The sequence below is a fragment of the Babylonia areolata genome, chromosome 1 (assembly GCF_041734735.1).
Source record: "Babylonia areolata isolate BAREFJ2019XMU chromosome 1, ASM4173473v1, whole genome shotgun sequence".
Taxonomy (NCBI): domain Eukaryota; kingdom Metazoa; phylum Mollusca; class Gastropoda; order Neogastropoda; family Buccinidae; genus Babylonia; species Babylonia areolata.
This window is the reverse complement of record NC_134876.1, coordinates 98,248,331-98,392,509: the sequence shown is the minus strand read 5'-3', so window position 1 is coordinate 98,392,509 and position 144,179 is coordinate 98,248,331. Positions and strand designations below refer to the sequence as shown.

General features: G+C 41.5%; 3 protein-coding genes across 5 annotated transcripts in view; all 3 read left to right on the top strand.

Moving 5' to 3' along the window:
* Positions 1-48,569, top strand: part of LOC143294490 (cytosolic Fe-S cluster assembly factor NUBP1 homolog) — a 48,844-nt gene extending 275 nt beyond the window's left edge. Inside the window, exons 2-11 of the mRNA XM_076605893.1 lie at positions 4,467-4,568; positions 7,244-7,377; positions 26,202-26,270; positions 28,383-28,415; positions 36,031-36,121; positions 38,454-38,608; positions 40,909-41,019; positions 42,730-42,832; positions 44,690-44,773; positions 47,677-48,569. Coding sequence (XP_076462008.1) covers positions 4,467-4,568; positions 7,244-7,377; positions 26,202-26,270; positions 28,383-28,415; positions 36,031-36,121; positions 38,454-38,608; positions 40,909-41,019; positions 42,730-42,832; positions 44,690-44,773; positions 47,677-47,750 — 956 coding nt within the window. The 3' untranslated portion in view covers positions 47,751-48,569. The remainder of the gene's footprint in view (positions 1-4,466; positions 4,569-7,243; positions 7,378-26,201; positions 26,271-28,382; positions 28,416-36,030; positions 36,122-38,453; positions 38,609-40,908; positions 41,020-42,729; positions 42,833-44,689; positions 44,774-47,676) is intronic.
* An 8,175-nt stretch (positions 48,570-56,744) lies between these two features.
* On the top strand, positions 56,745-111,187 carry LOC143290036 (disks large homolog 5-like). Of its 3 annotated transcripts, none has more exons than XM_076599361.1 (31): positions 56,745-57,366; positions 60,614-60,685; positions 64,962-65,170; positions 65,811-66,035; positions 67,783-68,034; positions 69,733-69,993; positions 71,619-71,997; positions 73,550-73,766; positions 74,633-74,768; positions 78,736-78,860; positions 79,572-79,674; positions 80,688-80,760; positions 82,907-83,013; positions 84,166-84,345; positions 86,123-86,320; positions 87,839-88,992; positions 89,850-90,009; positions 93,671-93,875; positions 95,858-95,966; positions 96,954-97,116; positions 98,165-98,267; positions 98,815-98,962; positions 100,151-100,325; positions 101,046-101,148; positions 103,919-104,135; positions 104,433-104,644; positions 105,306-105,344; positions 106,150-106,251; positions 107,367-107,494; positions 109,834-109,943; positions 110,915-111,187. In XM_076599361.1, exons 1-31 carry the CDS (start codon positions 57,054-57,056, stop codon positions 111,120-111,122), a joined length of 6,186 nt encoding a protein of 2,061 aa, XP_076455476.1. In that variant the 5' UTR covers positions 56,745-57,053; the 3' UTR covers positions 111,123-111,187. The 3 variants fall into 3 exon arrangements, with proteins under 3 accessions (XP_076455476.1, XP_076455475.1, XP_076455477.1); XM_076599360.1 differs by having other exon boundaries at positions 78,733-78,860; XM_076599362.1 differs by lacking the exon at positions 86,123-86,320 and having other exon boundaries at positions 78,733-78,860.
* A 16,157-nt stretch (positions 111,188-127,344) lies between these two features.
* LOC143290023 (peptidyl-prolyl cis-trans isomerase-like) lies at positions 127,345-137,126 on the top strand. Its single transcript, XM_076599358.1, has 5 exons — positions 127,345-127,495; positions 130,503-130,533; positions 131,979-132,164; positions 133,804-133,879; positions 135,793-137,126. Exons 1-5 carry the CDS (start codon positions 127,421-127,423, stop codon positions 135,923-135,925), a joined length of 501 nt encoding a protein of 166 aa, XP_076455473.1. The 5' UTR covers positions 127,345-127,420; the 3' UTR covers positions 135,926-137,126.
* The last annotated feature ends 7,053 nt before the right edge of the window (positions 137,127-144,179 follow it).

The following is a 144,179-nucleotide window of genomic DNA, read 5'->3' as shown; positions in this document are numbered from 1 at the left end:
GTGTGTGTGTGTGTGTGTGTGTGTGTGTGTGTGTGTGTGTGTGTGTGTGTGTGTGTGTGTGTGTGTGTACGCCTCTGTCTGCCTGTCTGCCCCCTCTCTGTTTACCCTTGTGTCTATCGCACACACTCACAGCATACACACACACACACACACACATCGCACACAGTGACACAGATAAACAGACTCTCTCAGGGATCTGTTAGTGTTACAGCCCATATACAATTCTCATACAAAGATGACCAGCTTCCCCACATAAAATCCATGTGAACTCTTCGTAGATCAAATTCAAAAAGATAGCTCAGAAAACCTATCAAATGTTCAAAACCAAGTATTTCCTTGACCTCAGCTCATGGAAATGGTTCCTTCAAGCACACATCCAATCCTCAAAATATTATACAAATTGCTGTTGGAATCTGCCAATGCAAACTCGATGAAGCCATTACTAAACCTTCATAAATGGGAACTCAAGCTGGTATTTCAGAAAAATACTTCTCTTCTGAACTTGTACAAATAGGTGAATATTCTTCTGTTGAACCATAGATTAGATTTTAAAGAAAGGAATCACAATGTATAAGATTATAATAGGAATCACACCACCAACTTTAATATAAAAAAAGAGAAGATTTTCTATTAATCCATCAAGGAACCCTCCCAAAAGTCCATTTCCCAGTCCCAAGGATTGATCTGTTTAAATCTACTTTGGTTTAATCGGGTACCGCCATGTGGCATTCACTCCCAGAAATGATTAAACAACACATTTGCTTGACCACCATCAGAAAACATTACATATCCCACCTTATGCCTTAATACATGATATCTTGGTCATATTGCTGATGCTGTTTTTTATTGTATGGTTGCCTGTGAAACTCTCCCCTCCATTCTTCATATTCATGCATTACCTGTTACTTGCTATCATGTATTTGTGATAACTGATATCTTATTTATATGAGGGCAGAGTACATGTGTGTGTGTGTGTGTATGCGTATGTGTACATGTGTATACATTATGTGTGTAGTCTATCCACTCTCCCATCCACAAGAAAAAAAAATCTTTCTTTCACTTTAGTTTTCCCCTCTGTCTCAGTTCCTGTTTGCTCCTCTTCTTCTTCATTCGTGGCTGCGATTCCCATGTTCACTCATATGTATACATGTACAAGTTGGCTTTTACATTTCTACCTATGAAAGCAGAGTATGGCTGCCAACATGGCAGGGTAAAAACAGTCATACACGTAAAAGCCCACTCGTGTACATACCAGTGAATGTGGGAGATGCAGCCCACGAACGCAGAAGAAGAAGAAGGCTTTTACGTGCATGACTGTTTAAACCTGGTTATAGGCAGCCATTCTCTGTTTTTGGAGTTTGCCTTCTCTCATGCTAGAAAAAGAAATATGGAAGGAGTTTATGTATATTTTGTATGGGATGACCAATTCAAACATTCTGTTAAAAAATTAAGCCTTTTTGGAACTGATTATGATAATTTTTACACATTAATTTTAGAAAAAATTATGTTTTTGACTAAGTTTTGTTAATGTGTTATAGTTATTACTGTTGCATGTGTTGTATCATGACCGTCTGTCTGTTTAAAAAACAAAAAAGAATGTATTATAGTTATTACTGTTGCATGTGTTGTATCATGACTGACTGTCTGTTTAAAAAACAAAAAGAATCAGTAGTACTAGTAAGAAAATAACACTTAACAGGATGTGTTGTTGTTTTTTTTATAACATTTCTGTAAAGTTCATTTGATACATATATTGTAAAAGAATAGAAGAACACATAATGGATGATAGAAAGCAAAATAAAGTAACAACAAGAAGTAAAATAGAAAACGTTTGATTTAGAAACTGTTTCAGCATGTAATGGATATGTGTATAATATATATCTATATATATATATATATATATATGTGTGTGTGTGTGTGTGTGTGTGTGTGTGTGTGTGTGATAATATCAGCTTAGATAATGACATAATGATAATGAATATGTACATTATCATCATCATCATCATCATTATCATCATGATTGTTCCATTATTATTATTATTACTGTTGTTATTATTATTGTTGTTGTTGTTATCATCATCATTATTAGCAGTAGTAGCAGTAGCAGCAGTAGAAGTAACAGTAGTATGTATGTATGTATCATGTTACTTGTTGGTAAGTAATACCATTCTTTTTTTTCCCATTGGATTAAAAGAAAATATTTACAACAGTTACAAGGCCAAAAAATTGCTAAAAGCTTTAGGCACTAATACATACAATTAAGATAGAATGAAAAAGAAAATAGCAGTGTGTGGTGTTTGTTTTTGTTTGTTTGTTTGTTTGTTTCAAACTTCTTTATATTCATATTTTTGCGTTTACACTGTTTACATGAATACAGAAGACATACACATAAAAAGTAAATATGATTCATGAATATATCAATTGTGTATTCAACATTTTATGTAATAACATAGTAAAAACACTAATTATAATATATGACCTTTGTAAATATATATACTAGAGGTTCATGTATATGTATAGAAGTATGAAGAAGGACATGTTTCAATACGAAAGAAAATTAAAGAATGAATAAATAAGGGAAGAAGAGACAGAAGGGAAATTATTATTTAAAAAAAGAAAGAAAAAGGATTTTTTATTTCTACTCCACAATGCTCCATGTGAAATGGACCAATAATATTGATATGTGTCCCAGAAATACATGCATATGTCACCATATTCGTTCTTTTTTTTTTTTTTTTTTTTTTTTTTTTTTACATTTTGGTTTTATGGAAACAAAAAGAAATAAGCAATTTAATATGCAAGCAGGTGTATTACTATTGTCACATAATTCAGTGTACTTTACATAGGCATCAGGATTCAAGTCTTAGATTTTAAGATGCAAAGAATGAAAGAAAAAAAGTTTTAGATGTCTTGCCTGCATGATCGATTTGGCTAGGTTTTTCAAATTACAAATTACAAAGCAAGATGTCTTAGGGTTCTGGACTGAATGGTAAGGTTTTTGTGTTTTAAGTAAATGTGATACATATTTTTCTGTTTTATATCTTGATCGAAGTTGTGTTAGGAATACTTCAAATTATGGAATTTGTTTGTTAGTTTGCTTTTGAATAGGAAGTGAATAGCAGTGTGTTCATCTTGTGATGTATCAAAATAATAGTTTATTCTTGTGATGTTGTAGGAAATTAATAGTGTTTTTCTTGTGATGTTGTAGGAAGATTGTGTTTTTCTTGTGATGTTGTAGGAAGATTGTGTTTATCTTGTGAAAGATTGTGTTTATCTTGTGATGTTGTAGGAAGATTGTGTTTATCTTGTTGTAAGAAGATTGTGTTTATGTGGTGATGTTATAGGAAGATTGTGTTTATCTTGTGGTGTTTATAGGAAGATTGTGTTTATCTTGTGATGTTTATAGGAAGATTGTGTTTATCTTGTGATGTTGTAGGAAGATTGTGTTTATCTTGTGAGGTTTATAGGAAGATTGTGTTTATCTTGTGATGTTGTAGGAAGATTGTGTTTATCTTGTGAAAGATTGTGTTTATCTTGTGATGTTGTGGAAGATTGTGTTTATCTTGTTATAGGAAGATTGTGTTTATGTTGTGATGTTGCAGGAAGATTGTGTTTATGTTGTGATGTTTATAGGAAGATTGTGTTTATCTTGTGATGTTATAGGAAGATTGTGTTTATCTTGTGATTTTTTTAGGAAGATTGTGTTTATTTTGTGATGTTTATACTGTTATAGGAAGATTGTGCTTATCTTGTGATGTTGTAGGAAGATTGTGTTTATCTTGTGATGTCGTAGGAAGATTTGGTTTATCTTGTGAAAGATTGTGTTTATCTTGTGATGTTGTAGGAAGATTGTGTTTATCTTGTGAAAGATTGTGTTTATCATGTGATGTTGTAGAAAGATTGTGTTTATCTTGTTGTAGGAAGATGTGTTTATTTTGTAATGTTGCAGGAAGATTGTGTTTATGTTGTGATGTTGGAGGAAGATTGTTTATCTTGTGATGTCACAGGAAGATTGTGTTTATGTTGTGATGTTATAGGAAGATTGTGTTTATGTTGTGCTTCGCAGGAAGATTGTGTTTATGTTGTGCTGTCTCATGTTGTGATGTTATAGGAAGATTGTTTATCTTGTGATGTTGTAGGAAGATTGTGTTTATCTTGTGATGTTGTAGGAAGATTGTGTTTATCTTGTGATGTTGTAGGAAGATTGTGTTTATCTTGTGATGTTGCAGGAAGATTGTGTTTATGTTGTGATGTTGGAGGAAGATTGTTTATCTTGTGATGTCACAGGAAGATTGTGTTTATGTTGTGATGTTATAGGAAGATTGTGTTTATGTTGTGCTTCGCAGGAAGATTGTGTTTATGTTGTGATGTTGCAGGAAGATTGTGTTTATCTTGTGATGTTATAGGAAGATTGTGTTTATCTTGTGATGTTGTAGGAAGATTGTGTTTATCTTGTGATGTTGCAGACTGCCCCGGCACCGAGAGCGATGCGGCAGGCAAGGCGTCAGCCTGTCAGGGCTGTCCCAACCAGTCCCTGTGTTCCAGTCTGCCCAAGGGACCTGACCCAGGTAAGGGGTGTCTGGGCCTTTGGGTGCGTTCAGTCATTTCTCTCTTTCTGTATTTTAAGTGTTACATCTTTTCCTTTTGACTATGAGTTATGATAGACGGGGGGCCCCACAAACAAACAACAACAACAACAAAAAGAATATGAATAAAACTTTGTACATGTGTGAGTGCTTACATTCATGTGTGTCTGTGTGTGTGTGTGTCTTTGCATGCAAGTGTGCAGCTGTTTTGTACGAGTAGACTTAACATACAATGCGTTCAGTCTTCAGTTCAGCGTCTGTTCACTGGAAGCTGTATCAGATGTGAAGGGGAAAGTATATGTTGTGTGTATGTGTGTGCATGTTTAACCCTAACCCTGCCCTGACCCCGAACCCTAACCTAGTAACTAATTCCGTGGAATTCTAGAGGATTAAAATAAAGGGAGGGGGGATATTTGTATATTTGTAAACCACATCTTTTATGAAAATATTACATTTATAAATCATTAAGCACACCTGACAAATGTTACAAATAAAAATATGCATTAGTACATACATGTGTTCTTCAACTTTTTGCATGTGTATATACAAGTGCAGTGCATGTGTTGTGTACAAGCAGGTGTGTGTGTTTACATATAAATGTGCTTGTGGTCATGTATGTTCTGTATCTACGTACATTCACTCCTCAATCGTGACAACAAAAAGAGGAGAGAAAAAATGTGAAAACTTATTTTGTGATAACTGGTTTCCTTGTGTGTAAATCACTTACTTAGTCACTGAATAGGTTGACTAAGTCTTCCAAATTGCATGGTCATCAAGGATTGTTTTGATCATTTTTAGAGAGAAAACTGTTTACAGTCACTTGATCATGAAATTCTTTATTGGCCAACAACAACACAAAAATGTCCCCATTCTGAATATGAAGTAAATTTCTTATAACTGCTTGACAAAGCATCATGTTTTATTGAACATTGCACAGTAAAGCACCTATTACAGATAAATATTTTGTTTATTTTTCTAGTATAGATCAAGAATGATTCAGTTTCAGTCTCAGTAGCTCAAGGAGGCGTCACTACATTCGGACAAATCCATATACGCTACACCACATCTGCCAAGCAGATGCCTGACCAGCAGCGTAACCCAACGCGCTTAGTCAGGCTTTGAGAATTTTTTTTTTTTTTAATTAAAAAAAAAATAAAATAAAATAAAGGTGAATAAATAATAGATAAGCTTACATAAATAAATAAATAAAAACCTGCAACACACTGGAACTAGTGGCATCACCTCAGAACTCTTCACTGTCATACAGTATCAACAACTGTTACCATACCAAATAAAACATGGAATAAATAATAATAATAATAATAATAATAACAACAATAATAGTGTTAATAATAATATTATTTTTTATCAATAACAACAACTTCAACAACAACAATATCAAAATAATAACACAAATAATAAAAATTAAAAATGCCTAAAAAAAATTATTTCAGAATCACGGGAAAAGGGAAAGAAAGAAAAGAGGTGTTCACTTGGTTAACCCAACGTGGGTGGCAGGTTGACTGTGAAGGTAATTGTGAGTGACGATCTGGAGTGGAGACTGAGACATGTCTAGGTGGCAGTGGCCATAAATTCACACCACACCTGTTCTCAGACTGGATTATTTCTGACTGGCAGATGAAATGTATGATCCAAAGCTGTTATCGCTCATATGAGTAGTTGATGACTGTTTTTCTAATTCGTTCAAGCCATGTTCACCTACCTGTAGAAATACAAAGTAAGCTTGTCGGTTGTTTCAATTGAGGGTGCATACAAATGTGCACAAACACATGCATGGAAATGTGCATGCATGCAAGCACACACACACTCACTCACACAAACATACATGCACACTCACACAGACAAACACACATGCACACTCACACTCACACACACACACACACACACACACACACACACACACACACTCACACACACTTACACACACACACACACACTCACACACTACCCCCCAAAAATGGAGTATGGCTGTCTACATGGCATGGTGAAAAAGGTCATACATATAAAAGCCCACTCGTTCAAGTGAACATGGGAGTTGGAGCCTACAAACGAAGATGAAGAAGGCTTACACACACATATGCACACATAGAGAAAGAGAGAGAAGGACAGACACAGTAAAGTTGTTGTTTTTTATAAAGGAGGGTAAAAAATAAAACTGTGGCTTTTTTTACATGTTGCCCTCACCACAGGGGGACAGAAGACAAAGATTATTTTTTTAAAAGATGATTGATCAACACGCAGGCACACACACACACGTGCGCACACACAAAACGATGCATGCACACGTGCGGGCACATACGCAACACACACACAGTTGTTACACTCTGAGAAAGAGTGGTCATGAATGATTCATGTAATATGTAACTGTTTTCTTTCATGTAAAGCGCCTTGAGCTCTTAGAGAGAAACTCAGAAAGGGTGCTTTCTTCATGTACATTATTGTTATTTTTGTTGTCATGAAGAAATCAATATTATGAACTGTAAGGGAACATTGGTATTGTGTGTGTGTGTGTGTGTGTGTGTGTGTGTGTGTGTGTGTGTGTGTGTGTGTGTGTGTGTGCGTGTGTGTGTGTGTGTGTGTGTGTGTGTGTGTGTGTGTGTGTGTGTGTGTGTGTGTGTGTGTGTGTGTGTGTGCAGCCATTGCGGAGATTCAGCAGAAGCTGCAGACAGTGAAGCACAAGATAGTGGTGCTGTCAGGTAAAGGGGGCGTGGGCAAGAGTACCTTCACTGCACACCTGGCCCACGGCCTGGCTTCCGATGAAAACAAACAGGTGAGGTTCTGTGTGTGTGTGTGTGTGTGTGTGTGGTGTGTGTGTGTGTGTGTGTGTGTGTGTGTGGTGTGTGCGTGTGTGTGGTGTGTGTGTGTGTGTGTGTGGTGTGTGTGTGTGTGTGTGGTGTGTGTGTGTGTGTGTGTGGTATCTAGTGCACATGCATTTATGCATACTTGCGCATGTACAATAAGATGTGTGTTGTTCTCTCATTTTCTCTCGCTGTCTCTTTCTTCGTAGTCTTTTTTGTCCATCTGTGTCAGTCTGTATGACTGAGCTGACTCTTTCTCTCTCACTATCTCTCTGTTATTCTCTCTCTCTGTCTTGCTCATTGTCTGTGTGTTTCTCACTTTCTGAGTCTCTCTCTTTGTCAGCTGACTGCTCCAGTCATTACTGGCAATCTGACCTATATTTGTAACTTATGTATTTAAACAAAAATTTCCCAACACTGTTCAAGCATGCAAAAATATCCCTCTTTTCAAATCTGGGGATAAAAGCCAACTAACAAACTGCAGACTCATTTCTGTTCCATTTTCATTGTGAAAACCATGTGAAAAAGATATGAATAAGCGCATTTATCAACACCTTGAAAATTTGGACCTCTTGCATAAAAACCAGCCAGGCATTAGCTCTTTTTATTGACTTCACAAAAACTTTCTATCACATCAACCATAAACTGCTTTTTAAAAAGCTTTTGTTAGTTGAGTGATGGCCTAGGAAGCGAGAGAATCTGAGCGCACTGGTTCGAATCACGGCTCAGCCGCCGATATTTTCTCCCCCTCCACTAGACCTTGAGTGGTGGTCTGGATGCTAGTCATTCAGATGAGATGATAAACCGAGGTCCCATGTGCAGCATGCACTTAGCGTACGTAAAAGAACCCACGACAACAAAAGGGTTGTTCATGGCAAAATTCCACTCCAATAGGAAAAAAACAAATAAAACTGCACGCAGGAAAAAATACAAAAAAATGAGTGGCGCTGTAGTATAGCAGCCCGAATTTCACACAGAGAAATCTGTTGTGATAAAAAGAAATACAAATACAAATATATGGCATATCAGATAATAGTATCAGGCTGATACCATCTTTCCTTCAAAACCAGCAGCAAACTGTGTGTATTAATACATGTATGTATGTCAAATGCACAGCCTTTCATGTGCAGCATCCCCCAAGGATCATCCCTTGCAAACAAATGAATCATGTGAACTTGTTGATGATGATACAGCTATACACATCAGTCACATTGATCTTAACAGTGTATCCCAATCATTACAATCAGCTGCTGACAAGATAAAGCTTTGGTGTGACCTGAATCACATGTCTCTGAATCCCTTAAGAACTGAACTCATGCTCATAGCAGTAAGAAAAAAACCCATCAAAATCTATCTTTTTAGATTCTAACCATCTATATTGACAGAGCACCCATAGAAGAAGTCAACACTCATAGGATGCTGGGTGTCATAATTGACAATAACCTGGCATGGAATAATCACATTAACAATTTATGTCAAAATATGTCAAAGAAAATATTCCAGTTATGTCGAATGAAACGCTTTCTAAACTTACATGCCAGAAAATTATTTCTACAAGCATACGTTCTCTCATTCATCAGTTATGGATCCACTCTGTTTAACTCTGCAAGCACTTATTCTTTTAAAGCTCTTAACTGGTCTCTATAAATGGGGTAGAAAAACGGTCCTCCTCAGATCACAATGCTTAGATAAACAAGGCTGTAAATCTCTTGCTTTCTTACCTCTGTGGGAAGCATTCTCTGTGAGCAACGGAATCTTAATGCACAGAATAAGTTCAAGAACTGTTCATACTAATCCCATATCAAAATTTCAGTTTAACAGACGAGATTGCAGCAAACTTCAGATCCTTGTTCCAAGGATTGATGCATTCAAATCCACCCTGTGTTACTCCAGTAGTTTGCTCTGGAACCAGCTCCCACCATCATATCAGATCCCTCACTGGCACAAGCACCACTGAGAGGCATCTTGCTGTCTATTTTGAAAACATCCAAAGACGGGCGCAATAGCTGAATGGTTAAAGCATTGGACTTTCAATCTGAGGGTCCCGGGTTCGAATCTCGGTGACTGCGCCTGGTGGGTAAAGGGTGGAGATTTTTCCAATCTCCCAGGTCAACATATGTGCAGACCTGCTAGTGTCTGAACCCCCTTCGTGTGTATATGCAAGCAAAAGATCAAATATGCAAGTTAAAGATCCTGTAATCCATGTCAGCGTTCGGTGGGTTATGGAAACAAGTACATACCCAGCATGCACACCCCCGAAAGCGGAGTATGGCTGCCTACATGGCGGGGTAAAAACAGTCGTACACGTAAAAGCCCACTTGTGTATATACGAGTGAACGTGGGAGTTGCAGCCCACGAACAAAGAAGAAGAAGAAGAAGAAAACATCCAAGCACACTAAAACTTTTGAGCCTTACATAATTATGTACTCTGTATCATCATTACCATTCAATCAGAAGCAGGGCTTCTCTGGCACGGGACTTAGATTTTTATCATTTTTCCATAAACCATTTGCCTTCCATACTGAGTACCTATGAATTACGTATACACACGCTTTTCATATGTGTGGTGTTTTATTTACGTGGAACCACAGAAAAATTAATCTCACAGATTTTTTCTGTCTGTCAGTCTTCCTTTCTGCATGTCTGTTTTTCTGTCTGTTTGTCTGTCTGCCTCTCTCTCCCCTCACCCCCTCCCTCTCTCTCTCTCTGTCTGTCTCTGTCTCTGTCTCTCTGTCATCTACTCTTTATTGTTTACATATTCTTTTTTTATACATCACCATTTTTTTAGTGTTCCTGGTATTATGTATTATGTTTGATGATAATGATAATAATAATAGATAATTATACAGCACACTGTCCAGAAACCTGTTCTAGGTGCTTTGGTGTTTACACATTAACACATTATGTCAATATTACACAGTATTACATAAACATACCAAAATATGACTAGTATACACACACATAAGCACAATGCACGCATGGATATATAAACATACATTCAATCATATATAATTGTATATATATATATATATACACACACACACACACTAATATAGACATACAAGCCCCCCTCCACACACACACACACACACACACACACACACGCATGCACATACAAACACACACACATACACCAAACACATAATTGTACACATACATGCATGTGAGTACACATACATAATGTATACAGACTTCAACAAGCACACCACACACACAGGAGCATACTGTTTAGATGGACTTGCCTTATTTAAACTTATTGCTCAGAGAAGTAGTGAGATTTGAGGCCAGATTTGAAAGAGATGACATGATGAGGAAGTCTTAACATCAGAGTTTATCAGGGAGTATGTTCCGCATCTTTGTGGCTTGAAAAGAATATGATATGTATCTGTAGGTCTTAATTCTTATGTGAGGTATCCTTAGAAGTCAAGTATCAGAACAGAGCTGGTGAGATGGAGTACAGAGGATTGAACATACTCACAAGACCTCTTTGCAACTGTAAGCTCTCTCTTAGTCTCTGTCTCTGTCTCTGTCTCTGTCTCTCTCTGTGTCTTGCTCACTCATTCACTCTCTTAATCTCCCATCTACACTTTATCATTTACACATTTTATTTGTTTAACCATTACCGTCACTCATTTCAGTGTTCCTGGTAGTATGTATTATGTTTATTTAATTTGTATTCAACATGCTTACAACTGTATGCTCTCTCTCTTTCCCTCTCTCTCTCTCTCTCTTTCGCTCTGTATGTTAGTCAATCTATCTTTCTATCATTTTAATGAAGTTAAACTCTTACATGCTAGAACTTGTTTTTCCATTGCATGCGTTTGAAAGTGTTATGCACTCTGTAATGCTAGAACTTGTTTTTCCATTGCATGTGTTTGAAAGTGTTATGCACTCTGTAATGCTAGAACTTGTTTTTCCATTACATATGCTTGAAAGTGTTATGCATCTGTAATGCTAGAACTTGTTTTTCCATTACATATGTTTGAAAGTGTTATGCACTCTGTAATGCTAGAACTTGTTTTTCCATTACATATGTTTGAAAGTGTTATGCACTCTCTAATGCTAGAACTTGTTTTTCCATGCATGTGTTTGAAAGTGTTATGCACTCTCTAATGCTAGCTAGAACTTGTTTTTCCATTACATATGTTTGAAAGTGTTATGCACTCTGTAATGCTAGAACTTGTTTTTCCATTACATATGTTTGAAAGTGTTATGCACTCTGTAATGCTAGAACTTGTTTTTCCATTACATATGTTTGAAAGTGTTATGCACTCTCTAATGCTAGAACTTGTTTTTCCATTGCATATGTTTGAAAGTGTTATGCACTCTGTAATGCTAGAACTTGTTTTTCCATTGCATATGTTTGAAAGTGTTATGCACTTTGTAATGCTAGAACTTGTTTTTCCATTGCATATGTTTGAAAGTGTTATGCATCTGTAATGCTAGAACTTGTTTTTCCATTACATATGTTTGAAAGTGTTATGCACTCTGTAATGCTAGAACTTGTTTTTCCATTGCATGTGTTTGAAAGTGTTATGCACTCCGTAATGCTAGAACTTGTTTTTCCATTGCATGTGTTTGAAAGTGTTATGCATCTGTAATGCTAGAACTTGTTTTTCCATTGCATGTGTTTGAAAGTGTTATGCATCTGTAATGCTAGAACTTGTTTTTCCATTGTATGTGTTTGAAAGTGTTATGCATCTGTAATGCTAGAACTTGTTTTTCCATTGCATGTGTTTGAAAGTGTTATGACTTGTTTTTCCATTGCATATGTTTGAAAGTGTTATGCACTCTGTAATGCTAGACCTTGTTTTTCCATTGCATGTGTTTGAAAGTGTTATGCACTGTGTAAGTGTTGTCTGTGAATGTGTGTCGGGTGCACGTGGCAGGCCGTGTGTGGGGTAGGGAGGTGATGGATGTTTTCTGTTTGCATGCTTTTGGTGTGTTGTTGTTTTAGTATAGTTTTGACCCCATATAGGGCAGGGACTGAATGAAAAAACAACGTGCAATGGCTTATCTTGATATATTATCCTCAAAAGTAAAGAATTATCAGTCAGTCACTCTCTCTCTCCCTCTCTCTCTCTCCCTCCCTCTCTCCCTCTCTCTCTCTCTATCTCCCTCCCTCTCTCCCTCTCTCCCTCTCTCTCTCCCCCTCCCTCTCTCCCTCTCTCTCTCTCTCTCTCTCCCTCCCCTCTCTCTCCCTCCCTCTCTCCCTCTCTCTCTCTCCCCCTCCCTCTCTCCCTCTCTCTCTCTCCCCCTCCCTCTCTCCCTCTCTTTACCTCCCTCCCTCTTTCTCTGTTTCTTTCTGAGTCCCTTTCTCTCTCTGAGTCTGTCTCTCTCTCTCTCTCTCTCTCTCTCTCTCCCTCCCTCCCTCTCTCCCTCTCTCTCTCTCTCTATCTCCCTCCCCTCTCTCTCCCTCTCTCCCTCCCTCTCTCCCTCTCTCTCTCTCCCCCTCCCTCTCTCCCTCTCTTTACCTCCCTCTCTCTTTCTCTGTTTCTTTCTGAGTCCCTTTCTCTCTCTGAGTCTGTCTCTCTCTCTCTCTCTCTCTCTCTCTCTCTCTCTCTCTCTCTCTCACTGACTCTCTCTCATTCACTCTTTGTCACTCTCTCTCTGAGTCCCTCTGTCTGTCTGTCTCAGTCCTGTCTGTCTGTCTGTCTCTCTGTGTGACTTTCTCTCTCTCACTGACTCTCTCTGATTCACTGTTTGTCCCTCTGTGTGTCTGTCTCTCGCTCTCCCTCCCTCCGAGTTTCTCTCTGCTCTTTCTCTCACCATTTCTTCCTGATCATGGTCTAAAAACCTGTCGTGTGTCAGAACCTGTCCCAATATTTGCCTACTCTCTGCTGAGTCCTACTCTCCTTTCTTCCACTTTCTGTGTTGATATCCCCACCCCCTGCCCCCCCAAACCCCCGCTCCTGCCCCCAACACCCCTTCTCCCAGGCCCCACCCCCTCTTTTCCTCCACTGCACACTTTAGCACTACCACCTTTCCCATGTCTGTGCTGTGTTCCGCTGGAGTTACATGTTTTCTTTCAGATCAAAATGAGTGTTCATGTATGATGAGTATAGAATATAGCATAGGATAGGACAGTACATAATATGTACAGACATGGAATGGAAATCACACACAAACATGAATACAGTAGTAGTTTATATGGGTACATATAGCAGTCCCCTTGTCACTATAGGCTGGCACCATTTTTACCTTCTTTGATGCACTTATCATGTCAAGATAATTTCAGACTGGTTTTGATTGATTTGAACATTCAGTTTCTTTTAACGTTTGTATTTTCAGAGAAATTGAGTGTGCCATTGTTTCTTTAAACTTCTGTTTTCAGGGAAATTGAATATGGTCAGTGAATATTGTAATATATTTTAGAAAAGAATCTTTTCTACATTTGATGGTGACATTTTTGACAAAACTAAAGGATTACATTTGAAAAATTGAACAATGCACCTTCACATTTGCTGAGGTCAGATTTTTTTCTTCTCTTTTTCTTCTCTCTCTCTCCCCTTCTCTCTCTGAAAGGATAAATCAACACACTGAAAAGGTCCAACGCATTGTGATCTTTGCTGCTTTTGTTCACAAAATATGTAGTTTTTTTATGTGAATGAGTTTGTGAAGAATCTAATTGTGTGCATGTGTGTTTGTATGTGTGGATGTGAATGTGTGTGTGTGTGTGTGTGTGTGTGTGTGTGTGTGTGTGTGTGTGTGAGAGAGAGAGAGAGAGAGTGTCACAAATTTTGACACAGGCTTTTATATTTATTTCTCCCAAAAGTACAGGATCATTGATTCAGTGACAGCAGATTTGACACAGTGACAGAGATTAGCAAAACCCTCCCAGTCTTTTCAGTGGACTTGATCTTCAGGTCATAGAGCTGTTACAGCCGCCTGCCTCCTTGGAATGTTTTGTATCAAAGGGTTCTTTGTGCAGAAAATCTCCCCTATTGATAACGTGAGACTCACCGCTGTGATAACTAGAAAAGAGAATTCAGAGTCCTAAGTCATGCCTGAAAAGCGGCGATAAAACCTCCTCTTCTCTGCTGTAAAAGTCGGCACATATCTGATATGTGATGCATTCAGTTTATTGTGCAGCGTTCATGCATATCTATTGAGTTCAGTACGGTTTGTTTGATCTGAAAGAAACTTTCTTTTTGCCTTGGAACAGTTATGTCTGTTACGTCTGAAAGAAAACGGAGATGTCTGTTGTACGAAAGGTGACCGTAACTGTCACAAAATCTATTCATGGATAAACTGCATCATTGAAAAAAAAAGTTTCTTATTATAGTGGAACACTATGGTGTTCCGTCTACTTGATCTCTCACAGAATTAAAGGTAGTGAAAGAAAAAGAAATTGAGAATCAGTTTTAAGAAAAGTGCAACACGAACAGATTATGACTCGAGCAAATCTTCTCAGTCGTTCTGTTATAGTATTACACAGTTGTCAAGCATATATTAACATCAGATATTTACGAATGACTATTAATTTGTATGGCTAATGATTCATAGAACTGCCTGTTCAAACAAACAACAGATATTCATGCGCGCACGCACACACACACACACACACACATTAGTCAAGCATAAACACATGCACACACACACACACACACACACATACACATGCACACACATGAGTGCACACATGCATGCATGCTTGTGCACGTGCACATGAACATATATGAATGCATCCATACGCGCATGCCTGTATGCCCATGGAGGCACACATATGCACCCACACCCACACCCACACCCACACCCACACAGAGTGGTACATAAAGTCAGAGAGAGAGAGGGGAAAAGAGACAGAGAGAGAGGGGGGGGGAGAGAGAGAGGGGGGGTAAAAGAGAGAGAGAGGGAAAGAGAGAGAGACACACAGCGAGAGTGAGAGAGCACACTTATTTGAAGGAGGAACTGAACCAAGTTCATTTCTGCCACAGTCCTCCACACAGGTCTATTTCTTGTCAGGACGTATCGACGATCAGGCACCTGTCTGACCTCAAATCATGACCCCCTGCCTGCGTACACACACACACACACACACACACACACACACACACGACCACCACCATATCTACCCCCTGCCCCCCTTCAGTCACACTTATCCCCTCTCACTCCTTGACGACGGTCACCACACCTCCTTGGCAACCAGAGTGCGACTGCACACCCTGACTGCACAGGCTTTGGCTAATCCAAAGCTCTTGGGGCTGGTGACTAGCCGGCCGTTTTTGATCGTCCTGGTAGTAAGGCGCTTGTGGGGGGTGGGGGCTATGGGGCTAACCTGTCGCTGAGGGTCGCCTTGCCAAACCTCCGGTAAAATGGGCTGACTGCTTGAGTGCTTCGCAGATCCACTGCCTGCTGGCTGGGGTGTTGGACAGTGGAACCTGTCGGACTGGATTTGGGGATATTTGTATGTGTGTGTGTGTGTGTGGATGGGGGTGGGGTGGGGGTGGGGGGTGAAGGTGGAGTTTGGAGGGAGGTGTGGTTCGAGTGGCTTGTATGTGTGTATGTGGTAGTTGTAGTTGAAGTACTTTGTGTGTGTTTGTGTGTGTGTGTGTGTGTGTGTGTGTTGAATTTGGTAGTTGTAGAAGTTGTACTTTCATTTCTTGTCTTCAGATATGTAACATGTGTATATGATGTAACACACATCTGAGGAAAAGTATGTGTGTTGGTTCTGTAATGTCGTTTAACTTTTAGTTATACTTGTGTGAGAGCATGTGTGTGTTTTGGTACGTATATGTGTGTATTTGTGTGTGTGAACAAGTGTGTATGAATGTGAGTGAGAGTGTGTGTGTGTGTGTGTGTGTGTGTGCGCGTGCACACGTTTGTGTGTGTGTGTGTGTGTGTGTGTGTGTAGATCTGGTTGAAAGGAAACATCATGACATCCACTATATAATTGTGTATGTGTGTGTGTGAGTGTGTGTGTGTGTGTGTGAGTGTGTGCGTGTATGTGTGTGTGTGTGTGTGTGTGTGTGTAGATCTGGTTGAAAGGAGACATCATGACAGGCACTGTATAATTGCTGTCTAGGTGTGGGCAAACCAGTTTTAGTTTGTGCTGAACAGTTTTTGCTTGGTTTGGCAGAATTGGATGAGGTTTTTTTTTCTTCTTAGCGCATGCTTAAACAGGAGCATATGGCTTCTAAGTTACATGAACACACATGCAGGCATATGATCATCCGTTCAGTCATGCATCCTTATGCATGCTTGCTGTCATGGGATTGAGTAAGTACGTGTGTATGCGCAGCACACTCATAGAGGTGAATATATGCACAGGCGGACACACATGCACATGTACGCACACTCACACATATGCACACATGCACACACACACACACACACACACACTCTCTCTCTCTCTCTCACTCACTCACTCACTCACTCACTCACTCACTGACACACACACTCACAGAGTTGTAGTCTTAATCAAACAAACACACAGCAGACTGGTTGAAATAATGTCACACTGAAGGGATCTATTCCATTTTCACGCCCTGTTAGTTGCCATCAAGATCAATCACTGCAGACACGCAAGACGTTTTATGTCCTTTTCTGTTTGGCTTCAAAATGCATCATGCTGGTATTAGAATTTTCAGTCAGTTACATGATCTATATAACTGAAAGTGAAATACAATATTTGATTTTGATTTTCATTCAGAGAGGTACAAAACATATGTTGTACACACACTTACTGTTATATTTTTTTCCAGCTGAGTGGGCAGACAGAGGAGCTTGCTTGTTTTGTCTGTTTGAATTGTGTGTTGTGCTTCCATTTATGCATGAAGTACTCTGCTTGTTTGAACTGTGTGTTGTGCAAATACTGCTTCCATTTATGTATGAAGTACCCTGCTTGTTTGAACTGTGTGTTGTGCAAATACTGCTTCCATTTATGTATAATGTACTCTGCTTGTTTGAACTGTGTGTTGTGCAAATACTGCTTGCATTTATGTACTCTGCTTGCTTTTTTGCAGAGAATCATTAGATAATCAGCTGCCGAGACTGGCACTAAATCTACACCATGTTGGCCTTAGAGACTAAAGAAAGTGTATGTTCTGGAAGGTTGTAGTTTGGGTAAAAAGGACACGTGTTATTTCTTGATATGCAAAGCTTGACATCAGTATGGACTTTAAACAGTTGTCTGGTGTGTCAGATATGGGAGGTAAATGTGCATCCAACCACCAGTCCCCACCTCCCCACCTCCCCACCCCCCTTTGTTCCCCAAATCACACCACCCTCTTGAGGACTGCTACCACTGTGACCGAGACGTCTGTTTAGGTGGGCAGAGGTAATTCAGTGAGATTGTACAATGCTTTTTATCCGGATTAACAGAATGATTTGGCACGGCTCGTGTTGGAAAACTTAGGGATTGGATTGCATGCGCCAACCTGCGGTAATCCTCTGCTGTTTGGGATGAAAGCTGAATGTCAAAGTTGAGCTGATTGTTATTGGAGGAGGAAAGTGGTGCTTTGAAAACGATAGACCCTGGGGCATGGGGGTGCTTAAACAACAAAAAACTGAGGAGGGGCAGTTATGACGCAAATAAAAGGGGAGATGTTTGTCTGTGCAGGGAATCCGTATGGGCATTTAATGGGGCAGGAACCGGTAGGCAGGAAAAGTGAGCTGTAGGAAAGTGAAAAAAAACATGCTGCTACTTGCTTGACAGCCAAGCAAAAATCCCATTCTGACTGTGGTCTCTGCCATTCCTGTCTGTGTGTATTGATCGTTGCCCTGCATGCTGTTCTGTCTGATCTGTCTCACTTTGTGGTTCTTGATTCTCTCAGTGTTTGTCACACTTTGTCTTGTCTGTCTGTCTCTTCTCTTTGTGTTTATTGGGAAGCAAGTGTGCGTGTGTGTGTCTGTGTGTGTTTGTGTGTGTGTGTGTGTGTTTGTGTATGTGTGTGTGTATGTGTGTGTGTGTTTGTGTGTGTGTGTGTATGTGTGTGTGTGAAAACAATGGGAGGAATGAAAGTCAGCCATGTGCTAATATCTCCACCAAGGAAAATAAGGATTCATGTACTAATTGATTGACTCTCTCTCTCTCTCTCTCTCTCTCTCTCTCTCTCGTTCTCTCATTCTTTCTCTCTCTCTCTCTCCCATTTACTGTCTCTCTCTCTCACTTTCCTTCTCTGTCTGTCTCCCTCCCTCCCTCTCTCTCTCTCTCTCTCTCTTTCTATCATTCTCTTTCCAGTTTACATGTGTCTTTGACTGTCTGTCTGTCTGTATCTATGTCCAAATGCCGATCTGTTGGTTGGTCTGCCTGTCTCTCTCGTGTGTCCCTTGTGTGTGTGTGTTATCTCAGTGTCTGTGTGTCACAGTCTGTCTGTGTGTAGAGCACTGTCTCTCGCTGTGTGTCTCTTTCTCACCACTCAAAACCAGCAGAGTGGCAAAACAAATGGAACCCTGTACCAGAGAAAGGTTCTCTTATCTGTCTCCATCTCTGTGTCTCCCCCTCTCTCTCTCTTCCTCGCCTGGAGAAACAAAATTCAACACTGGCCTCAAGAAACAAAATTCAACACTGGCGTCACACAGTACTATCCTTGACCAGATAACTGTAATGATAAGAATGATATTGCAATAACACTGATAACAATAATAATGATATCAACGATAATAATAGGGCTTTTTTTTTTAATTTATCACTTTCAAACCTCTCAAACTGGTTTGCAATAACACGTCAGTCAGATGTATTACACATACAGACACACAGGCACACAATATCAGTAACATTATCTTCATTTATTATTTTGTGAAGTGTTTTGTATATGCTTTTGTTGGTGGTTTGCTTGTGTTGTATGAGTGTGCCAGACAATGTGTGTTTTTTTAATTCGTGTATGTGTATGTTTTTGTGTGTATTAGAGTGAAACAGAAATGCAACTGTGTATTTCATTATCACATGATCCTTGTATGTTTGCATGTAGTCACTTTTCAAGTGGTTTTTTTTTATAATTTATATTTCTCCTTTTTTTTTTCTTTTTTTTTCCTTTCGTCAATTGGCTTGACGTAAAAAAGCAGTTGTTGCTTATTCAATTACCATCTTGAAATACAAATTTTGACTTGACAAAGACACACAGATGCACACACACACACACACACACACACACACACACACACACACACACACACACACACACACACACACATGCATGAAAGAAATGTTGATTTTTCTGTAAGCAGATGTGGTGTGTAGCATATATGGATCAGTCTCTACACTTCAACACCTCCTTGAAACTGAAACTGAAACTTTGTTTTGACGACTGTGACAGTTGAGCGTTGAATGAAAATGGTGTTGCTATCAATTATCCAACACCACAAATGGGTTTTGTCATGCGGGGGAAACTCAATGGCCCCTGACGATTGATGTGTGTGTCTGCTGGTGTGGAAAGATCTTTAGTTTGGACTCAGCAGGTTGAATTTATTTTGTTTTTGTTTTTTAAGCGCGTTGGGTTATGCTGCTGGTCAGGCATCTGCTCAACAGATGTGGTGTAGCGTGTATGGATTTGTCCGAACGCAGTGACGCCTCCTTGAGAAAGTGAAACTGAAACTGAAACTTTTGATGTGTGTCTGTTTCTATGTGTCTTTAATTTTTTTTTCTTCTCTCTTTTGTTTGCATTCTTTTCCGGTTTTCTTTGTTTCTATATGTTTTTGCATTCTTTTCCGGTTTTCTTTGTTTCTATATGTTTTTGCATTCTTTTCCGGTTTTCTTTGTTTCTATATGTTTGCATTCTTTTCTGGTTTTCTTTGTTTCTATATGTTTTTGCATTCTTTTCCGGTTTTCTTTGTTTCTATATGTTTGCATTCTTTTCCGGTTTTCTTTGTTTCTGTATGTTTGCATTCTTTTCCGGTTTTCTTTGTTTCTATATGTTTGCATTCTTTTCAGGTTTTCTTTGTTTCTATATGTTTGCATTCTTTTCAGGTTTTCTTTGTTTCTATATGTTTTCTGTCTGTCTTTTTTTTTTCTTTTTTCTTTTTTAAATACTTAATCTTTTTCTTTTTTCTTCCTTTCCTGCTCTCTGGGATGATTAAACTGAGGTCCTGTGTGCAGCATGCACTTGGCGCACTGGAAAAGAGCCCATGGCAACGAAAGTGTTGTCCTCTGGCAAAATTCTGTAGGAGAAATCCACTGTGATAGGTGAACAGATATACGTGCCTGCACTCAAGGCCTGACTAAGCATGTTGGGTTATCTGCTGTCAGGCATCTGCTTAGCGGATGTGGAGTAGCAAGTATGGATTTGCCTGAACGCAGTGATGCCTCCTTGAGAAACTGAAACTTCCTGCTTTCTTTCATTCTTTTCTCTCCGTTTTTTTTCTTCTTACTTTTTTTTTTTTGTCTCTTTCCTTCAATCTTTCTTTGTTTAGTTCTTTCTTTCCTCTGTTTTTTCTTCTTCTTTCTTTCTTTCTTTGTCCAGTCTTTCATTCTTTCCTCAGTTTTTTTTCCTTCTTTCTTTCTTTGTCCAGTCTTTCATTCTTTCTTTCTTCTGTTTTTTCTTCTTCTTTCTTTCTTTCTTTGTCCAATCTTTCATTCTTTCTTTCCTCTGTTTTTTCTTCTTCTTTCTTTCTTTCTTTCTTTGTCCAATCTTTCATTCTTTCTTTCCTCTGTTGTTTTTTTCCCCTTCTTTCTTTCTTTCTTTGTCCAGTCTTTCATTCTTTCTTTCCTTGTACTTGTTTCATTTCTTTCTTTTTCTTCTCCTCTGCTTTTATTATTGAACTTCTGGTTGCTGTTGTTCTGTTTTCTGTTGCTGTTTCTTCTGTTACATGGGATCAATATCTGCAGTGTTTACAATTACAGCCAGGCTATGGCTCTGTGTGGTCGACTGGACTGCACACAAGAAACGATATCCAGTCTTGTTTTCTCTATGTCATAGGAGTTGCATATAATAATAATAATAATGAATAATAATGGTATTTATATACCGCTGAATCTTGTGCAGAGACAAATCAAAGCGCTTTCGCACCAGTCTTTCACACGCATGCATAACTCTAAAACTGTAGAAACTAAAGACAAGGAAGAGGCAGGCAAGGGAGGCTATTTTGGGAAGAGGTGGGTTTTAAGGCCAGACTTGAAAGAGCTGAGAGTGGAGACTTGACGAAGCGAAAGAGGAAGTTCATTCCAATCGCAAGATCCAGAGACAGAGAAAGAACGGCGGCCAACAGTCGAGTGTTTGAATCTGGGTGTGCGTAAACAGAGTGGATCCGAAGCCAATCGTAGTGAGCGAGATGGAGTGTAGAGGTGAAGGCAGCCACAGAGATAGGAAGGGGCAGTTTTGTGAATATAATGTGTGCCTTCTGCAGCTCGTGTTTACATATTTTTCAAAGTTGCAGCCCATTATGCTCTCTGGTATGCAGGGCAGCAATGAAGATCCACCACTGTTGTCTGTTTGGGCCAGTCTCTGAACGGTACCCCAGGTGTGCTTCAGGGTCTGGAGTTCTCCTTCCACAGTTCTGCCTCAGGTGTTTTTTTGGCCTTCCTCTCTTGCGTCAAACCTTCTGGTGTCCAGCGAAGGGCTGCCTGGGTGATGTTACATTGCTGTCTTGTTCAGTTCATTTCCATCACCTTCTCATGGTGATGGTGTCCATGTTCTCTTGATTGCACTGGGCACGTGCTTGTTGACTGGGGATGGTGCTGAGCCAGAAGATTTACAGGAATGTTCACAGGTTTTTTTGTGTGGAAGGTTGACAACTTGGTTAGGTCGCTGTGAGTCATCCTCCAGCGTTCTGAGCCATAGAACAGGGTGGACAGTACACAGTTGTTGTTGGTGTTGTACTGGCTGTCTTGTCCACTATCCATTATTCACTGGACAGCAGCTGGCAGTCATTGGTGGTTGTGGGGGATGGACAGGCCCAGGGGACAATTAAAGATCAAGTGTCCCGTGTGCAGCGTGCACTAATCAAGCATAAAGGAACCCATGGCGAAAAAGGGTTGCCCGTGGCAACAAATTGGAAATAAGCCCCACTGTTGCTGTGAAACCAATATAGAAGACTTCCCCTAACTTAGAATCAGAAATGGAACTTGTGTATTTTGATGGTTTCATGCCATCTGGTGGAAACTTCTTGTGTGTGTATCCAGAATCAGAGTATATGATAGTCAGTCGTGTCCGACTATGACCATCAGAGCAGCAGAGGAGGCAACTGCTGTTCCGACTGTTTGGGCTAGAATTTGATTATAGTGGAGAGTGTCTTGCCCAAGTTACATCCCCACTCTCTCGGCCAAGAGGGTTTTAGGACAGTCGGTGTTGGGATGGTTCCCAAAGGCCAACTAGCCCACAAGGCTGCAGCACTAAGAGCCAGTGCAATTTTTCCTCCTAGTTTGAGAGTCATAGTCCTTCACAAAAGACTAAGCTGTAAATGATTTCCCATTGACTGGAGAAACCATTGATAATACAGCTCTCACTTTGCTGTTGGCCCAAATGTAAACTTAGAGTAGCCATACATAAAACAAATACATTTGCAGACATACCAAAAGGGGAAGAAGGGGGTGTGGCACTGCATTCTGGTGACAGGCTTTCCCTGGGGAGAACAGCCTGAATTTCACACAGAGAAATCTGTTGTCACAAAGTAATACATGCTTATCATGTATGCACTCAGACTGACACGTATACTTGTACTGATATGTATGCGACCTTTGCGCACACACACACTCGCTTGGGCAAGTGCTTGCACACACTCACGCACACATGCACACGCGCGCGTGCACACACACACACACACACACACAGAAGCATGTACACACTTGTATGTACAGACACACATACAGTGACACACTAAGCAGAGGGCTGGTGAGAGAATCAGTGAAGGACTTAACCCCAGCCTGATCTTCCTTTCCACAGCAACAATCAATGAAGGCCTGAGGGCAGATGAGTCATAATGTATCCAACAAGACACTTGAGGGTGAGGGAAACTGAAAAACAAGGGCACATGTTTACACATAAATACACGTGTGTGAGTTCACACACACACACACACACACACACACACACACATGTATACATTGTAACTGCATCGTCAAAGTATGAGGGTGTTTTGTTTTTATTTCAAGAGAGAGTGAGTACTTACTTGTAAAGGGATAATGTTTGCATTATTGCTCCCTCTGCTTGATTTTATTTCCCAATAAAACACTTCAGAACTATTTTATGTTCTCATATTGTAGATAGTCTCTGCATGATAAAAAACAAACACACACACACACAAAAACCACTCATATCCCTATGTGTGATCATGGGGATATGAAGAGGCTGAGATATAGTTTCAGCATATTTATCTCTTTCTTTCTTTCTCACCCTCTCCATTTTAGATTTTGTACTCTATCTTTTCCACATTCTGTTCTCTCTGTCTGTCTGTCTCTCTCTGTGTCTGTCTGTCTGTCTGTCTCTCTCTCTCTCTCTTCCTTTCTTAGTCCCCTCCCCCTTGCCCCCCCCTCAACCACCCCACTTTTCATTCGAATATACAGAAATGTCAATTTCTAATTAATACTAACAATCATCATTATGATAGGAATGATAATAATCCAAATAATAATAATAATATCATTTATTTTCAGTCTAATATCATCATCTTAGATGAACAGACTATAAGTAAATAAACGAACGAACTTTCTTTCTCAGTATCAAGCAGCACTGTATTTGTGCCAGGACTGTAGCAGAGGACAGTGTCAGGGCCCCACAGGAATGTAGTGATCACAGCAGAAAGAAAGGATGAGCTCACTATAGTGTGTCACACTTTGAAATGAGGGGAAAGCTTGACATTGTCGTCAGTTTCAGTTTCTCAAGGAGGCGTCACTGCATTTTGACAAACCAGTATACGCTACACCACATCTGCTAGGAAGATGCCTGACCAGCTGCTTGACCCTACATGCAAAGTCAGGCCTTGAGTGCATGCATTTATATTTATGCACCTATCGGAGTGGATTTCTTCTACAGAATTTTGCCAGAGGACAACACTCTTGTTGCCGTGGGTTCTTTTTTAGTGCTCAAATTGCTTGCTGCACATGGGACCTCGGTTTATTGTCTCATCTAAATGACTGGATGCCCAGTTTGATTTTCCAGTTCAGACTTGGGAGAGGGTGAGAGTGGGGTTTGAACCCAGACCCTCACAAACTCTGTATTTGGAGATGAGTGTCTTACCCATTCTGCCACCTTCCTCCTCAGTTGCCCTCAGTAACAGCCCTGAAACAGCACTTTTTCAAAGGAGCGGAAACCTTGACATTGTCCTCAGTAACAGCCCTGAAACAACACTTTTTCAAAGGAGGGGAAACCTTGACATTGTCCTCAGTAACAGCCCTGAAACAACACTTTTTCAAAGGAGGGGAAACCTTGACATTGTCCTCAGTAACAGCCCTGAAACGACACATTTTGAAATGAGGGGAAACCTTGACATTGTCCTCAGTAACAGCCCTGAAACGACACATTGTGAAATGAGGGGAAACCTTGACATTGTCCTCAGAAACAGCCATGGCACTACACATTTTGAAATGAGGGGAAACCGTGACATTGTCCTCAGTAACAGCCCTGAAACAACACTTTTTCAAATGAGGGGAAACCTTGACATTGTCCTTAGAAACAGCCATGGCACAACACATTTTGAAATGAGGGGAAACCTTGATGTTGTCCTTAGAAACAGCCATGGCACAACACATTTTGAAATGAGGGGAAGCTGAGTATTGTCCTCCGTTACAGACCTGGCAGGGCTGAACCTCCACATGAAACATGTCTTGATGACTGACTGACTGTGCTTTCTGATGTGGTTTGCTGCCCTAGTTCTGCACAGGAGTGAAATCTTTTAAGTTGTATGTGTTATCCATTATTTTGATATGAGAGCAAAACGTGTGGTTTTGATTAAATCAAGGCAGATTGAGGACTGGAATCGTACATGCACTGATGAATTACTTCTGATTTGGATCCAGCAGCATAACTGGTGTTGGGCACATCAAGACAGATTGAGGAGTGAAAAGCCTAAATGTATTATCTCAGAGCAGAACATGTGGTATTCATTGACTGACTGATTGATATGGATACTTATATAGCACCTATCCTTGGTTGGAGACCAAGCTTTAAGCGCTTTACAAACACGGAGTCATTTTACACAACAGGCTGCCTACCTGGGTAGAGCCGACTGACGGCTGCCATTGGGCACTCATCATTCGTTTCCTGTGTCATTCAATCAGATTTCAGGCACACACACCTACACACACACACACAGACATGTAACATTTAACATTTCACGTGTATGACCGTTTTGTTTATTTACCCCACCATGTAGGCAGCCATACTCTGTTTTCGGGGTTTGTGCATGCTGGGTATGTTCTTGTTTCCATAACCCACCGAACGCTGATATGGATTACAGGATCTTTAACGTGCATATTTGATCTTCTGTGTGCGTATACACATGAAGGGGGTTCAGGCACTGGCTGGTCTGCACATATGTTGACCTGAGAGATTGGAAAAATCTCCACCCTTCACCCACCAGGCGCCACGAAGATTCAAATCCGGGACCCTCAGATTGAAAGTCCAATGCTTTAACCACTCGGCTATTGCGCCCGTTTGGTATCCACCAAATCAAGATTTTATCACGAAGAACATGCCTGTGTTACCTTCATGACTGGCATCTTCACAGCCCATCAGTTTCTGTAACATGTCTTGAGTCTGTCATGGAGATTTCCCTGTATTTTTCAAGACAGGTTGAGGAGTGAAAGCATACATGTGTGTATTATGCGTTATCTAGATCTGAGAGCAAATCATGGTGATGGCCATGGGACCTTTAACCTGAATCTGTCACAGTTTGGTGGATTTTTTTACCTGTGTGTGTGCAGGTGGCAGTACTGGATGTGGACATTTGTGGGCCGTCCATACCCACCATCATGGGGGTGGCTGGAGAACAGGTGTGTGTGTGTGTGTGTGTGTGTGTGCTTGTGTGTGTGCATGTGTGTGTGTGCATGTGTGTCTATGTGTCTGTGTCTGTGTTTCTGTGTGTGTGTGCCAGTGTTTCTGTGTCTGTCTGTGTGAGTGTGTGGACAGGTGTGTGTCTGTGGTATGTGTGTGTGTGGACAGGTGTGTGTCTGTGTGTATGTGTGTGTGTGTGTGGACAGGTGTGTGTCTGTGTGTATGTGTGTGTGTGGACAGGTGTGTGTCTGTGTGTATGTGTGTGTGTGTGGACAGGTGTGTGTATGTGTGTGTGTGGACAGGTGTGTGTCTGTGTGTATGTGTGTGTGTGTGGACAGGTGTGTGTATGTGTGTGTGTGGACAGGTGTGTGTCTGTGTGTGTGTGAACAGGTGTGTGTCTGTGTGTATGTGTGTGTGTGTGGACAGGTGTGTGTCTGTGTGTCGTTGACATTACAGCTGTAGAAGTGCATGGGAAATTTGATGGCACATTTCACAGCTGACCCAGACTGGCTGCCCCGAACACCTAGACATGGGAAAATCTCCTTTTCCCCTTACGTGACTCACAGAATGGTGTGAACTTTTTTTTCCAGTTTACGCAGCAAATCTGGGATCAGGCAGTTATTGTTTTCCTGGCCTTGGTTTTCTTCCTCAGAATTTCTGTGAAAAAAAGTGTCCAAACGCCACAGACAAAATCCCATACATTTTGAAACTAAAAATCCAATTATCATTGTGTCAGGGGAGATAATTTGTTCTCCCCCCTCATCCCCCAACCTTTGACCTCTGATAGCTAGCTATAAGTGGTTTACAGTATTTATTCTTGTTAAATGAAAACATAAAATAAGAATTTGTTATCAAAAAAAGTTTATTCACAGCACTAGTAATATTCAGAAAAATAACACATTATACCTATTTTGATTGAGGTGTTACATTCAATCAATAACTGTTTTCAATGCTGTTGATGTAAAGCTACACAAAGAGGGTGAACCAGTTGTGACAGAATGCAGTGAACAGTTCAGTTCAGTTGCTCCAGGAGGCATCACTGTGACTATGAGCTGCTCCACATCTTACAAGCAGATGCCTTACCAGCAGCGTAACTCAACGCACTCAAGTCCTGAGGGGAAAATAGATAAACAAATGAATAAACAAGAGAGGCGAGGCCTTCAAGACTCACTTGTGACTGAGAGTAAAACACACAAGCTTTTTATGTATTGAGTATAATTTCAAAATGTAATGTTTAAGATGAGAAAGATCAGTTTAAAGCAAATTAAGTCCCCTAGCATTAATTACAGAGTAATTTCCCTTTTTTACTATCTGCACTAAAACGTTTACAAAATAAATAAAACTTCCATGCTTAGCAAAAGAAGTTCCTGTTTGAACAAAAAATGATAATGATGACTGCTCTTGTTGTTGGGTCAGAATATCAGATCAAAGTGCCAAGTTTAGAGAATACAAAAAATATAAATATAACAGTAAATGCAGTTTGCATATAATTAGGTTTCATTATTATTTTTTGTGTGCCCATCCCAGAGGTGCAGTATTGTTTTAAACAAGATGACTGGAAAGAACTAATTTTTTCCTATTTTTATGCCTAATTTGGTGTCAACTGAGAAAGTATTTGCAGAGAAAATGTCAATGTTAAAGTTTACCACGGACACAAGACACACACACACACACACACACACAGAGACAACCGAACACCGGGTTAAAACATAGACTCACTTTGTTCACAAGTGAGTCAATAAATAAAAATAACATGAAATAACATAAAATAAGATAACATAAGAAAGACACACGCACCCTCCCTCCCCCCAAACACATCCCCTTCCACACACACACACACACATACTTACACTCACACTCAAACACACATACACACACACTCAAACACACACACACATACACATACACACTCAAACACATACACACATATGCACACACACGCATGCACGCACATTCCTACGTGTCATATTACAGCCCCCAGTCCCACCACACACAAAGGGTGAACACATTGAAAAAAGAAAATACATGGCAGTATGTTTCGGGATGTTTACATTCATGTTGTGAACAGCGAAGACAGTGTATTGAATTTTGATTGCGTTCATTTTTGATAGGTGCACCAAAGTTCATCTGGCTGGTCGCCAATTGTAAGTATATCAGTGTTGGAACTCGACATGTGCCCTGTGTCTTTTCATCTGTCTGTCTGTCTGTCTGTCTGTCTTATTCACACATTCATTTCTGTGTTGATGATTTCCTCTGTCTGTTTCCTTGTTAAACATTTTCTGGTTTCTTCAGGGTTTTTTTTTTGTTTTTTTGTTTTTTTTCTTCAGAATTTTATGTATTCAATTATTTATTTGTTTTTGAATTCAGCAAGCCTGCTATTTTGCTGCATTGATAACATTTGAAAAATGTTTATGTATACAGTCTTTCTGCCACAAACGTGTACGTTTATGTGTATTTGTGCTTTCCTATCTGTGAAACTGCATGTTTGTTGCATATCTGTTATGCATGTGTGTGTGTTCGTATGTATGTGTATGTGTGTCTGCATGTTTTACATTTATTTGTTTATTTGCTTATTTATCATCATTTCTGTCTTTTTATTTTATTCGTATTTCTTCTTCTTCTTATTATTTTTTCTTTCTCAAGGCCTGACTAAGCGCATTGGGTAACGCTGCTGGTCAGGCTTCTGCTAAGCAGATATGGTGTAGCGTATGTGGGTTTGTCCAAACGCAGTGGCGCCTCCTTGAGCTACTGATACTGCTATTGATACTCTGCCACTCTGTGTGTCTTACACACTGCCTGTGGACACATGTACTCACACATGTATGCTGGCATGCACATGTACACACACACACACACACACACACACACACACACACACACACACACACACAAATCCATTTTTTTCGCATACATACAGAACATGATGAAAGCACTGTGCATAATGTTTCTAAGTCGGTCGATGCATCCCAACACAGTAGCTGTCAGTTTTTGTGTTGTGGTGAGGTGTGTGGCGGTAGGAGAAACCGCCACCCCGTGTTTCCCGACTGTCAATTATTCATCCACTTGGTGCCTCCCTGTTGAGGTTTCCACCAGGGGGATGCTGGGATCTCGTTCAGCTCTCAGCGCAGGTTTGAAAAAGAAAGAAAAATACAGCACAAAAGAAAACACAGCAATAAAATGGTTGTCCCTGGTAAAAATAATTGAATATAGTAAATTCTTTTCTTTTCTTTTTTTTTCTTTTTTTAAATAATAAAACAATATTTGTTTTCCTATATAAAAAATTTTTTTTTCTATATATATACTTGCAGACAGAAAAAAAAAGAAAAAAAAAAAGGTGGTGCTGCACTGTGGAAATGTGTATTCCCACAGGAGAATTTCATGCAGATAAATCTGTTGTGACAAAGAATTAAAACAAATACAAAAAAAAACCAGCAATACAATATGATGAATTGTAACCCCACCTTCTAGAAATTCTGTGCTTGAAATTTCCTCCCCCTTTTTTTTTCTATCACTCTCTTTGTTTCTGGCCTTTTCCTTTCATTCTGTCGTCTCCTCCAGTGGTATACTCTGCCATGCTGGGCCATTCACCCATGTTTTTGTCGTTTTTCTGGAATGCCTTGAATTTTTTTTTTTCTGGACTTTTGATTATAATTGGGCAGTCTTACTGTGTTGTATTTTGTTGGCAGCTGATTAGTGAGATGTCTGTTGGAAATTTTTGGTTTTGTTTGTCTGTTATTATAGATATGTATAAAAAGCTTCTGTATTACATATTTCATAATGTTTATTTTCACATTAGCTGGGGTTTTTGGGTGTGTTTTTTTTAATATCTTTGTTGAGAAATTGATGGAATGGTCAAGGTCAGAGGCATATCCTAACTTTATGTTCATGAACATGACTGTACGTGTGCCTGAAACTCTTTTTCCTGTTTTTTTTTTTCTCTCCTTGTTTTGTTGTTGTTGTTGTTGTTTGGGGGTGGGGTGGGGTACTTTTCCCCAGGATTAACAGGATCAGTGTTTTTAACAGTTTTCCAGCACTAATGTGGCCCAGCACAGTGGGCTGGACAGTAAGCAGCAAATTCATCCCTTCACCCCCATTCCAGCCCCACAGTGGGCTGGACAGTAAGCAACAAATTCATTCCTTCACTCCCCATTCCAGCCCCACAGTGGGCTGGGCAGTAAGCAACAAATTTGTTCCTTCACCCCCATTCTAACCCCACAGTGGGCTGGACAGTAAGCAACAAATTCACTCCTTCACCCCCATTCCAGCCCCACAGTGGGCTGGACAGTAAGCAACAAATTCATCCCTTCACTCCCCATTCCAGCCCCACAGTGGGCTGGGCAGTAAGCAACAAATTCATCCCTTCACCCCCATTCCAGCCCCACAGTGGACCGGGCAGTAAGCAACAAATTCACTCCTTCACCCCCATTCCAGCCCCACAGTGGGCTGGACAGTAAGCAACAAATTCATCCCTTCACCCCCCTTCCAGCCCCACAGTGGGCTGGGCAGTAAGCAATGAATTCATCCCTTCACCCCCATTCCAGCCCCACAGTGGGCTGGACAGTAAGCAACAAATTCATTCCTTCACCCCCATTCCAGCCCCACAGTGTGCTGGACAGTAAGCAACAAATTCTCTCCTTCACCCCCGTTCCAGCCTCACAGTGGGCTGGACAGTGAGCAAGAAATTCATTCCTTCACCCCTGTTCCAGCCCCACAGTGGGCTGGACAGTGAGCAAGAAATTCATTCCTTCACCCCTGTTCCAGCCCCACAGTGGCAGAAACCCCAGGGCCTGAGGGCGATGAGTGATGTGCATAATAGATGACGGGGAGGAGGGAGGTGTGCGTGTTGACCCCCCCTGCATCCTATTGTCCTGAATGGGATCAGCACAACTCCCTGTCAATGATTGAACACAAGGACTAGATGGCGTATGATGGTTGCTATGCTACTGTCCAGGCTGGCTTGTCCCTTTTCTTTGTCCTTTCCAAGTGAGACGTGAAGCTTTTTGTATTGCATTGCATTGTATTGTATTACTCTTTTTGTCACAACAGATTTTTCTGTGTGAATTTCGAGAGAGCGCGTTGCTACAATGAGAGTGCCACCCATTTTTTTTTGTATTTTTCCTGCCTGCAGTTTTATTTGTTTTCCTATTGAAGTGGATTTTTTCTACAGAATTTGCCAGAGCAACCCTTTTGTTGCTATGGGTTGTTTTTTTACATGCGCTAACTGCATGCTGCGCATGGGACCGCGGTTTGTCGTCTCATCCAATTGACTAGCATCCAGACCACCGCAATATCTAGTTGAGAGGGAGAAAATACTGGTGACTATAGGATTCAAATGAGTGCATTCAGATTCTCTCGCTTCCTAGGCAGACGTGTTACCTCTTGGCCAACACTTTACTTGTGTGGGCATGTTGCAGGACTGATCAAGTTGTTGTTCTATGTCAGTGTGGGTGTGTTGCAGGACTGATCAAGCTGTTGTTCTGTGTCAGTGTGGGTGTGTTGCAGGACTGATCTAGTTGTTGTTCTGTATCAGTGTGGGTGTGTTGCAGGACTGATCAAGCTGTTGTTCTATGTCAGTGTGGGTGTGTTGCAGGACTGATCAAGCTGTTGTTCTACGTCAGTCTGGGTGTGTTGCAGGACTGATCAAGCTGTTGTTCTATGTCAGTGTGGGTGTGTTGCAGGACTGATCTAGTTGTTGTTCTGTATCAGTGTGGGTGTGTTGCAGGACTGATCAAGCTGTTGTTCTATGTCAGTGTGGGTGTGTTGCAGGACTGATCAAGCTGTTGTTCTACGTCAGTCTGGGTGTGTTGCAGGACTGATCAAGCTGTTGTTCTATGTCAGTGTGGGTGTGTTGCAGGACTGATCAAGTTGTTGTTCTATGTGTGGGTGTGTTGCAGGACTGATCAAGCTGTTGTTCTATGTGTGGGTGTGTTGCAGGACTGATCTAGTTGTTGTTCTATGTGTGGGTGTGTTGCAGGACTGATCAAGCTGTTGTTCTGTGTCAGTGTGGGTGTGTTGCAGGACTGATCAAGTTGTTGTTCTATGTGTGGGTGTGTTGTAGGACTGATCAAGTTGTTGTTCTGTGTCAGTGTGGGTGTGTTGTAGGACTGATCAAGCTGTTGTTCTATGTGTGGGTGTGTTGTAGGACTGATCAAGCTGTTGTTCTGTGTGTGGGTGTGTTGCAGGACTGATCAAGCTGTTGTTCTATGTGTGGGTGTGTTGCAGGACTGATCAAGCTGTTGTTCTATGTCAGTGTGGGTGTGTTGCAGGACTGATCAAGTTGTTGTTCTATGTCAGTGTGGGTGTGTTGCAGGACTGATCAAGCTGTTGTTCTATGTCAGTGTGGGTGTGTTGCAGGACTGATCAAGCTGTTGTTCTATGTCAGTGGGTGTGTTGCAGGACTGATCAAGTTGTTGTTCTATGTTAGTGTGGGTGTGTTGCAGGACTGATCAAGTTGTTGTTCTGTATCAGTGTGGGTGTGTTGCAGGACTGATCAAGTTGTTGTTCTATGTCAGTGTGGGTGTGTTGCAGGACTGATCAAGTTGTTGTTCTGTATCAGTGTGGGTGTGTTGCAGGACTGATCAAGTTGTTGTTCTGTATCAGTGTGGGTGTGTTTCAGGACTGATCAAGCTGTTGTTCTATGTCGGTGTGGGTGTGTTGCAGGACTGATCAAGTTGTTGTTCTGTATCAGTGTGGGTGTGTTGCAGGACTGATCAAGTTGTTGTTCTATGTTAGTGTGGGTGTGTTGCAGGACTGATCAAGTTGTTGTTCTATGTCAGTGTGGGTGTGTTGCAGGACTGATCAAGCTGTTGTTCTATGTCAGTGTGGGTGTGTTGCAGGACTGATCAGGTTGTTGTTCTGTATCAGTGTGGGTGTGTTGCAGGACTGATCAAGTTGTTGTTCTGTATCAGTGTGGGTGTGTTGCAGGACTGATCAGGTTGGTGTTCTGTATCAGTGTGGGTGTGTTGCAGGACTGATCAAGTTGTTGTTCTGTGTGTGGGTGTGTTGCAGGACTGATCAGGTTGTTGTTCTGTGTGTGGGTGTGTTGCAGGACTGATCAGGTTGTTGTTCTGTGTCAGTGTGGGTGTGTTGCAGGACTGATCAAGTTGTTGTTCTATGTGTGGGTGTGTTGCAGGACTGATCAAGCTGTTGTTCTGTATCAGTGTGGGTGTGTTGCAGGACTGATCAAGTTGTTGTTCTGTGTGTGGGTGTGTTGCAGGACTGATCAGGTTGTTGTTCTGTGTCAGTGTGGGTGTGTTGCAGGACTGATCAAGCTGTTGTTCTATGTCAGTGTGGGTGTGTTGCAGGACTGATCAAGTTGTTGTTCTGTGTGTGGGTGTGTTGCAGGACTGATCAAGTTGTTGTTCTGTGTCAGTGTGGGTGTGTTGCAGGACTGATCAAGTTGTTGTTCTGTGTGTGGGTGTGTTGCAGGACTGATCAAGCTGTTGTTCTGTGTGTGGGTGTGTTGCAGGACTGATCAAGTTGTTGTTCTGTGTGTGGGTGTGTTGCAGGACTGATCAGGTTGTTGTTCTGTGTCAGTGTGGGTGTGTTGCAGGACTGATCAAGCTGTTGTTCTATGTCAGTGTGGGTGTGTTGCAGGACTGATCAAGTTGTTGTTCTGTGTGTGGGTGTGTTGCAGGACTGATCAGGTTGTTGTTCTGTGTCAGTGTGGGTGTGTTGCAGGACTGATCAAGCTGTTGTTCTATGTCAGTGTGGGTGTGTTGCAGGACTGATCAAGTTGTTGTTCTGTGTGTGGGTGTGTTGCAGGACTGATCAGGTTGTTCTGTATCAGTGTGGGTGTGTTGCAGGACTGATCAAGTTGTTGTTCTATGTGTGGGTGTGTTGCAGGACTGATCAAGCTGTTGTTCTGTATCAGTGTGGGTGTGTTGCAGGACTGATCAGGTTGTTGTTCTGTATCAGTGTGGGTGTGTTGCAGGACTGTTTTGTTTGTGGTTTAATGGAACCAGAAACCTTTCACTGGACAGACACTTACGTTATCGATTTGGTTTTGTCAGTGTTTTTTGTTACACGGGCTCTTCACTGTGTCACTCTTTGATGGGACAAACAGTGGTGTTATTGATTTCATTGTGTCAACACACACAGTGCTGTACGTTGCCCTCTGTAGTGTTTGATGTCGATGGAAATGTCAGGTGCCTCTCCCTCTGCCTCTTCTTTCTTTCATTCGTGTGTGAAATAGTAGCATCTTTGTGTGTGTGTGTGTGTGGAGTGATGGCCTAGAGGTAACGCATCCACCTAGGAAGAGAGAGAATCGAAGCGTGCTGGTTCGAATCACGGCTCAGCCGCCAATATTTTCTCCCCCTCTCTACTAGACCTTGAGTGGTGGTCTGGACGCTAGTCATTCAGATGAGATGATAAACCGAGGTCACGTGTGCAGCATGGACTTAGCGTACATAAAAGAACCCACGGCAACAAAAGGGTTGTTCCTGGCAAAATTCTGTAGAAAAATCCACTTTGATAGGAAAAACAAATAAAAAGAACTGCATGCAGGAAAAAATACAAAAAAAAAAAAGGGTGGTGCTGTAGTGTAGCAACGTGCTCTTCCTGGGGAGAGCAACCCGAATTTCACACAGAGAAATCTGTTGTGATAAAAAGAAATACAAATACAAATACAAATCTTTCAGTGTGGTGAACATTTACATCAGTATCTCTCTGTGTCTTCATCTCTGTTTGACTGTCTGACTGTTTCTGTGTGGACTTTCGTAGACTTTCCACCCTCACTACAATGGTGCTTGTGTGAGTGTGTGTGTGTGTGTGTGTGTGTGTGTGTGTTTAAGTTTCCTGACTACTCAGGTAATTGCAGTCACACTTTATAATTCCTGCTGTTTATGCATTGTGGGTTTTTTTTCTCCAACCTCCCAGTGTGTAATGGACAATTATATTATTTAGCTGTCGTTAATGAAATAACCACTGTCATGCTTTGTGATTTTCTGTTTGTTATGTCATGCTTTGTGATTTTCTGTTTGTTATGTCATGCTTTGTGATTTTCTGTTGGTTATGTCATGCTATGTCATGCTTTGTGATTTTCTGTTTGTTATGTCATGCGTTGTGATTTGTGATTTTCTGTTTGTTATGTCATGCTTTGTGATTTTCTGTTGGTTATGTCATGCTTTGTGATTTTCTGTTTGTTATGTCATGCTTTGTGCTTTGTGATTTTCTGTTGGTTATGTCATGCTTTGTGATTTTCTGTTGGTTATGTCATGCTTTGTGATTTTCTGTTGGTTATGTCATGCTTTGTGCTTTGTGATTTTCTGTTGGTTATGTCATGCTTTGTGCTTTGTGATTTTCTGTTGGTTATGTCATGCTTTGTGCTTTGTGATTTACTGTTGGTTATGTCATGCTTTGTGCTTTGTGATTTTCTGTTGGTTATGTCATGCTTTGTGATTTTCTGTTTGTTATGTCATGCTTTGTGCTTTGTGATTTTCTGTTGGTTATGTCATGCTTTGTGATTTTCTGTTGGTTATGCCATGCTTTGTGATTTTCTGTTGGTTATGTCATGCTTTGTGATTTTCTGTTGGTTATGTCATGCTTTGTGCTTTGTGATTTTCTGTTGGTTATGTCATGCTTTGTGATTTTCTGTTGGTTATGTCATGCTTTGTGATTTTCTGTTGGTTATCTCTAGCCCCCACCCCCCCCACCCCCCCCCCCCAGTGTGTGATGGACAATTCTGTTATTCAGCTGTTGTTCATGAAATAATCACTGTCATGATTTGTTGTTTTTTGCATTGTGTTTTGTGTCTGCCAGTATGTGACGGACAACCTTGCCTTGATGTCAGTGGGCTTCCTGCTGAAAGGACCGGAAGACGCTGTCATATGGAGAGGACCCAGAAAGAATGGTGAGCTGGAGCAGTGTTTATAGTGTGTTGTGTTCTATTACTTTTTTTTTTTTGTTGCCTTTGAAGTGAGTTTTTCTACATAATTCTGTCAGGGACACAGCCCTCTTGTTGCTTTGGGTTTTTATGTGTGCTTTGTGCAAGCTGCACAGGGGACTGTCTTGTTTAAATGACTGCACTTTTGTGTTTTAAAACTCCAGTGACTGGAGTGTTTGCGGGGTTCTTTTATTCATTTATTGTGTGTGTGTGTGTGTGTGTGTGTGTGACCCAGAAATCAGGACATTTGTTTGTTTTTTATTTGGATGATCATGAGTGATGATGGGGTTGATGGACAGCAGCTGTTGGTGGGTATTTCCGTTTTTGAAGTTCTGGAACGACTGGACAAGGCTGTGCTCTCTCAATACATGTTGGTCAGGACATTATAGCAACACTCCCAAAGACGCGTCCTTGAAGTGGGTGACTGCTGACTGTGTGGTCCCAGTCTTCCTGTATGAGTCTATAGCACACTCGGCTCCGGGCAGGAGCCAGACACGAGCTGAAAAAAGCACATTTTCTGATGGGATTTGAACTTGTATCCTCTCAGTGGTCAGTAAGTGACGCTAACCTCTTCACCACGTCTGCTGGTTTATTCTGTAGATTTGTGTTACTGTAGTCTGCCCCACCATGTGCCCAACATGTGCCCCTGTTTCACTTATAAAATTGCAGTTCTTTGTTGTACTGAGTAGAAAGCCTTTCAAAAAAGAAAGTTCATGATCTTTAAGGTGCATCCTGTTTGCTTTTTTTTGTTGTTGTTGTTGTTTTATTTTCTTCTTTATGCGACTAATGAACCTATCATGCTGTGAAAGACACCGCCTCATCCTTTGTCATTCTCCACCACCAGTCCTTTTGTGTTGAGGCCTGAGGCTGATGTTCAAATAAACTGGTTCAAATCTTATCTCACTGATCGATTCCAGTCTGTCATTGTTGATAATTTCCAGTCTGAACCCGTTAAAATTGAGCATGGAGTCCCACAGGGATCTGTTATAGGCCCAGTGCTCTTCACACTGTACACTGCTTCTCTCGCTGAAATTACCAACTGCCATAATGTCAGTCATCATTCTTATGCTGATAACACTCAACTCCAGAAGAACGATACCCCTGAAAAATTGTCATCGCTCTTGCAAGAAATATGTAACTGCTTCCTGGACATTCAAAACTGGACAACTCTAAATATATATATTATATATGCACCGTGTGTTATAAATGATTCACAAATCTGCCCCTTCCTGTCTCTATGGCTGCCTTCATCTCTACACTCCATCTCGCTGTCTACGATCAGCTTTGGATCCACTCTGTTTACGCATACCCAGGTTCAAACACTCCACTGTTGGCCACCATTCTTTCTCTGTCTCTGGACCTTGCAGTTGGAATGAACTTCCTCTTTCACTCCGTCAGGTCTCCACACTCAGCTTTTTCAAGTCTAGCCTTAAAACCCACCTCTTCCCAAGAAAGCCTCCCTTCCTTGCCTCTTTCTTGTCTTCAGTTTCTCCAGTTTTATGCATGCGTGTGAATGACTGGTGCGACAGCGCTTTGTCTCTGCACAAGATTCAGTGCTATGTAAATATTATTATTATTATGCGCCTGAAAGCTGTTGTCCTATCTCAGTATTGTATTGCATTGTATTGTATTGCACTGTATTGTATTGCATTATATTGTATTACTCTTTTTGTCACAACAGATTTTTCTGTGTGAATTTCGAGAGAGCGTGTTACTACAATGAGAGCGCCACACGTTTTTTTGTATTTTTCCTGCCTGCAATTTTATTTGTTTTCCTATTGAAGTGGATTTTTTCTACAGAATTTGCCAGAGCAACCCTTTTGTTGCTGTGGGTTTTTTTTTTTTTACATGTACTAACTGCATGCTGCGCATGGGACCTCGGTTTGTTGTCTCATCCAAATGACTAGCATCCAGACCACCACGATATCTAGTTGAGAGAGAGAAAATACTGGTGGCTATAGGATTCAAACGAGTGCATTCAGATTCTCTCGCTTCCTAGGCAGACGTGTTACCTCTTGGCCAACATTCTACTTGTGTGGGCGTATTGCAGGACTGATCAAGCTGTTGTTCTATGTGTGGGTGTGTTGTAGGACTGATCAAGCTGTTCTATGTGTGGGTGTGTTGTAGGACTGATCAAGCTGTTGTTCTATGTGTGGGTGTGTTGTAGGACTGATCAAGCTGTTGTTCTATGTGTGGGTGTGTTGTAGGACTGATCAAGCTGTTGTTCTATGTGAGTGTGGGTGTGTTGCAGGACCTATGTGAGTGTTGCAGGACCTATGTCAGTGTGGGTGTGTTGCAGGACTGATCAAGCAGTTTCTGCGTGATGTGGACTGGGGGCAGGTGGACTACCTGGTGATTGACACGCCGCCTGGCACCTCCGACGAGCACCTGTCTGTCGTGCAGTACCTGAGTCAGGCACAGGTGGATGGGGCCATCATCCTCACCACCCCTCAGGTGTGTCAGCACTCCCACCACTGATTCAGTAATGATGATGATGATAGTAATGCAGATTGATGTTCACACCTCCCAGGCACGGAGCTGGTGATGTCAGCAGTAAAAAGTTATATATACATAGATATAAATGCAAGTTACAAAACAAAAACACGTGTGTGCATGCAAAAACACACACACACACACACACACACAGAGCAGAAGTTCAGGAAACACCTTAGTAAGATGATAAGCAGAATGGCAGAGGTTTGTTTTTAGAGACTTTTAAAACCAAACTGGGGACCCCACATTCTGAGAAGGGCAGTTTGATCCGTACTACAAGGCCAAGAAAGGAAAAAGAGTGCTGTCCTTCAGTTTTTTTGTTTTGTTTGTTTCTTTGTGTGATAGTCAGCACTCAGGAATCAGCAGCCCTGGTTTGTCCTGATGGAAAAGACAAAAAAAAAAAAAAAGAAAAAAAAAAAGAAACCCAAAGAAAATGATGGATGGATGGGAAAACCATTTGCAGAGACCTAGGCTTTGATACACAACTGACAGACCTGGAGGAATGTGGTGAACAGTTCTGTGCGGCCCCCATGACTCTTCATGGAGTTAAGGGAGAAGAAGATTTCTGGTTTGATTTGCACACACACATCAAGGCCTGACAAGTACATTTTGTCTGCCAGTGTTTAGGTCGGGCATTACAGAATGAAGAGAAGCTGATATGGTGTTGCATGTACAAATCACTCTGCATGCTTCGTGCCCCCAGGACACTAAGTTGAGTCGAGGGCCCAGACTGATCGCGAATCGATTGCGATCGTGCCTTAATTTTAGCCCGATCTCCCAGTCGAGCTACATAATTGTGCGACCTGTTTAAAGACATAATTGGACACAAAATAGAAACGCCAAAGAATCGATAGATAGATCGAAAATGCGAAAAAAAACTTAGCCGTATGAAGTGCACAGGAACAGGTGTCGAGATGGCTGCCGGAAAAAGAGGGCGCTAGCCAGGGGGACAAAGGGGACGTTACCTACTTCCAGGAGGTTATCGGCCGTAGTACTTTCGTTTTCTCCGCATAGGCGGATAGTAGTTTGCACAGGACAGGAATGTCAGACCCCTGCCGGAGTCTGCACTAGTTGGGTCATGGTAAGTATGTTATTTAAACGTAATTTTAGATAGAAAATTTCCTTTTTGATTTGGACATAGTTGCTTCCACAGCATTTTCATAATTTGCATTAGCAACTCATGACAAACTTCATGTTCCTACTGAGCAAGACTGGCACACGATGTGCAAAGGTGTACAGTGAAATGTAGCCTGTAACGTATTGTCAGTGACCCATTATTTAGAAATGTGTTGTAAGCCAGGGGAGGTAATACAGTGACAGAGCATCATCATCTCCTGCCTGTTCCACTGAAGGCTTATTAATAGTAAATTTCTGCTTCTTCAGCCCAGGTTTTCCGTTTTGTTCTTCAATTAAATTCTTTTTTTTCTCTCTTTTTTTGTGTGTTAATCTGGAATTTGATGAACTGACATAATGAATTAACACGTAATTATGTACTTTTATATGGCTGGGTCGCTGTTGATTTGTACATGTGTATGCATGTTTTAGTGCCTGCATCACTGTGGGCATGATAAAATGGTACATTTGGAATCAGCAAGAGGCAAAGAATGTCTGAACGTTAGAAAGGAATACTCATGGCAACGGGAAGACGCTTGGGAGACATTTTGGACAAATTACACTGAAAAGACACTGTGGACAGACTCTTTGTGTCTGTCTCTCCCTTCTACCATTTTGAACAGATTTGTCACTTATATAATATGGATTAAATTTGTTGTTTTCATCTAGAAACAGCCTGTTATGGGCTCGCCATTTACATTTACAGATCTTTGAAAAGGCAGATTGTCATGATGTAATGGTCTTTTTGTTTGTGCATTTTACTATATGTGTAGAAATGGCTGTGGTGTTAATATGACTGTTACCAGTTAGAATTCCTATATAACATTGTACATAACATCATATATAACATGTGTCACACCCTCGCAGTAAAGGGCTTTTGCCTTTATTTGAAGAAGTGTTTTGGTTTGTGTTTCCGCTCTACCTCCTGCACACACACATGCACACACACACACACACACACACACACACACACACACACACAAACGTGCTCGCACGCACACACAATGCGCACGCATGATCGCACGCACACACACTCTCTCTCTCCCTTGCTTGCATAGAACCAGCTTCACACACAGTCCTTATCTGAATGAATAACAGTACATAACAGCTCAAATAATCAAATCATGAGTAATTTGTTGCTGTTTCAGGAAGTGTCGCTGATAGACGTACGCAAAGAGATCAACTTCTGTCAGCGTGTTGGGTTGCCTGTCATTGGTGTTGTGGAGAACATGAGCGTGTTTGTGTGTCCTAAGTGTAAGGTAAGTGCTTCAAGGTGTGCGTGTGTGTGTGTGTGTGTGTTTAGGTTGGAGAGCTATGAGTATGTTGTGACTGATGTTACACCATTTCAGAAGTGATGTTTCTAGCAAGTTTGTATAATTTTCATACTTCTGTACAATATTCATGCTAATGTACTTTTGTACTTTTAATATGAGCTTTGAGTGTTGTACAAATGCACATTATTATTATTAGTAGTAGTAGTAGTAGAAGTAGTAGTAGTGTTATTGTTGTTGTTTCACTTCTTCCTCATATTATTATTTAGGAAGGTATCTGTGTTTCAGATTAGCTTGCATGTATGCATATTAATCTATGCAGGCCTTTTTTTATATATATATATATCTTTTGAGTTATGTGTTGTCAGTTGTTTAAAGATACTTTGCTTCACATCATCATGTGCGGGGAAACATTAGTCAAAAATGACAGACAGTTTGATTTTGTTTGTTTCCAGCATTCATGTGATCGTGAAATTTGCAAAATGGTTCAGCTGTCTTCTTGTGTGAGGGGCATTTTTCTTGTGTTACTGGTGTTAAATATTGTGATATGAGATGTGTTTTTTTGTTTTTTGGTTGTTTTTTTTGATGATGTTGATGATGATGTTTTATTCATATAGGCCATAGCCCCTTAGAAGGGGGTACACATGGAATTGACATTAAGTCGCATATCACTACAAAGAAAAATTACGTTACATAAGTACTGCGTTGTTTAAATGCTCTATGTAAATATAAAGCAAAATGTTGAACAATAGTTTCGTTCGTAGACGACAATAACAAAATGAGTTTAAATAAACATGGCTGTCTATAAAATTTGAGTGGAATTAATCGTTCTCTAATATTTATGAGATGTATTCCTTTTCGTTTTTGTGTAACATCCATATTCTAAATATATTTCTGTTAATAATTACGATGTAATAATTAATTGCAATGTTTTAAAAGCGAATATGTGAAATGCTTTTATTTGAGAATATATGTTTATTACTCTTGTTTAATCAAGTAAACCACGTGTGTAGGGTGGGTGGGGGGTAGGTGGGTGCGGGTGTGTGCTGATTATCTGGTTGTGGTTTTCCGCATTTTATCTCTATTCTTATCTGTCTGTTATAATCAATGTGCAATATAGTAGGCTATGCTTATAATTATATTCAAAATAATGTTTCTTAATTCTTTCTGTTTTTACATTAAGAATACTAGTTATTACCTGCAGTGTGTGGATGTATGTATGAAACGGTGTATGTGATATTTTTTACATTTGTGTCTTCGTAATATTCGTAAAAGCTGTTGTTGACTTTTACAGTTATGGTCCCCATGTTGTTTACTTGTCTATGTTGTGATAATGCACCTGACCAAATTTCTCCAGTTGGAGATAATAAAGTTATTCTTATTATTGCAGGTTGGTTTTTGCATCATACAGCACAGTTGAGCATGTTCTTCATAGAAAGACACAATCCAGATTTAACTGTTATCATGATTTCATTTCATTTTTGTTTTGTTTTGGACTTTGTTTCCCTGTGTAAGATTTACTGTTACCTGATTGCAGAAAGACTCTTAATATTTCTTGTCATGATTAACAAATTGAGGGATACTTTGTTGTTGTTGTTGCTGGCATGTTTTTTTTTCTTTCTTTCTTTTTTTTTCGCTTTTGATTTTGTGTTACTTTTTCCTGTTTGTTATATGTTTTGTTTTGCTGACTGATTGCAGAAAGACTCCATAATATTCCCCGCCACGACTGGAGGGGGGGAGAAAATGGCGTCAGACTTCAGCGTCCCTTTCCTGGGCAGACTTCCTTTGGACCCACGCATAGGTCAGCCACGCTGCTTGCCCTTCACGCTTCTTCAACTCAGTTCAATTCAAAATACTTTATTATCTGCTTCAACCAAAAACAGAAAATTTTCTTTAGGCTCACTTAAAATAAAATGCCCGTCAGCAAAAAAAACAAACGAAAAAACTGACACACCCTTCACTTATCACCATGCACACATCAATTATTATGTAAAAAGAAAAACATGTGGGTAAGATGCTATTACATTCAGAGTGTAACAACTGTGTGTGTGTTGCGTGTGTGCCCGTGCGTGTGCATGCATCGTTTTGTGTGTGCGCACGAACACGCGTGTGTGCCTGCGTGTTGAGCGCATGTGTATGTTTCAATCATTATAAAAAGAGAATATTCAGTAAGATAATAATAACATTTAAAAAGACAAATGCTCATCAACAGATAAAACCGAAAAAACGAATGAGCAACTGGCACACCCTTCCTTGATCACAGCATACATATTAACTACCATGTTTAAAGAAAACATTTAGGTAAGAAAACAAAAATTCACTGAGACGTTGTAGTTGTCCTGGGGACATGTAGATAAAATATCTGCGAGCCCCCTCCGTAACCCAGCTTATTTCTCCCTGCCCTTCAGAAGTAAAGAGACAGTTCATAAAGGTAACAATTGGTGGAGCAGCAAGTCAGCAGACATAATCAGTTGTAGAAGTAGTGTGCATTACAGGAAAAGAAAAGACCAGGATGGGGTGGGGGTGTGAAAAGGTGAGGAGGGAAGTGCGGCTGAAGTGTGCTGTTCAGTCATCTTTCACTGACAGTCAAAAACTGGTCGCTCAACGGACAAGTGGAGAGAGCAGTTTCCACTTGTCGGCCAAATGGTTTAGTTGTCCTGGACAGTTGGGTGGGTGGGTGTTTCAAGCATGTGTTTTTTTAAGCCCTGCTTCATGTTTTCTCCTTTAGTATCTGTTCTTTTCCTTCCGAATAGTGATGTGTGTCATCACTGGACTGTCCTGCCTGTGTATGATCTGTCTCTGTGTCTGTCACTTAGTCTGTCTGTGTCTGTCACTTAGTCTGTCTCTGTGTCTGTCACTTAGTCTGTCTCTGTGTCTGTCACTTAGTCTGTCTCTGTGTCTGTCACTTCGTCTGTCTCTGTGTCTGTCACTTAGTCTGTCTCTGTTCCTTGTTCTCTTGTGCTTTTTTCTGCCTCAGACCTGTAACAGTTTTATCCCTTTAATGTATAATAATGATAATAATAGTATCTGATGATATGATGATGTATTATGATAAAACAAAGCATGATGATAATAATGATAGGTTTACTTGGGATAATAGGCTTAAAATGTTTGTGATAAACGTTTTAAGTGCAGCCAGACACCAAATTTCACAATGAAGTTCAAACTTTCTCTGAAGTCTTGTCAGCATAAGCAGACGGGCACCATAGCCGAATGGTTAAGGCGTTGGACTTTCGATCTGAGGGTCCCGGGTTCGAATCTCGGTGACGGCGCCTGGTGGGTAAAGGGTGGAGATTTTTACGATCTCCCAGGTCAACATATGTGCAGACCTGCCAGTGCCTGAACCCCCTTCATGTGTATACGCAAGCATAAGATCAAATACGCACGTTAAAGATCCTGTAATCCATGTCAGCGTTCGGTGGGTTATGGAAACAAGAACATACCCAGCATGCACACCCCTGAAAACGGAGTATGGCTGCCTAAATGGCAGGGTAAAAACGGTCATACACGTAAAAAGCCCACTCGCGTATATACGAGTGAACGTGGGAGTTGAAGCCCACGAACGCAGAAGAAGAAGAAGTCAGCATAAGCATCAGGTCAACAGATGCTTGGTGCTTGGTTATCTGTTGTGATTCTTTAGTGCAGTGTTCTTTTTCAGGCAAGTGCTGTGATGAGGGGAAATCGTTTCTGGAGGAAGTCCCCGATTCCCCAGCTACCCAGGCCTTCAAAGAGATCATAGACAGTGAGTGCTCACTTGTGTAGTGGCCTCTGTCCTCTCTTCTTTACCTGTTCCTTGTGTTGTTCCTTTTTTCGACGGGCGCAATAGCCGAGTGGTTAAAGCGTTGGACTGTCAATCTGAGGGTCCCGGGTTCGAATCGCGGTGACGGCGCCTGGTGGGTAAAGGGTAGAGATTTTTACAATCTCCCAGGTCAACATATGTGCACACCTGCTAGTGCCTGAACCCCCTTCGTGTGTATATGCAAGCAGAAGATCAAATACGCACGTTAAAGATCCTGTAATCCATGTCATCGTTCGGTGGGTAATGGAAACAAGTACATACCCAGAATGCACAACCCCGAAAACGGAGTATGGCTGCCTAAATGGCGGGGTAAAAACGGTCATGCACATAAAAGCCCACTCGTGTGCATACGAGTGAACGCAGAAGAAGAAGTTCCTTTTTTCTTTTTTCTTATTTCAACAAACTCTGTTTTGAACTGGGGGTGAAAGCATGACGTCATTAAGACTGGTTAAGTATGTTTAATCTCTCTGTGGTGTACATTATGATTTTGACTACAACAAAAATGATGATGATAACTTGAATTTTTGTATTGTCATTTTTGGGATTGAAGAGAAGAGAACCTTCAGTGCAAGGAGAAAAAAATCAAGAATAAAAAAAAAAAATGGGGAAAAACACGTGATGTGCCAACTAGCACAAGCAAAAAACAACAACAACAACAACAAATAAAACAAAATAAACCAAAGAGAGAGAGAGAGAAGCCTGATCAGCAGTTTTTTTTCCTCATATTTATGTGAAAGTGTCTGACATCAATAAACTGTGAAGCATGTGATGATAAAATAGAAATAAGAAAAAACAGCACACACACGCACATGCACACACACATGCACTCTCTTTCTCTCTGCAAACAGACATACTGACACCACCTATTCATCACCCATGCACACACATACTTTAGCTTTTGCCATTCACTTGTGTGATATTGTACTGGATAAATACAAATTCTCTAGATAATGATGTTAAAATACCTTGAATGATTCCTATTGGAAACTGTCTTTGGAGACATTTGAAATATTTACTGCACACTTCTGAATGGGGGAGGGGTACTTTAAAGATAAGTAAACCAAGAGACTATAGCGCTGATGCTGACTGATAAGAAAGCAGTTTTCAGCATTCAAAAGGGCAATAAGATATTTTATGTAAAATGTGGAAAACTTAAAAAGTGATGAGATGTTGATATTAGATTCATATGGTGATCAAGATTCACATATAACACTGCATTTTGGAAGACTTTTAAAAAATAAAGAATGGTTAGGTATTAATGACAAAGGGTGGAAAAGAAGAAAGTTATGTACATTCATGACAAAGGGGGGAGGGGGAGAAAGTTATGTACATTCATGACAAAGGGGGGGAAGAAGAAAGTTATGTACATTCATGACAAAGGGGGGGGGGGGAGAAAGTTATGTACATTCATGACAAAGGGGGGAAAGAAGAAAGTTATGTACATTCATGACAAAGGGTGGAAAGAAGAAAGGTATGTACATTCATGACAAAGGGTGGAAAAGAAGAAAGTTATGTACATTCATGACAAAGGGGGGGAGAAGAAAGTTATGTACATTCATGACAAAGGGGGGGGGGTGGGGGGGGAGAAGAAAGTTATGTACATTCATGACAAAGGGGGGAAGAAGAAAGTTCTGTACGTTCATGACAAAGGAGGAAAGAAGAAAGTTATGTACATTCGTGACAAAGGTGGAGGAAAGAAGAAAGTTATGTACATTCATGACAAAGGGGGAAAGAAGAAAGTTATGTACATTCATGACAAAGGAGGAAAGAAGAAAGTTATGTACATTCATGACAAGGGGGGGGGGGAGTTATGTACATTCATGACAAAGGAGGAAAGAAGAAAGTTATGTACATTCATGACAAGGGGGGAAAGAAGAAAGTTCTGTACATTCATAACAAAGGGGGAAAGAAGAAAGTTCTGTACATTCATGACAAAGGTGGAGGAAAGAAGAAAGTTATGTACATTCATGACAAAGGGGGAAAGAAGAAAGTTACGTACATTCATGACAAAGGCGGGGGGGGGGGGGGGGGAGAAGAAAGTTATGTACATTCATGACAAAGGGGGAAAGAAGAAAGTTATGTACATTCATGACAAAGGGGGAAAGAAGAAAGTTATGTACATTCATGACAAAAGGGGGGGGGGGAGAAGAAAGTTATGTACATTCATGACAAAGGCGGGGGGAGAAGAAAGTGATGTACATTCATGACAAAGGAGGAAAGAAGAAAGTTATGTACATTCATGACAAAGGCGGGGGGAGAAGAAAGTTATGTACATTCATGACAAAGGGGGAAAGAAGAAAGTTATGTACATTCATGACAAAGGGGGGGGGGGGGGGAGAAGAAAGTGATGTACATTCATGACAAAGGGGGAAAGAAGAAAGTTATGTACATTCATGACAAAGGGGGAGGAAAGAAGAAAGTTCTGTACATTCATGACAAAGGGGGGAAGACAAAACATAGCAAACAATAATGAGAATGGGGGAAGGATCAAACATAATGAATATCGATGGCAAAGGAGTAACCCCATGTACATGTTTGAAACACTGTTGCCATATTTTAGATGTATATATACTTTTCTTCCATGCACTTTGATTTTTTTTTTTCTCCAGTTAGAGTTATGCATACGTGTGAATGACTGGTGTGAAAGTGCTTTGACTTGTCTCTGCACAAGATTTAGCACTATGTGAATATCAATTATCATCATTATAATTATTATTTCTTCTTCTTCTGTTTTAGAAAAAAAGATTTTAATGTATATGAGCAATGTAAATGCAAAAAAAGAATCAATAATGAGAATGAAAGATATTGACTTTATGAAGGAAAGTGTCCTTTTTCCGGTCCCTCAGAGATCACAGACTACTGCTCTCAACACAAGGCCAGCACAGAGCAGGAGACTGGGGAACAGATGGATCAGAGCTGACAGTGTCGTGCCACACCCTGAAATGGAGAACACCACCATCGTTCAGAACTATGTGGTCTGCAGCTGTTCCGTTGTATGGGACCCATTGATAATACCCCTCTGCAGGGCGTATCATGTCCTTTTTTTTTCCTTTTTACATGCTGAATAGAAATAATGATTCAGGAGTCTTATTGAAATAATGAATGTTTGTAATTAATTAATCAGACAGTTTTATTTGTCACAATCTGGGATCAATCAGAGTTCTGTGAGAGGAATTTAAAAGAAAAATGAATTCAGATGGTTTGAATTTTCACAATCTGTTTTAATTAATCAGATCTTGTTAATCAAAAGAAAAATCAGACTGTGTTGTTGATCGCAAACTGGATTTAATCAAGAATTTTGTTGATAGAATGAAAAAAATCCAAAAGTTTAGTTTATCAAAAACTAGGATTTGTGTTGTTTCCATGAAAGTGGACATGTCAGGTTCAGGTTGTTGTATACATTGTGCCAGTGCACTTCCTGTGGAAACTGTCTCCATGATGTGTCAGACCTTGTTCTGATCCTTCAGACCATGAAAGTGATGATGATTATGCCAGAACAGCTTTTGACTGCCAGTATGGTAGGATTGACTTGTTCCTATATGGATGTAATTCATTTTAATTTGCTTATTAGCTATTTCAGAAATCCGAATCACTAATTTTGTACCACGCAGGTGCTTTGAAGATTTGAAATTCACATGTTGTTATCGTATATATATATATATAAAAAAAAGAAAAAGAACAAAAGTGGTTTCACAATGAAAATAAAACACTGGACAGTTCCAACTGTTCATCAAATTCATGCTGTTTTCCTGCTGTTTGTGTGTAGAGTATGATTATGTGTGAGTTAGTTTTCCACATATATTGCATGAAACTACATAGAATCCAAAATAAAGATGATGATTTGCTTTGAAATATTGGTGAAACTTCAACCATATTAAGAGCCTGTTCCTTAAAAAAAAAGAATATAACATTTTTTTAATCAGTTAAATGTAGTTTTGTGTAGAAAGTGGCAGTCATTATTGATGGAGATAAATTCACAGACATGTACCTGCACAAAGAAAACAAATATGGCCTGTTCCGTTTTGAGCAGTTGTGACTGTACGCCCTCTGCTTGGTGTTGCTCTTGGCAGCACGGCTTGGATTTCACCATACACCAGTCCTGATATGGCCTTATGCAGTGGGCTGAACTAAGAACAATAATGTCAAATTTGACTGGACATGGCAGTGTATGAATGACAGTATTGAGTGAGTCAACAGTTGAAGTTTCAAGGTGTTGAAGCATGTGGACTGATCCATAGTACTACACATCTTCTGTAAAAAAAATATATATATAAAAATTAAGGAGTGGATGACTGACCTACACATAAACTCAACGCACTGGTCAGAGCTTGAGAGCCCACCCTAGGTTTGTGTAAATCATTAACTGAAATGAAATAAAGTAATTAAACAAATCAGTTAAGTAGATACACTGAAATACATTAAATGAGACATACAGCAGGGAAAAAAAAAGCAACAGCCATCAAAATCTCAGGAATGCATAATGATAATGGTTCCCAATGTGCTACATAGTCTGCTGATAAAAGCAAAATAAAAAGATAAAAGTAATGTCTGAACTATGCTACACACACACACACACACACACACACACACACACACACACATAGAGGCATTTGTACACACACAGTCAGATGAATGACCAACAGAGAACAGTACAGTATCACACATCATACCCTTGACTGGAATTCTCAGGGGAAAGGAAAGAGGGATCAGCAAACCATTCTTAACAGTTAAAGGTTCCACAGTTTTTGGTGACCATAGGAACGGTGAATTCATTCATATCCACTGTTTCGGGGGTGGAGCCCAATCCTCTCCTTCCACTGTCAGAACGTCCCCCAACCAGTCAGTATCCATTCACACCTGGGTGGGGAGAGGGGAATTGGAGTAGAGTGCCTTTTCCAAGGAAAGCACCGTTACCAAAATGGAGCCTTGAACTCTGATCACTGGTGAAGTCCAACACCTGATTTAGTTCAATTAATAATAATAATGATATTTATATAGCGCTGAATCTTGTGCAGAGACAAATCAAAGCGCTTTCGCACCAGTCATTCACATGCATGCATTACTCTAAAACTGTAGAAACTAAAGACAAGGAAGGGCAGGCAAGGGAGGCTATTTTGGGAAGAGGTGGATTTTAAGGCCAGACTTGAAAGAGCTGAGTGTGGAGACTTCGAAGCGAAAGAGGAAGTTCATTCCAATCGCAAAGGTCCAGAGACAGAGAAAGAACGGCAGCCAACAGTCGAGTGTTTGAATCTGGGTATGCGTAAACAGAGTGGATCCGAAGCCGATCGTAGTGAGCAAGATTCAGTTCAAAATAGTTTATTGTCTGTTTCAAGAAATTAAAATATGAAATTTTCTTTCGGCTTATTGAAATGTTCTTCAATAAATATCAGAGCGATTCTGATTCCGCTAGCCATGACCTGGAGACAAACTAGTCAGAAAAGTAAAGAGTATACACATGTCATGGAAGGCAGACCAAGCAGACAGCACAAGACTCAAAGAGATGGAAAGCTGTAAAGAAGGCCCTCTGCTCCAGTAGAATTGAAGAGGAATAAATCAGTTAGACTGGGCACTAAAGATTCTGTGTGTGTGTGTGTGTGTGTGTTGGCAAAATAAACTAAAACGCTTAAACAAGGGTAAACCATGCAGAGAGAAGAGAACATAGAATTCACCTCTCTCCCACCATCCTCACTTGCATCACTTTATACAGCACTTTATACCCTTGGCTTTGTGCAGGACAGAAAAACCCAGTAAAATATGTCATGGTTGTATCCCTTGATTTTGACAGCCATGTAAGCCTCACTGAGGTCAAAATGAGGTTCGTCAAATGTACTCTGCAGCATTCCATCACACAGGAGCCTGTACAGGCAAACTACTTTTAACATGTTTTTTTATAACAAAACTACATTTAACCCTTTCACCGCCAGTCAATTTAGAGTACAAAATTCCCTTGTGGTATAAACACAGAAAAGACAGTGGCTAAGAATAGCTGGGGATTCCGCCTGCGATGTATAGAAAATATGGCCTATCCTACCACCGAACATTAAGAGCAGTAGGCTCATGGATAACAGACTAATGAATGGTCACCTTTCGGTGACATGGGTCTTCTACCACGCCTGTGCATAAATGCGAGCTTGGCGGTGAAAGGGTTAAAAAACCCAGACAAACTGCATTTTGCTATCCATAGTACTTAAAAAGCTGCTTCAGTTCAGTCATTATCCAGGCTTTCAAGGTGGGGCTACAAAAACATCGTTAAAAGTCTTGTTGTTTTAACCAACTTTTTCCCCACCCTGTGGCATATAGCATAGACAGTGGAGGGTGGGTCTGTGCTCACACCAGATAATGATGGGTGTTGCCTCATTCGCCCCTGGGAGGACAGCTATAGTTGTGTACTACTTGTGTCACAACACATTTCTCCACCTACATTTTTTTTTTTTTTTTTTTTTTTAAACATTTTAAACACTTTATTCTTATTCTTTTTTTAAAACTTTTCTTTTAATTTTGCAAAGACATGTATACAATACAGAGAACAGTATGAAACAAACAATATAAAACGAACAGTGGCATCCACTATAGAAAGTCAAAACAAAAAAAAAAAGTAAAAAAACAAACAAACAAAAAAACAGCAACGACAACATCAACAAATACAGAAAAAATGAAAAAAAAAAAACAAAAAAAACTTGTCCAATCATTTAATCAATTTTCACACATTATTGATTGCAGTAATCATGATGATTTAAGATGACATTAATAATAAAAAGACAGTTGTAACATAGCAACAACATCAATTATGTCAACTATTACAGTAATGGTATCAAGGATGAGGCGAAAGCGAGTTGTAGCATTATAATATCATGATAAGGAGCAATGAGTAGACCACTTCTACATTATTGGAAAAGAAAGCTTGTAGTTAATCACACTGTAAAGACAACAACAACAATAAAAATTGAAAAAATAAATAAATAATAAATATAAAAAATATATAAAGACCTGCTAGTACAAAGTAAGGACTATTATACAGACTGATAACTATGGAACATGCAAAATTGTGATTAGGTAACAGTTTCCATAATTGGAAGGTAACTGTTCCACTTTGTACGGAAAGCATGATGGTTCATTAGATGCATGTTCTTCGATTTTGTAACTGTATCAGAGCTGCGTTTTAAATGCATTGAGTTGTGGTGGCTGTTTATTGATTTTGCATTTGTACAGAAAGTTTCTGGCAAGTAAAATAATGAAATCTAAAATGTCATCTGTAGCAAATGTGTGTGAGTTTCCAAATATAACTAATTCTTCACATAATTGGGCATTGTATACATTATTGCATTTGTTATTAATATCAGTTTGGAAAGCAGTCCAAAATCTCTGCACAATCTTACATCTCCAAAAATGGTGTTCAATAGTTTCTGGATGTGATCCACAGAAGCTGCATTTATCATTATGAGAGATATTCATCTGTTTCAGAGACCTGTTTGTTGCAATAATCCTATGAACTATTCTTATTTGAAACCATTTTAAGTTCACATCACTTATTTTGTGTATTTTGTGAAATGTCTGTTTCCAGTTAATGTTCAGTTGCAACAAATTGTTCCATTTGTTACAGCATTTAGGGGTCATATTGTTTTTAACTAAAGTGTCGTAATAAACCTTTGTTCACTGGATATATCATTTGTAATGATTTTCTCGTCTGCAAAACACTGTCATTATCAGTTTCAATGTTCAGGGTTTTTTTTTAATATAATTTCTAACTGACCTTATGCAACCATTTAAGGTAAGAAAATTTGTTATATTTCCATGCTTTTGACTAAAATCTTCATAGGAAAGGATACTACTGTCCCCATGCACTAGATGAGAAATATTCCAGACCCCCTTTTCCATCCAATTTCTGTATGATAAAATCTTCCAATTTTGATATTTTGGTTCAGAAAGATTGGTTCTGCTAAAACTTCTTTGCTGTTTGATAGTGGGACCTTCTGACAAAATTCTTTGTAGGCTTGGAAAACATGAATCCAGAACTTATTCTTGTCATCAGGTGTTGGTAGACAGGGTCCATATCTATCAATATCTTCAATAATTGGATTGATTGCTTTTATTATTAATGTCCATTTATGGTTTGAAAAATTTAATTTATGTATCCAGCTCAATTTAAGACCTTTTATAAATTGCTTGATGTCAAACATTCCTTATCCTCCTATTCTTGTACTTGTAATTACTGTTTTTCTACTTATTCGATCCTGTTTTTTGTTCCAAATGAACTTAAAAGATGCCTTCTGCATCTCATCAATATATACATAAGGTGGATTTGGTAGAAACATCCATAACTACATGTTTTTGTTGTTTTTTTTCTGTCTGCAAATGTATTTGTTAACTATCAAAGTGGATTTTGCTACTGAATTTTGCTAGGGACTGCCATTTTGTTGCTGCATGTTCTTTTACATGCATGCTGCACACGGGACCTTGGTTTATCATATCACCTATACCACCACTCAAGGTCTGCTGGAGGGTGGGAGTGGGGACAGGGTTAGACTTCATGGACTTGAACCTGTGGACACTTATAACTTCTTTTGTTCATCGTTTGGTGCATTAATTACCACTGATGGGTTTCCGATTCACTGTTGTTTTAAAATCAGTTTTTACCTCACCATATTAAATATTTGCTGATGATACTAAACTTTACGGCAATGCACAAAATAATACTACACTACAAAAGGACTTATATAAGTTACAAGACTGGACTGATAGATGGAATCTATATTTTAACGTATCAAAGTGTAAAGTAATGCACATGGGAAGAAAAAATCCAGAAAACAAATACCATATGATAATAGAAGACACCACACAGGACATTGAAAAATGTCAAAGTGAGAAAGACCTTGACATAATTTTTGATAATAAACTATCTTTTGACATACATATACAGAATATAATAAATAAAGCCAACCAGATGATAGGGATAATTAAGAGAACATTTACCTATTTAGATAAAGATATATTTCTTAAACTGTATATAGCGTTAGTTAGATCACAAGTGGAATATGGTAATATTGTGTGGCACCCATACCTCAAGAGACAATCTATAGCTATAGAAAGGGTACAAAGAAGAGCAACTAAAATATTAAAAGAATGCAAATCTATGAGCTATCAACAGAGACTTATATACTTAAATCTGCATTCATTAAAGGGAAGAAGGCTAAGAGGGGATTTAATAGAAACATACAAAATGTTAAATTGCTATAATGAAGTCAATGTGAATAATATTTTCTAGAATGTCAGATTATGAGAATACAAGAAATTCAATGATGAAAATTTGTAAAGAGCACTGTAATGAAACCCAATGAAAAATTAATTAGCTAATAGAATTGCACAAATATGGAATGCACTACCAATCGAAACTAAACTTGCACAAAATACTAATGTGTTAAAAAAATCCTTGACATGAACATCAATTTAAAAGAAAAATTTACTGACTTTGATGAGTGATTTACAGAACATGTAAAAGAAAACATATATGTATCCCACAAATAAATGGAGACCGATATTGAAGGGGACAACAACAACAACAACAACAAAAAAGGCCGTGAGGCCTAGGCAATCAAATGCAGTCCCTACACTACTACTACTACATATACCCCCCGGCCCAATCCCGCCCGCCTTGTGGTATGTGGCACAGACAGCTCTTCTGCAGTGTGTGCTGGATCTGTCCTCACAGCAGGTGACGATGAGTGTTCAGTTGCCTCACTACGCCCTTCCTGAGAGGACAGGTGAAAATAATTAATAATTGCTAAGTTGAGACCCTGCCGGCTGCCGTGCTCTCCACCCCCACCCTCCACCTTCTCGTTCTCCAGCAACCTTCTGTCTTGACTTATGTGAATCAAAACTTTTTCTCCCAACTTCACAAGTTTTGCTATTTTGTTTTACATCACTGTTCTGTTCTTTCCCAAGTGCTGCAGAACTATCTTCGGAATTATTTTAAGTTGGCCACCGTATTGGATGGAAGAGGGACGAATGTGTCGTGAAACAGAGAGAGAATGAAATGGCAAATATAATTTTGTACCCCAAGGACTTTCAGAAATTCCTTGTTGGCCACCCACATCCGTTTTTCGCCACCTCCGTACCGCAACCGTCACGTCTGCACTCTAGTCGTCCAGTGTTCAGCTCAATGGATAAATTATTTCAAGCATCTATACTAGCTTTCATTTTTGTCATATTTAATGTATTTACTCACTTGTCTATTTATTGTTCTTTGTTTTATGTTTATATTTTATGCAAACCTAGGGTAGGCTCTCAAGGCCTTACCAGCGCTGGGTTTATGCGTAAGTCAGGTATCTGCTTTTCCTTTTTTTTTTCTTTCTACGTCCTTCAAACTGACACTGTGTTAGTCGAGTCGGCACGTCATCATAACCTCATGTGCTTATTTGTGTCAGTTCAAACACAAACGATCACGCACAGCCCACGAGCGTGCGTGTGTGGGCGGGTTATAAATCTCTTTTGGGCGGCGTGAAAACGATAGCGAAAGCTGTTTGTGCACCGTTAGTGCACCCGTCTGGTGATTGACCCCACAAGGTCGGGTGCGTCGGCTTAGGCCACACACCATTGGTAGCTTTTACATGTTCGTCAAGAGAAAGGATGCATCGCGCGGAGCACATACTTAAAACGAAGAAAGCTATATATTTGTGTCACCCTATATACTGGTGTTATGATGAAGTAAATTTAATAAATGACAGCTTTGGTTTTGTCATGGAGGCTGTAGTGGCGTGCAGCATGGTTCTTCCATTCTGTACTTGAGTCTGTGATGGAGTGTTCATTCTCTGATTAAGATCAATGCATGGTACGTGTTCATTAGGCTAGCTTATTAACACGCTCATTTTGATGTCAGCTGAAGAGAAACATTCATGCACAAGCAATAGCAACTCCCCATATTTAGACAAGGACCTTTTTCATACTAGGAATATGGTCATGGGATACTCACACTGAAGTGTGTAGAAGTAGTAGAAGTGGAAGACGATTGAGGTGGAAGATGTCCAGCGACGGGCAACAAAACTGATTGGTCCTTTGAAGGTCAAACCTTATCATGAAAGACTCGCTTTCCTTAAGTTACCTAGTCTAGAACACAGGAGGCAGCGGGGAGATATGATAAATTGCTATAAATACGTACATGGAATCTACAAGACCACAAACGAACTATTACCTACAATAAGTAAGGACAGAACAGGTAGTAGTCTAATGCTAAACAAAATACATTGTAGACTGAAAGCGCGAAGTTCCTTCTTTACTGAGTGAGTCGTTAATACATGGAACGGTTTGCCAGACAGTGTCGTGACTGTCATCTTTCAAGACTAGGTTAGACGCTCATTTGGCCAACTCTCCAAGTGTTTATGATCCAGTTTGCTATCATTAAGCCACGCATGCTAGTACACTGTTTCTAGTTGAACGACGAGCAGGCCTTCACAGGCCTCAAACGTCTGATTCCAGTTCCAGTTCAAGTAGAAATAATACTATAGCTTCCAATCCGCCTGTGTAATGACTTCAGTTATCTAATACACCTTGAAAGTAAGTAACATTACGATCTTTCATCGAATGAATATCATACATTTGATAATGGCGGACGTAACATGAAATCGAATAAATAGGCCTGCATATAGTGCTTTGTATATATATATATATATATATAAATGAAAAAAGGGGGAAAAAAGAGTTCTGAGACGTGAATTTATCACTTTTGTATTATGTATACTACAGAGGTACAGAAAAGTTAACACGAGGCAGCTCGAGATATGAAGATATATCGTTGTTACATTGTGACTTGGAGATGAACACCTGGGAAGTGGGAATGACTCAGAAGTTGGTTCCGTTTGCACGTTGTGCTTTTCGTGCTTTTGCAACTGGTGGGGTATGACTTCAAGTATGGCCACTGGAAGACAGAAAAAAAAATAGGTCGAATGACAAACAGAGCAATGGCTGTCTTTGCGTACTGTGAAACAAGAAGTTCTGTCTTAAGTGCTTCAGTCTTGTTTACTGACAGGAGTTTGTAGCTCATTGTAGGACAATGGCAGTGATGATTCGCCACATCAAGCTCAGTTTTCGCAAAACTGGGCTGGACATTATTTGTCAACATTCCCAAAAGACTTAGACCACTTGGGGTGACTGTCTCCTGTTGGGAAATCAATCACGCCTACGCTGCAAAGAAAGTTGGTTTCCAGTTTCATGCCAGCTGCAAGAAGTTAAAATGGAAGAAAAACTCAGGGAACACATAGGTCTTTTACGGGCCAAATTCAACAAACAGGGTCTCGACGTTGACAAGCTTGTGGCCATTCTGAAACGAGACCAGCTCCTGCCTCCCGAGCGTGTCATTGTTATTGAACAGCAGACGACCAGCGCAGCGAAACTGGACAGGCTGCTAGACGAGATTGTCAACGCCAAAGACAGTGTCTATCATAAATTACTGAAGGCGGTGGAGCAGTGTGTGCCGCCAGCTGTTTCCCCTGTGTTTTTGTCTCTGCCACGCGACAGCCATAGATATAATCCAACTCCGAGCACAGGTAAGCACGTAAAATAGAGAAATATTCCAGTTTTTCATCATGTTTGTGAGTGAGGGTGTCATTGTGTGCGTTTGATCAGGTGTGAGACACTGTGTTAAACTGATGTAGATGTAGAGTGAAAATGAAACTTGCACATGGCATAAAAAACCCCAACAACTCAGTCTCTCCCCTCAGTCTCTCACTTTCACTCATCCCCGCCCCCTCCTGCTTTGATTTCTTTCTCTCCTTTTTCTCATACTGTCATAGTGTGTATGGATACGTATAACGTGTGGACGGGTACGGTGGGTGAGGCACATATTATATGCATAGTGTAAAGTAAAAACAACAAAACAACAACAAACAGCAATGAAGAAAAAGACAATGAGAAAAGGAAACACACACACACACGCACACACATCCAAGGTATTTTCTGCAGCTTGCAAGTTGTTGTTTGCCACTGATTAAAATTATTTGAAAGCATTTATATTATGTGACAAGCCAAGTCATTTGTGTTCACAGTAAATTGTGCGCTTTTGTTTCTTGGAATTTGTGTGCTGAAAAGAGTCCAAGATGAAGTTGAAAGCTGGTGAAGTTTCTGAAATGTGATGGTGCACGCAAAAATCATGGAAAATGGTCAAAATTCACAAAATGATATTATTCTTTTATCTGGAAGTAGAGAGAATTCTGAATTAAACACAGAAAACAGAATTCAAGTATCTTTATTAGTTTCTGAGATACATACATTTGAGTCTCGTGATGATCACAAACGTACTTCTGAGAAAATTGGGGCAAACGAGTTCGCTGTTTTCCACTCTTGATCACCAATTCCCAATGGGAAAACATCAAAATAAAGCACTAATACTTTATATTTCTTTATAATACTTGGAAATTTAATAGAAAAAGAATCATAGAATCTGAATAACCAAAAAACTCAAATTTGATATTTTCACCCATTGTCACTTTCACAGCGTGTTGCGTGAAATTTACTCCAGTGACTTATCCATGATTTTCGCATGCGGTGGCACAAATAGACTCTGCAGGAGATTAGCTTATAAATTGATGCTATAATCTGTAATCTGATCTTACTATTCCCCCCACCCTCTAAAGGCCTGATTAATTTTGTTGGGTTATGCTCCTGGTCAGGCATCTGCTTTGCAGATGTGGTGTAGGATATATATGGATTTGTCTGAATACAGTGACTGAACAGAACTCAGTGATAAGTACTATTTGATATAATTTTTTTTTGTTTGGCTTTTTTTTTTTTTTTTTTTTTTTTGCATTTGAAGTCTAAAATCATAACTCATGTTTGCCCCTTTCAAACGAAAAAAGTTGTACAAGGCTTGAAAAGAACAATGTTGAAAACAATATATATATGATACTAAATAACATGCATGTATAAAGTTTATACCTGTAGGAGTAAAGAGACATTTGAAATGGTCATTCTTTTTTCTACATTGCCCATTGACACTATCTTCAAACTCAGAAGGACAGCCTGATTTTTTGATTGACATGTCACAAGAAATGATATGAAAATTGAAATAGCATAATTAGTGGAAAAAAAATTGTGAGGAAAAGAGAGAGAGAAATGTTGAACAATTACATTAAGCCAATACTGTTCTTGGGAGACAAAGCCATTGTTTTGAACTTTAAATTGTGTGCCTTTGTTTCAGAAAAAGTAAGTTAGTAACTGTACCTGTTTGTTGTTTAATGATAATAAAATATTACCTTTAAGTGTAACTGGTTTTCAGCCTCTCTCTAGAACTCTTTCTTGTTTTAATTTTTAACATTCAGTTTACTCATCACAGTTTGCAATAAATGTTTAGAAAGTAATTAATAAGGTACTTATTTTTTCAACACATTATAAATTAAATGTGACAACCGAGAACATGTCATATGGACCATTTACTGATTTTGCAGCCTTTTCATCATGTCTTTATTCTATGCTATTTATTGAAAATGAATTTAAAAAAAAAAAAAATCCTTAATCTAGGCTGGCTGACGATATTGTGAGAATCAGTTTCTGTCTCGCAAATAATTTGGCATAGTCAGTAGTCAGGAAATGTCTTCCTGATTTTCTATTCCACTTCAGTAACATTTGTTGTAAACACCTACACACCTACACACCCACACAAAGAATGAGAACTTGTTCTGCCAAATTTGTGACTCAGCAGTGTGTATATCACCTATTAGAATTATTGTTGCATCATTAAGCAGTTTAATTATGAAGTCATAGAGAATTTTTATTCAGTATTCTGTGATATTCTTAGAAAAGAAAAAACAAAACAAAAACAGCAACAACAACAAAACAACAACCAACCCAACAACAACAAAAGCAAAAAAATTATGAAAATGAAACGACAGAATGGCTGTCATAAGATAGTTTGAAGTCTCCCACTGTGCTTCAAGTATTACAGTCTGATCACTGATATGAGCTGGTTATTTGACTTGTATGCAAATTATGTGTCTACCTTTTATTTTGTCAGTAAACATATCAGTTGATAGATTTATTGTGTAAGTCTTTTGAATATTTTCTATTGCATCAGTGAACCTTTATTAAGGTTGAGAAAATACCTGTAGTGTTCATGAAAACATGCATACATCATGCATGCATCACTTTTAGTTCTAGTCTTCTACATATCTGACTCTGAGATATATATACACAAGGCTTATATTGCTGTTCCCTTTCTTCTTGCTGATTCCTCTCTGTCTTCCTGTCTGTCTGTCTCTCTATCTCTTAATGACACACTGTTCAAGACCTCACACACACACACACACACACACACACACATGCATGCATGCATGCACATACAAACACACACACACACACACACACATATATATATATATATAGACACACACACATGGACATACGCACACATATACATTATATATATATATATATATATATGCACGCATGCATACCCACACCCACACCCCTCCTCCCACATACAGATCCTTCTATAAACACCTGGCCTAAAATTTAAAAAAAACCCAGTCTCTCTGTAACAAAAATCAGAACACACATTATAACATTTTCCAACTCTGTTTCCATTGATGTAACCGCACCAAATAAATAATGTATTAGTTTTTACTTTCTCCTTCTTTCAGAGTATGATATGTTTATTGCATGCATGTGTGTGTTTGTGTGTGTGTGTTTCACTGTGTGTGTGTGTGTGTGTTGTGCGTGTGTGGATATGTGGTGGATGTGCGTGTGTGTGTGTGGATATGTGGCGGGTGCGTGTGTGTGTGTGTGTGTGTGTGTTTACAGAATCATGTTCAGCCTCACTGACATCAGACTCAGAAGATGATGCGATCAGAGTTCGTGCATTAGGTCTGCCAGGTGAGAATATACACTTTTTTTGCACTTTTATTAACTCCCTTTTTTGGGCAAACATTGAATAACTACTTTGGATGTTCAGCAAAACTTTGAAAAGATATGTATGGAGCTCTGTTGGTATTTCTGACAAATTGTTATTGAATAAAAAGAAAAAAAAGATACATGTCTGTTTTCTATGAATGAAAGTATTCTCAGCGTAGATCAAAAATACGCAGGTTAACTGTTATATTAATGTTATGATGAAGCACTGCATTGATATATATATATATATATATATATATATATATATTATAGAAAAAAGTAATCTGTTTAACTAATGTTATACAATATGTTTAAAGCAAAGATGCATGTCTTTTTTTGTTATTAGTTATGGTAAGTGAGCATGAAAATAGCTTTACAAGATTACTTTTTCCCGTTGTTCTATTTCAAGTGATTATTTTATTTTTATTCTGTTACTTGATGCATATATGACAAAAAAAAAAAAAAAAAAAAAAAAGAAAGAAAGAAGAAAAAGCACATCTGATAGCAGTTGCACTGCCATAGTGAACTTAAGATAGCAATTGTAGCACACATACAGACAGGTGCATCTGACACATGTACAGGTGTGCTTCAACTTTAGTGGTGTACACGCATTGTGTAGAGAGCATGGAGATCAGGACATTAGCCAAGGGTGCACACCTTCACATAATTACAGAGAACGCAGAGGTTACTGGGTTTCAGTTTGCTGAAACATTTATAGGAGACATTTTGTGTGCATTGTCAGCAGCATAACTACCTTGTGTCGGGAGGGAGCAATCAATGTATTGATTGTCACATGCCGGCTCACACTGTTAGCTGCAGTCCTAGAACTGCGTGGTGCCTGCTGTATCAGTTACGCTGCTGCAGCCTGCAGTGTGCATTAGTAGAGCTGTGCGTTGCTAAGTTGACAGTGTTGGATTCAGGTGGAGTGGAGGTGTTTTCCTCCTGAGGATTTACTATATTTTCTTTGGTGCTGTGAGACAGAACAGTGGTCCAGTGAGTCATCATGATTTGTTTGTCAAAGTTACAAAAATAGCGCTTATGCTGATGGTTTGTTTGTTTAAGCGATGACTCATTTGTAATTGTTGGTTTCACTTGGCATCTCAGAACAAAGGTTTTCAGTTTCTTGGCTTCAGATTTCAAGATCTCTGTCTCTCTCTCTTTCCCTGTCTTTGTCTGTCACTTTTGTGTTTGTAAATAAATGATGACTCTGTGTCTGTCTTGTCTACCTGGTCAGTAGGGTTTAGGATTGCAGTTTCACTCATATCATGTACAATGCTGTATTTGATTTTTTGAATATTTTTTTTTAATCCAACCTGTTCTGTATTCCGCCAAAGCTATTAGCTCTCACCTACACAGTTCACTGAAAGTAAGGCCATTCTGACACCTGTGTCAATGTTTGTTTATACCTGTAGATAACACCTGAAAACTAGTTCACAAACACAGCTGTGCTCAGAACTGAAAAACCGATTTAGAGAATAGAAGGCCTTTTCAGTTTTGGTAATGTTGACAACAGAAGTCCATGTGTTGACATCAGAAACTCGTGTTAGGTAAGTAAAGAAAACAGTGCATTATGATCTACTTGCATATCTATGAATAAAGATTCATCGATACAGTATGAATAGAAATGACTGATGTCAAAACTTCTTTTTTCTCTTTTGTGTGTGAAGTGTCATGGATAGTACTGCATGGTTTTCATAACATCCTAGTGGCATTGCAGTCTGTTTGGTTTAGACAGGCTGAATTTATTTTTCATTTACATGCACAATTTGAGCTGTAATAGTTTAAAGGTCAATTGCAAATAAGGAATAACAAAAAAATATATGTAAAAGAAGTGTAAGCACCTGCAGATCCATATTTTCAGCTCAGTATGAAGTAGATTTACTAAGACAACTACAGTGCAAAAATTTCTTCATCTAAAAAGTCTTTCAAGAACAAGTGGACATGGACCTTGATCCTTGAAAAAAAGGGGTGTGTAGTTTTTTAAGATGGTTGCTGAACAGTTGAAAGGCATACATGTGTCAAAGTGTGTATTCCGACTCAAAACTGTGTCTGACTCAGATGGCAAACCAGCACAGTATCTCCATGGCAATAACAAGCAAAAACTAAATGTCACTGCACTGCACCTGAAATAATTTATTGTTACGACATAGAGGAGTTTGTGGGCTGGAGATTGGAGAAGGAGAATATTGTGTATTATATATATTTTGATTAACACACTTTGTTGACTTACTCAGCTTCAGTTTATTTGTATTTTGTGTTATTTTTTACACATAAAATTTCTGTATCTGTGTATAGACAGAAAACAAGTCCTTGAGCTAATTATCAGGTTTGGGTATATTTAACAGACGTGAAAGAAGTGGATGTCAGAAATGCTGCACATCTTCACTTGAGCTTGCCTTTGGACTACTGTATCTTGTTTGAAGAAGACATCACACTACAAAACTGTTTCAAATGGAGAAACATTACTGAGCCAAAACACTTGACTGAGGGGGGCTTCTTCTCTGAAGACCCTATATTTTCCAGCTCTCCCTAGAGTTTCTTATCACTTACTGAAGATGTTGACTTTGTTTGAAAATCACATGTACAGGACTGTATTTCAGTCAACATCACTGATAGTCTGACTGAAAATATAACTTGAATTTGAAAGGAACAGCGACAGCAGCTGCAACTAGAATTACATACACACAACACACATGTATGCAGACAAAGAAAAAGAAAGAAATTGAAAAATGACAGCCTGCTTGTGTGCACATATATATGTATGTTAATCCAGCGTGAGTACACATGTGTATGCTATCCATGTACAGTACGTGTGCACATTTGACCTTGCTGTGCAGTTTTAAGCTTGTCTTGCTTTGCAGTCATATTAACCCCTTGACTGCTGAACCTTGGTGATCTGAAAGCAGTGTGGCAAGAGTGTGAAAGGCAGTCACTATGTTTTGTGTAGATGTCACTGATTTAATCAAACAAAAGTAATGCAATCCCAGAGGAAGAATTCCAACTAAAGAATGATGACTGACACCCTGACCTGCAAATTCATTATTATCCTAGTGAGGTGACAACCTCTTACTGACAGGCATACTAATCAGCAGTAGCCAAGGAATTAAAAAGTTTTGATTTTCTCATCTTGATATACCCAGTGTACATGTGTGGCCCTCTTGATATACCCAATGTATGTGTGTGGCCCATTTGATATACTCAGTGTGTGTGTGTGTGGCCATCTTGATATACCCAACGTGTGTGTGCCCTTCTTGATATATCCAGTGTACATGTGTGACCTTGATATACCCAATGTATGTGTGTGACCTTGATATACTCAGTGCATGTATGTGGCCCACTTGATGTACCCAGTGTATGTGTGTGGCCCTTTTGATATACCCAATGTATGTGTGTGTCCCTCTTGATATACCCAGTGTATGTGTGTGGCCCACTTGATATACCCAATGTATGTGGGTGGCCCTCTTGATATACTCAGTGTGTGTGGGTGGTTCTCTTGATATACCCAATGTATGTGTGTGTCCCTCTTGATATACCCAGTATATGTGTGTGGCCCTCTTGATATAACCAATGTATGTGTGTGTCCCTCTTGATATATCCAGTATGTGTGTGTGTCCCTCTTGATATACTCAGTGTATGTGTGTGGCCCTTTTGATACACTCAGTGTATGTGTGTGGCCCTTTTGATACACTCAGTGTATGTGTGTGGTCCTTTTGATATACCCAATGTATGTGTGTGGCCCTCTTGATATACCCATTGTATGCGTGTGGTCCTCTTGATATACCCAATGTATGTGTGTGGCCATCTCATACCCAGTGTATGTGTGTGGCCATCTCATACCCAATGTTTGTGTGTGGCCATCTCAATATACCCAGTGTGTGTGGGTGGTTCTCTTGATATACCCAGTGTATGTGTGTGGCCGTCTCATACCCAGTGTATGTGTGTGGCCGTCTCATACCCAATGTATGTGTGTGGCCATCTCAATATACCCAGTGTGTGTGGGTGGTTCTCTTGATATACCCAATGTATGTGTGTGGTCCTTTTGATATACCCAATGTATGTGTGTGGTCCTCTTGATATACCCAATGTATGTGTGTGGCCATCTCATACCCACTGAATGTGTGTGGCCATCTCAATATACCCAATGTATGTGTGTGGCCATCTCAGTATACCCAATGTATGTGTGTGGCCATCTCAATATACCCAGTGTGTGTGGGTGGTTCTCTTGATATACCCAGTGTGTGTGGGTGGTTCACTGCAGATGGCCAGGTGAAGGAGGTGCAGGGTGGCAATGGGAAACTGACCAGCATCATCTACCCCCGGCCCCATGACCACTCGGCCACCAGCACCATTCCCAGCTTCAGTGACCGCTGCTCTCCCCTGCCCCTTGTGGACGAGAGACATTCGCCTTTCGAGCTGAGTCGTAAGCAGCTGAGCATAGAGAACCGCCTGGACTGGGTACACATCAAGGTGAGTGAGTGTGTCGATGAGCTGGTGAGAGAGGTGTGTGAGTAGTGAGTGATGTTACACTGTTTTTTGAATAGTTTATGAGTTTGTATATAATCTTCTTCTTTTTTTCAATATATATTCCTGTGACTTATTTATAAAAGGTGTATTGTTCAATGCATAAAGACTCTTACAGCTGCAGGGTAAGCGCTTAACAAATGTGCATTATTATTATCATCATTATTGTTATTATTATTGGTGTGCTGGTGGGACACACACACACACACACACACACACACACACACACACACACACACACACACATGCATACATACATAACACCACAAACACACACACACACTCACTCCAACTCTCACATGCACACATGCTTATGCACACGTACGCACGCATGCACGCTCGCACACACATAGCGACACACACACATACACATACATACATGTGTGCACACATAACACCACAAACACACACACACACACACACACACACATGCACACATGCATATGTGCACGCACACTCACACACACACACACACACACACACACACACACACACACACACACACACACACTCACTCACTCACACACACACGCTTTTTTCCATATCTTTTACATCCTTTGTGCATTGTACTCTGCTGTGCTGACAGAGGCAGTTTGATGGGGCACTGGGAGAACTGGAGACCCTGAAGCAGCAGAACGCGGAGAAGATCAGCCAGCTCTCTGTAGAGGCGGAGTACTTTCGCAACCTCTACAAGCGGTCAGAGTCAGCAGTGCAGCAGGCACAGGAAGAGTTATCTGTCCTTCGTTCTGTCAAGGCCCTGAATGTCGAGCTGATCACCTCCAAACAGAACCTGATGGAGGAGCTGGAGCAGGTGAAATTTCGTTCGTTTGTTCGTTCATTCTTTTGTGTTACGTCCATCCACAGTTGTGATTTTATATGAAAATCTATCCCCTTTCCCCCACGCCCCCATACCTCATGTCATCACGTCTTTTCCTGTTCCTCTTTTCTGAGTTTGCATCACTGAAAAGTATGAATAAAATAAAGCAACAAACTAACTACTCAATCAGTAAAATTACAACAGAGAGCAATGGGGCTCCTAATTAAACTCTGTGTGTGTGTGTGTGTGTGTGTGTGTGTGTGTGTGTGTGCTGTTGTTGCTGTTGTTAGTGCATCTTTTTTTTTTTTGTAAGTGTCCACATTTTAAATTCCACTTCTACCTCAATGAGGATCTTGAACAGGTGCTCTTTTTTGTGTGTATGTGTTGTGTTTAGTGTGAGGCACTAGTCCAGTGGGTTGGTTAGGTGTTGAACTTCTGATCCAGTGCTCAGCAGTGATCAGAGTTGGAGGCCCTGTTTTGGCATGGTGTTGTGTCCTTGGGCGAGACACTTGACTCACATTTTCCTCTCTCTGAACTGGTATGCGACTTTGGTTTGGAAATATTAGAAGTGGCAGCAGGAGAGGACAGGGTTGGACCCTACCTGCCTGTGCTGAGCTGTAGACACACAAGACATGAATTCACTGCCCTGATGGCTGCCTACAATTTTATTTGTTTTCCTGTCTAAGTGGCTTATTCTATATAATTTTGCCAGGGACAACCATTTTGTTGCTGTGGGTTCCTTTACATGCGCTTAGTGCATGCTGCACACTGGGCCTCGGTTTATTGTCTCATCCGAAGTACTAGCGTCCAGACCACCACTCAAGGTGTAGTGGAGGAAGAGAAAATGCTGGTAACTGTGGGATTGAAACCAGTGTGCTCAGATTCCTTCGCTTTCTAGATGGACTAGGCCACCACTAAGCCAACACTCCACTCTTTGTAGTATACCACTTTTTTTTTCTATATTATAATACTTCTTTCTTTTTTTCTTGGGAAGGTCTGATTTGTGCAGAGAGTTATATTTCAGCTCTAAAATCTTACACTCATTCATTCATACAGATTTCATGGGGAATGTGTGGGCTTCTCAGTGTTGTGAAAATGAAGCTTTGTTTCATTTGAAAGACCTTAAAAATTACTGATACCATTATGCAAAGACTTCGTTATTAATTAATAACTGTAACACCAACAAAAGCAAACACACTATCTCAGCTGCTGAGGTCATATAAGAGTGGAGAGAAGACTGGAGATTGATGTCAGCATTTGCCAAGAGTTATGTTCCTTTGTGGAGATTGATGTGAAAATTGGCCAAGAGATGTTGATTCTTACACGCACACACGCACGTGCGCATAAACTTAAACGCACATAAACACACACGCACACATGTATACACACATGAACACAGTTAATGTACTGAAACACACACACACACACACACACACATGAACACACAAATGAACACACACACACACACACACACACACACACACACATGAACACACACACACACACTCATTCATTCACTTCTGCAAAGAGACACACACCCTGATACACACACATGCACACATACATACACACACACTCAACTCTCTTTCTCTCACTCTTTCATTCACTCAAACACACACACACGTGCGCACACATGCACACTCACACACACACACACACACACACATACACACACATACACCTACACTCACCCACCCACCCTCCCACCGACGCACTCACTGACGTGTGTGCCTGACAACAGCTAAAACGACTGCGAGAAGAGGAGCAGGAGGAGATGAATGAGCTACGCCTGCAGCACCACAAGGCAGTTGCCTCCCATTCGGGGTCAGGGGACAGCGAGGTGAACATGACGGAGCTGTACCACTCGTCCCTGCAGAAGTTTGAGATGCTGAGCAAGGACTACGAGGTGATCCGTCAGCGCTATGCCGACCTTCTGGCGCAGCATTCCTCCGTGTGCTGTCAGCTGGAAGCCTGTGGGGACCTGCAGAAACAGGTAGTGGCTGTCAGGACTTGGCGTTCAGCAGATATGTCAGTGATTATAGTTATTATAATAATTGGAAGAAGAAGAAGAATTATTGTAAGAAGATTAAGAATGATAATAGTAATAATTGTAGATGTTTCTATGTAGCTTCAAATCTTGTGTGGAAACCGCATTAAAGCAGGAGAAGAAATAATTATGATTATAATGATAACGTTAAGAATAGTAATATTAGTGATAATTTTATATGTACTTACATGGCACAAAATCTTGTGTGGAATCAAAATCAAAGCAGAAGAAGAAGAATGATGATTAGCAAAAAAGAAATCTGATCATGTCATACCTCTTTTGCATCAGTTATGCTGGCTTCCTATAGAGTCCCGCATTCACTATAAACTAGCGACACTTGCCTTCTGACATCTTCATGAATCTCTTCCCCTGTATCTCTCCTCTGTGCTGGAAACGTACGAACCATGCAGAATGCTAAGATCCAGTTCTGAAAGGTTACTTAAAGTCAAAAGAACTAATTTAAAATGTGCAGAGAAAAAGTCTTTTGGGGCTCAGGTACCCCAGGTTTGGAATTCTTTGCCATCGTCCCTCAGAAATGCTCCTGATCTCCTGTCCTTTAAGTCAGAACTGAAAACGCACCTTTTCTGCAAACATTTATGTACTCAGCACAATGGATAGTCCAAAGTCTGTTCGTCATATGGAGTTTTATGCCAGAGATATTTTAACACTTATGTAATCCTGTTTTGACAAGAAACAAGAATGCCAGAGAATCGACAGACAGACAGAAAATATAAAAAAACTTAGCTGTATGAAGAGCACAGGAACAGGAGTCAAGATGGCTGCCAGAAAAAGAAGGCGCAAGTCAGGGATACACAGGGGAGGTAACCTACTTAGGGAGGTTATCGGCCGTAGCTACTTTCGTTTTCTCCGCATAGGCGGGGAGTAGTTTGCACAGGACAGGAATGTCAGACCCCTGCCGGGGGTCACAGTAAGTATGTTACTTAAACGTAATTTTTGGAAGAAAATTTCCTTTTAGGACAGTTGATATATTTAATGTGTCTGGGCACGCACGTACGTGTGCATGTGTATGTGAGTGTGTGTGTGTGTGCGTGCGTTCGTGCGAGTGTGTGCGCATGCATGTGTGTGTGTGTTTATGAAATGTGTGTTTTATGGAATATATTTCTTTTTAATCTAAGCATTATTTACTTGATATTTTTTATTGTTTGGTGGAATATCCTTTTTGATTCGTTCTGTGAACGCATTGGATTATGTTTATATCTAGCTCGATGATGTCAGGTGCTTTCAGCAGCATTAGTACTGGATATTGCGCCATAGAAAAGTTATGAATTATTATCATTATAAGATTAAGAATGATGATGATGATTGTAATTATCACATACGTATTTATATAGCACTAAACCTTGTGCAGAAAAACAGTCAAGATGCTTTCACACCCAACGTTCACACAGATATATAACTTTGACCTAAAGGGATGAAGTTGAAACTTCTAAATACATGTAGACAGAATGCTACAAAAACTATGGACTGAAACAGGGACGGTATGAAAGAGCTGTTTTGGAGAGAGTTAGGTTTTTTAGGTCAGGTCACTGGGAGAGCAGCCTGAATTCCACACAGAGAAATCTGTTGTGACAAAAGAGTAATACAATGCCATACAATACAACACAATACGCTGTGCGTGTCCAGCTGGAGGAGACGCGACGTGAGCGTGACAGCATCCTGCGAGACAAGATCGCTTTCCAGCAGCACAGCACCACAGTGCTGCAGAACCTGGAGCAGATGATCCAGGAGAACGGCAAGCTGAAGGCCACCATGGACAACCTGCAGAGAGAGCACGACAGCGCCACCAAGGACCAGCGTAAGGTCCACCTCAAGACGGCCCAGCTGCAGAAGGACTTCAGTCAGGCCATGGCCGAGAGGGACGCTGCCGTCATGGAGTACAGACAGGTGGGGTGATGATCCTGATTGTTTTTGTTTTTCCTTAATGTCCAGTGTCTTGAGGCCTGACCAGTCTCATGCTGCCGTCATGGAGTACAGACAGGTGGGGGGTGGTGGTCCTACTTGGGTTTTTTTTTTTTTTTTTTTTTCTGGGTTCATGCTGCCGTCATGAAGTACAGACAGGTGGGGGGTGGTCCTTCTACTTGGGTTTTTTTTGTGTTTTTTTTCTGGGTTCATGCTGCCGTCATGAAGTACAGACAGGTGGGGGGTGGTCCTTCTACTTGGGTTTTTTTTTTTTTTTTTTCTGGGTTCATGCTGCTGTCATGAAGTACAGACAGGTGGGGGGTGGTCCTTCTGCTTGGGTTTTTTTTGTGTTTTTTTCTGGGTTCATGCTGCTGTCATGAAGTACAGACAGGTGGGGGGTGGTCCTTCTACTTGGGTTTTTTGTTGTTGTTTTTTTTTTTTCTGGGTTCATGCTGCTGTCATGGGGTACAAATGTGGGGTGATGTTACTTGTGAATTCCTCCTGTCAGGGTAGGCTAGGATGGCTCTTAAGACCTGACCAACTTGTTGACTTTTTGTGTAGGTCAGACATCTGCATGCTTTGACACTTCCTTGAAACTGAAAATGTCAGTGTAGTTTGGATAGATGAAAGTTGGTCACCACAGCACTGCACCAACCATATTGTTTCCTTTTCTTTCTGTCTGCAAGCATATATGTTTTGCTATCAAGTTTGTATTTTCTACAGAATTTTGCCTGGGACAGCCCTTTTGTTGCCACAGTTTCTTGGTTTATCATCTGATTTGAAAGACTAGCACTCCTACTACCACTCAAGTCTAGTGGAGACCAAGTAAAAATCTTGGTTGTGTGGCTCTAACCCTTTGATGCTCGCTTCCTAGTCGGATGTGTTAACTCTTGGCCGCTGCTTCATGTGTCAGTGTAGTGTGGATAACTATGGTATTGATGTGTGTGGGAATATGGGTGTGTGTATGTGTGTGTGTGTGTGTGTGTGCACGAGTGTTACATATTTTTGTGACTTTTGATATTCTCTCAGATAGAGTTCAGTGGTTTGGTCTGCTTCTTTTTCTTTTTTTAAAATAAATATTCATGATGGTGTTTTGTTTGTTGTTCATTGTTTTGGTGTGTGTATGTTTATGTGGTGTTGTTGTTTTCATGGTGTTCTAGTTTCTCAGGTTTTGACTCACTGGTTTATTTTACCTTTAATGCTTTTATATTTGAGAGGCGTTTTGTTTCACTTTGGTTTACTTCTTTTTTGTTGTGTTATTTTCATGTGAATGTGTGCATGCATTGGTGACTGACTATGCTTATACACCCAAACAAAGGCAAACTGATGGTTAATGGCATTCCTACTTTTCCTTGAATGCTGAATGTAAAAAAAACAAAAACAACAACAACAAAAAAACACAAAAAAAAGGCCGAAAGCAGTTGTGCCTGCTCCACGACCATCATGAACTAAAAGTTTGTTTGGTGTCATATACTGTACTATGTCAAACTGATGCAAACCAGGCCTATCTGCTTGCTCCTCTCGGCCAAAAATGTTTGCGGCAACTCAGTGATAAGACTAGCTTCATGAACTAAAAGCTTGTTTCGTTTCCTCGTCCTCCACGGAAACAGGTGATGTCAGAACGGGAGGTGGTGCACAAAGAGATCGAGCAGCTTCAGGACAAGTACACAGAGACCAAGGCCAGCCTGGGCCAGTGCCTCAAGGAGAAGGCGGCCGCGGAGAAGGAGATGGAGCGCCTGAAGAAGGAGAACCAGGGCTTCCTGGAGTCCCGGAGCCAGCTGGAAGAGGAGCACGGGGAGCTGCAGCGAGAGCTCCACCTGGTGGAGCAGCAGAGAGACATCGCCCGCAAGGAGCGTCACCAGGCCCTGGAGCAGATGGACCTCATCATCAAGGACACCTACGAGAAGACGCAGAAGGAGAAAGCCGAGGAGTCCAAGGAGACGGAGCTGCTCAAGAAGCAGATTGACAAGATCAAGATGGAGCTGAGTGGTGAGTCGGGGCCACAGGTGGCTGTGATGTGTGTTGCTGCACTGGAAAGATAGACTCTTGGAAAGTATGTTGTTGTTGTTTAGTCAAGTGGTGAGTCGTGGCTGTGGATGACTGTGATGTGTGTTGCTGCACGGGAAAGGTAGAGTCATGGAAAGTGGGTTGTTTTTTAGTTGAGTGGTGAGTCGTGGCTATGGTTGACCGTGATGTGTGTTGTTGCACTGGAAAGATAGATTCAAGGAAAGTGTTGTTGTTGTTGTTTAGCCAAGTGGTGAGTCGTGGCCGTAGATGGCTGTGATGTGTATTGTTGCACTGGAAAGATAGATTCAAGGAAAGTGTGTTGTTGTTGTTTCGCCAAATGGTGAGTCGTGGCCGTAGATGGCTGCGATGTGTGTTGTTGCACTGGAAAGGTAGAGTCATGGAAAGTGTGTTGTTGGATGGCTGTGATGTTTATTGTTGCATTGGAAAGGTATAGTCATGGAAAAAGTGTTGTTTTTTTAGTTGAGTGGTGAGTCATGGCCACGGATGGCTTGTGATGTGTGTTGCACTGGAAAGGTAGACTCTTGGAAAATCATTGTTTTGTTTTAGACAGCCATAGGATGTCTTTGATAAATGTATTTCATAGATCATGGTTATTGTTATTGCATTGTATTACTTTTTTTTTATCACAACAAATTTATCTGTGTGGAATTGGGGCAGCTCTCCCCACAGAGAGCACGTCACCATTGTGCCACCCCTTTTTTGTGTTTGTACATCAGTCTGCAGATGTGTTTATCTTACTGTTAAAGTGGATTTTCTCTACAGAATTTTGCATTCTGGCCATCGTTTCTTTTGTGTGTGTGTGTGAAGTGTGTGCTGCACACTGGACCTGTCTATCATCTCATCCAAATGACTAGTGTCCAGACCACCACTCAAGCTCTAGTGGAGGAGAAGAAATTCTGGCGAGTGAAGGATTTGATTCCATGCCCTCAGGTTCTCTCGCTTCCTTGGCAGACGTGTTACCACTTAGTCTCCACTTCACTGTCGTTGTCTGGAAACTTTAGTTCAGCTACAGTATTACCTGATTACAGGCAAAGCAGTCTCAGGCACAGAGCTAACAAAAACTTGAGCATGTGGCTCAAAAAGTATGGTGCTCAGTGTGTGTGTCTGTCATAGCTTTCAGCACTGTGATTTGTTTGGAAGTAGTCGTATGGTAGGTGCCATTTCAGAAATATGTCAGTGACCCTATCTTTTTGTTGCCTTTTATTTTCCTTTTTTCATCAGCAGTTTTCAGGGATCTTACTTTGTGTGCTTGTGAATTGGTTGATTTCTATAGTGTGTAATGTTTTTAATGTGCCTTCAGTCCTGAGACAGCCCTTGCAGTTGGCTGACCTATAAACATGGATTGAAGATTAGGGATGTACTGTCCAGTTGATTTTTTTCGTGACTGTTTCATTGTTGTTTTTTGTTTGTTGTAAAGAGTCACTGGTAAATAACAATTTGTATTGAAACCAAACTGCTATGTTTTATCACTTGCTTGTGTGTTTTCAGCTCAGTATGCTTGTATTTGTTTCAGATGCGGAGCAAGAAGCAATGGTGGCCACTAAAAGGAGGGACTGGGCTTTCAGTGAGATTGACAAGACGGTACAGGAAAGGGAGAGCATTCGCACTCTGTGTGACAACATGAGACGCTACCGGGATCGCGCTGTCAGTGATCTGGCCAAAGCTCTCCGAAACTGTGATGAATGCGAGAAGCAGAAAAACGATGCCATCAAGGAGCTGAATGAAATAAGGTTTGTATAACCTGAAATCTTGATGTGAGAGTTAAAAGTTTTTTTTTTTGTTTTTTTTTAAATTCTGCTGGCTTAACAGTATGCTTTTTCTAAATGCTAGCCTTAAGTAGATATTAGGATTTTTTTTTTTTACATTTATGTTTGTTCTTCAATTCTGATTATATTTCAGTCATTTGCCCTCAGAATATCTTTCATTTAATTTTTTTCTCATGAATTTACTTATTTGTTTATTTTATTAGATTAATTTATGTTAATATTTCACACATGCCTGTGCAGGCTGTCAGGCCTTCTTGACCAGGTTTGTGTGAAGGTCAGGCATCTGCTCTCCCCCTCTTTTTTTTTCTGAAGTGATGTAGTGAATATGGATTAGTCCGCACGCTTTGACCCCAATTTGAAAGTGAAAGGCTGGGTGATGTGTGTGTGTGTGTGTGTGTGTGTGTGTGATGTGTGTGTGTGATGTGTGTGTGTGTGTGTGATGTGTGTGTGTGTGATGTGTGTGTGTATGATGTGTGTGTGTATGATGTGTGTGTGTGATGTGTGGTGTGTGTGTGTGATGTGTGTGTATGTGTGTGATGTGTGTGTGTCTGTGATGTGTGTGTGATGTGTGTGTGTGTGATGTATGTGTGATGTGTGTGTATGTGTGATGTGTGTGTGTGTGGTGTGTGTGTGTGTGATGTGTGTGTATGTGTGTGATGTGTGTGTGTGTGTGTGATGTGTGTGTGATGTGTGTGTGTGATGTGTGTATGTGTGTGATGTATGTGTGATGTGTGTGTATGTGTGATGTGTGTGTGTGTGTGGTGTGTGTGTGTGATGTATGTGTGATGTGTGTGTGTGTGTGATGTGTGTGTGATGTGTGTGTCCCACAGGGAGAAGTACGAGGCCCTGGCGGAGAGAGAAGCAAGACGGCAGCACCTGAACTCTGTGGGTCACAACTACAGTCGTGACTCGGCCATTGATGCCGACCTGCAGGAGTGGGAGACTGAGACCCTGGAGATGGAACTGGTAGGTGACTGGGAACTTGGTGTGCTGTGTGTGTGTGTGTGTGTGTGTGTGTGTGTGTATCATTGTACTATGTTGTATTGTTTTGTACTGTACTGTACTGTACAGTACTGTGTTGTATTGTATTGTACTGTGTTGTACTGTACTTTGTTGTACTGTGTTGCATTGTACTGTGTTGTACTGTACTGTGTTGTGTTGTACTGTACTGTGTTTTATTGTACAGTGTTGTACTGTACTGTGTTGTATTGTACTGTAGTCTGTACTGTACTGCCATGCTGTCCGGAGGTTGTGTTGTATTGCATTGCATTGCATTGCATTGCATTGTATTACTTTCACAGTCAATTCTCTGTATATGCTATTGTATTGTATTACATTGCATTGCATTGCACTGCATTGCATTGCATTACTTTCACATTCAGTTCTCTGTATGTGCTATGGATAATTCAAACTAATATCAGTGTTTACATCCCAAGTTCATTATCATTTTTGCTTTAAGACTTTGGGATATTCTGGTGTTAATCCAAGGAAGACAACCCAGTACTGTGACAGCCCAGGAACTGAGAGCCTTGTAGTTGTATGACATGATTTAACAACAGTAACAATAGCAGAGTTTAGAACTATTTCAATGCTGTGTTGTGAGCAGGGAAATTGGCTGATGGAATAGGAGACTGGTTTTTTTTTTGACTCACTTGTGTAAACAAAGTGAGTCTATGTTTTAACCCGGTGTTCGGTTGTCTGTGTGTGTGTGTGTGTCTGTGTGTCCGTGGTAAACTTTAACGTTGACATTTTCTCTGCAAATACTTTGTCAGTTGACACCAAATTTGGCATAAAAATAGGAAAAATTCAGTTGTTTCCAGTCATCTTGTTTAAAACAATATTGCACCTCTGGGATGGGCACAAGAAGATAAAAAAGAAGCCTAATTATATGCAAACTGCATTTACTGTTATATTTGTATTTTTTGTATTCTCTAAACTTGGCACTTTGACCTCTTATTCTGACACAACAAGAGGAGTCATTATTATCATTTTTTGTTCAGACAGGAACTTCTTTGCATGGAATATTTTATTTATTTTGCAAACGTTTTGGTGCAGGTGGTAAAAAAGGGAAATTACTCTGTAATTAATGCTAGGGGACTTAATTTATCACAAGTGAGTCTTGAAGGCCTTGCCTCTCTTGTTAATGCTAGTATTTGTTATTAGTATTTTTATGTTCTTGTTCATATGCTTTTCAGTGTCATTTACACAGAAAGCTTTCTAATTTAGTAGAGCCGACTGACAGCTGCCTTTAGCTGCTCATTATCCATCCCCTGTGCCATGCAGGCTTCAGTGATGAGCACATGAACCCATTTATAATATTATGGATTTTGATACAAAGGTTGCCAGGGACAGTTCTCTTATTGCTGTGGGTTCTGTTACGTGAGCTGAGCGCATGCCGCACACACGACCACAGTTTATTGTCTCATCCATAAGACTAGTACCCAGACCAATACTCAAGTTGTAGAGGAGGGGAGAGAGAAAATCCCAGTCTGTGTATCGGATTCAGATCTGTGTACACTCACTTTGAGCTTATTTTGACAAGGCCACAGATTCTTGACAAACCCATGACATTGTGGAAGTCTTGGTAAGAGGGTGATGTGATGTGATGTGTTCACTGTCTTGTGATGTGATGTGGTGTGGTGTAGTGTGATGTGATGTGATGTGTTCACTGTCAGCAGGGGGATGTCTTGTGATGTGATGTGATGTGGTGTGGTGTGATGTGATGTGTTCACTGTCAGCAGGGGAATGTCTTGTGATGTGATGTGGTGTGATGTGTTTGTTCACTGTCAGCAGGGGGATGTGGTGTGATGTGTTCACTGTCAGCAGGGTGTTGTGATGTGGTGTGGTGATGTATGATGTGGTGTGATGTGGTGTGGTGTGATGTCATGTGATGTGTTCATTGTCAGCAGGGGGATGTGATGTGATGTGATGTGTTGTGTTGTGATGTAATATGGTGTGTGGTGTGTTCACTGTCATCAGGGGGATGTGGTGTGTGGTGTAGTGTAGTGTAGTGTGATGTGGTGTGGTATGCTGTGATGTGATGTAATATGGTGTGGTGTGGTGTGATGTAATATGGTGTGATGTGATGTAATATGGTGTGGTGTGGTGTGATGTAATATGGTGTGATATGATGTGATGTAATATGGTGTGGTGTGATGTAATATGGTGTGATGTGATATAATATGGTGTGGTGTGGTGTGATGTAATATGGTATGATGTGATGTGATGTAATATGGTGTGGTGTGATGTGATATAATATGGTGTGGTGTGATGTGATGTAATATGGTGTGGTGTGGTGGTGTGATGTGATGTAATAAAGTGTGGTGTGGTGTGATGTAATTTGGTGTGGTGTGATATGATGTGGTCACTGTCACCACAGGGAGGGGACCTGTGATATGATGTGATGTAATGTGGTGTGATGTGATGTGGTCACTGTCAGCAGGGGGAGGGGACCTGTGATATGATATGATGTGATGTAATGTGGTGTGGTGTGATATGTGTACTTGATGTAATATGGTGTGATGTGATGTAATTTAGTGTGATGTGATGTGGTCACTGTCAGCACGGGGAGGGGACCTGTGATATGATGTGATGTGTGATGTGATGTAATGTGGTGTGATGTGATGTGTACTTGATGTAATATGGTGTGATGTGGTGTGACGTGATGTAATATGGTGTGATATGATGTGGCGTGATGTGGTGTGATGTGATATGATGTGATGAAACATGGTGTGATGTGATGTGACATATTGTGATATGGTGTGATATGATGTGATGTGATATGGAGTGATGTGACATGACGTGATGTGATGTGGTGTGGTGTGACATGGTATGGTGTGACGTGACATGATGTGATGTGGTGTGACGTGGTATGGTGTGATGTAACGTTATGTGATGTGATGTGACATGGTATGGTGTGATGTGACATTATGTTATGTGATGTGGTATGGTGTGATGTGACGTTATGTGATGTGATGTGGTGTGATGTGGTATGGTGTGATGTGACGTTATGTGATGTGATGTGGTGTGACGTGGTATGGTGTGATGTGACATGACATGACACAATGTGTTCACTGTCAGCAGGGGGAGGGGAGCTGTGACATGGTATGGTGTGATGTGATGTGATGTGGTGTGACGTGGTATGGTGTGATGTGACGTTATGTTATGAGATGTGGTTTGACATGGTATGGTGTGATGTGACATTATGTTATGTGATGTGGTATGGTGTGATGTGACGTTATGTGATGTGGTGTGATGTGGTATGGTGTGATGTGACGTTATGTTATGTGATGTGGTGTGGTGTGGTATGGTGTGATGTGACATGACATGACATGACACGATGTGTTCACTGTCAGCAGGGGGAGGGGAGCTGTGACGTGGTATGGTGTGATGTGACGTTATGTTGTGTGATGTGGTATGGTGTGATGTGACGTTATGTTATGAGATGTGGTGTGACATGGTATGGTGTGATGTGACATTATGTTATGTAATGTGGTATGGTGTGATGTGACGTTATGTGATGTGGTGTGATGTGGTATGGTGTGATGTGACGTTATGTTATGTGATGTGGTGTGATGTGGTATGGTGTGATGTGACATGACATGACATGACACGATGTGTTCACTGTCAGCAGGGGGAGGGGAGCTGTGACGTGGTATGGTGTGATGTGACGTTATGTTACGTGATGTGGTGTGACATGGTATGGTGTGATGTGACATGACATGACACGATGTGTTCACTGTCAGCAGGGGGAGGGGAGCTGTGATGTGGTATGGTGTGATGTGACGTTATGTTACGTGATGTGGTGTGACATGGTATGGTGTGATGTGACATGACATGACACGATGTGTTCACTGTCAGCAGGGGGAGGGGAGCTGTGACGTGGTATGGTGTGATGTGACATGACATGACATGATGTGTTCACTGTCAGCAGGGGGAGGGGAGCTGTGACGTGGGGTTCAGCGTGGCAGGAGGGAAGGACAGCCCCCTGTTCCCAGGGGACAGCACTGTGTACGTCAGTCACGTCGCAAAGGGAGGGGCTGCCGAGGGGAGACTCCGGTCAGTGTCTGGGGCATTGTGTGTGTGTGTGTGTGTGTGTGTGTGTGTGTGTGTATGCATGTGAGTGTGACTGCATGTGTGTGTGTGTGTAAGTGTGAGTGCGTGTGTGTGTGTGTGTATGTGTGTGAGTGTGTGTGCTTGTGCACTTGTGTATGTTTGTGTCTGTGTCTGTGTGTATGTGTGATCTATGTCTTTGTGTGAATGTGTGTCTATGTGCACATAATTGTGTATGGTTGTGTGTATGAGTGTGTGTGTATAATTTTTTTGCATGAGTGATATTTTTTTTGTATTGTAAGATGATTATGATTTTGAGCTGTGTTTTTGAGTCTGTTCTGTCCATTATCCACCAAGTGTTGAGGAAAAGTTGAATTTGAACAAATTGTAATGTTTGATTTTGACAACAACAACAAAACTGTACCTTTACAGAGAATGATTTGAATGTGTGTGTGTGTGTGTGTGTGTGTGTGTGTGTGTGTGTGTGTGTGTGTGTGTGTGTGAACCATTGATTTATCTGATTGTTATTATGATGGTTAAGTTGAATGGAAACTAGAATGTTAGTATTCTGAACAAGTCATGTAAGTCCCTCTTGGTTTTAATGAATGGACAACAACCATAGGAGAAGGAGTTCTTGTTGTTAAGGTCAAAAGTTGTCAGTCAAGTCCCATGCTGTCTGTTGAGATCTGAAACACATGTCTGGGATTATGCCTGCAGGGTGAATGACCAGCTGCTGAAGGTCAACAACCTTGACCTCACTAACCTTGACCTTGGTCAGGTTCAACAAGCTCTTCACAGCCACCACGGAGGATTGGTTCTGGTAAGGAGTGACGGTGATGGTGATGATGATGATAAATTAGAAATTGAAAATAGATAATAAATAAATGACTAATACTGGGTAACAGTAATGACAATATTAACAATAATAGCAGTAAATATATGAAAATTTGATTAATAGATTGATAGATTAATCAATAATAGTAATCTTCTTCTGCGTTCACTCGAATGCACACGAGTGGGCTTTTACGTGTATGACCATTTTTACCCCGCCATGTAGGCAGCCATACTCCGTTTTCGGGGGTGTGCATGCTGGGTATGTTCTTGTTTCCATAACCCACTGAATGCTGACATGGTTTACAGGATCTTTAACGTGCGTATTTGATCTTCTGCTTGCATATAGCATATACACACGAAGGGGGTTCAGGCACTAGCAGGTCTGCACATATATTGACCTGGGAGATCGTAAAAATCTCCACCCTTTATCCACCAGGCGCCGTCACCGTGATTCGAACCCGGGACCCTCAGATTGACAGTCCAACACTTTAACCACTCGGCTATTGTGCCCGTCAAAAATAGTAATGATAGCAGTGATAATGATGAAAGGCTTGGAAGACAAGGCAAGCTGCAGAATTTTTTTAACCTCTTGAAGTTTATCAATTAAAAGTAGGGGAGATCCAGCCAGGTGTGAGTTTCTGTCATCAAGTTGGGATATGGCAGTGGCTGACAGATGACTGACTTGAAAATTGTTGAAAGTAGTAGAGGCACCTTTTCACTGATGCAGACGTGCAAGATCAGTAATGGTTGGACAGGACAGTACTACAGTAAAGATTCCTTCAGTTCAGTACAGTGCAGTTTAGTGTAGCTCAGTTCAGTACAACTGTAATGAGAAAACTTGAAATTCACCAGGACAGGACTGTGTGCTCTAGGACACAAATTTCAGTTCAAGATGGGGATTTGACCCTTGGATCCTCAGATTAAAAGTTCAGTGTTTTGATTGTTGGGCCCTGGGCCACCCACTGAGCAAATGTAACCGGTGGTGTTTTGTGTGTGAAGGTGGTTCGACGACGCAAGTTGTCCATGAGCAGAATATGGCAACCTCTGCAGATCTCCCTGTCATGCCAGGAAGGTAATTTGTATTACTTTGTCTTCAGTTCTGTCTGTGTTACTTTGTCTTCAGTTCTGTCTGTGTTACTTTGTCGTCTTTCTGTCTGTATTTATCATCAGTTCTATTGTATTACTTTGTATTTAGTTCTTTCTGTATTACATTGCCTACAGTTCTACTCTGTGTGTGTGTGTGTGTGTGTGTGTATTCATCATATTTTATGTTGTCATCATCAAGGACAGCATGCTGCCCACTTTTTGTCTTTGATTTCTTCAGTGTTGATGTTTTGAAAAGGAGAAAGAATAGTTTCTGATAATCTAAAATGGAGATGGATGAAAAGTGTTGAATTTGTTTTTTCAGAAGACAGTGAAAGGATAAAAAGTGTGGCTGTTGACACTGTTGTTTCAGAAAACGGTAAAACTGGCGACGTTGTTTCAGAAGACGGTAAAACTGTCAACATTATTGTTTCAGAAGACAGTGAAACTGTCAACATTGTTGTTTCAGAAGACAGTGAAACTGGTGACATTGTTGTTTCAGAAGACAGTGAAACTGGTGACATTGTTATTTCAGAAGACTGAAACTGGTGACATTGTTGTTTCAGAAGACAGTGAAACTGGTGACATTGTTGTTTCAGAAGACAGTGAAACTGGTGACATTGTTGTTTCAGAAGACAGTGAAACTGTTGACATTGTTGTTTCAGAAGACAGTGAAACTGGTGACATTGTTGTTTCAGAAGAGTGAAACTGTTGACATTGTTGTTTCAGAAGAGTGAAACTGGTGACATTGTTGTTTCAGAAGACAGTGAAACTGGAGACATTGTTGTTTCAGAAGACAGTGAAACTGTTGACATTGTTGTTTCAGAAGACTGAAACTGTTGACATTGTTGTTTCAGAAGAGTGAAACTGGTGACATTGTTGTTTCAGAAGACTGAAACTGTTGACATTGTTGTTTCAGAAGACAGTGAAACTGTTGACATTGTTGTTTCAGAAGACCGTGAAACTGTTGACATTATTGTTTCAGAAGACTGAAACTGTTGACATTGTTGTTTCAGAAGACAGTGAAACTGGTGACATTGTTGTTTCAGAAGACACTGTTGACATTGTTGTTTCAGAAGACAGTGAAACTGTTGACATTGTTGTTTCAGAAGACAGTGAAACTGGAGACATTGTTGTTTCAGAAGACTGAAACTGTTGACATTGTTGTTTCAGAAGACTGAAACTGTTGACATTGTTGTTTCAGAAGACCGTGAAACTGGTGACATTGTTGTTTCAGAAGACAGTGAAACTGTTGACATTGTTGTTTCAGAAGACTGAAACTGTTGACATTGTTGTTTCAGAAGACTGAAACTGTTGACATTGTTGTTTCAGAAGACTGAAACTGTTGACATTGTTGTTTCAGAAGAGTGAAACTGGTGACATTGTTGTTTCAGAAGACAGTGAAACTGGTGACATTGTTGTTTCAGAAGACTGAAACTGGTGACATTGTTGTTTCAGAAGACAGTGAAACTGGAGACATTGTTGTTTCAGAAGACTGAAACTGGTGACATTGTTGTTTCAGAAGACAGTGAAACTGCTGACATTGTTGTTTCAGAAGACAGTGAAACTGTTGACATTGTTGTTTCAGAAGACAGTGAAACTGTTGACATTGTTGTTTCAGAAGACAGTGAAACTGGTGACATTGTTGTTTCAGAAGAGTGAAACTGTTGACATTGTTGTTTCAGAAGACAGTGAAACTGCTGACATTGTTGTTTCAGAAGACAGTGAAACTGGTGACATTGTTGTTTCAGAAGACAGTGAAACTGGTGACATTGTTGTTTGAGAAGACAGTGAAACTGCTGACATTGTTGTTTCAGAAGACAGTGAAACTGGCGACATTGTTGTTTCAGAAGAGTGAAACTGTTGACATTGTTGTTTCAGAAGACAGTGAAACTGCTGACATTGTTGTTTCAGAAGACAGTGAAACTGGTGACATTGTTGTTTCAGAAGACACTGTTGACATTGTTGTTTCAGAAGACAGTGAAACTGTTGACATTGTTGTTTCAGAAGACAGTGAAACTGTTGACATTGTTGTTTCAGAAGACTGAAACTGTTGACATTGTTGTTTCAGAAGACTGAAACTGTTGACATTGTTGTTTCAGAAGACAGTGAAACTGTTGACATTGTTGTTTCAGAAGACAGTGTTCAGCTGGAGCAGGGTCTGTTCATCTCCAGAATTCACCCGGGACGGATCATCGCCATGGGCGGCATGCTGCCCAGCTGTGGGGACCGACTGATCAGTGTGAGATATTGACTGACCGCTGTCTTTGTTTAAAAGTCAATTTTTTGTTGTTCTTGTTGATTTTCTGGTCAGTCTTTGATTTAAACAAGAGGCTAAGTCTCTAAGGCTCAGTTATGATTCCTGCTGTTCATCAACAGCAAAACCAAAAATGCCAATGGTGAAAGGTGGGGGGAGTCTTTGTGTTTCATGTGATGTTGTTTCAGATTTTAGGGTTGTGCCATGCAGTTTCTCTTTATGAGATAATACAGTTATTCTTCTCTTATCTCCCACACAGAATTCAAATAGTGACTCAGTTTCTCTTTATGAGATAACAAAGTTATTCTTCTCCTATCTCCCACACAGCATTCAAATAGTGACCAGTAATTGCCTGTATAAGAGAGTTTTGTTTTTGAGGAGGAAGGTGGCGAAATGGTTAAGACGCTTATTTGCCAAATACAGTATCCATGAGGGTCTTGGTTTGAATCCCACTCTCGCCCTTTCTCCCAAGTTTGACTGGATAATCAAACTGATTGTCTTGTGATTCGGATGATGTCATAAACCAAGGTTTCATGTACAGCACGCACTTGGCACACTGAAAAAGAACCCATGGCAATGAGAGCGTTGTCCTCTGGCAAAATTCTGCAGAAGAAATCCACTCTGATAGGTGCACAAATTATATACACATACACGCAAGGCCTGACTAAGCGTGTTGGGTTATGCTGCTGGTCAGGCAAGTGGAGTGATGGCCTAGAGGTAACGCGTCCGCCTAGGAAGCAAGAGAATCTGAGCATGCTGGTTCGAATCATGGTTCAGCCGCCAATATTTTCTCCCCCTCCACTAGACCTTGAGTGGTGGTCTGGACGCTAGTCATTCGTGTGCAGCAAAAGGGTTGTTCCTGGCAAAATTCTGTAGAAAAATCCACATCGATAGGAAAAACAAATAAAACTGCACGCAGGAAAAAATACAAAAAAAATGGGTGGCGCTGTAGTGTAGCGACGGGCTCTCCCTGGGGAGAGCAGCCCGAATTTCACACAGAGAAATCTGTTGTGATAAAAAGAAATACAAAATACTAAATACAAAAAAAATGTGGTGTAGCGTATATGGGTTTGTCCGAACGCAGTGATGCCTCCTTGAGAAACTGAAACAGAAAGTGTGTGTCCCCGCTGTGAACAGATCAACCGTCAGTCCACGGAGAGCCTGTCCGTGCAGGAGGCTGCCTCCTTGCTGGAGACCAGTGCTCAGCCCCTGGTGCTGGGCGTCTTCCGACACGCCCCCTCCCTCTCCTCCACAGGCTCCTCCCCCACCCCCACCTCCGTTCTGCCGCCTTCCGCAGAGCATCCGTCACTCATGCAGGTGGGTCGTGTGTCAGCCCGCTTCTTGGATTAGATAGTATATTTTTTTGTCGTGGTACATTTGAGTGTGTGTTATAACATGTGTCACCATTGTGAGCCATCCTTGTTGACTGATCTTTTTTCATGGTACGTTTGGGTGATTGATATAAAATACGTCAGCTGTCTTTTTTGATTATTTTTATTTATTTTTCATTTTCATGGTACGTTTGTGTGTGTGTGTTGTATGTGATCTGTGTTCTTTGATTTTTTTTCATGGTATGTTTGAGTGTGTGTTATATAAGAGCTGTCTTTTTTTATTGATTTTTTTGCACAGTACTTTGAGCATGTGTTATAACATATATGAGCCATCATCTTTAATTGATTATTGTATTTTTTATATTTTCATGGTATATTTGAGTGTTACATAAACTGTAGCTGAGCTGTTTTTTTACATACTGATATTTACAGATTTATGTGTTCATGTATTCCTTGGGTGTGGTATGTCATATTTGTGTGTATGCATTTGAATAACAAAAAAGTGTAATATTGTAATAATTATGTTGAAGCGATGAATTGCCGTCTATTGCCCAGCTCTGCATGGTTGGCATTATAAAGGGGGGTTTGCAGTGTGTATGAAGTTTGTGTGGCACTTAAATGTTTATGCACTTGTTACATCGACTGCCTGTGTCTGTTAGATTGTGCATGTTGCTTACAGTGCCTTGAACTGTATGACTGACTGACAGGTGAAATATGTGAAATGCTATTTTTTGCCTTTGTGACATCTGTGTTAGGATAAATCTACGTACTATGCTTAGTTTTGAACATTAATGTATACTTCTTTGTAAGTGCCCATCCCATCTTTGCACAGATTTCACCCTAAAGTTGAGGGTGGGTGTTTACTGGGTTTGTTTGGGGTTTGGGAGAGCCCATTGCCTTACTCAGTGTCACCATATAGCACTGGCTGGGCTGAGAGTGAGAACAAAACTCCTCCTGAAACAAGACGTGGCGTCATGCTTTCACTTGGATTTTCAGTGATGCATCGACATCTCATGCAGGCATTCTGTTCTTTATCTCTAGATCTAAATCTGCTCTCCTTTGTATGCAACATGATCACAAATAGCAAGCCAAATTATCAGTAGTTTTTCGTTTTGTTTTGTTTTTCAAAAGTTTGGGTTGTGTGTTTACAAGGCATTTAACTACACATATTCTTCCGTGACCCACTGGTGCAGACTCTGGCAGGGGTCTGATTCCTGTCCTGTGCAAACAACTACCTACTTGCGGAGAAAGCAAAAGTAACTATGGCTAATAAGCTCCCGTTAGAAGATTATCTCCCTTCCTGACAGCCATTTTGCCTCCTGCACCAGTGCTCTTAATACAGCTAAGTTGTTCTTTTTTCTGCATTTTCTGCCTTTCTATCAAATCTTTGATGCTCCTTTTTTGTGTGTGGTCATGTCATCTAACAGGTCACATGAATATCTATCTCGTTTGGGTGATCAGGCTAAAATAGAGCTGGGATCGCTATCGATTGGGAGACAGTCAGGTTTAATAGTTTGAACAGGACAGGAATTAGACCCCTGCCAGAGTCTGCGCTAGTGGGTCATGGTAAGTATGTTATATAAATGTAATTTTATGAAGAAAATTTCCTTATAATCCTGTGCACAGTTTTTAACCCTAAATGAGGGGTAGACTGTAACTGTATAATGGGCATTTACAGGGTAGTTTACAGTGTGGGTGTGAATGTGTACAGTTTACGTTCTGCACAGTTGACACTTGTGGCATGGTTTTGTGAATGCATGCAGTCGGCAGGAGTGTCCAAGTCAGACACTCTAGATATCCACAACAGCGCCCGGAATAGGAGGTTTGGGGATGGCGCATTCAGCGACAACAGCAACAACAGCAGCAGCAAAAACCTGCGCTGCTCTGGTTCCCAGACAGACAGTTTTGAGTCCCCTGTCCCGTCTCCTCGGAAGTCGCTGCGTAGCAATGCGCATGACAAGGTGCTGCTTCTTGTTGTAGCTGTTTCTTTGTCCGCCTTCTTTGTCTTTCGGTGCCATGGTTGTCTTTGTCTCTTTGCACCAGTCCTTCCCATGCCTGGGCATGTCTGTGTTGTACTGGACAGTCTCATGCACATGTACACATGCATTTCTTGTATATATGGTCCTGCATGTATGCACTGGCACATATGCACACACATCTGCCTGTACACACACACACACACACACACACACACACAAAGTTGTACAAACACCCTCTCCTGTGTGTGTATTCAAGCATGTTTGTGTGTTGAGGTGTCAGTGTCAACAAACACACAGGCCGTGCTCTGTGAGTGTCTGTACACATATGTATAATTCAAACCAGTAAATGCATGTGAAGACAAATGCTGCAGCATGAACATTCTTACATGAATGCAGTACTGTCTTCCATATGTTTCTTGTGTGTGTGTGTGTGTGTGTGTGTGTGTTTTGTAGAATACTGTCTTAGATCTGTTATATTCATTTTCTTGACATGTAAAATATGTACAAGACAAAAAACAAAAAAAACAACATTTTCCTTGAATTAATGGAGGGAAACTACATTCATAATGTACTGCATTTGTATTGCTCACTGGTTGCAGTGGGTGCACTATCCTGGTCCGTACTGTCAGTTCATCAAACTGGTTTCTTGATCTTTCAACTCAACTCCCAAACATTTAGGGAACAGACACAAATCTTGATGAATTTCCAGGCAATTTTTCTGATGCTCAATATGGTCATTTTCAAGCACTTTTTTGCACGGTTTTGTATTTATTCATAGCCAAAAACTTGTGTAATAAAAGTTGGCAAGTATTATTCAGATTTTGAGATGTATTCAGTGCTTTTGTTCCAGACAATGGACAGTGATATTTAGAATGGTGTAAAGATTAACAGATGAGGCAATTGATTGTTGTAAATATTAACAAGTGAAGCAATTTGTGAATGATTTATGTCATTCTTTCAGTTTGTATATCATCTCAAGCTTCCCAGGTAGGGAAGGTTGGACAGGCTGTGTGTTTATTGATTCACGGCTGGATTGTATTGGTGACCGAGTATGTTTGTATGAACATGATTTAACATCTTTGTGTGTGTGAGTACCATTGCACTGTTTATCTCGTTTGACAATATTTTTGTATGAATGCAGTGTTTAACAACATTAATTGTGTGGGTATCATTGCAGTGTTTACGTGATTTAACGATGTTGTGTGTTTGAGTTTTATGTGATTTAGATTCATTGTTTTGTGAAAATGAATGCAGTGTTAGTGTGGCTTAATGATATTTTGTGTGAGTACCAGTGCAGTGTTAGTGTGATTTAACAATATGGTGTATGTGTGAGAATGAATTCGGTGCTTGTGTGATTTAACAACATTGTGTGTATGAATACCAGTGCAGTGTAACTGCGATCTAACAGTACTGTGTGTGTGAATACCAGTGCAGTGTAATTGCGATTCAACAGTATTTTGTGTGTGTGAGTACCAGTGTGGTGTTTTGTGTCTGACCCAGGTGAGGCACAGCATGCCAGTTCTGGACATCGTGGTCGACAAAATCTTCCGTTCCCGCAACAAGAGTGCCGAGCGTGCGTTCAGCGCTGAGAGACACTGCTCTGGGGATGACGTGTGGTGTGACGAATCTCCTGGTCATGGGGTTGACAAAATGGTGAGACCCATGAGTGCCATGGCAACGGTTGCCACGCAGACACCCCCACCCATTGTAGCACCAGAAGCGCAGACTGTGAAGCACCCGTCCCGTCCCTTCGACCCGGGCAGAGCGGACACCAGGTTCGCTCCTTACAAACGTGACCACGAAGCGGACAGCAACAACGGCACGTGGCCCAAGTCTCGCACCAGTGTCGTGATCACATCCACCGTGCCTTCCACAGTGACGCTGGCTCCCTCCAAGGAGCGCCCCTCCATTATGAACGACCCCTCCTTCTTCCAGCCCCCCCCACAGCAGTACACCACCGGTGCAGACACCAGGGACCAGCATGCAGCGGACCGCCTGGACCCGTGCCATTCTGAAGCGGGCGGTGTCAAGAGTCCCAGCAGGGTTGTGTCCCCTCAGCCCATGATCCCATCATGCAGAGCGCCGCCCAGTTTCTCAGTGAGGATGACACAGGGTCCGTCTCTGGCAGTGGTCCGGCCCACCATTCCTCGGCCCTGGCCCCGGCCCGGGCCCCCCAACTACCAGCAGTCCTCCCAGCATTCCCGGCACCCCCAGGACGCTCCCAGCCTGCCCTGCCACAGCCCCCACGTCTGGCGCCCGCCTCCCCCCCATCCCCACGCACAGTATTACCCCCCCCACCCTCGCCAGCCAGTGCCCAGGAACAGTAACTGCCGATCGTACCCCGGCTCTCCTCCCCCTCAGCAGATCATCCCGAAGGCAGGTCCAAACCACAACCCTTACAGTGAGAAGAGTCCTCCAGGCCTCCCAATGTCTGGTCGGCCGTCCCACCCCCCACCTTACTCACCCACGTCGTTGTCTCATGAGGACGGTGTGCGGGGCAGGGCGGTGCCTTCAGAGGGGCGTTACTCTGTGGAGTTTTCTGACCTTTCTGGGGAGGAGAGCAGGCCTGCCTCGTCCATGGGGTCACCTGTCGGGGTGGGGATGCCTCCTCACCTGCCACCTTCCTCACCTCAGCATCTCTACGCTGCCACCAGGTGAGCTGACCTTGAAACAGTGTGGTTGTTACCACAGGTGGTAGTTTTCTGAAGTATGTAGTTGTTCCACATAACCCATCGATTATCATCTTTGCTGTTTACTTGTATTTGATCATTGATTCTTCCCTGGCTGTCTGATTGATGTAAAGTCAAGTCAGCGTAACCTCTTTAAATGAGAAATTTAAGTGTTGGTGTGTATGGTATTCATAGGATAGGTGATACCGTGTGTAAGTTTTTTTGTGTGTTTTCTTTTCTTACACAAACAAAACAAATGTAGATTAACTAGTTCATGTTGGCAGGACACTTTTACTGAGTGATGTTTCATGCAACAGGTTTCTTTAAAAATTTGCAATTATGTTATGGTCTGATTTGTTTTTGTCAAGATCTCTTTGATTATTGAGATGTATTATGATGTTTTGTTTTTGTGCAAAGATTTATTGATGAAAATGTGTAAATCTTAAATTATGTTATGGAATGATTTGTTTCACTGTTTGTTTTTGATAGGATGTTTTGCTTTTATGCAAATTTATATGGAATGGTTTAAATCACTGTTTATGCGTAAGATTTTCAGCTTTTATGAAAAAGATGTATTACGGAAAATTATTAAGGAATGATTTATGTCACTGTTTTTTAATGTTTGTCTACTGCATTGTGCATGTTCCACTCGACTATATCCATTTATTGTTTATGTGTCTTATTTTACTTTGTTTTATTTTAATTTTCCTCAAGGCTTGACAAAGCTTGTTGGGTTACACTGCTTGTCAGGCACCTGCTCAGCAGATGTGGTGTGGCGTGAATGGATTTGCAGTGATGCTGTGACACCTCTTTAAGTAACTTTAAGTAACTGCATGTTTCAGTTCCTTCACCAACCAACATTCGGGTCGAGTGGTGATGATGAATCCTCGCTACAGCTCCCCACCAGTGATGTGTGCAGCGGTCAGTCCGGAGCCAGAGATAGAGCGGGCCCTGTTCCATCCCTTCATGCCTGGACACACCTCCCCCTGTCCCTCCCAGCAGGTAGGTCTTGTGTTTGTGCCTGGACACACCTCCCCCTGTCCCTCCCAGCAGGTAGGTATTGTGTTTGCGCCTGGACACACCTCCCTCCCCCTGTCCCTCCCAGCAGGTAGGTCTTGTGTTTGCGCCCGGACACACCTCCCCCTGTCCCTCCCAGCAGGTAGGTCTTGTGTTTGTGCCCGGACACACCTCCCTCCCCCTGTCCCTCCCAGCAGGTAGGTCTTGTGTTTGTGCCTGGACACACCTCCCTCCCCCTGTCCCTCCCAGCAGGTAGGTCTTGTGTTTGTGCCCGGACACACCTGCCCTGTCCCAGCAGGTAGGTCTTGTGTTTGTGCCTGGACACACCTCCCTCCCCCAGTCCCTCCCAGCAGGTAGGTCTTGGGTTGTTTGTGTTGTATTGTGTTTTATTGTGTCATGTTGTGTTGTGCTGTGTTGTGTTTTGTTGTATTGATGGGCGTAATAGCTGAATGGTTAAAGCGTTGGACTTTCAATCTGAGGGTCCTGGGTTCGAATCTTGGTGATGGCGCCTGGTGGGTAAAGGGTGGAGATTTTTACAGTCTCCCAGGTCAACATATGTGCAGACCTGCTAGTGCCTGAACCCCCTTCATGTGTATACGCACGCAGAAGATCAAATACGCACGTTAAAGATCCTGTAATCCATGTCAGTGTTTGGTGGGTTATGGAAACAAGAACATACCCAGCATGCATACCCCCGAAAATGGAGTATGGCTGCCTACATGGTAGGGTAAAAATTACAGAAATGGTCATACATGTAAAATGTTAAATGTTATATGTTTCTCTGAGTCTGTGTGTGTGTGTGCCTGAAATCTGATTGAATGACAAAGGAAACAAATGATGAGCACCCAGTGGCAGCCATCAGTTGGCTCTACCCAGGTAAGCAGCCTGTTGTGTAAATGACTCCATGTTTGTAAAGCGCTCAGAGCTTGGTCTCCGACTGAGGAAAGGCGCTATATAAGTATCCATATCTATCAATCAATCAATCGTGTTGTGTCATGTTGTGTTGTATTATGTTGCGTCATGTTGTTTTGTGTCGTGTTGTATTGTGTTTTGTTTCATTGTGTTGTATTGTGTTTTGTTGTGTTGTATTGTGTTTTGTTGTGTGTTGTATTGTGTTTTGTTGTATTGTGTTGTATTGTGTTTTGTTGTGTGTTGTATTGTGTTTTGTTGTGTTGTGTTGTATTGTGTTTTGTTGTGTTGTATTGTGTTTTGTGTTGTATTGTTTTGTTGTGTTGTGTTGTATTGTGTTTTGTTGTGTCATGTTGTAGTGTATTGTTGTGTCATGTTGTGGTGTATTGTGTTTTGTTGTGTCATGTTGTAGTGTATTGTGTTTTGTCATGTTGTGTTGTATTGTATACTGTTATGTTGTTTCATGTTGTGTTTTTTATATATTGTATTGCATTGTTTTATCTGTATTGTATTGTAAATTATGTGTACACAACGAGATTCCTCCGTGTGAAATTCTGGATGCTCTCCCAGAGAGCGTGTTCCCACAGTACAGTGCAGCCCCCTTGTTCTGTTTCTCTGTGCAAGTGTGTTTGTTCTACCGTCAGTGGGCACTTTTCTACAGAATTTTGCCTGGGACAACCCTTTTGTGGCTGTGGGTTCTTTTACCTCGGTGTGTGGATGCTGGACACCGGACCTTAGTTTATCGTCTCGTCCAAATGACCAGCATTCAGACCACCACTGAAGGGCAAGTGTAGGGAGTTAGCAAAAGTCCCGGTTCCTGTATGGGACTGGAACCTGTGGACATTTGCTTCCTAGCCAGGCACATTACCACAGGGCCACAGTCCACCATTTGGCCTCAGTTTATGTCTCTTGCAGTGTTGAGCATTGGTAAAGACTGATACTGTTTTGTGTCTCTTGTAATGTGTAAGTTGTGCTCTTTGTGTTTGGACTGTGTCATAAGCTGTGCTCTTTGTGTTTGGACTGTGTCATAAGCTGTGCTCTTTGTGTTTGGAGTATGTCATAAGCTGTGCTCTGTGTGTTTGGAGTGTGTCATAAGCTGTGCTCTGTGTGTTTGGAGTGTGTCATGAGCTGTGCTCTGTGTGTTTGGAGTGTGTCATAAGTTGTGCTCTGTGCGTTTGGAGTGTGTCATAAGCTGTGCTCTGTGTGTTCAGAGTGTGTCATAAGCTGTGCTCTGTGTGTTTGGAGTGTGTCATGAGCTGTGCTCTGTGTGTTTGGAGTGTGTCATAAGCTGTGCTCTGTGTGTTTGGAGTGTGTCATAAGCTGTGCTCTGTGTGTTCGGAGTGTGTCATAAGTTGTGCTCTGTGTGTTTGGAGTGTGTCGTAAGTTGTGCTCTGTGTGTTCGGAGTGTGTCGTAAGTTGTGCTCTGTGTGTTCGGAGTGTGTCGTAAGTTGTGCTCTGTGTGTTTGGAATGTGTCATAAGCTGTGCTCTGTGTGTTCGGAGTGTGTCATAAGCTGTGCTCTGTGTGTTCGGAGTGTGTCATAAGTTGTGCTCTGTATGTTTGGAGTGTGTCAAAAGCTGTGCTCTGTGTGTTTGGAGTGTGTCATAAGCTGTGCTCTGTGTGTTCAGAATGTGTCATAAGCTGTGCTCTGTGTGTTTGGAGTGTATCATAAGTTGTGCTCTGTGTGTTTGGAGTGTGTCATAATCTGTGCTCAGTGTGTTCAGAGTATTTTGTAATCTGTGCTCAGTGTGTTTAGAGTATGTTTAAGTTGTGCTCTGTGTGTTTGAGTATGTCATAGGTTGTGCTCTTTGTATTTGGAGTGTGTCATAGGCTGTGCTCTGTGTGTTTGGAGTGTGTCATAATCTGTGCTCAGTGTGTTCAGAGTATGTTGTAAGTTGTGCTCTGTGTGTTTGAGTATGTCATAAGCTGTGCTCTTTGTGTTTGGAGTATGTCATAAGCTGTGCTCTTTGTGTTTGGAGTGTGTCATAAGCTTTGCTCTGAGCGTTCAGAGTGTGTCATGAGCTGTGCTCTGTGTGTTCAGAGTGTGTCATGAGCTGTGCTCTGTGTGTTTGGAGTGTGTCATAAGCTGTGCTCTGTGTGTTTGGAGTGTGTCATGAGCTGTGCTCTGTGTGTTCAGAGTGTGTCATAAGCTGTGCTCTGCATGTCTGGAGTGTGTCATGAGCTGTGCTCTTTGTGTTTGGATTGTGTCATGAGCTGTGCTCTGTGTGTTTGGAGTGTGTCATGAGTTGTGCTCTGTGTTTGGAGTGTGTCATAAGCTGTGCTCTTTGTGTTTGGATTGTGTCATGAGCTGTGCTCTGTCTGTTTGGAGTGTGTCATGAGTTGTGCTCTGTGTGTTCGGAGTGTGTCATAAGCTATGCTCTGTGTGTTCAGAATGTGTTATAAGCTGTGCTCTGTGTGTTTGGAGTGTGTCATGAGTTGTGCTCTGTGTGTTTGGAGTGTGTCATAAGTTGTGCTCAGTGTGTCTGGAGTGTGTCATAAGTTGTGCTCTGTGTGTTTGGAGTGTGTCATAAGCTGTGCTCTGTGTGTTTGGAGTGTGTCATGAGCTGTGCTCTGTGTGTTTGGAGTGTGTCATAAGCTGTGCTCTGTGTGTCTGGAGTGTGTCATAAGTTGTGTTCTGTGTGTTTGGAGTGTGTCACAGGCTGTGCTCTGTGTGTTCGGAGTGTGTCATGAGCTGTGCTCTGTGTGGTGAGTCATAAGCCGTGTACTGTGTGTTTCAGAGTTTCATGGGGGTGGATCGCATCACCCCCACACCCAGCGAGGAGTTTGGTGTGGGCCGGTACAGCCGCCCCCCCTCCCACAGCCCCCTGGGCCCCCCAGTGTCAGAGATGGACTTCCACCACATGACTGCTGGGGGGCAGACCAGGCAGGACCGACGTATCCGCATTCCTTCTGGCGGCACCAGATCTGGATCTGTGGAAATTGGTATGTCACAGGGGAGGGGAGGTAGGTCCCAGAGGTCCTTAGTGACAGAGTTAGAAAGGAGACCAGCTGGTGATGTCAGTTATTAATGTTTTTTGGGACTGGCAAAAAGAGAAAGAAAAAAAAAGGTTAGGTCCCATGAGTCTTTAACCTTCATATGGAAGTGAATTCACAGCCGCTGTGTCTAGGGCTCAGCATAGGAAGGCTGGTCCCAGTCCTGTTCTTCCACCATTTTTACCTTCCCTGACCAAAGTCAGGTACCTGTTCACACCTGGGTGGAGTGAAGAAAATCTGAGTAAAGTGCCTTTCACAAGGACACAACACCATGTCCAAAGAGGGCCTTGAACCCTGATCACTGGTGCACTCTGGACCAGAAGTCCAACACCAAACTGATTGTGCCACTCCACCTTGGAGTCTAAGTGAAGAAGTGTTAAAAAGGACCATTTTCTTGTTCCACAGTCCGTCAGGTAGAGTGCACCTGGGATGTCCATCTTTTCAGCACAGCTACACACACTGTCAGGTAGAGTGCACCTGGGATGTCCATCTTTTCAGCACAGCTACATACACTGTCAGGTAGAGTGCACCTGGGATGTCCATCTTTTCAGCACAGCTACATACACTGTCAGGTAGAGTGCACCTGGGATGTCCATCTTTTCAGCACAGCTACATACACTGTCAGGTAGAGTGCACCTGGGATGTCCATCTTTTCAGCATAGCTACATACACTGTCCATCAGGTAGAGTGCATCTGGGATGTCCATCTTTTCAGCATAGCTACATACACTGTCCATCAGGTAGAGTGCACCTGGGATGTCCATCTTTTCAGCACAGCTACATACAGTCAGGTAGAGTGCACCTGGGATGTCCATCTTTTCAGCACAGCTACATACACTGTCAGGTAGAGTGCACCTGGGATGTCCATCTTTTCAGCATAGCTACATACACTGTCCATCAGGTAGAGTGCACCTGGGATGTCCATCTTTTCAGCATAGCTACATACACTGTCCATCAGGTAGAGTGCATCTGGGATGTCCATCTTTTCAGCATAGCTACATACACTGTCCATCAGGTAGAGTGCACCTGGGATGTCCATCTTTTCAGCACAGCTACATACAGTCAGGTAGAGTGCACCTGGGATGTCCATCTTTTCAGCACAGCTACATACACTGTCAGGTAGAGTGCACCTGGGATGTCCATCTTTTCAGCACAGCTACATACACTGTCAAGTAGAGTGCACCTGGGATGTCCGTCTTTTCAGCATAGCTACATACACTGTCAGGTAGAGTGCACCTGGGATGTCCATCTTTTCAGCACAAATACATACACTGTCAGAGAGCCAGCACAAGTCTGTCTCTTTTTACCTAATTTGTTTGTGTACATGAAGAGAAGAGTGGGGTTATTTATCACCATGCTTGAAAGGATGGTATGAATTGTGAGCAGTGGTTGGTACATTGAGGATTTCTTCTTTATGTGTGTTACTGGGTTTCAAATCATATGTTCACTCTCTTGCATGAGGGAGTCGTTTATGTGTATGATCATTTTTACCTCACTGTTAAGGAAGCCATCCTCCATCTTTGTGATAGTGCATGCATGATAAGTATTTTTGCCACGTACTGAACCCTGACTTGGATTATATGTCTGTAATACGTGTTGTTTGATGTTCTGAATGTGTATGCACATGAAGGAAGTTTAGACACAAGCAGATCTGTACAAATGTTGACATCAGTCTGATTGGGCATAATTTGTTCGATTCAGTTTTATTGTGCATTGGGGATTATTCGTTTGATTCAGTTTTGTTGTACAAATCTTCCAACTCCTTAACACTCCAGACCAGTTTCCCTTCCCTCAATTTCACGTTCCATTCCCCGATCCCCATAACCGTCTATGAATAAAGGATATTGAAAAATTCTGATGTGTGGACTTCTCATGCCATGGTGAATGAATGTTCCAGTGGTGACACCACTAATGTGTTGACATTGACTTCAGTTTCAGATCGGAGCAGCCCAGTCTCCTCTGTAATACGTTCCGATGGCACAGACTCTCACAGAGGCAAAAGGTTCTCGCTGTCGTCCAGTGCAGATGACTACTTTTACAGGTAACAGTGGCTTGTACCTTTGTCAAGTACTGTCTTATACACACTGCACAAAAAAATTAATGACCAGTTCATAAAACTAGGTATGTTTTCATAGTTCAGTTCAGTTCAGTTACTCAAGGAGGCATCACTGCATTTGGACAAATCCATATACGCAACACCACATCTGCTGAGCAGATGCCTGACCAGCAGCATAACCCAACATTTTCATATAAAAAAATGTTGATAATCAAGAGATAGCGTAAGTTGTGGAGAGTGTATTTGGACTAGCACTGCACTCACATGGAACACACAAACAGCTGTTTCAGGTACACATGCACCATGAACAGCTTGAAACACTTGTTTGAAAAACCAGTGTTTCAGCCAAACATTTACATTACTAAGTGGCTCATAGACAATGACTTTGGGTTTTCCTTGTAAATAAGGGAAGTGCATGTGCAAGAAAGCGCCAGTGGTTATGACTGTTGCATATTAGATTGGCTGCAAACACAGATGTTTTGACAAAAAAATTCATCAGCATTTCACCATGCCCCCGACAAGGCATCTGTGCAAGTTTTCAAGCGGTCCTTAACTTTTTTGTCAACCTTGTATTTGCATGATTGAGTTTGTAGAGTAAGGAGCAGGAGGTAGACCACTGTATCAAAAGATTGAGCCTTACAGTTTACAGATTGGAAGGTGCAGTAGTGTTGTTCACTGTGTGTCACAAAAGTTGGAAACACTTGTCCCTTTGTGTTTAGAGCACTGTATACTGTGTCATTAACAAAATTGAATATGACTATTTCTGTTTGTTTTCTGTGTGTGTGTGTGTGTTTTGATTATTATGATAACAGACCCAGTGTTGCAAAACGCACATAAGTTTGCCATTTCTTATTTTAATAATATATATATATATATATATGTTTTCATTTTTTTGTTTATTTATTTATCTGTCTATTTATTCATTTATTTATTTGTTTATTTATGCATCCACTTACCTTATGTCTGCTACAGTCCCAGACATCACAAGACCCGAACCATTATATTTGAAAAGAGCTCAGAGCCAGTGGGCTTCCAGATACAGAGGGGCCCAGCGGGTGGTATCTTTGTGTCTGTCGTCAATGACAACAGTCTGGCCTCGGAGGCGGGGCTGGAAATTGGGGACCAGCTTCTGGAGGTGTGTATCTGTGTGTGTGTGTGTTGGGGGGGGGGGGGGGGGGGATGCATGTTTGTGTGCGAGTGTGGTGTGTGTGTGTATCTCTGTGCGTGTGTCTGTGAGTGTTGGTGTTGGTGATTGTGTGCATGTGATTGTGAGAATATGTATGCATTTGTATGCATGTGTGTATGTTTGTGAGTGTGATTGTAAGAATATGTATGTATTTATGTGCATGTGTGTTTGTGTGTGTGTGTGAATTTTGAGGGTATGTGTGTGTTGGTGCATACATAGTTGTGTGTGCATGTGAGTGTGCATGTGTTTGTGCACATGTGTTCTTGCTGTCTGGTTTAGCTTTATATCCTCTGTGTTTAGATCCATACCCATACAAAACATACATCTGACTATTGAGAGGCTTGATTCTTTGGTTCCTTCCAACAGCAGACATTTGTTCACACATTCATGTATACTAATTTTATGCACATATATCCACACTTAATACATACACAAAGTGTATGTTCATGTACACAGAACTCTCAAATATGTGTGCACTTACTTGAATGTGCAAACACATGATGCATCCACACACACACACCTAGTACTTTTGTGGAAATTTTCAAACTGAAAATTTGCCTGTGTCAGGAACTTCCCCCTTTGCATGTATTTGAACCATACCATCCAAATTAATTAGAGCATTTGTAGTATTCTCAAAGGTGGAATCAGATGAAAAAATTAGGTTAAAAAAAAGCTTTAATTACACATCCTTACCGTACACCATTGGTGCAAACAGAAGAGGGGTCTGATTCCTTGCAGAAATCAAACCCCAGCCAGAATCAGCACTATTGTGTCACGGTAAGTATGTTGGATTAAACCAGTTTCAGAAAAAAATAAGTTCCTGCATAGGCCAAAGGAAATGGGAATCAGTTTTATAATATTATTATGTATGAATTTATTATACACGATAACATTGCTGTTGCCTACCTTCAACTAATCATCTGTGTGTTGATGAATGTATATGTTGTTTTTTTGATGAATGTTCATGTTGTTATACCTTGATGGTTGTGACAAACAGGTGTGTGGGATCAACATGCGTAACGCCACTCACGAGCATGCGGTGACTGTTCTGAGGCAGTGTGGAGAAAACCTGTCCATGAAAGTTCAATACAACCCAGAGAGTGAGTCTGTGCGAGTTATTGAATGTCAGTGGTGTTGTGTTACCTATTCATACAGCACTGAATTTCTCTCATGCACATGCAGATGAATACACACACACACACACACACACACACACACACACACACACATTCATGTACACACTCACTCTCCTCTCACTCACTCTCACACACTCACTTGCCCACACTCACTTGCATTCACTCATTCATTCTCACTCGTTTGCTCACACTTCCACACTCATTTTTCCCTCTCTCTCTCTCTCACACACACACACACACACACTAACTTACTCACTCAGTCTCCCACCCACCCACTCACACACACACACACTCAAACACCCACACACCCACACACCCACCGACCCATTCACACACTTACTTACACACTTGCTCATTCACTAACCCACCCTGCCTTTCACACACACACTCACACACTCTACTCACCCACCCAAACACACATGCATGCCTCAGCCCCCAGAGAAGTGTTGTCATACCTGTCACTGCATGTTCACCTTGTTTCATTCACTGCCCTGTGTGCGTGTGTGTGCAGAGTACATGGACGACGACAGTGCCAGCACCATATCCATCATGTCGCCCATGAACCCTTCCCCCTCACCCACCCACTCCAAGCTGAGCTCAGGGGACAGCAGCCAGTCCACCCCCAAACACCACACCCCTCAGCACTCCCACTCCAACAGGTCAGTGAGGTCAGAGGTCAGTCACCCCTCAGCACTCCCACTCCAACAGGTCAGTGAGGTCAGAGGTCAGTCACCCCTCAGCACTCCCACTCCAACAGGTCAGTGAGGTCAGAGGTCAGTCACCCCTCAGCACTCCCACTCCAACAGGTCAGAGGTCAGTCACCCCTCAACACCCACTCCAGCAGGTCAGTGAGGTCAGAGGTCAGTCACCCCCCAACACTCCCACTCCAACAGGTCAGTGAGGTCAGAGGTCAGTCACCCCTCAACACTCCCACTCCAGCAGGTCAGTGAGGTCAGAGGTCAGTCACCCCCCAACACTCCCACTCCAACAGGTCAGTGAGGTCAGAGGTCAGTCACCCCTCAACACTCCCACTCCAAGAGGTCAGTGAGGTCAGAGGTCAGTCACCCCTCAGCACTCCCACTCCAACAGGTCAGAGGTCAGTCACCCCTCAACACTCTCACTCCAACAGGTCAGTGAGGTCAGAGGTCAGTCACCCCTCAGCACTCCCACTCCAAGAGGTCAGTGAGGTCAGAGGTCAGTCACCCCCCAACACTCCCACTCCAACAGGTCAGTGAGGTCAGAGGTCAGTCACCCCTCAACACTCCCACTCCAAGAGGTCAGTGAGGTCAGAGGTCAGTCACCCCCCAGCACTCCCACTCCAACAGGTCAGTGAGGTCAGAGGTCAGTCACCCCTCAACACTCCCACTCCAACAGGTCAGTGAGGTCAGAGGTCAGTCACCCCCCCCAACACTCCCAGTCCAGTAGGTCAGTGAGGTCAGAGGTCAGTCCACCTCCTAAGACCCCAACGCAGCCACTCCAATAGTCCATCCCAAACACCACCTTTAGTCTCCGGGGTCAACTGTTGTGCAGGCCTGCTAGTGTATGTTGTCATCATTGTGTGTGTTGGAGAGAATGTGTGTTTTTCTTTTCTTTTTTTCTTTCCATTTTTTTTTTTTATTTTTTTGAAAATAAATTGTTTGCTGATCAACGACGGGAACAACAGGCATAGTCTGTCAGTGAGACAGAGATAAATGATATCAGTGCTTCATTTCTGCCTCTAAGGCTTTTACCTCCACCCCTAATTGGTAACTTTGTGGTGGGCTGCGCTATGCGCAACATCATTTGATTTGATTTGATCTCACCCATGTACAGTATTATAAAAACATGTGCATACTTGTGTTTTCCAGCTCGGCAGATGGTACCTACGAGCGCCCCCATGTGGTTCATTTCAAGCGCAACAAAGGGGAGAGCGGTCCTGGCTTCACTGTTGTGGGTGGGAACGCTGTGGGCATCTTTGTGCACGAGATTCAGTCCGACTCCTCTGCCGCCTCTGTTCTGCAGCGGGGGGACATGATACTGGAGGTAAACTGCTGGTTAACAAGGGGGGAGGGTCTGTGTTGTACATGATTGTTGGATCTGTTAACATGGCTGATGGGGTCTTCTGCTTGTCCTCTGTTAACAAGCAGGTTGTCCTCAGGCAGACTGCATTAACACAGTGTGAAAGGATTTAGTTTGTCTTGTTCAGTCATCTGATTTTACGTGTTGTGACAGTGTGAAGGACTGTTGTTGATGACACCAGTGACATATTAGGAAAGCTGGAAGTAAGAGATCATATGTTTGTATTTGTATTTGTATTTCTTTTTATCACAACAGATTTCTCTGTGTGAAATTTGGGCTGCTCTCCCCAGGGAGAGCGCGTCGCTACACTACAGCGCCACCCATTTTTTTTGTATTTTTTCCTGCGTGCAGTTTTATTTGTTTTTCCTATTGAAGTGGATTTTTCTACAGAATTTTGCCAGGAACAACCCTTATGTTGCCGTGGGTTCTTTTACGTGCACTAAGTGCATGCTGCACACGGGACCTCGGTTTATCGTCTCATCCGAATGACTAGCGTCCAGACCACCACTCAAGGTCTAGTGGAGGGGGAGAAAATATCGGCGGCTGTGCCGTGATTCGAACCAGCGCGCTCAGATTTTCTCGCTTCCTAGGCGGACGCGTTACCTCAAGGCCATCACTCCACATGTTGGGTTTTTTTTGCATTATAATGATGTGAGTATTATATGCTGTTGTTTTTTTGTGCAGTATAATGACGTGAGTTTCCAGTCCCTGACAGCAGAAGAAGCGAACCTAGAGCTGAACAAACATTGCTCTGTGATGAGAATGACTGTACTGAACTCCATTCCTAGTGAGTGGTCTCCATGGTGCTTCTCATAAGTGTCTGTCTGTGTTTCAGCATTATCAGAGTGTTCCTTTCTGTACAGTCAGTGTGTGTGTCTGCATGATCAGTGTGTGTTTGTTTCTTTCTAGTTCTACATAATCAGTGTTTGTTTTTTGCATAATTTGTGTTTCATTCTATGTCTTTAAATGGTGATGTCAGCTGTTGAGAAAGGGATTGTGACAGGAAGCTCTTCTCGTCCTGTTTCTTGTGGATTCTGTGTCACCATCTAAAAAAGTTCTTGTGCCTCTCTGTCCTTGTTTTGATTTGTGTTCTGGATCCTGTGTCACCATCAAAAAAAGTTCTTGTGCCTCTCTTTCCTTGTTATGATTTGTGTACTGGATCCTGCGTCACCATAAAAAAAAGTTCTTGTGCCTGTCTTTCCTTGTTTTGATTTGTGTACTGGATTCTGCGTCACCATCAAAAAAAGTTCTTGTGCCTGTCTTTCCTTGTTTTGATTTGTGTACTGGATCCTGCGTCACCATCAAAAAAAGTTCTTGTGCCTGTCTGTTCTTGTTTTGATTTGTGTACTGGATCCTGCGTCACCATCAAAAAAAGTTCTTGTTCCTCTCTGTCCTTGTTTTGATTTGTGTTCTGGATCCTGTGTCACCATCAAAAAAAGTTCTTGTGCCTCTCTTTCCTTGTTTTGATTTGTGTTCTGGATCCTGTGTCACCATCAAAAAAAGTTCTTGTGCTTCTCTGTCCTTGTTTTGATTTGTGTACTGGATCCTGTGTCACCATCAAAAAGTTCTTGTGCCTCTCTTTCCTTGTTTTGATTTGTGTACTGGATCCTGTGTCACCATCAAAAAGTTCTTGTGCCTCTCTTTCCTTGTTTTGATTTGTGTACTGGATCCTGTGTCACCATCAAAAAGTTCTTGTTCCTCTCTGTCCTTGTTTTGATTTGTGTTCTGGATCCTGCGTCACCATCAAAAAAAAGTTCTTGTTCCTCTCTGTCCTTGTTTTGATTTGTGTGCTGGATCCTGCGTCACCATCAAAAAGTTCTTGTTCCTCTCTGTCCTTGTTTTGATTTGTGTTCTGGATCCTGTGTCACCATCAAAAAGTTCTTGCTCCTCTCTGTCCTTGTTATGATTTGTGTACTGGATCCTGTGTCACCATCAAAAAGTTCTTGTGCCTTTCTTTCCTTGTTATGATTTGTGTTCTGGATCCTGTGTCACCATCAAAAAGTTCTTGTGCCTCTCTTTCCTTGTTATGATTTGTGTACTGGATCCTGCAGTCAACTATTTTTTCTCGCATGTACATGGCTTTGTGTCTTGTATTGATGATGATAGTTCATGTGGAGTCAAAAGGTTTGTTTTGTCTTTCTGAACTTGGTAACATTTTTATTATTGTGAAAGCTAACTTATTCGTTTGTTATTTAGTTATTTTTTCCCCCCAGATTGTTTTACTTCCATGTGTGTCTGTGTTTGTATCAGAGTACCAGCTTGATTGTAAGTGCTTATCTGAGTGCATGCACGCTTTTGTGTGTTCATACATGTGATGAGGGAGTTGTGACTGTTACACCATTCTGCTCTGTGAGAAGCACTGCTCAGGCAACACAGTACAACACAGCACAATGCAATACAATGCTATTATACATCTTCATTCATTCATTTGGATATTGCACATCTTTTCATGCCTTTAACCTCCAAGCAGTTCTCAGGCATTCATTCAAACTGTTTTTTTCAATCTTTTAACAAAATGAAAACAATTATAAAAGGAATATAACTCCTGATAAACCTTTGGGTGACCTGACAAAGTTTCGATGTGGTTGGAGCACATTTTTTGCAAGTTTTGTCCATGATCATAGCTAGAAAGTAATGTTTCACTATGAGCCAAGCATCAAACAAACAGTTTGGAGATTTCTTCATTTCTTTTGATCGTGACTGTGATGTCCAGAATGATCATTGTAACCATTGGCAGGTAGGGCAGTATGTGAGTGATCCACACAATATCACTCCTTTATCTAAAACGGCTGATATAACCACCATTGACAGGTAGGGCAGTATGTGAGTGATCCACACAATATCACTCCTTTATCTAAAACGGCTGATATAACCACCATTGGCAGGTAGGGCAGTATGTGAGTGATACACACAATATCACTCCTTTATCTAAAACGGCTGATATAGCCACCTTTGACAGGTAGGGCAGTATGTGAGTGATCCACACAATATCACTCCTTTATCTAAAACGGCTGATATAACCACCCTTGACAGGTAGGGCAGTATGTGAGTGATCCACACAATATCACTCCTTTATCTAAAACGGCTGATATAACCACCATTGACAGGTAGGGCAGTATGTGAGTGATCCACACAGTATCACTCCTTTATCTAAAACAGCTGATATAACCACCCAGCTTGTGAAGGAAACACAAGCTATACCCTGGCAGTGCTGAAAGGGCCAACAGACATGTTGGTGTAGCAGACTTGAGGTGATGCCTCTGACTGGAAAGTGACTGTCCCATTCATGGTCTGGGATTTTTCTTTTTCACAGTGCATCCTTATTCTTGTTTTGTTTTATTTTGTAATGAGCAAAATACACAGATAACATCAAGAGTGGACAGATAACATCAAGAATGCACAGATAACATCATGATGCAACACAAGGCAACGCAATGCAACACAACACAACACAATACAATGTCATTGAGGAAAACATCGTGAACAGAGGTGGATCTTCTCTCTTCAGAATGCAGCAAAACACAAACAAACAGACACAGATAGATATCTCTTTCCAGAGTACAGCCGAATCCAGACAATACCAGGGGACCACTTCTTTGTGCGGGCGAACTTTTCACGTGAGGGTGAGGGAGACGGGGAGCTGGGCTTCGCCAAGGACAGCATTCTGATGGTGGAGGACACCATGCATCGCGCCACACTCGGCCTCTGGCGCGCATGGCTCCTCGACCACCACGGCAACAAGCTGCGCTGTGGGTCCATCCCCAGCAGGTTCAGGTGAGGTGAAGCTGAATCAGGGACACACAGAGAGACAGAGAGAGGTGGAGACACAAAGAGAGACAGACAGATAGACAGACACAGGCAGAGACCCAGAGAGAGAGAGACAGACACAGGCGGAGACAGAGACAGACAGACAGAGACACAGGCAGAGACAGACTGACAGATTGACAGGCAGAGGCAGACCGAGAGAGAAACAGACAGACAGAGGATGAACTGTTGACCTTTAACCTTAAACTTAAACCTTCAGACTGGATGATGAACTGTTGACCTTGAACCGTAACCTTTAACCGGCAGACTGGAGGATGAAGTGGTGCTGAGGCGCAGTCACTCGGAGAACCTCAGCCTGGGGGGCAGTGAGGAGGGCAAGGGGTCGTGGCGAGGTTTGGGGTCGGCCAGACGTAGCTTCTTCCGTCGGCGCCGCCATCACCGCAACAGCTCCAAGGACAGCCAGGAAGGGTCGTTCGCCGAGGCCTCGCTCAACAGCGAGTCTGTGCCCATTTTAGACGGTGAGGAGAACAAGCTGTTTTACTTTGACCTTGAATGCTGAACCTTGGTGAAATGAGATCAGTGTGGCCATGGCTTTGAAGTGTAATTCCTGTTTTCTGTGTGAGTGTAAGTAAGGCAGTCCCAAAAGGAAGCTGTTTTCCGTGTGAGCGTAAGTAAGGCAGTCCCAAAAGGAAGCTGTTTTCCGTGTGAGCGTAAGTAAGGCAGTCCCAAAAGGAAGCTGTTCTTGGTGTGAGCGTAAGGAAGGCAGTCCCAAAAGGAAGCTGTTCTCTGTGTGAGTGTAAGTAAGGCAGTCCCAAAAGGAAGCTGTTTTCTGTGTGAGCGTGAGTAAGGCAGTTCCAAATAGGAAGAAGTTGGGTTAAAGAATGGTGACTTACACCCAGACTTGTAATCTCAGTTTGATCTCAGTGAGGTGACAGCCCTTCACTGACAAGCATACTCATTGGCAGGAGTCAAGGGGCTATTATTGTTTTTTTGATGAGGCAAAGACACACAAATCAATAATTGTTTATTTCTTTTCCAGCAGTATTATGTGAGCTTTTATGTCCATCAACACTCATAAAATGGGGTGGTGGGTGGGAGGGGGATGATGGGGGACTTTGGGTTCCTGCATGCTTTTTTTGTGGAGCAGATGATATAATTTATCCTCACTCTTTGTTTCAGAGTCTATCTTTGGCTACACGCAAGTGGAAAAAATTGAATGTAAGTTGTTTGATTGCTATGATACTGGCTGGTGTGTTCAGATGTATGTGCCTGTGTATGATTGATTCTGTCTCACGATGCAGTAAATCAAGGAAGTGTAAAATTACCTCCAAAGATTGAGGAGTAGGTTTTGTTTTGCTTATTTTATTTTAAAGTAAAATTACTTCCAAACCAAGAGAAAAAGATTGTAATCAAAACTGGGAAGATATGAGAAATACTCAGAATGAAATATTGGTTTATGTGGAATATCTGATTGCTAGTTTACTGTCTTCTTCCCAGACGTGCTTCTTCTGCCTGTGTCAATTTTTATTGAACCTGGCAAATGTCAAAAACAAAATTCTGCAGAGTTATTCCTTGGGGAAATTTTAATGGTTTTAAGTTCTAACTCTCAAGACAGTAGCATTGTAGATTATGATTTGTCTGCAAAAGAGACTGGGTCAAACAAAACATAAATCTGAATTACCAGAACAGATTGATAGGAACTTTTTGCGATGCTGGTCATTCTATCATCTGTTTAGGAAATCCATTTGATTAGAGGTGAAGAAAAGCAAACAGTGTGCATCATTTAGGTGTTGTGATGTATGATATGTATAATGAAAGTTGTGTGTGACTTTTTTCTATGTGTGTGAACGTCACTTAGTGTTTCAGTGTTTTGCTGGATGTCCGTGTAGGGTTATGCATGCAAGTTGTTGATTTAGTGTTAATATACATGTTCCACATGTCAGTTTTCTTTGCATATTGCAAATTGAGTGTATTTGGTATAGAAAAGTGCTATATATTACCATGATTATTATGTGTGTAACAGGTCAGCAGACAAGGCCTGTGGTGCTGTTAGCTCCCCTGGCTGACCCCCTGATCAGGAAACTGGCGTCGGCGTCTCCTGACAAGTACAAGTTCTGTGAACCTCGTAAGAACCCCATTTCCTTGTACAGCACACTGAGTATGATCATAGTATTGTCTTTAAGTCCATCAATGATGATAATGATATTATGATATTAATTGAAATTGAATACAATTAAACTGAATTTAACATTATCATTAATGATAATAGTAGTAAAAGTATTCATGTAGCGATAAATCTTGTTGGAAACAAATCAAGCATTTTCACACCTACCTTTGACATGCATGCATGGGAATGAAAGACAAAAGGTATGAGTGCATCAAGGTATGTGTGCCAGAGAATCTACAGTGCACGCACAAAAACAAAAATTGTTGTTGTTTTTTCATTTATTTGTTTATTTCATGTGCAAAATATTTTGCTGATAAACCAGGTACAAATTGACTACTGCAGAAAGCACATTTCCAGATTCTGTAAGAGCAAAATTTATCTATGGAGCAGATACAGCTCTTGATCAAAGTTTTACAAAATGAGACAGTAGCTGCAAGTAATGAAACCTTATGTTACATCACATTCAGGCATTCATGGGGAACATTTGACTTAACACAATTTTTAAAGCAATCATATGATTTTTCTCTCTCTCTTTCCTTCTTTTTTTTTTTCTCTCTCTCTCTCTCTCTGATCTTCACTTGTGCATACACACACACACACACAACCAACACACACAACACACACACACACACACAACAAACACATACACACACAACAAACACACACGCACATGTGCACCAGTCTTTTTCTTTTTTTTTAATAATTTTTTTGTGGCCTCAGTTGCATGTCATGTGTGGGTTTTTTTTTTGTGTCTTTTTTTTTTCTTCATTGGCCAAAAAAAACACCCTAAAACCTTTTTTCCTTCTGTTTTCTTTCAGGTTTTTTTTTGTTTTTGTTTTTTCTTTTTGGGTTTTTTCCCCCCCCCCCCCCCCGTTTTCTATATAACATGTCAGCTTTCGATTTATACATTGTTTCTAAATGTATTCAAAGTAGTATTCTTCCGAATACACTAAGTTCTTTGTCTGAATATTCGGTTTTCATGGACAGTTTCAGTGAATATTTTAACATTCTACATGTGTAGCACCAGTCACTCTACAAAGATGAGGGCTGCAAGATTCTGCTGTGTGTTACAGGCATAGCGTCAGGTGTGCTGAAGGACCTGAAGCAGGGTCTGGCACAGGGCCACCTGGTGGACTTCTGGATGAAAGAGGATCACTTTGAGTGCATCCAGGCCAGCAGCATCCGTGACATTGCCAACAAGGTAACTTGTATCTCTGGAGTCCGTCCGTTATCGTCCCAGGGTCAGCGCTCTGTCTACTGTCTTGGCCCAGTTATGTGGAACACACTGCCCCTCTCAGTCCGTTACGTGGATTTTGTATTTGTATTTGTATTCTTTTTATCACAACAGATTTCTCTGTTTGAAATTCAGGCTGCTCCCCCCAGAGAGCACATCGCTACGCTACAGCGCCACCCATTTTTTTGTATTTTTTTCCATGCGTGCGGTTTTATTTGCTTTTCCTATCGAATTGGATTTTTCTACAGAATTTTGCCAGAAACAATCCTTTTGTTGCTGTGGGTTCTTTTACATGCACTAAGTGCTGCACACGGGACCTTGGTTTATTGTCTCATCCGAATGACTAGCATCCAGACCACCACTTAAGGTCTAGTGGAGGGGGAGAAAATATCGGCGGCTGAGCCGTGATTCGAACCAACACACTCAGATTTTCTCGTTTCCTAGGCGGCCACGTTACCTCTAGGCCATCATTCCACAAAAAAAAAAAAAAATGCTACTGTTTCACACACGAATGAAAGAAAGAAGAGGCAGAGGGAGAGGCACCTGACATTTCCATCGACATCAAACACCACAGAGTGCAACGTAAGGCACTGTGTGTGTTGACACAATGAAATCAATAACACCACTGTTTGACTCTCCAGTTCATTAGAATGTGTGCAGAAATATGCCTCTTCCATTCTGCCTACCGTCTTGATTATATGCTTCTTGACCTTCTGCTGGCTCTGTGTGTGTGTGTGTGCGTGTGTATGTGTTTGTGTGTGCACACTTGTTTTGTTCTTAATGAATGTTTATTTTTGTATGTATCAGATGTGGAAATGCCACAAGCTTCTTGCCTTGGAGATGTGAGCATCAGTCTGCATGATTATCATTATCGTTATTTGAAGTGGTAGTAGTAGTATTGTTATTACGTAAAACACTAGACTTTTGAAAAAAGATTTGTATAGATAAAGAAAAAAGTGAAGGAGTCAGAACTCCTCCCCCTAGTACTGTGCTGAAGGCGGAATGTGACAGGGACATTTGGAAGGATGATTTTTGTGTTGTTTGTATTGTAGGGGATCCACTGTGTGGTGAATGTTTATGATCCACTGTTTGCTGAATGTTTGTGTTGTTTGTATTGTAGGGGATCCACTGTGTGCTGAATGTTTGTGTTGTTTGTATTGCAGGGGATCCACTGTGTGCTGAATGTTTGTGTTGTTTGTATTGTAGGGGATCCACTGTGTGCTGAATGTTTGTGTTGTTTGTATTGTAGGGGATCCACTGTGTGCTGAGTGTTTGTGTTGTTTGTATTGTAGGGGATCCACTGTGTGCTGAATGTTTGTGTTGTTTGTATTGTAGGGGATCCACTGTGTGCTGAGTGTTTGTGTTGTTTGTATTGTAGGGGATCCACTGTGTGCTGAATGTTTATGTTGTTTGTATTGTAGGGGATCCACTGTGTGCTGAATGTTTGTGTTGTTTGTATTGCAGGGGATCCACTGTGTGCTGAGTGTTTGTGTTGTTTGTATTGTAGGGGATCCACTGTGTGCTGAATGTTTGTGTTGTTTGTATTGTAGGGGATCCACTGTGTGCTGAGTGTTTGTGTTGTTTGTATTGTAGGGGATCCACTGTGTGCTGAATGTTTGTGTTGTTTGTATTGTAGGGGATCCACTGTGTGCTGAGTGTTTGTGTTGTTTGTATTGTAGGGGATCCACTGTGTGCTGAATGTTTATGTTGTTTGTATTGCAGGGGATCCACTGTGTGCTGAATGTTTTTGTTGTTTGTATTGTAGGGGATCCACTGTGTGCTGAATGTTTGTGTTGTTTGTATTATAGGGGATCCACTGTGTACTGAATGTTTGTGTTGTTTGTATTGCAGGGGATCCACTGTGTGCTGAGTGTTTGTGTTGTTTGTATTGTAGGGGATCCACTGTGTGCTGAATGTTTGTGTTGTTTGTATTGTAGGGGATCCACTGTGTGCTGAATGTTTGTATTGTAGGGGATCCACTGTGTGCTGAATGTTTGTGTTGTTTGTATTGTAGGGGATCCACTGTGTGCTGAATGTTTGTGTTGTTTGTATTGTAGGGGATCCACTGTGTGCTGAATGTTTGTGTTGTTTGTATTGTAGGGGATCCACTGTGTGCTGAATGTTTGTATTGTAGGGGATCCACTGTGTGCTGAATGTTTGTGTTGTTTGTATTGTAGGGGATCCACTGTGTGCTGAATGTTTGTGTTGTTTGTATTGTAGGGGATCCACTGTGTGCTGAATGTTTGTGTTGTTTGTATTGCAGGGGATCCACTGTATGCTGAATGTTTGTGTTGTTTGTATTGCAGGGGATCCACTGTCTGCTGAATGTGAACCCACAGGCAGTGGAGCGACTTCACCGTCTCAAGATCTACCCCATCGTCATCTTCATTCAGCACAAAAACCACAAGCAGATCAAGTCAGTACAATTCTTCCTCTTTTTCCACATTTATTTTAATATTCATGTATTATTTGTTTGGTCGGTGGTGTAGTTTGGACTGTGGCATTTCATGAAGACATTTATGAAATAGATTTTACCATTAACTTTGTAAATATTGCGGTTCAGTTCTGTGCAGTCACTGAGAATTGCAGTGATATTTTATTTGTTTGATGTAAGTTTTCTTTAGGCAGTTTTACGAAACACATTTCTGGCCTCTTCCTACTGATTTCTTTGGGGTTTTTTTTGTTTATGATTTTTTGTTCAATTCTTCAAAGATATATCAAAAGGCATGCAATGGTTTCAGTTACATATTAAGGACAGACTGGTTGTTGTCTTTCTTATTTTACAGCTCATAGTTTTGAAGGCATCTATCATTTGTGAATTGTTTAGACCATTTCTTTTGATTATTTGGCTTGTGCTTCTTGACGGTGCTCCTTATTCTGAAGCAGCCATATTCAGTTTCAGTTTTAAGTTGGTGTCAAAAGACGCAAGTTGATCCTCTTACACTACACCACATCTGCAATTTAAAATAAACTTTTTTTTTCAAAGACGAATGCCTGACATAAGGTGAAACCCAATGTGCTGGTAGGCAGATGCCTGACAGCAGCATAACCCAAAGTGCTTGTCAGGCCTTGAGTGCATGCTTATATATGTGTGTACCTATCAGAGTGGATTTCTTTCTACATAATCTTGCCAGGGGACAACACTCTTGTTGCCATGGGTTTTTTTTCAGTGCACCAAGTGTGTGCTGCACTTGGGACCTCGGTTTATCGTCTCATCTGAAAGACCAGAGGCTCAGTTTGATTTTCCATTCAGACTTGGGAGAAAGGGCGAGAGTGGGATTCAAACCCTGACCCTCACGGACTGTCTATATTGGCAGCTGAGCATCTTAATCATTCTGCCACCTTCCTCATAGCAGGATGTTGATGTGGGGTATTTGGTGACCGCAGAGAGATCCGCGACACGCAGTTCATGCCGGAGAAGGTGAGTGGCAAGGCAGCCAAGGAGATGTTTGACCACTACAGCAGGCTGGACCACGACTTTGGCCACCTGTTCTCCGTCGTCGTGCAGGGAGGCAACCTCGCCGAGATGAGCATGCGCATCAAGGCCGCCATCAACACAGAGAGCAAGAAGCCTGTCTGGGTCCCCGTGTGCTGATGGGTCTGGGTCCTGTGGGTCTGGGTCCCTGTCTGTCTGTCTGGGTGCCTGTGGGTCTGGGTCCCTGTCTGTCTGGGTGCCTGTGGGTCTGGGTCCCTGTGGGTCTGGGTCCCTGTGTGTCTGGGTGCCTGTGGGTCTGGGTCCCTGTATGCTGATGGGTCTGGGTCTCTGTCTATCTTGGTCCTTGTGTGTCTGAGTCCCTGTGGGTCTGGGTCCCTGTGTGTGGGTCTGGGTCCCTGTCTGATTCCCTGTGGGTCTGGGACCCTGTGTGCCTGAGTCCCTGTGTGTCTGGGTCCCTGTGTGCTGATGGGTCTGGGTCCCTGCTGAGGTCTGGGTCCCTGTGTGCTGATGGGTCTGGGTCCCTGTGTACTGAGGTCTGGGTCCCTTTGTGTCTGGGTCCCCATCTGTTCAGAGCTACAACCACATATACAGAAATAGTCATTTTGAGAAAACTTTAGTTGAAATAATAGCTGTGCAAATGGTCTTTGTGTTTCAGCTTTCCTGACTTTCGCAAAAACAAGTGATGTCAATGTTTTGAATCATCAGTGCAAATATGGGGGGTGGGGGGGGGGGGGAGGCTAAAATGTGTAGAGGCACCTGTCCCAGTGAGCACAGAAATGGATGCCTCATGTGGGTTTGTTGCAGACCACTGCTCCACTCACTTAACTCCCCTTCTTTCATGCCTCAGGCAGCATTCAGGGCAGTCCCTGCTTGACAGTCAGGGGACTCACAGCCACAGGCATCTATCATGTGGGATTCTCACTGTTCAGATCATATTGATTGGTTGATACGGATACTTGAACAGCGCTGACCCATGGTCAAAGACATTTGCACAACAGGCTGCCTACCTGGGTAGAACCTACTTTGAGCAGTGTTCTGATGCTCATCATTCATTTCCTGTTGTTCAGTCAGCCTTTACAGGCACACACACTCACACACATGCACGCACACGCATACGCATACACGCACGTACGCACACACACACACGCACATATTAGAGTGGATTTTTCTTCGAAATTTTGCCAAGGGCAGCTCTCTTGTAGCTGTGGGTTCTTTTACGTGTGCTAAGTGCCTGCTACATACTGGACCTCAGTTTATTGTTTCATCTGAATGACTAGCATCCAGACCAAAGTCTGGTGGAGGAGGGTTAAATTCTGGCAAGTGTGGGATTGATCTGTACGCTGAGATTTTCCCGCTTCCTAGGCAGATGCGTTACCACTAGGCCACCACTCAGTGAATATGCCAAAACACTGTTGTTTTTCCCCTCATCTCACAAGGCTGCAGTGAGGTGCTTTGACCTCATCTTTCCCTTCTGTTTCATAGCGGAACAGTGTCAGAACAACTTGCTGCCTTTTCTGTGGCTGTGGCATGCAAGAATAGTATGTAGGTGTACAAAACAACCTCACTAACTATTTAGTATATGAAATTACTGTTAGTACATATGCATATGCAAACAAACTACAGAAAATTGGAATAAACAGAAATGGTTGTGGCTCTGAGCAGAGGCATTGTTCCTTGCACAACCTGTTGGCAAGGTTCAATTCTTCTGGACATTGCTGTCCTCAGTGTGTCTCCCTGTGTGTGTCTGATGAGTCCCACACCAACAGACGCAACTGAAATAACTGGCGGAGAGACCAGCTTGCTCAGTCTTTGTGAACAGACCAGGCAGGGAAAAACAATGTCTGTGTGAGTCCTGTCTTGTGACTGTTGTTCATCCTTGTTTTTTGAATGATCAGACACTTGAACAGCTGAACTGTCCAGGTAATCTGGTTGATTTGAACAGCTGAACTGTCCAGGTAATCTGGTTGATTTGAACAGCTGAACTGTCCAGGTAATCTGGTTGATTTGAACAGCTGAACTGTATGGTCATAGTGCCACTGAGACCAGTCTTGTGTTGAATTGTAAATACAGTCCAGAGTGCTATTGGGATCAAAGTCTTTATTTTGGTGCTGCATGAACTGCTTTATGACCATGTTGAATTTTATTTATTTGTTTATTGTTGTTGTCAGAGTTGTATTTTTTTTTCTTGGGGTGTATGGCTGTTGCATGCTGTACTTTGTGAAGAGACTTCTTTGGGAATTTCCATAGTGGTCTTTAGTCCCATGCTCCTTATTTTGAATTGTTAATTTGCTAAAACTTCAAGCCAGTGTTACTTTAGGCACAATTTTATTTGTGCTGTTCTGCCCAGCAGTGAGTTTTGTTTGGGTTTATTTTTATTTTTTTATAACTTAGTGTCTTTTTGAAAAAAATAATGCTGACAAAGATTGTGGTGTGAATGTTGTTAGAGGTACACAGCATAGAACAATGTTAAACATCATACTGATGTATGATTTGATTTTTTTAAATAGTCTTTTGAGATGTAGTTGGCTGTGTATGCATTCCTTTCTTTCCTGCTCCCCCAGCTCTTCCTCAGGGCTTCCTAAACACTGTTTGTTTGTGTGTTAGACCTTCACTAATGCCCCTTAGACATTTGGATGTAGGGGAACATTCACCATGGATTATGTTTCTGAAGAGTAGGGCAGGTAGGCCTAATTGCGAACAGTCCAGTCGAAGCAATCAGCTAAACGTGTGTATTGTACAGATAACAGGTGTATGATCCTTGAATGTAGTTTTTCTGTTTTTGAAGGCGTTCTCAGACTGATTGCACCAGGAAAAGTTCATCTACTCCTTCAACATTTTTTCAGTGGTTGAAATAGCAGTGGTGCGTGAGGGTAAATGGGAACGGGCAATTCTAATTGCAAACGATGGTTTTGGGTACTTCTGGACAATTACAACAGAAGCAGGTCTGGAACTCATTAGATTTAACATATTTTTGGTACATCACACAAAACTGTTGTATCGTTGGTTTTGATCACACATGCACTCACACACACACACACACACACACACATTTAAACACCCCCCCCCCCACACCTCACTCTCTTTTGAGAGTGCTCAGTAGGTGTGTAGCATTGCATGCAAATATACTCATGTCAAAATATCCTATGGTCTAGTTGCAAACAACACTGTTTTGGAGATTCCTGTCAAAACTGATATCTTGATCTGTCACCAACACGCTTTCTTAAATTCTCCCACCGCTTGTAATGCCCAATTTATTCAACATATCCAATCCAATCAGCTATTTTAAACTGTTTCAAAGTTCAAGTCCTACTACTTGCTTCCCTTGATTTAAGGATTTTGAGAGCGTGTTTGTGAACTTGGTAGGCAGTGGTGTGTGAAGAGAAGAAAGAGCACAGAAATAGCCAGATATAGCTGATCTTTGATTAGTTCTTGGAAATGGTTATTCATTAAGGTATTAGAACGAGGTCAGAGCAGATGTCAAATTGTGAAATGTGTGTAGTGAGAACGGTTCGAAATGATGTGGTACACAAACTATTTGCAGTTTCACACTGCTCGCAATTAGGCCTTCCTACCCTAATGCCTTAAGAAATGTTCCCCATGTATGAATAGCATTTTGTTTTCCCATTAGTGTTTGTTGCAGAAACTAGATTAGAGTTACCCAGCAGGAGCTACATGACACAAGCACAGCGCACAGGAACAACAGTTTGTGTTGGGTGGTTGCTGTCTTCTGCTTTCCCAGCAGAATTCCTGTCTGTAGTGCTGCAGTGCAAGTGTTGTGTCATGTAGACAATGTAGCACTGAGCAGGCCTCACAGAGATAAGTTTGTTTGTTCAGGGGTGCATGTCTGACCAGGTTTTAGCTTGCTTCTTTGTGGAAAGAAAATGACGACAGTGTAGTGTCGTGCACAATAACACTTGAGTCACATTCCAGAGATACATGGTGAGCACATTCACAAGAGGAAGTTAGGGTTTTTTTTTTAAGCGTTTTGTATCAACGTGTTCATCTCTAGGCACCAGGCAATTTTCATGTCTTTTTTATGGACCAGATATGAGCTTTCTCATAGTGTGATATATTCCTGTATCTGTTAATTCCAGCTTGAACACTTTTGGTAATCTGATTTTAGCCTTTTACATAAGACATGTTATGTTTTATATGATGTTGTTTCCATAGTCTTTTTAATGTGAACTTGGAATGGTATTTTTTTCTTGCTTGCATTTGGTTGAATCAGGAACCACCTTCCTTTTACCCAACAGTTTCTGCAGTCTTCAATCGTCATCGAGACTTGGAGACCTCAGCACTGTGATGACTTATACTGGTTATCAAGATGTTACTGCACTTTTGCTCATCCTGCAGAACATTACAAAAGATATGAAGATACAACAGTTAAGGTCAGTGGCATTAGGACCTTCAGAAGATTGCACAAGTCATCTTTCAGCACACACCAAGTATGTGTAGTGGAAAGCATTTTCCGTAAGTCTGCAGAGTTACCATAGACTTCGGAAAATTGTTACCAATAATCAGATTTACTGATGTTGAAATATAATAGGAGATTTAGCTCATATTGATATATGATAGCAGATTTAGCTCATATTAATATATGATAGCAGATTTAGCTTATGTTCAGATCGCTTTGGAGGCACCGTGGCAGAATCGGTTTTGCTTTGGACTGCAGTGTTCACCAGTGATCAGGGTTCAAGGCCCCGTTTCAGCATGGTGTTGTGTCCTTGGGAAGGGCACTGTACTCCAGTTTTCCTCAGTTCCACCCAGGTGTGAACGGGTACCTGACTTCTGTTGGGGAAGGTTATACCTGTGGAAGGAGAGGAGAGGGCCTCAGCTTCCAATGTTGAGCCTTAAACACAGTGAATAAGATGAACATACTGCCGCAGTGGCCATAAAAGGCTATGGGAACCTGTAACCTTTAAGATCACTTGTGCACCCTGTCCCAGGACTGGTACCACATGGTCAAAACCAACAGAGCATACATCTGAAAGCTGCACTCCCCAGCGAAGCCCAGCATTATGCTGATGTTGCTCTGTGGTGAAAAAACGCTGTGGCTAGACCCATATTGTTGATTACTACTTTCAACCAAGAGCAGTAAAGAACCAACTATAAATACAGACCGACAAAAACTTGAAAATATCCAACACTTCCAATTGTTTAATCATGTTGAATTGACCAGACCAACTTTAGAATTGAAGATTGAGATTCTTGTTTTTCACTTTCACATAAGCAGTGCCACAGTGTTGTGTATTGCTGAACGAAGTGAACTTTCGGAAACTTTTCACTGTGAACTTATACGCTGAATTTGTTTTGTTCAAGTTGGAATTTTCTTCTGGTGCTTTCAATCTGATTACTTGAAAATTCAACGACTTTGTTCATTTCAAACTCAATCTTGATCATCTGAAATTGATTTCAGTCTAATCATAAAGAGGGTCTTACCTTTCATTGCTCACAGTCTCACTCACTGCAGACTCACAGTTGTTTTTTTCTGTTTTCAAGGAGGATTTTTTCCTATTGCTCACAATCCCAGCTTCTTGATCATGTGTATGACTTGTGGTATTGTTTGGAGTGGTGGTGAAGTGGGAAAGCACCCACATAGGAATATATTGGCCTCAAAGCCTGTGCAGGACAGGACTTTTCCTCTCCTCTCCACTGTGCTTTGTGGGAGAATTTGTTTGATAATTTCTTTCTTTCTTTTTAATGAATAAAGCAGTGACAAAATAAGTAGTGAAGAATCAACTACCAGGGCCTCTTTGGCAGATTGCGTTTAGAGGTAAAATAATCTTCAGTTGTCTTGTTTTTAAAACCCTTGACTGCTACTTATCAGTGTGCTTGTCAGTGAAGGACTGTCACCTCACTGATGTCAGATTGTGATTACAGGTCAGGATGTCAGTGAAGGACTGTCACCTCACTGATGTCAGATTGTGATTACAGGTCAGGATGTCAGTGAAGGACTGTCACCTCACTGATGTCAGATTGTGATTACAGGTCAGGATGTCAGTGAAGGACTGTCACCTCACTGATGTCAGATTGTGATTACAGGTCAGGATGTCAGTGAAGGACTGTCACCTCACTGATGTCAGATTGTGATTACAGGTCAGGATGTCAGTGAAGGACTGTCACCTCACTGATGTCAGATTGTGATACTGATGTCAGATGTCACCTCACTGATGTCAGATTGTGATTACAGGTCAGGATGTCAGTGAAGGGCTGTCACCTTCACCTCACTGACGTCAGATTGTGATTACAGGTCAGGATGTCCGTCACAGTTCTTTATTTGAACTTCTCTCTCTTGTGATTGCATTATGTTTTTTTTTATTGCAATATGTTTGTTTAACAAAGCAGTGACAGCATTGAGAAGCACACAAGAAGTAGTAACTGCACTTGAAACCCATGATAAACTGATTTCATTTCGCCAAGGGTCAGCAGTGATGGGGTTAAAAAGATCCATTCAACAGGTAAACATAGGTGTGAGCATGGAACAGAAGTGGTTGATGCTGGTCTGTTGTGACAGTGCCCACACCACAACTTTATTGAAAGTGAAACAATACCTTGTATCACATTGAAGAAGAAAAGTGAAACAATGCCGTGTACCACATTAAAGAAGAAAGTGAAACAATGCCCTGTACCATGTTGAAGAAGAAAGTGAAACAATACTGTGTACCACACTTAGAAGCAAGAGGGAAAAGCAATCCATTGAAAACCTCACAGACTGGTGTTTGGTATATCTGTCATTTTGTGAAGACTGGACTGACTGCCAACTGTAAGACAGGATGTCAGTCAGAAGTGAATATTTGCATGTGATTGTACATTCATGTAATGAACCTTTGTTCACAGTGCTAGTTTCTGTTTCCAATAAACACAGGAAAGAGATAATCTTGCACACACACACACACACACACACACACACACTTCTTTTATTCTCTCTTGTCATGATAAATTGCTCATGGTAAACAGTGGTTGCCAGTACCTATGTGTGAGACCTTCCACAGAACCCAACATGACTGTCAGCATGGAGGAAGATACAGGATTGAAGAGTTGTTTTCAACTTTTTCTCTGATTGTTTTCATGAAAGAATGTTGGCCGGTATCTTATTGTCTTTACTGGTTGTATGTACATGACAGGGGATGGAAATGTCTTCATCTTTTGGGAATTTTATGCATTGTAAAAATGGCACATTGTTCCTATTAAACTATGCGCTGTTGAGACTGTTGCTGACATAAACTTCCTCATGCTGCAGCACACTGAAGCCAGTGTGAATGCTACAGGTGGGTAAGTGAACTCACCCGTTCTGGCCACAGAATTGGTGTTTGGCAGTCCGGCAATATTTTATCTGACAATGAATTGCTACAGTATAGTATTGTATGAAATGGTGAGAGCCCCCAATTCTTACCCTGTTTTTAAGGCCCAGGTTTCAACTGGTGTGGTCAGTAGTTAATGAAAAACCAGTCCTGATGAACTTTATTGTGATATATACATGGGACCCATTCTTTTTTTTTTTTGTAGCTTTGGTTAGTGTTCTTTGATTCCAGTGATTGTGGGAACATCAGCATTTGCTCATGATGGTACATATCTGTATTCCCAGCATTTTGGTGAGTGGTCCAGATGTTGATCACATTGTGTATGTATGTGTGTGCGCATGTCTTTATGTGTTTGTGTCTGTGTGTATGTGTTTGCATGTATTTGAATGTTCACAGTGTGTTAAATGTGCAGATAATTTGACTCAAATGATCTCACTTGTGACACTGTTAAAAAAAAAATCTTCAAAAACTGAAATAGCTGTTAACATGGTTTGGATTTCCAGTGTTGATTGACAAGGTGTGAAGAGGAATTTAATCCTTTTAATGTTTGATATTGCCAAACTACTGTTGTAGGGCTGGTTATAATGCCCCAGTTGTTTTCCATAGAGAATGCTATCTTCACAGAAACAAAAAATGAAAAAAAAAGAAGGAAAAGGAAACAAGTGGCCTTCGACAAATACCCACCATTTGGGGGAATTTGTCATTTTCCCTTAAGAATGCTATGTAGAGATTTGTGGATACAAGGGTTATTCTCATCTGATTCTTTTGTGATTGTTTAATTTAATTTAGAGTCTTTATTTAGTCGTCTCTTGCTTCTTAATTTATAAAATTCTTTTTTAGTATTTTTTGGGGAAAATAATCTTTGATCAAGTAATATGATAGACTGTCAACTTTCATTAAAAAAAAAAAGAAGAAGAAATTTATAGAAAATTTGTCCTGATCTTGGATATGTAAATGATAGAACTACGTTCCATTTGTTTTGAAACCACATGCAACATTTGTCCATCATCCAGTTTATCAGTCCAAATCACTGTCATACATGGCTCATTTTGGAGAAAAGCATACATTTTTTGGGCTTTCAGGGTGAACATGAAAATTGTCTGTCCCCTCTGTTTAACTGGGTGCTAAATACATATATACTGGACTGTCCTTCAGATGGGTTACTTAAGTGTAAGAATGCTGAATTCTGTTAAACTAGCATGGTTCAGGAGACCATTGGAGGTCAGTCTCATTTTACATTAACACGTCACCATTATTGTTCATTGAACATGAGCTTCTAATGTCTTGTGTTCACCATTTGTACGATGCTTCATCAGTGTGTTGTTCACCAGTTGTGTGTCACTGTACTGTTTGGTGTGTAATAAGCTGTCTTGTTTACTTGTTACAAGATGTTTTGTTTATGTGTTGTTCATTTGTTGTATGTTACTATTATCAGTGTATGTTTTATTTGTTGTGTCCGGTTGTTTCGGTGATGTTTCATTCAGGTGTCATACACATGTTTCACTTAATTTGTCCACTTGCTGTACCATATTTGGCTTTTTACTTGTTCAGAATTGTAATTAAATGCTGTTCTGATTTCAGATTGTGTATTTGTATTGGTGAGTGTGTGTTTAGTGTATGACTGTGGTTGCTTGTCAGGTGTTGCGTGTGGTTGTGTGTTTGTGCCTGTGTGTCTGTGTTTGTATTGTACATATAGTTGTTGGCAAAAATCTGTAGAAGAATCCACTTAGATAGGAAAACAAATAAAATTGCCAGCTTTTTTTTTTCATTAAATAGGTGGCACTCTCAGTGTAGCGATGCATTCTCCCTGGGGAGAGCAGCCCAAATTTCGCACAGACAAATGTGTTGTGACTAAAGAGTAATACAATACAATACAATACAATACAATACAATGCAATAAAAACAAAATGAAAAAAACAATAGAATACACACACACACATTTCCACCACAACTGAAATACACTTTTCATACCCCCACCATAATAAAAGACCCAACATACCGACAATTCATTACCTTAAGACCATAGATAAATAAAAACTTAAATATTAACAGTATCACATGAAACCCTATGCAAAAATGACTGAACACAGACCAAGTCTGATCTGTCCAGCCTATGAGGGATGTTCATTAAAGATTTCCCCTGACTCACTTCTGATGGACTGAGAGGAACGAAACTTGGCACAATTATTAGTCTTTCTCTTCATAGGTACCACCAAGGGTGACACACTTCTCCCATCGCTTTGTGCAGCTGTGAAGACCTTGCCTGTACAAGTCTGCAGGTTGGGCCAGAAGCCACAATTTGACTTCGATAAGCGTTTCATGGTTTTGGAAGTGTTTGCCCTTCAAAAATGACTTCATGGTTGGAAAGAGTGGAAGTCAGATGGTGCGAGGTTGGGAGAGTAAGAGGGGTGAGGGTGGATTTCATAGCCGTTGAACAGTGCTGTCTGGGCAACATGGGGCATTGTCTTACAGGGGGTGGACACCTTTAATCAGCATGCCACACCTCTCGTTTTTGAGCAATGAAGCGTAGTATTTTCTGGTAAGTGTGGTACTCTTTGCCAGGAAATAAATCATCACTATTCCGCGCTGATCTCAAAAGATCGTGAGCATGATCTTGCCGGCCGAGGGCTTGGCACGTACCTACTTCAGAGGTGGTGAGTCAAAAATTAATGCTTCCATTGCTTCAATGGGGCTTTAGTCTTTGGATTATAGCGACGGACCCATGTTACGTCTTGGGTGATAAGTCTGTCGAAGAAGTCCTGGTTTGCTTAGCACATGGCCACAAGAGCCTGGGAGCACATGACTCATTCCTACTTCTGGAGAGGTGTGAGCAACCGGAGAATCCATCGCATGTGCAAAATTTTAATGGTCATGGATTGTTTTTTCCACAGTCCCCACACAGATCTTGACATCTTGAGCTAGTTGGCGAATGGTTATGAGGCGATCTTCCAAAAATAGTGGCTCCACTTGCCAGATGGTGTCTTTTTCAATGGCCCGGGAGTGGGAGCCGTTTCCAACGATCTCTGACCACACTTTCTCCCCAAAGTCTTTCATTTCATCGAACGTCTCCCTTGGTGTTCAGCCTCTCAAGTCCAGAAACTTGATTACCGCTCTGCATTCAACTGGCTCCATTATCATTCCTTACCCCACCATTGCACCTGTAAATGAGAAACTGTAATAAGTTCAGCTATGCATATTACCATGTGAGCTATAGAAATACATGTTGGTTATTATACATGTGCAATTTCAGCCTTCTACAGTAAACAGGAGAAAGTCAGGGGAAATGTTTAATGAACATCCTTCGTACTTGTTTCTAGCCAGCCAGTGATTATTGTGTGGAAATAGAACAGAGAAGTCTAAGAAATTCATTCTGAGGTAAGGAGGAATGTAATATGTCATATGGGTTTATATATATGCTTTTAATGAATCAGTATAAATGACCAATACAGTGTGAGGGTCTGGGTTCGAATCTAAGTCCAGGTCTCACCCCTTCTCCCAGGTTTGGAAATTCACACTGAGGTGTCTTGGGATGAGATGATAAACCAAGGTCCCATGTGCAGCATGCACTTGGCACACTGGAATAGAATCTATGGCAACATAAGGGTTGTCCCCTGGCAAAATTCTGTGACCTACAAGAAATACACTCTGATAGGTACACAAAATTAATATTTTTGCGTGAACTCAAGGCCTAACTATATATGCACGTTGGGTTATGTTGCTGGTCAGGCACCTGTTTAGCAGATGTGGTGTAGCATATATGGATATGTCCGAACACAATGCTGCTTCCATGAGAAACTGAAACTAGATTTCCTGAAACAGTGTATGAATACACAGATGGGACATCTATTGTAACCGTTGTTGGTAAACAGATCCAGTGAAGTAGTTTGTCTGCCCAACCAGAAATATTCTGGTCTGTTGTTTTGAATGGATCTTTAGCCCTCAATAACACAACTACGACCATGTTCTGAACTGCTAAGAAACTGTCTGGAAACCTGATCCAGTCTACCCCATGCAGTGATCATGTAGGGGTTGTGTTTTGTTTAAATTTTTTATACCGAACTTCAAATGCCAGTGTTTCCCCCCTAAAAGATCAAGGGAAGTTAGTAACAGAGCCTAAAGAAAAGGCCAAACTACTCAACCGCCATTTCAACAATGCGTTCAGTGAAGGAGCGAGTAACAGCTCAGAACAGTTCACGAGCAAGTGCCCCATGAAGACAAAGCAGGAAGACTTCCCAGATGTGGGCGACATCACTATCACAGAAGAGGGTGTCAAGAAGACACTGGCTGACCTTGACCCCTCAAAAGACGCTGAACCAGAGGAAATCACGCCAAGAGTTTTAAAAGAATGTGCAAATGAAATTGCCCCGATTCTTCAGACGCTCTCTCAGCACAGGGGAAGTACCATCTGACTGGCGTGAGGCTTCTGTGACCCCTGTTTCTAAGAAAGGTGCTCAGTACAATGCTGGGAATTACAGACCAATTTCCCAGACAAGTGTGCTGGGGAAAATTCTTGAACACATCATCGTCAGCCATATTATGACTCACCTGGAAGAAAACAGCATCCTGGGAGATGAGCAACACGGCTTCCGCAGATCATACTCCTGTGAGTCCCAACTCCTTGAGTTCTTTGAGGAGTTAACCACCAGCCTGGATAGAGGTAGACAGGTGGACGTCATGGTGATGGACTTTGCGAAAGCCTTCAATAAAGTAAATCATGCATAGCTCATCCATAAGCTTAGTCGCTACAGCGTCCATTAATTCCTGGGTGGCCAGCTTCCTGCGGGATCGGCGGCAGTCAGTGGTGGTGGATGGAGTGAGATCGTCCTACACAGCAGTTAGATCAGGAGTTCCCCAAGGATTGGTATTAGGACCGTGCCTATTCCTGATCTACATAAACGATCTGCCGAGTAGAGTGCAGTCGCGCACGCGCCTCTTTGCCGATGATAGGATCATCTATAGGCTCATCCTCGCCACTGACGACCATGACACCCTGCGGGAAGATCTCCTTGAGCTTGAGACGTGGGAGGAGGAGTGGGAGATGTGGTTTCATCCAGATAAAGGTGCAGTTCTGACCTGCACCAACAAGCGCTCCCCCAGTGTCTCAACGTACTCCCTGCACAGACAGTCTCTTAAGATAGTGTCCTCCACAAAATATCTAGAAGTTACCATCCAGAGCAATACAAAATTTGACATTCATATGGATAATGTTATTACTTCAGCTAACAGGACCCTCGGATTCCTCAGACGTGACCTCAAAAGACCGCCTATTACCACCAAGATAATGGCGTACAAGTCACTGACAAGACCCATACTGGAATATGCAAGCGCCGTCTGGGATCCAACAGCACAGAGGGACATCGACAGGCTGGAGGTGGTACAACGCAGAGCTGCTCGTTTTGTGCTGAACCGATACCAGAGGACGGCCAGTGTCTCTGAAATGATTGAGCTCTTGCAGTGGCCGACTCTCCAGCGCCGCCGAAAATCTGCCCGTCTGTGTGCTCTCTACAAGATCACCGGGGAAACCATGGAAGCAAAGTGCGACCTCCTAAACACCAGCCATCAAGAGCGAGGAGGGCACATTCCCAAACTTTTGCCCGTATTGTGTGCAGAACAGGTCGCAGACTCGGATCGTTCTTTCCGATGACAGTCCGTGACTGGAACGTGCTTCCCGAGGAAGTGGTCTGTGTCCACAGGCAGAGGGTGGCAGCACACATTTAAATCCGCAGCCAGCCTTTTTTCTTTTTTTTTCTTCTTTTTTTTTTTTTTTACACCGGTTAGCAACCCCTGAAATGCCAATAACGGTCAGACAGTTGACTCTGGGCATCAAAGGAATGAAATGAAAAATCAAGGTTCCAGTAACTGACATGCGAAAGACAACCACCACCTTTAACCTTCACCGTACTTGGTTATTTTCCCACTTATCCATATTTTGTGGGTCTCACAGACCCACACTCGCTAAAGAAGGAATCCAGAGCTTACCCCCTATTCATACATCGTGGGTCTGACAGACCCATACAAATTAATGTGGGCTTTTCCAACTTCAATAGACTGAGCAACACGTTCCTGTCATCAGATCTTTTCCCACCCCTCTTCCGGCCAATCAATAGCAGCCTCTGTATGTCTGTGTCTGTGTCTGTGTCTGTGTGTGGCAGCCTCTGTATGTGTGTGTGTGTGTATGTGTGGCAGCCTCTGTATATATATATATATATATATATATTTGTGTGTGTGTGTGTGTGTGTGTATTTGTGTGTGTGCGCGAGCGTGTAAGTATACACGTCAGGAGAGCTCTGTGCGCGCGCGCATGTGTGTGTGTGTGTTCGTGTGTGTGTAGAGGATGAGGTATGTGTGTGTTTGCATGTGTACTGTAGGAGCAACGGAATATTGGAATGTGCGGGTGTACACACACACACACACACACACACACGCACGCACGCACACGCACGCACGCACGCACGCACACACACACACACACACACACACACACACATATATATATATATGTCATCGTCAGGAAAAGGGATAGGCAAGATGTACGTGTAACAAAGACCATGTGCGGCGCCGAGTGTTGGACAGACCATCGCCTTGTAGTCTCGAAGCTGAATATTCGAATCCAGCCCAAGAGACGCCCCCAAGGCCAGAAGGCTCCAAAACGGCTTAACATCGCTAAGCTGAAAAACATCACCATCAAACAGTCCTTTGTGGAGCTGCTGGAAGATCGTCTGGAATCCGCCTCTCTGGACAACCAGAATGTGGAGTCTGACTGGAGGACCCTGCGGGAGCTGATCTATAGTACAGCTTCAGAGACCCTGGGACCCATGACCAGAAAGCACAAAGACTGGTTTGATGAAAACTGTGATGAAATCAAGCAGCTTCTGGATGAGAAACGCCGTCTGCATCAAGCCTACCTCAGCAACCCAAAGTCCACATCAAAAAAGGATGCGTACGATGCCATCCGCAGGACTGTTCAGCAAAAGTTACGCCAGATGCAGGATAAGTGGCTGAGTGACAAAGCTGATGAGATCCAGGGATATGCTGACAGGCACGATATGAAGAGGTTCTATGATGCCTTAAAAGAAGTCTACGGCCCCACATCCTCAGGATCATCCCCCCTCCTCAGTGCAGATGGGAATACCTTGATCACCGAGAAGGAGAAAATTATCGAACGCTGGGCTGAGCACTTCAACAGTGTCTTAAATCGCCCTTCCTTCATAAATGATGAAGCCATAGACCGTCTCCCACAAGTCCCCATCAACGAAACACTGGACGATCCGCCAACACCTCTTGAGACCCAGAAAGCAATCCATCTGCTATCCAGTGGAAAAGCACCTGGCTCAGACTCCATACCAGCAGAGGTCTACAACGATGGAGGCACTGTGCTGACTGAGAATCTCCATCAGCTGTACTCACTCATGTGGAAAGAAGAGATGATCCCCCAGGATTTCCAAAGATGCACTATCATTTCACTGTAACAAGGGGAACTTGCAACCGTGTGAAACCATCGGGGCATTTCTTGCTCTCCACCAGAAATATTGCGTGATCTTGAATAATCAGCCCTCATACCACAACTTACCCCATGTTCTGACTTGCTAGAAACTGTCTGGAAACCGCCGTAACCACCACATGCAGTGATGCATGCAAGGCTGCTGTTAGTTAAATTTTTATCGACTTAAATGCCATTGTTTCTCCCCTAACAACTCAAGGCAGTTAGACACCGTGGTAAGAGGACAGGCAAACTATCACCGCCATTAACATGCCGTTACAAGGCGCAGTGCTCGAACAGTTCAGAGCGTCCGGAAGACGCTAGGAGGACTCGGGTTCGAATCACACAGAGAGGGTGTGGAACTGGCGACCTTGCCCTCCCTACCAGAGATAGCGAGTTTGATTGTGCTTAAATGGAAATGCCCCGTTCCAGACGCTCTCCCATCAAGGGAAGTACATTGGTGGTGAGGCTTCTGATGACCCCTGGTTCTGTAATGCTCTACATGCTGGATTAACGCCAATTCCATGACAGGATGGTGGGAAAATTCTAACACATCTTGTCAGCCATTGCACCTAAAAAAACATCCATAGCAACACGCTCGCAATCATATCGTGATTCCCACCCCTTCATTCGGTTCCACATATAAAGAAATAGTCTCAATGGGTATGGACTTTCAAGCCCAAGTTAATGTAACTCATTCATACCCTCATTCCATAGCTTTAGTCGTCAAGGCGTCATTCAATTCTGGGTGGCCAGCTGTTGGGAGTCGTGCTGGCAGGTTCATGGGAGAGGAGTCGTAGTCGTCCACACTAAGCCATTATGTCGAGTTCGCTAAGGTTGGTGTTAGTACGTTATACCTGATCGCACCACTGAAACACTCCGATGAGTGAGTCGCGCAGGCGCGCCTCTGCCGGTGTGGATCACTACTAACTCATCCTGCCACTGGACATGACACCCGCGGAGATCCTTGCGAGAAAACCGTGGGGCGGTATGGGAGGGAATCCAAAAAGGTGCGTGGGACCTGCCACGACAACGCGCAGTGTCCAGACAACTCCACAAAACAAAAACTAAAAAAAGTGGTCCCTCGACAATATTCTGGTCCAGACCAATACCATAAGTTGACTTCATAGGATAATGTGCTATACTTCAGCTACTTTGCTCGTCCTCAAAGGTGACCAAGCCGCCTATTCCACCAAGTTTATGGCTCAATGTCATCTGCAAGCCTACTAATATGAGCCGTCGGATCAGCAAGAGGGAATCGACCTGAAGTGATCAACGCAGAGCAGCTTTTTGATGCATTGAATAACTGATACCAGAGTAACTGCCAGTGCATGAACCGTTGAGCCTTGCGTTGTACACACATACACACGCGCGCGCGCACACACGCACACACACACACACACACACACTTGTGCACATATATATGCGTTGGCCAGTTTTTCGCTCCATCCCCAACCTGTGCAACAGAACTTCACCTGACAGTTTGTGGCGGAGGACGAAAAAAACAAAACAAAAAATAAGTTCTTTAGAACTTTCCACACGCCATCTCAGTGACGCATGCTCAGTCTGAAATCGCGATCTGCTGACGCCGGGCGAGTCTGAGAGTGGTCAATACAACCATAGCTGGTGCTTGCGCTGCCACGCATTCGGAACTTCCACGGACATTCGATCAGTGAATGACCATGGCAAATCCAAAAGTGTTCTTTGAAATAACTGCCGATAATGCACCACTGGGCAAGATAGTTATGGAGGTTAGTTTATTGTTCATTTCATGTAGGGATTGTGTTTGCCTGTCTGTCGCTTCCCTCGTCTCTGCACATTGATCTGCATAAATTTTGTTTCTGTATCAGTGCTCGTTTGTGTCGAGATCTGCACAATTGTATGAAATTTGGGCACTATGCGGCCCAGACAAACTGTTCTTGATCATCGCTCTTTTTTTTCTTCCATTGAATAAAAAAAGTGTCCAATTGAGCAGGCTGCAATCGATTCATTGATCGTAAGCTGTGCACCCACCGATTGGAAAGGATAGAAAATGGACTGATTGGTTATACTTACGGGCCAGGCCTATATATCAATATCCGTTTTTATTCACATTAGTTACCATAGTATGTGTCAGGCTTTTGCCAGCAGTTTGAGGCATTCATATGACTTAAATGTCAACTTGTAACAGTGCTAAGTGCAAGGATGATATTGCCGGCTGGCATTGAAGATTGGTCTGGAACTGGAAGTGAAAACATTTGCCACCAAAAGCTTCCTTCATTCATGATTCAATTTCAAATCAAACAAGTTGTTTTTTCAACAAAACAAAAGTAACCGCTTGGCCTAAAAGTTCCTGCAATCTCGGTTAGACGGGACTTTCTTATAGATTTGTCAGTTACGCAGTCGGTGCTATCACTGATTTCAGTGATTAAAGTAGGCTACGTGTTGCCGAGATCTGCCGGTGCTTTTTATTTTATTCTTATTTTTTATTTATTTTATTTTATTTTATTTTATAGAAATGGGGTATGGATTGACAATTGAATGTGATGTCGCCGACAACGGCTGTAGCGACGCTACTGCTATGTATGAAAACACACACACATACACACACACACACACACTTCACCATGCTTTGCTATGCCGATCCATTCGCGGCAGCAGCTTGGGGAAACCTTGTTCGGTTCGCCAACGGAATAAACCGATCATTTTGACCAATAAGATCATCACGAGAACCCGATCTGTGACGTAGAGTGGCGCGAAAACCGTCCCTTGTGTGTGCGATTTACCAGACGACAGTTTTAATTGGTGACAAATCGCTGTGACGTCAACGCCGGCACTTATTTGGCAAGTGTCGCGTGACAGTGTAAGAAACTGTTAAAGAATTGATTCCCCAGCTTCGTCCAGCATATCGGTGAATAAAATATGAATCTGGGAAGTGATTATACGTACGTTATAAGCCTATTTCAGTTCGTTGGTTTCAAGGCTAATTATTTTTGTACAGGCAGTGACAGACCATCGGTCGAGGTTAGATCCACACATTATTTTAATTGGTGGATCTAATCCTGACGAGTTCAGATGTGACTATTTTAGTGTGTGTCGGCACCCGGTCGGATTTAGATCAAGCACACAAATATTTTTTTAACGGCTTCTACAGAACTAAAAAAAGCACATAGAAATTCGACAGGCGTTGTATTCCGTCACATACATTCTGACAAAAGTTACTGACTGTGCGAATAAAACAGGTATGCCATTTGTCTACAGTAATGCCTTGAGAACCAAAGCAGGTGATTGAACCGGTCGGAATTAGATCACTCAACCCTAACTCAAGATTTTGAAATCAAAATGCAGAGATCATTATAGTGTTTTACTCTAGGATTAGAAATCCATTCTAAGGTGAGGAGGGATATAGTGTACGTTGTACAGCATAGGCGTTAGTGGTTTATGAATTTGTAGACTTCCAGAAGTAGGGTATTAATACAATGTATCATATCATATCATATCATATGTCACAATTTTTAGGCTTTATCAGCCTTTTGCCTGATCATAAGGACTTTATTCTTTTTTTCTTTTTTTTAATAACTTTTTATAGTGCTCAGTTACTAATGTTATGCCTATGGCTAGCTTCCTTATTGGAGCGTTGTTCATAACTTGCCAACTTCCTCCCAAGACGCTTGTCTGCTGATACAGAGAATCCGTGAGGGTCTGGTTTGTTTCTTCTAAGTTTGACTGGTAAATCAAACTGAGCATCTGGTCATTTGGATGAGACGATATACCAAGGTCCCGTATGCAGTATGGACTTGACTCTCAAGGTTTGACTAAGTGTGTTTGGTTATGCTGCTGGTCAGGCATCTGCCTGGCAGATGTGGTGTAGTGTATATGAATTTGTCCGAGCGCAGTGACGCCTCCTAGAGAAGTGAAATTGAATTGTAACTGTTTTGGTAAACACAGACCGGTAAAAAAATTAAAATGTGACTTTTCAACTGATCTTCTGTTTTGAACAGTTCCTCAACATCACCACTCAACATTACAGTATTCTCTCTCTCTCTGTGCATCTCACAATGCCCTTCCCTACCCCCACTCATATATGCATGCATACATACACATACTTATGCAGATCTGAACATCTCACTCACACATAATCATGTCTTACCACCTCTCTCTCTCTCTCTCCCATTCTCAAAAAAATATATTAAAAAAAAAAAAAAGGAGGAGGGGAGGGTGAGCAGATGCCTGGCCTGCCAACATGCTGGTCAGGCCCTGAGAGCCTATCAAAAGGTGAATAAAAGAGAGAAGAAGATTAATATAAAATGAAGCAATCAAGTAAAAAATAAAAATAAAAATTGAAATAGACACGTAAAGTCCAGAATAATGCAGGCCACCCGGTTTGGGTAGAAAAATACAGAGTCCAGAATAATGCAGCCAGACTGATAATGAGAAAGCCAGAGTATATCCATATTAAATCATTTTTAAAGTCTACTTTTGCTTCTACTACTTTTTCTAGGTACGTTTAAAAGCATTCAATAAAAACTAGCAATTCTGGCATATGCTCTCACTGATGGGTTTCTTTCCAAACACCTTTCTCCAAAATAAAAAAAAATCAGCATGTTGGAAGTTTATTTCACCCAGTGTAGAGAGGGGAATGCAGCAGACAAGGTGAAAAAAACTGACTGGTTAAAAGTAAAAGAAAGGTAAAATTCGGAGGGAGGAGCAGAAATTCTGACTTGAAAGAGCAATTTGAGGCTGAGCAGATATGTTAACATGATTGAATTTCTGTTTCAGTTACGGGCTGATGTTGTTCCCAAAACTGCTGGTGAGTGAAGCAACATTTCTGGCTGAAGTTTGCTTGATACATAACAGTAAACTACATTTTAAAAGTAAGAGCAGAATGCTTGTCTGAAGGTAAGGCATAACACCACCACCATAATAATGATGATGATATGAGGGTAAAGGACAAAAAAACACACCAATGTTTGATTGTAACATGTCGCATTGAGACTGAATGCAAAGCTCAGTGAGCTTATCAGAATGCTTCAGTGAATTACCAGGAAATAAACATTGACTACATATCAGGTTCCAAGATGGGTGGGGGCTGACAGCAAGGATACAGAAAGCATGCCAGGCACCTGGCAGACTGCGCTAAAGTCTTGAAACACAGATGTAATATATGCCCCTGTACCAAGCTCAAGGTGTGTTATGCAGTAGTCCTCACTTCACTGCTCTCACGGCTGCGAAATGTGGACCTTGTACCACAGGCACATTAAATGGACGAGTATTTCCACAGATGTTCCCTGCAGTCATTAATGTGGATATGCTGGCAGGACCGCATCATGAAACAAGAAGTCCTGGACAGAACCAGCACTACAAGCATCAAACCCAACATCCCCCGGGCCCAGCTTCAATGGTCTGGTCACGTCATGCACATGGAAGGATACACAATTACCAGACAACTCTTCTTTGAGGAGCTGGCGCATGGCATTCACCATCAGGGGTATGCCCAAAGAAAGTACAAAGATATCCTCAGAGCCAACATCAAATGGGCAAACCTTCAGCCTCTGCAGCTTGAGAATTCTGCGGCTGACATAAGTTAGCAGTGGCATTCCCCTCCATACCCTCCACTCCTGCAATCCCCTTCTCTACCCACACACATCCCCTCTATCCATAGAAAAAAAAAGTCTGGACATTCAAGGGAGACCGCTGCCAGCTCCTTGCAGCTGCTCCAGATTGGTGACACAGAGCTGCATCTGCCCCTGCCTTGCCAGCTGGTGTTCCATGTCCCACATTCAGCTGAATGTGTGCTTCACACTTTGGGTTCAAAGCTGCATGCATGTCCACTGATGATGGAACAACACGTTATCCTCAGTTCCCGAGAGACAACCACAGATTCCTCATTCAGACAGCATGAGGCAGTGCCACAGTCAGGTCTTTGGTTCCTGCTGTCCATCTTGAGTGCACATGACACAGGACATGATGCTAGCAGTGACAATGAAGTACTAACACATGATCAGTGCCATGTGATATGCAATTTATTTGGTCATTGCATGGCCAAGACAGATGAAACATAGAACAGGTTAGACCTCTTGCAAGATGCCCAGTTCTCATTGGGCTGATGTGATTTTCTGTCATTTGATCTGGAGATACAATAGTTATCATTTTTTGTAATATTACTGTTATGAGGCAGTGCTTTATGGATTGCCACCTTTATTATGTTAACAAGATGTGTGCAGCAAACAAAACCCTTATTCAATTGATTTGCAGAAAACTTCCGTGCCCTGTGTACTGGCGAGAAAGGGTTTGGCTTCAAAGGATCCAAATTTCACCGCGTCATCCCTAAGTTCATGTGCCAAGGGGGAGACTTCACTAATGGAAATGGCACTGGAGGCAAAAGCATCTATGGCGATAAGTTTCCTGATGAAAATTTCACCTTGAAGCACACTGGACCAGGTGTATTTCTAGTCTTTGTCATGACATTGAAGAAACAAAAATGTTGTTGCCATTTGTATTAGAAATGTCACTTGATTAATCAGTGCTACAGCATTTGATCTGAGTTACTTGCTTTCTATCTACACTCTGAGATCTTTATGCTCATCAGTCCACACCAGAGAACTGACAATTCCTTGACACAACAAAAAATCCTTAGGTCAGTGCTTTTTCTCTAATTTTAACCCTGCAGCAGTTATCTTACAAACTGGCACATTCATTAACAGCAGCCATTTTTATCATGTTTGGTAAATGTGTATAAACAAAGTTAGTCTGTTTCTCTAATCTGTGTAACAGCCATGCTTTGGTAGTCCATGTGTTTGTGTGTTTTTATGTGTTTGGATGTGTGAGTGGTAAACTTTAACAAATTGATTTTGTCTGTAGTGTAAGTACTTTGTCAAGACCAAATTTGGCTAAAAACCCCACAAAAAAACCAAGTTCTTTTCACACATGTCAGTCATGGCAGTGCACAGCCAGAAAGGGCATAGGAAGCAATGAATGTCTTTTGTATTTATTGTTTATTAATTTTTGACTTACTTGTGTAAACAAAGTGAGTATGTTTTAACCCGGTGTTCGGTTGTCTGTGTGTCCGTGGTAAACTTTAACATTGACATTTTCTCTGCAAATACTATGTCAGTTGACACCAAATTAGGCATAAAAATAGGAAAAATTCAGTTCTTTCCAGTCATCTTGTTTAAAACAACATTGCACCTCTGGGATGGGCACAAAAAAACAACAACAAAAAACGAAGCCTAATTATATGCAAACTGCATTTACTGTTATATTTATATTTTTTGTATTCTCTAAACTTGGCACTTTGATCTGATATTCTGACCCAACAACAAAAGCAGTCATTATTATCATTTTCTGTTCAAACAGGAACTTCTTTTGCTCAGCATGGAAGTTTTATTTATTTTGCAAACGTTTTTGGTGCAGATAGTAAAAAAAGGGAAATTACTCTGTAATTAATGGTAGGGGACTTAATTTGCTTTAAACTGATCTTTCTCATCTGAAACATTTTATTTTGAAATTATACTCAATACATAAAAAGCTTGGATTTTTTAAAAAAGTGTATCACAAGTACAGTGAGTCTTGAAGGCCTTGCCTCTCTTGTTAGTTTAAGTGTTTGCCCTTGCAAGTCACCAGGGGCCTTAAGCGACCCCTAGACCGTGGCTGCAAACATTCAAGTATTACAAAAATCAGTCATTCCCACCCATGTAAATATTGTTTTGTATTAATGTCACAATATATGAATGCCTTGAGGTTCTTGTAAGTGAGGTGTGAGCAAAGCATCAGTCTATACTTAGATCATATATATCTACATTATTATTAGGGTAGGTGTACATCTGGTATTATTGTATCATATAAAACTTGCTTCCAGTATTCCTGTTGGTGTGGAGGGGGTGTTTTTACAAATGTCATATCATGGGTGATTTTTCTTGTACATGAGTATAGGTTTGGTTCATCACTTATTTAGCAGAAAATAAGTTGGTCATTAAAAAAAAAATAAAAAAAAAAAATCATGTTTTTCATGTTCCTGAACACAAAAGGAATTGTATGACTTGCAAAATTAAATTTTGAGGGGAAATTTTTTATGTTTCAGGGGTTCTGTCCATGGCGAATGCTGGACACAACACCAATGGCTCCCAGTTTTTCATCTGCACGGAAGCAACTCCATGGTTGGTATTTCTCTCTGGGTTTGTGGATGCAACTCCCATGGTCAATAGCATGTATTATGTATAGGAGAAGGCTTTTACTTTAAACTCTTTACCTTATTATTAAGGCAGCAATATTCTGTTTTGAGGGATGTGCATGCTGGATATGTTTTGTGTTTCTGTAGCCCACAGAATACTGCATTCATATTTTGGTGTCATATACTGTACCAAGTCAAACTGATACAAACTAGGCCCATTGGTTTGCTGTGTTTGACCTCGGGAGTATAATACAAACTCCCTATACTGATCACAGGATTTTTAACATGTATATTTGATGTGCTTCACTACCCAATGGGGATTAAAGCACTAACAAGTCTGCACATTTATCAACCTTGAAGAAAGGGGAAGGAAAGAAGTGTCCACTAGGCTGGCTTAAAACCCTCAAACATTGGACTAAGTCAAGAACTCTTTACTTCATATTACTTTGAAGGATTGGTCCTTAGTATTTTTAAGTGCTGTCACGTAATTTGTAATGGTGGTCTGTGTGTGAACTTGCACTTAATTAAACATAGTGAGCATTTTGATAAAATATACTAGGTATATCCCCAGAAGTGTAGTTACTTCTGTTGAACATTCTTTAATCATTTCCAGATTTATTTACCTGTGCAATTTTTTGTGTAATTTGTGCATACAAGACTTTGTGCATGCCAGTTTGCAGAAACAGATTTCAATACAGTTGGTACACCAAGAACATTGTTTTGGCTAGTCACAGGATTTTGAAGTGGAGAATATTGTTGTTCCACAAGAACAAATTGGAGAATAGGCTTTGGGCTGACATATGATCTGGTTTCACGCGAATAAAGTGGAGATAAGTGTTTGGACCTGTGATCTGGTTCCACAAGAACAAAGTGGGGAAAAGACAGTGGTGGACAGACCTGTGATCTGGTTCCACAAGAACAAAGTGGGGAAAAGACAGTGGTGGACAGACCTGTGATCTGGTTCCACAAGAACAAAGTGGGGAAAAGACAGTGGTGCACAGACCTGTGATCTGGTTCCACAAGAACAAAGTGGGGAAAAGACAGTGGTGCACAGACCTGTGATCTGGTTCCACAAGAACAAAGTGGGGAAAAGACAGTGGTGCACAGACCTGTGATCTGGTTCCACAAGAACCAGCTGGTTACTCTTTCCCAACATGGCATTCCATGTGTGTGCTACACAGTTCAGTTTCATTTTCAAGGTTTCAAAGCTAGCAAACTGATCCACATACATGACACTGTATCTACTGTAAAATTATTTTTATTTAACAAATTTACACATACAATGATGATATAACAACAATAAAGTGATATGTGTATGTTTTGCAAGTAGTGATATCATCAAAGCTGTTGAGCCATATTTTCGAGACCAAGATATGACTTTCTTTCAAAAGGGGATATCAGTGCTTGAACATTGCTGGATCAAGTGCATTGACGCTACACATTATTTTGAAAACCTTCATTATGTTCACTGTGAAATACACATGGGGAACTGGCTGTATGATTGTTCTAATGCCATCATACATGGGTGTCAGTCTGAATTGAGAGGGATCCAGCACAAATTCACATACATGCAGTTATGATTTGTTAATGCACTTAGGAAAGCGACTAGGAAAGCGACTGTGAACCAACACTTTAGCAACTTCTTCATCATCCATTGGCTGAAAAATGGAATGAGTTTGAAGACTTGACGGAAAGAAAAGAAAGGATAACATGAACAGTGAACACACCTGAAGTACAGATTAATTTTGTTCCATAACATAGGAATGGTTCTTGTATCTCCCCTTTCCCCTCCTCCATCTACTAATACAATAAAAACCCTGTCTTCTTGATACCAAGCTGGGAATGTTTTGAAAACAGGATATAAACATAAATGTTTTTTGATCATTTTGTGTTGTGCAGGTTGGATGGCAAACACGTGGTGTTCGGGCAAGTTGTAGAAGGCATGGATGTTGCGAAGAAAATAGAGTGTTGTGGTTCACAAAATGGGAAGCCAACAAAGGTCATCGCTATCGTTAACTGTGGACAACTGTGAATCAAATGCAATTAGCCGTACAAAAAGCAGAATGGCAGTTTGCAGCAAGATTGATTTTTATGTTAGTCTGGGGTAAAGCTTTTGAATTCAGTTCGTTGGTTTAAACAGTCACAGCTTATTTGAAATGTGTTCTTGTGTTGAAATGTGTTCATATTGAAAATAGTCAGTCACAGTTTATTTGAAATGTGTTCATATGTTGAAATGTGTTCATATTGAAAATAGTCAGTCACAGTTTATTTGAAATGTGTTCATATGTTGAAATGTGTTCATATTGAAAATAGTCAGTCACAGCTTATTGAAATGTGTTCATATGTTGAAATGTGTTCATATTGAAAATAGTCAGTCACAGCTTATTGAAATGTGTTCATGTGTTGAAATGTGTTCATATTGAAACTAGTCAGACTGACAACAGGAACACTGAAACTTGTGATTCTGGCAGTTCATAAACTACTCAGGATATGTGGGTTATATCACTGGACTGTTGATGGTGCATTTTGAAAGTTTCTTCACCTGGTCAGTTGGGATAGTGTTTGATTTTGACCTCGCCATTTTCCTGTCACAAAGTAGAGTTCTACAAGATAAATTGTGGAGGAGGATTGTTGATTAATGTCTTGTCATACATTCTGGTGATTGTAGACATTTTGTCAAAGCATTATTTTTCATATTTGAAAACATTTGTGCTTGATTACAATTGATGGAAGGTGCATAAGCTGGCAATCAAATGTGTTCCCATTGTGATAGTTTAAAACTTTCAGGCCTTTTGTGATTTAACTCTTTGAGCCCTGCATCTGAGCATTGCTGTGGCGTCAAAAATTGTTTGATTAAAATGGATGTCGCGTTCATACATGTGCATGAAACGCAAAGAAAGGGAACTAACTTCTACAGTATTTCTGGATGTGTCCACATGTAATTTGAATGGAAAACAGTGTATTTTCTACGTTTTTTCTGCATTGAAGTTCTCAGTTTCATTTCACAAAAAGCACTGTTTACTGCAAGTCTTCCTGCTTTCTCACACAGATTATTTTGTTACAGTTAGATCATCATTTACTAGTTGCAAGAATCATGTCATATTTTGGCATGGCTTTGGCCGACTGGTAACTGACTGCGTTTTTTGTTTGTTTGTTTGTTAGTTTTTTTTTAATTAATAAAACAGGTCTCAAGCTTTTGTTCTGAAATAAAACAGACACCAGTTGGACTTGGAGGAGACCTGATTTGCATTATATATATTGTGCTTATATGGGAAGACTGGCTGAGAATGCGTGTGATGTTTTCCGTTTCACCAGCATTGCTCTCATGTGTGTGAACTTGTGTGTACTTGTACTTGGAAATGTCATTACATCTGTGTGTCAGTGAGTGTGTGTGTATGCATCATATTGTGTGTGCTGTTTCATACAAGGTCAGGAGAGGGACAGTATTAGTGTGGATGTAGCGGAGGGCAGATATTTATGAAACCCAACCTTTTGCAGTAATGAAGCCTTGTGGATCAAAGTGGAACATTTTTTTAAAAAGTTGTCAAAGAGATTGGGGCGGGTTTGGTGACAGCCTTTCAGGCAATGACAGAGTAATTGGGATAAGGCATGCCAGTGTCTTGAGAGTTCAGATGATTCTTAAGTTGAACAAACACTATGCAATATCTTCACACAGCTGCAATCTGTCATTGGCCAAAATCCGCTTTCATTCCATGTTTTGTTGTAATTAGCATTTATACATCATGATTACTAACATTGTGCTGCATTCAATAATAAGCATGATCTGTTTTTCACTCATTCCTTATTCTATCTGCTTTCCCGCTTCATTCTAGAGATAGCAGTCATACGTGTAGAGTTTTGTTCACTGAGGTGGAACTGAGAAAAACAACAAAATAAATAAGGCCCTCTTTTCACACTAATCCACATCACTTCTACCGAGACACACGGGTAAAACAGACCACATTGAAATCTGAAAGGCAATAACAATTCACAATAAGTTTCAGTTTCTCAAGGAAGCATCACGCTCAGTTTGATTTTCAAACGTGGTGGAGAGGGCGAGAACTGACAGGATTCAAACCCAAACCCTTGATCATGGATTCGACACTGCATTGGCAGGAAAGCGCGTTAACCATTCTGCCACCTTGTTCCTTCACAAAATGATGTTGAGCCTTCTATCGGCAGCTATGTACAACTGAAGAAAGTGACGCAATGATAACCTTGCATCACATAAACACTAACCAAAAACGAAGTCAACAGTTGCACAACACTACCAAAACAAACCGAGTGGTGATAGTTGCCACAGTGAGTGACTGGTGACAAAAATCTTAACATTGAATTGTTACTGAGGATAGTTCGAATCCTTTCCATCATTTGATTCTTCTTCGTTCGTGGGCTGCATGCAACTCCCATGTTAATTCGTATGTACATGAGTGGGCTTTTACGTGCATGACCGTTTTTACCTCGCCATGTAGGCAGCCATACTCCATTTTCGGGGGTAGTCACCTGATAACCCCTGGCATTATCTTCCAGGCAGCACCCAGTCAACCTTCCCGCTTTCTTGAAGACCTATACCTTTCAGTTGTACACTGACTAACGGCAATCCAGTACGTGTGTGTGTGTGCACGTGCACGTGCACATGCACGTGTGTGCATGTCTCTGACAAAAACCGCAGGTGACCTAATTAAAAGCCATCCAATTGGTCGGTTTTTCTAATTTGTTTCATCGCTCTTCTTTTTATTTTTTATTATTTATGCTGCAGAGGTTCCCCTCTGTTTTATTTAATCCTAAGTAGTGTTTCGTTTTGGGTGATAGCGTCAGATTTACTTGTAGAGCAAAGTTCCCGTTATTCAAATTAGTGGAACTGTTCGACCCTAACATGTAATTATTATGTCATCTTGATTACATTACGAAACCTTAATTCGATGAGAAAGAGTGAGAGACAGTGTGTGTGTGAGTGAGTGGGCAGGGGAATGAGGTGAGGGGGAATTATAATGGGTGTTTGTGTGCATGGATGGATGTATGTAGGGAGAGGGTGGGGGAGACACATATGTGAGTATGTGTGTGCGTTAGAATATTTTTTGGGATAATGATATTAATGAAATTTGGTAAATTGATTTGTTAAATATGTTCTTTTTAAATCATACCTTCCCTCAAATCAGAATTTCCTTGTGTTGCTCTGTTAATATTTTATTCAAATGGTTGCGAAAATGTCAGTACAACAAACAGTTAATCTGACAATAAATGGTTTCAGTCAGTCAGTGTGTGCATGTGCCGGTGGGTGAGTGTTTGATTTTACGACCATGCTTACGAAACTATACAGTTTAATTTTCAAGGTGGTGTCAAAGCGTGCAGACTGATCCGTGTTCGCCACATCTGCTGGCGGGGGACACGGAAAACAAAGGCAGAAGATGCCTGCCCTTTGTGCCAACCCAGCGTGCAATCAGGCCTTGACAGCCCATCCTAGGTTTGTGTGAAACATTGACAACATTGAACCATAAAATAAATTAGTACATACATTGAAATATTGAAGAGGGGTAAGATCACATCCCAGAATTTAAATATTGGGCCGCTAAAACGAAAATATGCCGCACTCGCTGAATCCGCGCACACCCACCCACACATCAACACTAGGGTGCAAACATACACTCTCTCTCTATCACACACACACAGACACACACACACACATATATATATATATATATATATCCGTATACATAGGCAATTTGTAGTATTCCTCGATCAGTATTGGTGAAAAAGATTTTGTTTTTCCACTTTTTTAAGTCCTCGTGCTCTTGTGTGGTTTAATTATCATATTTATTGTCTCATGAGAGGCGCATAAAACCCATTTCATGGGGACTGAGTTTGCGCTATATAGGTGCAATATATATATATATATTTTTTTTTTTCCCCCCATGTTTATGTAATTCTGTAATATATAATGTATATTACAGAATTACATAAACACGCATGCATCATCAGACACGTACATATAATACACAAAGAACATAAATACGTAATGCAGTCGTCCTCGATCAAGTAACCTCGCTTTGGCTGACTGATTGGAAAAGTCTTAATTTCTCTGGCCCCGCTCAGCAACCTTCTTTATTGTCTGTAAATTAATATTCCTCGCTCAATTCAACACGATAATGTGTAAGTGGATTCCACGAGCAGTACGTACGTCGACCAAGCCCATGCAGTCGAGTTCCTCCACCACACTGCCACGCACCCCCTTCATTTGTCGACTCTGACTTCACAACCCGGGCTGAAATCGCATTAGATAGATCGACATAAAGTTCTACGTCCGTGGGCTGCAGTATGGCTGAAACCATAGACATAGTGATAAGAAACTCTAGGGAGAGCTGGACAGTACAATGTCTTCAGAGAAGAAGCCCCCCTCAGTCAAGTGTTTCGGCCCTTAACTCCTTACGCTCTAAGGGGGCCGGGCTGCAGCCACGTCATGACTCCTGGATGCCCTTGTATTGCCGCCTTTTCTTTCTTTTTTCCCCCCTGATCCTCAGCAGGTTGGAACCCGCTCCTCCAGGGTGGTCGCCACTTCAGAACTGAGTCACCTTTTTCTGGCAGACGTTTCAACCACTGAACCATCGTAGGCCTAGCTTGAGTAGGGAAATTTAATCCTCGTTTAAAGCCTCGAAACTTGTCACTGACATGAGAGACTTGAACAGTGGTGGTGATCAGCAGTGGTGCAAACGCACAAACAAGACTCCACGATTGCACGTGAAAAACGTAGAACCGGGAGCCACACATACAAAAACAGACAAGCAAACTGGGGAGAGTGCAACAGAACTTTACACGTGGTTGTCATGAGTTGTGACAGACAACCCATTGTGACTGTGAACCCACTGTGACTGTGAACCCACTGTGGAAGAACCCACTGTGATCCCGCTGTGACTGTGAACCCATTGTGACTGTGAACCCACCGTGTCTGTGAACCCACTGTGGGAGAACCCACTGTGATCCCACTGTGACTGTAAAACCACTGTGACTGTGATCCCACTGTGGCTGTGAACCCACTGTGACTGTGATCCCATTGTGACTGTAAACCCACAGTCAGTGTCAAGCCACTGTGACTGTGAACCCACTGTGATCCCACTGTGACTGTGAACCCACCGTGAACGAAGCCACTGTGACTGTGATCCCACTGTGACTGTGAACCCCGCGAACCCACCGTGACTGTGAACCCACTGTGACTGATCCCACTGTGACTGAACTCACTGTGACTGTGAACCCAATGTGACTGTGAACCCACTGTGACTGATCCCACTGTGACTGAACTCACTGTGACTGTGAACCCAATGTGACTGTGAACCCACTGTGACTGATCCCACTGTGACTGAACTCACTGTGACTGTGAACCCACTGTGACTGATGAACCCACTGTGACTGAACCCACTGTGACTGATCCCACTGTGACTGAACCCACTGTGACTGAACCCACTGTGACTGTGAACCCACTGTGACTGAACCCACTGTTACTGAACTCACTGTGACTGTGAACCCACTGTGACTGAACCCACTGTGACTGAACCTAATGTGACTGTGAACCCACTGTGACTGAACTCACTGTGACTGTGAACCCACTGTGACTGAACTCACTGTGACTATGAACCCACTGTGACTTAACCCACTGTGACTGTGAACCCACTGTGACTGTGATCCCACTGTGACTGAACTCACTGTGACTGTGAACCCACTGTGACTGAACCCACTGTGACTGATCCCACTGTGACTGTGAACCCACTGTGACTATGAACCCACTGTGACTGAACCCACTGTGACTGTAAACCCACTGTGACTGAACCCACTGTGACTGTGATCCCACTGTGACTGAACCCACTGTGACTGATCCCACTGTGACTGTGAACCCAATGTGACTGAACCCACTGTGACTGTGATCCCACTGTGACTGAACCCACTGTGACTGTGAACCCACTGTGACTATGAACCCACTGTGACTGTGAACCCACTGTGACTGAACTCACTGTGACTGAACCCACTGTGACTGTAAACCCACTGTGACTGAACTCACTGTGACTGACCTCTGAACTCATTGTGACTGAACCCACTGTGACTGAACCCACTGTGACTGTAAACCCACTGTGACTGAACTCACTGTGACTGAACCCATTGTGACTGAACTCACTGTGACTGAACTCACTGTGACTGATCCCACTGTGACTAAACCCACTGTGACTGTAAACCCATTGTGACTGAACCCACTGTGACTGTAAACCCACTGTGACTGAACCCACTGTGACTGTAAACCCACTGTGACTGAACCCACTGTGACTGAACCCACTGTGACTGTAAACCCACTGTGACTGAACCCACTGTGACTGTAAACCCACTGTGACTGAACCCACTGTGACTGTAAAGCCACTGTGACTGAACCATTGTGACTGAGCTCACTTTGACTATGAACCCACTGTCAGACACCTGCACTGCTGTCCATTCTGTGCAGTCACAAATGGATATCTGCCTGTTTCCCCACACATAATAGTGTCAGAAGAATGGATGGGTAAATCACACAAAGGGTTTCATGATATAAGTATGCACGTATGACCGAGTTGACATCTTTCGGTCCCCAAACGTCGGCGCGGCAGCTCATGAAAGCAAACGTTTTGTCTGAATCAAACATTTTTCAGAACAGCAGAGACTCGAGTTTTGTTGGTGATTTCAAATTTTCGACATGCCCTCTGCTCCTCCCCCTCCCGCTCTCTTCTCCGAGATTCTTCCCATCCGTAATGGATTTATAGATGTCCATCTATCCTAAAAAAACAAACAAACAAACAAACAAAAAAACAAAACAAAAAAACATGAGCAATTATCTAATTAATGTGAACAATGTCATGTCTGCTTCTTCCGTTGATTAGCTAGCAATCGAATACTAACTGAAGGCTTTGTGTCTATTCTCTGGTTCAATTCATGAAGCAGTTGATTGATATGGGATCGGTGGATGGGAGGGGTGAGGGGGGCAGTTCAGGGCAAGGCGTCCATGTAACGCTGCACTCGTTTCTTACTTACACTCCGTCGTCATCGTAGTAGTTTTGTAGAAGTAGCAGAAGCAGCAGCAGTAGTAATATTAGCCTAGTAGTAGTAGTTGTAGTAGTAGTAGTAGTGCTTGTAATTGGGACTCCAATTCAGGTCACCGTCATTCATTTGTATGTCTTTTCTCAAGGCGTTTCATGAAAACTGACATGTATATCTTTCCTCACGACGTGTATGTCTTTTCTCACGATGTTCCATGAAAACTGTAACATGTCTGTCTTTTCTCAGTCACGACGTTTCATGAAAACTGTGACATGTATGTCTTTTCTCAGTCACGACGTTTCATGAAAACTGTGACATGTCTGTCTTTTCTCAGTCACGACGTTTCATGAAAACTGTGACATGTATGTCTTTTCTCAGTCACGACGTTTCATGAAAACTGTGACATGTCTGTCTTTTCTCACGACGTTCCATGAAAACTGTAACATGTATGTCTTTTCTCAATCACGTTCCATGAAAACTGTAACATGTATGTCTTTTCTCAGTCACGTTCCATGAAAACTGTGACATGTATATCTTTTCTCACGATGTTCCATGAAAACTGTAACATGTATGTCTTTTCTCAGTCACGTTCCATGAAAACTGTGACATGTATGTCTTTTCTCAATCACGACGTTTCATGAAAACTGTGACATGTCTGTCTTTTCTCACGATGTTCCATGAAAACTGTGACATGTATGTCTTTTCTCAATCACGACGTTTCATGAAAACTGTGACATGTCTGTCTTTTCTCACGATGTTCCATGAAAACTGTAACATGTATGTCTTTTCTCAGTCACGTTCCATGAAAACTGTGACATGTATGTCTTTTCTCAATCACGACGTTCCATGAAAACTGTGACATGTATATCTTTTCTCACGATGTTCCATGAAAACTGTAACATGTATGTCTTTTCTCAGTCACGACGTTTCATGAAAACTGTGACATGTATGTCTTTTCTCACGATGTTCCATGAAAACTGTGACATGTCTGTCTTTTCTCAGTCACGACGTTCCATGAAAACTGTGACATGTATGTCTTTTCTCAGTCACAACGTTTCACGAAAACTGTAACATGTATGTCTTTTCTCACGATGTTCAATGAAAACTGACATGAATGTCTTTTCTCAGCCACGACGTTTCATGAATAACATGTATGTCTTATCTCACGACGTTTCTTGAAAACTGTGACATGTATCATAGTGGCTATTCTCACGACGTTAACTAAAAAGATGTGACAT

Coding starts and splice junctions, on each gene's coding strand:
- LOC143290036 (XM_076599360.1), top strand. CDS start 57,054: ATGGAAGAAAAACTCAGGGAACACATAGGTCTTTTACGGGCCAAATTC. Junction 97,117..98,164: donor TTGGGGACCAGCTTCTGGAG/GTGTGTATCTGT, acceptor TGTGACAAACAG/GTGTGTGGGATCAACATGCG. Junction 104,136..104,432: donor TCCATCCCCAGCAGGTTCAG/GTGAGGTGAAGC, acceptor TTTAACCGGCAG/ACTGGAGGATGAAGTGGTGC.
- LOC143290023 (XM_076599358.1), top strand. CDS start 127,421: ATGACCATGGCAAATCCAAAAGTGTTCTTTGAAATAACTGCCGATAAT. Junction 130,534..131,978: donor TGTTGTTCCCAAAACTGCTG/GTGAGTGAAGCA, acceptor ATTGATTTGCAG/AAAACTTCCGTGCCCTGTGT. Junction 132,165..133,803: donor CTTGAAGCACACTGGACCAG/GTGTATTTCTAG, acceptor TTTATGTTTCAG/GGGTTCTGTCCATGGCGAAT.